This window comes from Aethalodelphis obliquidens, unplaced genomic scaffold (genome assembly GCF_003676395.1).
Source record: "Aethalodelphis obliquidens isolate GAN/ISIS:26980383/991018 unplaced genomic scaffold, ASM367639v1 scaffold42, whole genome shotgun sequence".
Lineage (NCBI taxonomy): Eukaryota > Metazoa > Chordata > Mammalia > Artiodactyla > Delphinidae > Aethalodelphis > Aethalodelphis obliquidens.
In genome coordinates this window covers 2,012,434-2,136,006 of record NW_020837986.1, presented here as the reverse complement: position 1 = coordinate 2,136,006, position 123,573 = coordinate 2,012,434, and the positions used below count along the sequence as shown (strand labels likewise).

The window sequence follows — 123,573 nt, the reverse complement described above, 5'->3', positions numbered from 1 at the left end:
TGTGTGTAAATCCATGCTGTAACTACCTGGGGTGTGTGTGTGTGTGTTAATTTTAGTACAAGAAGCGTGTAAATCCAATAAAGAAGAAAGAGACGAAAATGTCATAAATGCTATGATAAATGGATCGAACAAGTGTTATGGGGACACAAAAAACTAATTCTACCTTCTCAGAGAGGACTTTGCCAAGTCCTCTGGGTCTGGCAGGACTACAGAGAACTTAATCAGCAGAAGGGCTCAAGCTATGCCCTGGGGAAGAAATCATTACTGCCTTTCCCTAAAGGCGGTCCTTATCCTTAGGAATCTCAGAAAGCTCAAGTCCTTTACTGTGGCCACAAGGATTTTCATTTCTAAAAATAATTTTTCAACCACTTCATACCCACTAGCATGAGCCATAATGAAAACAAAAAGTGGAAACTGTCAAGTGTTGACCCAGTGATTCCGATCCCAGGCATATACCCAGAACAACAGAAAACAAGCTCTCCTTTGAAAATTGTGAAACATATGGAAACCAGTATAAAAGATAGTTGATATTCATCACTAAACTCAGCATACAATCTGTTTGTTTCCACCTTTTTGTTTTTGATATGACTAAAGCTCCGCTCATCCCCACCCTTTTCCCTTTGCCCGCTTCCCAGTCCCCCAGAGGTTGGCATAATCCTGAACTTGGTATGTCACATTCTCATGTATGTCTATCTTTATTACATAGGTATTCACAGGCAAGACACAATATCACTTTCTTTCTTTTTTTTTTTTTGGCCATGCCGCACGGCATATGGGATCTTAGTTCCCCGACCAGGGCTCAAACCCTCACCCAGTGCAGTGGAAGCGCAGAGTCTTAACCACTGGACCGCCAGCGAAGTCCACTTCCTTTTAAAGCTTTCCCTAAGTGGCATAACCACTGGACCACCAGGGAAGTCCCTGTCCTTTTAAAGCTCTTCCTAAGTGGCATCATATTGCCTCTCCTGCAGCTTGCCTTTTTCACTAAGTATCATGTTACCATACTGATGCATGATCTCTTTCATTCAATACCAAATATAATAAAATTATCTTCTTTTTTCTCTTATTTTTGCCAGGCCCCGAGTGAGATAGCAAAGTACAGAGATAAGTAAAATACATCCTTGCCCTTAAGAAGCAAGCACAAGTATTCAAAACTTGCAATCCATCTCAAGTTACCAGAGCACGGTTGCTCAGAAAACAGCAGTGGTGTGGTGGAAAGGGCATCAGAACCTACAATCCAGCCTGCGATCCTGCACAAGTCATTCAATCCCCCTGATCACATGTGCTCACCTATCGGATGAAGGTATCATTTCACAGACTTGCTGGAAGGGTTTGTTGTATTAGGTTGCTCCCTGCTCTCCTTTCAAGATCAGGGAAACTGATCAGAGAAATCAAGGGACTTGCCCATAAATTACCTAGAAAATCAGTAGCAGGATCAGAACCAAATTCTGGTCCCCTGCTGAATCCAGACATCAGGCCACCGCTTCTTGGGGCCCAGAATAAATCCATACAAAAAGACAAGTTTTTCCAGGCCAGCTGGGGTAGGATGAAAGAAGAAGGCAGAAATATCAATACCTCACATTCCTCAACAACTTTATTAAGTTGAGATGAAGAGCTGGGCCTACAGAGAAGTGTTCTAGAAAAAAAGACAGGGCAGTGGAGCAAAAGAGTGGCTTGAAACTGCAAAAATTCAAACAAAAAAGACTGAAACTTAGAGAGGATTTGGACAAAAGTCTAGCAAAATGATTAAAAACTTGGACTTGGGAATCGGAGAGACCCACATTCAAATTCTGCCTCTGACATGTCTTCACTGTGTCAGCCCAGGAGAGGCAATTTAACTCTTCTGGATCCCTCATCTGTAAAGCGTCTTACCCATAACTTAGTATGAAGATAAAAAGGGGTAATGTCAGGCTTCCCTGGTGGCGCAGTGGTTGAGAGTCCGCCTGCCGATGCAGGGAACGCGGGTTCGTGCCCCGGAGCGCCTGGGCCCATGAGCCACGGCCGCTGAGCCTGCACGTCCGGAGCCTGTGGTCCGCAACGGGAGAGGCCACAACGGTGAGAGGTCCGCGTACCGCAAAAAAAAAAAAAAAAAAGGGGGTATTGTCTATAATGTCTAGCAGGTACTCAACAAATGCTAGCCAAGGAAATGAGAAAGAGGAGGAGGAAGGCAAAGGGAAAGAGGTACCAAGGAGGGGCTGAAAGGGGTTCCAATGAGGCTCTGGGATAAGACATTCTGGAGAGGCTTTGGGCAAAAGGCTGTTGTTGGCTGAAATGAGCCGGAGGCTGGGAGAACTGGTAACAAAAGGTTACTCCTCTGTTGAAAATTCTCCAGTAGCTTCCCATCAGAGAATAAAACCCAAACTCCTTACCATGAACTGCTATGTAAAATGCCTACACAATAAGGTTCTTTCTCTGTAACTGATCAAGTCTTACTACTTCCCCCACTGGCTCCCTGTGCTTTTTGGCTCCTGGAACACACCCGCTGATTCTGTCTGGGGCCTTTGAAATTACGGTTCCTTCAACCTGGAATGCTCGGCACCCAAGACTTTGTGCAGTTGGCTTCTTCTCACCATTCAGATATCACCTCAAATGTCACTTCTGCAAAGAAGTTGTCTTTGACCTCCCATTCTTCATAAAGGAGCTCCCCAGTCAAACCTATCACAGCATCACATCTGTCTTCTTCAATAGCCCTGATCATTATTGCACAGTTGTTGTTTGCTATTTACTAGCTTAAGATCACACCTGTGGCTCCCTCACCAACAAGGATGTATGACCCTTGAGAGGAAGGACCTTCTCCATCTTATTATACACTCATTACATGCAGCTGCTGAACAAATGTTAATTTAAGTAAAGACTGACCCGTTGAGGAGAATGAGAGTTGCCTCAGGGATCAGAATGAGGCCTAAATATCAGAATGGGGTCCAATAGGACAATTAAAAAGCAGGCAGCTCACACACCTACCAGGATGGCCACTATCGAAAGAACAGAAAGTAAAATGTGTTGGTAAGGATGCTGAGAACTTGGAATCATTGTGCCCTGCTGGTGGGAATGTAAAATGGTGCAGCTATTATGGAAAACAGTATGGAGGTTCCCTGCCCCCTCAGATTAAAAATACAATTACTATCTGATCCAGCAATCCCACTTCTGGGTATGTATGCAAAAGAATTCAAAGCAGGGCCTCGGAGATATCTGCCCATTCATGTTCATCATAGCCAAGAGGTGGAAGCAATTCAAACGTCCATTAACAGATGAATGGATAAAGACAATGTGGTATATCCGCACAATGGAATATTATGCAGCCTTAAAAAAGAACGAAAGCCTGTTACATGCTACAACATAGATTATAATGTCATAGAGATTATTCAGTCACAAAAGACAAATACTGTATTATTCCACTCGTTTGAAGTACCTAAAGTAGTCAAAATCATTGACATGGAAAGCAGAAAGGTGGATACCAAGGGCTGGGGGGAGAGGGGGAATTAGTGTTTAGTGGGTACAGAGTTTCAGTGTTGCAAGAGGAAAAAGTTCCAGAGATTTGTTGTACAACGACGTGAATACACTTAACTCTACTGAACTCTACACTTACAAATGGTTAAGATAGTAAATTTAATGTTTTTTTAACCACTGTAAAAAATGTTAAAACATCTATTAATATGGAAATATGTTCCTGTTATGTCATTAAGTAAAAAAGAACCAGGAGGTCTTCCCTGGTGGGGCAGTGGTTAAGAATCCGCCTGCCAATGCAGGGAACACGGGTTCGAGTCCTGGGCCGGGAAGATCCCACATGCCGCAGAGCTACTAAGCTTGTGTGCCACAACTACTGAGCCTGCAAGCCACAACTATTGAAGCCCGCGCTCCGCGACAACAGAAGCCACCGCAATGAGAAGCCCGGGCACCACAACCAAGAGTAGCCCCCGCTCGCTGCAACTAGAGAAAAGCCGGCACGCGGCAACACAGCCAAAACTAAATAAATAAATTTTAAAAAAATCCACACACACACAGACACAAAGAACCAGTAATAAAACCATGTTACAATAATAATAATAATAAAAGTGGAAAGAAAGGCTAAGGAAGTTTCTCGTAGGATGCCCAAGCTGGGGGAAGGGGGAGGAATGGGCGGGTGGTGGGAGGGCCTGGTTGGCCAGTCGGCCTCGGGGTAAGTAAGCCCTAGGCCGACAGGGCCAGAGCGACGTCTGGGTAGCTGGGGCCGGGGGAGACAAGAGGGAGAAGGAAGCCTGGCGGCGAAATGGGGGGCCGGGGTCGCACCTTGCGCCTGCAGCATCCGTAGCGCGCGGCTGTAGAGTGTGGAGGCCTCGGCGAACTGGCCATTGCGGAAGCTCAGGTTGCCGGCGGCGCGGAGCTCCTCCACAGAGTCTGGAAGTTTGGGAGCCATCCTGGCGCCGGACCGGTAAACTGGGGGGTGGCCCCGGTTCCCGGCGCCGCGGCGTGCCCAACCGCGTCTGGGCGGAGGCACCGGCTGCGAGTATTTGGGTGCAACGGCTACCCTGGCGGGGAGAGGGCGGGACGGAGCGGGGCACGGGCGGGGCCTGCGCGGGGCCTGCGCGAACCCGAGGCTCCTAGTGCCCCTCCCTCTGCACATGCTCAGTTCTGACCTAGCGCGGAGCTGCATTGGGGTCCCCGGAGATGCGCTGGACGTTTTGGCTTGCTAGAACCCTAAGGATGAAACCGTGAACAGGTCCCTACTTGCCTGGTGTTTACATTCTAGGGGGGCCTGACTTGTAGTTACCTCATGAGCAAATGAAGGCGATAATCTCATAATGTGTTTAGTGCTATATGGAAAGCAAAACAGTAATACCATAGAAGGTGACCACGTGGAGACTTTTTAAGTAAGGGGGGTGGGGAAGGCGTCTCCGAGAGACTAATAATTGAGCCGAGACCTGAGACTATTTAGGAAATGCTGTTTCAGACAAAGGGTTAGCAAGTGCAAAGGCACTTAGGCTGGAAACTGGCACCTAGTTATCTATAGATACTGATTTTATAAATAAATGCAATGATAGATTGATGTAAATCTTTCGCTGAGGGAAACTAGCTTATCTTCAGACTCATTTGACTTCACTCTATGCCCCACTTACAGCTCCAATTTTTTTAAGCTGCTTGTTGCTACCTGTGCATATTAAGCTGTTTCTTTTGCTTCTTAACCTTTGCTTATGCTCTCCTCTTCCTGGAATTCTTTTCCAAACACTTTTTTCTCTTCCTTAATCCTGACTCAACCACTAATCAACTCAGACATCATCTCCTCCATAATCTCCCTCCTCTGCTCGTATTGCTCCCGGATTTTATTCCTAATTTAGCTCTGATTCTGTGATTGTCAGTGTCGATGAAAATTAATCAATAGTCAATCTGTGAAAGAAGTGGAAAATTTTATTTGAGCCAAGTTTGAGGATTGTAACCTGGGAACAGCACCTCAGCTCTGAGAACTGTCCCCCCATTAGAAGTCAAGGCACAGTTATATAAGTTTTTTGAGACAGAGGGCAAGTGTCATTGTGACCCCCTACAAGATCAAGAAGGAATGTTATCTTTTAAGAAGTTGTCTTTATGCTGGGAGAATGTTGCTGTTTATGGTGGAGCAGGTATTTCTGCTGATGGGGAGGTTTGGTTGATGTATAATGCAGACACACAATGCTCAGTAGGGGGGAGAAAGGAAGCCAAAGGGCAGAGAAAAATTTTTATGTCCAAATTTTTGTCTTGCCATAAAATATGAATTTTATTTCACATCAGGTAACAGTTTTTCTCAGACTGTGAGGTCTTTAAAGGCAGGAAGTAGGTCTTCTTTATTTTTCTCTCCCCAGACCTAATAGGATCTGGCACCCAACATGCACTTATAAAGGTTTGTTGACAAAAACCTGGTCTCTGCCATCAGGTATTTAGTTATACAATTGACCCCTGAACAAGGAAGGAGTTAGGGACAACCAACTCCTGCACAATTGAAAATCCGTGTGTAACTTCACTTGGCCCTCCTTGTCCAAGGTTCTGCAGCCTTGGATTCAACCAACCTTGTGTTGTGTAATACTGGAGTATGTATATATATATATATTTGGCTGCATTGGGTCTCCATTGCTGCACGCAGTCTTTCTCTAGTTGTGGCGAGTGGGGGCTACTCTTCGTTGTGGTGCGCGGGCTTCTCATTGTGGTGGCTTCTCTTGTTGTGGAGCATGGGCTCTAGGCGCGTGGGCTTCAGTAGTTGTGGCTCGCGGGCTCTAGAGCACAGGCTCAGTAGTGGTGGTGCATGGGCTTAGTTGCTCTGTGGCATGTGGGATCTTCCCAGACCAGGGCTCAAACCCATGTCCCCTGCGTTGGGAGGTGGATTCTTAACCACTGCGCCACCAGGGAAGCCCTGTGGTACATATATATTTTAAAAAAATCCACATGGACCCATGCAGCTCAAACCCATGTTATTCAAGGGTCAACTGTAATTATTTGTGTAAACTCATAACCCAACCAGACCTTAAACATTCTGAGGGTAGGGTGGCTGTTGCATCCGAATCCCCTTGCAGTCTGAATTTTGCCTGAGATTCTCCTGGCCCAGAAAATGGATCAAGATTTCTGTAAACCAATCACAATAATCTCATTCTTTTGCCAGTGATTGGGCAAGGGGTGAGCATGTGACCCTGATCTAGCCGAGGAGATAGGAGGATGTGTGCTGGGTGCTTATGGGAAATTTTTCCTTCCCTGATAAGATAGAGACACAGGACGTCAAAACAGCCTTTTTTGCTCTTTTTCTGTTGCGTTAAGGACATGGTACCTGGAGGTGTGGCAGCCATTTTGCAATTGTGAGTCAATAAGCCCAAGTATGAAAAGCCAACATGCTGAATCAGGCCAGAGAGGAAAGATGAAATCGATGTGCTTGTGCCCCTGAATCAACCCTACAACTGCTGACTTCTGGACTTCTTAGTTATAAACAAGATATGCTGTAAGGTCAGGCCACTCAAGATGGCTGTTCTCTTGCTCTCTGTACATCCCCTGGTGGACCAGGGCCTGCTGCACCTATACCCTACTCACATGACTGACCTTCCTCTGTACTTGTCCTAGGCCCCAGCTAATCATGGCTTATCAAAGGGGTGGTGAGGGGCATGCCCCTCTGCTGGTTTCCCCAGTAACTAATGAGCCCACCTGACATCAATTCCCCTATAACTGGTAATTCCCCCCCCACCCCCCAGCAAAGACTGCCACTATGTCCTGCCTGCCGTGAACTGCACACGGGTGGGGTGTCACTCCAGGACCCTGCTTCAGGCATGTAAGCTCCCCCATCCATCAAACTATTGATGTCTCTGTTGCTGATTCCAGGTTCTTTCTTCGGTCTTGAAGCTGGGCAAGCACAGGCCTTGTAGGCCTGTGGGGTGCAGCCCAACAAATGCCACTGTGCCTTAAACCACCATTTAGATTGTTCTTTTTCAGTTGCTTGAGGCTGAATATATTCTAAGTGGTATACCAGACAAGTACACCTGAGGCAAGTTGTATTTTCCCTAAATGGCTGAAACAGTATTTCCAGTTCTCCATGCTCCTCCAAAACCTTGCCACTCCCCTATCAAGAGATGGAATCGTATGTCCACTCTCCTTGAAACTGGGTGGGTCTTTGGGGGCCCCTTCAACAGGGGAAATGACATTATGTACCTTCCAAAGCTATGCCATTGAAAGGCATTACAGCTTCCTCCTGGCTCTTTCCAGAAATATACTTTAGAAGCCAGCCTTTATTCTGTGAGGAGGCTCAAGAAAAATGGAGTTGGACCCCCCATCCCTGATCACCAAGTGGGCTTCCAGCCAACACTAACACCAATTTGTCAGCCATGTGAGTGAGCCATTTTGGACAGGGATTCATCCAAATTCTGACTGCCGCTGACTGACACAATGGAGCAGAGGAATTATGGGTATAATTCTTACTTCATAGGGTTTTTTGAGGCTTAAGTGGTAGCTTAGAATTGTGCCTGGCACATAGTAGATTCTCAGTAAATGTTTTCCTCCTGTCAGGAGAAAGGCTCCATTACTCCGCTTTTAACATATGGGGTCCCATACCTGGGTGACCCTGAAAGGTGGTTGATCAGGTGTTAGGTTTTGTAGATGGCATATCTTTGAGAAAAGCAGGACAATTAAAACCAGTGAGAGGCTGCTCTGGGTAACTTTCTCTGTGAGTAAATTAGGTGGAATCTTCCACTTTCTTAAACACTTGCTGATGGTGGTGGCAACTGAGGATTTATGAACTTCCACAGCTGTAACTGGATCTCTGAGTGGAGAGGAAGCTCTGTCTCTCATGCCCAACCAGAGGGTCCAAGTGGTTGTCCAGTTTGGTGGTGCAGGCTCTGGAATCAGATCCATCTGGATTTAAATCCCCAAACCTATACTTTTAGCTATGGGAGCTTCACCTCTCTGGCCTTACGAGAATAATATTACCTAACTTACAGTGTTTAAGAATATTAAATGAGTTAATAGTAGTGGAGTACCGCAAACGTGATAAGCAGTGTCAAATAATTAATAGATAAGATTGGAGATAACGTTACAGGCTTGATATAAGGATTAAATGAGATAATATATGAAAGCAAGTACATGGTAAGAGCTTAATAAACATTAGCTATTTTTATGTCCTCAAACTGACTGAAAGGTAAGGCTCTTAAAAGGATGCGGCAATTTGCAAGCTGATGCTATGTGACATCCAATGAGAGGTCATGCACGTTCCAGCCTCCACCTGGAACAAGAATTCAACCAGAAAGAAACGGTAGGAAACCACAAATACCTCCCGCGTAGAATCTGGCTTGTTAAGAATCCACAGTTCTTATCAAGGCGGTGCTTCGCAAGAAGCCTCAGTATCTCCGTCTGAGAAATGAGCGGCCGGGCCCGAGGCACAGATGGGTTCTTGGTTTCGAGACCGAGTGTCTTGGGCGAACAATGTCGCAAGAGACAAGGACGCCGTCCCGAGCTTGATTGAGGAGGCCTCCCCTGGGAGGAGGCTCCAGTGCTCCGCAGTTCCGGGTCCGCGCCTCGGCGCTCCACGTGACTCGGGTCCACACCACGTGGTCCAGGCACGGACTTCGCGGCCCCGCCCCGCTCCCGCCCCGCGCGCCGCTTCCGGTAGGGGCGGAAAGCGGAAGTGTGGGAGGGTCTGCGGGGCGGGATCCAGGAGGTCCCGGGGGAGGATGGATCAGTGAGCGGGTCTGGGCGGCTGCCGGCAGCGCCATGGAGACGGTGCAGCTCAGGAACCCGCCGCGCCGGTGAGGGGCTGCTGGCCAAGAGGAAGGGGGTGGGGGGAGAGGGAAAGGCGGGAACTGGCAGAGGGGAGACACTGGCGTGCGAGACCCCGGAGGGGACGGACCTGCGGGGTGATCCGGCTGATGGGGCACCTGCTGAATCAGGGACCTCTGGCTGGTGGGGGTCCGGCCGAGGGGGATAAACGTGGGGCTGGTTAGAGAGATCGCTTGCTGGGGTAACATACTGGCGGAAGTGGGGGACAGGTGGGGGGAGCAGCTGCTGAGGAACGTGGGGACAAGTTAGGGAGAGCACCTGCTGAGGGCGGGGGCCGCTGGGTGAGGGCTGTCCTAGAAGGGACTCACTGAGGTAGGGAGCATGCTGAAGCCAGATGAGAACCTACGAGGGGTCTGGCTAAGGGATGGGTCGGGAACTAGCAGAGAGGAGAGCTGGGCAGACTTTCTAAGGGAGGGAGTCCCACCCGAGGGGTGCAGTGGAGAGGATCTGCTGAGGGGAAAAGCTTTGCGCCTGAGGCTGAAGATGTGCCAAGGCAGGTGGACGGTCTGGCAAGGGAGGCTTCGTGGAGGAGAGCATGTAAGAAGATGGTTTTGGTCCCCACTCTAGATGATGGCGCCTTTCATCCCTGATATCCAGGGTCCTCCAAATTTTCCTCATATCCAGCACTGGGAGGTAGAGAGGGAAATAAGAGACCATTTTCAGGACGGGCAAATTGAGGCCCAGAAGAGTTGAGACACAGTCCTGTATGTTGACTTCTTTGCTCTAGGTCTGGGTCACTGGATGTGGCCAGACTGTGCCCTTTTCAGGTCTGTATTGTTTTATATCAGCTCCAAATCCTCTTGCTCCCTGGAAATTGTTTTAAGTCAAGATCTGGGGGGTGGCTGATCTTGAAAAGTCTAATCCCCTGAGTTGGTTGCAGTTGTATCAGTGATTTGCTCTGTGGACACCAGGGTCTTCTCTCACTCTGCCACATCTGGAGAAAAATCGAGAGTAGAGACTGAGGTGCCAGTGCAGTTCGCTTCAGTTTCACAGAGACCTCTGACTTCCTGCAGCAGAATGAACTCTAAAGTAGGAAGTGTTCAGTGTGTGGGAATTCGGGGCAGTGGAGAGGTGAAGGGAAGGGATCGACAGCCTGGGCTGCGCCCTTGGCTTTGTTTGAAGGGCACAAACACTGCAGAAGGCAAATAGCTGGTTGGGATGGACTCAGCTCACCCTACTGTAGTGTGCTGAGTCTGAAATAAAATCATTATTGCACTCATCTAGCACTTACTGGGCGCCAGACACTATTCTCAGTGCTTTCCATGTCTCTTGTTGAACCATATGAATTTGCTGATATTTGACCATTTTTGATCTATAAAAATAGAAGTTTCATTTGGTTAAACTTATCGTTGATTCATTTGACCCTCACATCAATCCCATCACCTGTATCTCTATTTTACAGGTGAGGAAACTGAGGCCCAGAGAGGTTAGTGATCAGCCAAAAGTCCCACAGTTACTAAGTGACAGAGCTGAGATTTCTTTTAAAATTAATTAATTAATTAATTTGTGGCTGAGTTGGGTCTTTGTTGCTGCGCACTGGCTTTCTCTAGTTGCGGCGAGCGGGGGCTACTCTTTGTTGCGGTGCGTGGGCTTCTCGTTGCGGTAGCTTCTCTTGTTGTGGAGCATGGGCTCTAGGCGCGCGGGCTTCAGTAGTTGTGGCACGCAGGCTCTAGAGCGCAGGCTCAGTAGTTGTGGCGCACGGGCTTAGTTGCTCCGCGGCATGTGGGATCTTCCCGGACCAGGGCTCGAACCCGTGTCCCCTGCATTGGCAGGTTGATTCTTAACCACTGCGCCACCAGGGAAGCCCCAGAGCTGGGATTTTAATCCAAGCAGTCTGGTCCAGAGTCCATGCTCTTGGCTGCCTCAGTCTGATGCCTTTCTGGAAGTATCCCTGTTTCACAGGGCCTTGTGTATGTTAGCAGATATATGCTATAGCACCATAGATCCAATTATAAATGGACACTGGTTATAAATCCTTCTGAAACGTGTTCGTTCTCTCCCTGAGGCCCTGGTTTAATTGAAAAGAGAATTAGGAATCTGCGTTTTGCTTCTGCTTTTGCCTTGTGCTGTATAATCTTGGGCAAAAGAGTAAACCTTTTTGGTTTTGACACACTCATTTCCTGGGCCTTTTGGATTTTAAAAATTTTATTGAATGTGCAAGAGAAAAGCATTGCAGGGCTGAATTCTTTTTTTTTTTCTTTTTCAAATTATGTATAATTTTTAATCAACATACAGGAGTACAACTCCTCTCATGAAGAGGGCAAGTACTCTGTAACACCTATAAGGTTGCTCCAAGCTTTTCTAACCTTACAGTGTGATTCTCAACCATCTTCAAGATCACTGAGATTAAATAAGTGGAGTATTAGTAAACTCTTGCTGGTCAGTATTTCAAAAAAAATCGTCCAGGAGGGCTGAATACTTAAATGACTGGTGCTTTCCTGCTCACCATAGCTGGTGAACTGCCGGGACTTGCAGCCAGTTAACTTTATTATCATTTGTATCAGTTTGTTAGGCCTGCTGTGTCAGTTTCACAGACTGGGCGACTTAACAGAAATTTATTTCCTCACAGTTCTGGAGGCTAGAAGTCTGAGATCAAGCCATCAGCAGGGTTGTTTTCTGTTGAGGCCTCTCTTCACATGGTCTTCCCTCTGTAACTGTCTGTGTCCTTATCTTATGAGGACACCAGTCATGTTGGATTAGGGCCCACCCATTGACCTCATTTTTACCTTAATTACCTCTTTAAAGGCCCTGTCTCTAAATACAGTCACATTCTGAGGTACTGGGGGTTAGGACTTTAACATGAATTTGAGGGGGTTGGGAGAGGGAAACACATTAATTTTATTTTCATTAAAAAATTTCATCCATTTATCTTATATATGAGTTGTAACCCACAACAACTTCTGTGCGGAAAGAGGAATAGGTATATATAAACAAAATGGACCTGACAAGAGTTCTAAGGTGGGAGAAAGAAATTTGGGAATTAGCCAAACCGGTGAGTAACTACTTCATAAACACCCTTATTGTGTTTGGAAAGATACAGGTGTCCTTTCAGAGATTCAGATGGCATGTGTTTCCAACAAGGGAAAGCAGTCCCAATGCAGGAAGTGTTCTTTGTGTCCTTGAGTTTGACATTTGTGTGTGACTAAGTGAATGATGATAGATTAAAGTTGACGGTTTATGTAGGAGTTTATGATTTTAAAAAGTGAGTTGCCATTAGATACAAATAGTGTGGTGGAATGTGTAAGTACATTTCTGGGATGCTGGCCGTCCACGTGCCCACCTGACTTAGGAGCGGAGCATCCCCCTGTGTTGGATCCATGGAGGCTGTGTTGGCCAGGCCTGTTAAGTTATGAGCGAGCAGTGAAACTACCTAGGACCTGGGGAAGTACAGCTGAGAGGGCTGAATCATCAGAGTTGGGCTGTTTGGTTATAGTGCTTCTTCCATGAAGACTCATGTAAAAAATAGCATTGAGTCCCTTATCAAAAGATTTTCCATAGAGATCTTATTTGTCGATAACACAGTAATACTTTTTCAGGGTGATATTCTTTTAGTTTTGAAACCTCACAAGGATTGCTGAGAAAGGTTTATGATTCTCATCATTGCATTCATTAATCCATTTAACAAATGTTCTTATTGACCACCTCTGGATTCAGGCACCAGAGATAAAAAGATCCCTTAAGACCAGACCAAAACCAAACAAAAACCCCACTTAGATTGTTTTAAAGAAGTATCTAGCACTCATATAAAGTTTGTCTGTCACTGTATTATCAGAGGCCTACAGCTGTCTCTCATGGCAGTGGCCGTTTCCTTTGTTATGCTGTGTTCTCTGTAATAGTTGAAATAGTGAGTTTTGCTTTTTGTAAACCACGAAGTCACCACTTCAAAGGAACACATTTGATCTTCCTTTATATGAACTGTTTATAAAACTGTAATTATACTTGAGAAATGAGGTATTGTCCATTGTTTAAACAGTTATAAATTCAATGCTTCACCCCCCCTCCCCCGGGTTATGGGATGTTCATTCTAATTTCTGAGTTCATAGAAATTTCACTTCTGACATTGAAGAGGAATTTCACTTCAGTCCTTCTTGTTTTGAAACTGGGAGTTTTTGTGATGTCATTGGAATTTAATTCTTAGAACCTTTTGATTTTCAAAGGTCGGTGTGGTTGTGTTTGTTAATTTTCAAGTTATGGAAGTTACTGACTTGGAGCAGTTCTCCATTTCTCTAGTCTTTGACATTTATAAAATCCTGTTAAGATTGTCTTTTTGAGATCAGCGTTTATTGGTGGATACACTTGATGCGTTGAGGTGTGTGGGTTTTTTTTTTTTTTTGTCTCTTTTTTGGCTTCTTTCATGGTTTTGCCACTTTATCTAGGAAGGTACACATTTATGTGTATGTGTATTTTTTTTTGTTCAAGTCTTTTCTTGTAAAAATTGGTATTGTCCAGCTAGTTTAAACATTTTTCTTTTCAAAGAAATTTTCAGTGGACTACTTCCATATTTCACCATTTCCTGAGCTCTCCTTTCTTTGTTGTCCTTTGTAGTTTCAGGAAACCATTGTGTAGAACCCACACACGCAACTAGTCCTTAGCAAACTCCTCTTTTAAGCCTGTTAATAATTTTCAGAGGTCTCAGAGTTTTTTTTTAAAAAACCCTACTCTTAATTTATAACCTTCCATGTTTGTCATAGTCAGAAAAATCGCAGTTATCTGGAAGTTGTGAGCAGCACCTATCTGATTTCGGGAAATAGTCAGGTATACAACTGCCCATCAGAGAGGCTTGGTGAGACTATTTGAAACTCCCAGCTGCCTGGTTAGTTTTTACTTTTGGTCACGTCTGAGTGTATACTCTCCACTTTCTGTTTCTGTGATACCTACAGAATCCACGTGTTTCGACAGAAGTGCCAAAGTCTTGCTAACGGAGGGCAAGACTCTTCTATGTCTTCCTTGGCCTCTAGTCTAAGACCATGTTTCAGTTCATAGCTAAGCTTGCATTAAACATCTTTTCTGAACAGAGAGTTATGCCATCTTAATTCATGGAATCTCAAGATTTAAATGGATTCTGAAGGTTATAGCTAATGCTTAAATCCACTCTATAACATTCCAGCCACACGAGGACTCATTTTCTGTTTAGATGCTCCAGTGATGGGAATCTAGGGACTTCTTAAGGCAGTCTAAACCATTTCGTAACAACTTTAATTGTTAGAAAATTCTTACTCCTGTGGAACTGAAGTCAGCCTCTTGGTAGCTCTTCACCCTCTGGTCCTGATTCTGCTGATCAGGGTGACCAAGGACATGTGTAACATGTCCATAGACCAGCCCTTCAGCTTCCCTTAAAGGTCTCTTAGCTTGCCTTTATGGTCATTTACCAGTGAAGACTTTGTAAAGAAATCCCTAAGATGCTAATTGTAAAATAAATAATGCATTTTGTATTCTAGTTGCTAGCAAGTAAAATGTATTTTATGTTTAAATTTCTTCGTCCACAGGCAGCTGAAAAAGTTAGATGAAGATAGTTTAACTAAACAACCAGAAGAAGTGTTTGATGTCTTAGAGAAACTTGGAGAAGGGTGAGTACACAGAAAATGTAGGTGGACTAAGTAGGTCACAGTCTTTTTCCTGCCCCAACACCAGAAGGACGTGAACCTTTCTCGTGGCAATAATTTGGAAAACTAAGGAAAAGAAAGGGGAATGTTGCATATCACCACTGCTCTGGGTAGTATAGGAGGTAAATTTAATACTTGAAATGCCCTTTCCCTCTTTCCCCTATTAGTTCTATAGACAGATTTAGTGATTCCTGATCTTTTCAACACCATGGACATCTATTGTTTTCTCTCTTGTAAAATCTGTGGTTTGCATGATTTTATCTGTTTAACAAATAACACTAATTAGTTTTTACTTCATTTAAATTTTTTTTATTAATCAGACATATTTTAATTTTCTGTTCATAGCTTCTGAGAGATATGCAATAACTTGTTTCATGAAAAAAACACTGGAGGGACTTCCCTGGCGGTCCAGTGGTTAAGGCTCCACACTTCCACTGCAGGGGGCACGAGTTCCACCCCTGGTCAGGGAACTAAGATCCTGCATGCCACACAGAGCAGCGGGAAAAAAAAAGGAATTCAGCATTTTATCAATAGTTAATGCAGCTTTGGGAAATACAGTAAATAAGTCAAGGACTGTCACTACCTTTACATCTTTCCTAAGAGATCCAGAATTACAGGTGGGGAACCAGAGGACTTCTTGAAACACAGATTGTGAATGAGTTTATAAAATACTGGTGAAATGATATTTGGTAGTAGATAGTGGCCGTTATTGGCTTTCCTGATACAATAAACGTCATATCATAAGTTTTTATACTTTTACATATATTGATACTTTTAATCTTTGTATGTTTATTTCTTTTTCTTAAGGACCAAGACATTAAAATATTAGAGACACCCTTTCTTAAGTTTTTGTTGTTCATTTTTGAATAGGTAATCAAGTCACATGATCCAGAATTTTAAAAGTGTTACAATGAAAAAAATTTGCCTCCTGTCTCTATCTCTCAGCCACCCAGAAGCAACCAGTATAGCAGTTTTTTGTGTGTTCTTCAGAGGTAGTTTATGCTTATATAAGCAAATAAACATGTGGGTGTGTGTTTGTGTAATTTTGTAAAATCTCTTGGGAGTACTTCTGGTTCAAGAGAAGACCTGAAATGTTAACTTATAAAAATGTCAAATTAATGTCTGTTCTTTAAAATCAGCTTTTATATGTCATTATATTATTTCGGAGTTTAGTGTTATTTATGCCTAATATAGATATGCAATGTTAAACCCAATCCTGGATTACACGGAATAGGTTTTCATGGATTACCTCCTTGTGAAAAACATTAGTCATCATCTTTTTGTAAGTTGGAAAAATACTCTTTGGAATCAAGCAAGAAGTCAAGCAGAGAAGGGAAGTAAAAGATGACACCACCTGCGCTGCTAAAAGACAAGTACACAATGAATCTGAAACCACAAGTTGACTTGGCATTGTTAAAGGTATGCGGGGGGGAAAAAAACCCAGTCCTTCTATGTCTCTTGCTTGCCATTTTCGGCTCTAACTTGATATCCTTGGTATTTCCTCAAGGCAGTGAGTCAAAGGCCCTTAATCTAACCATGCTCACAGGTTATACTTAGAATAAGATCAAGAGTGGTAGGCATAGTTGACTTATGTATGTAACTAACTTGTTTCTTTCATTTTTAATGAAAGTATATTACAGTTGTAAGAACATAGACTCTGAAGTCAGACATATCTGGGTTAAAACTTGCTCTACTGTTTATTAGTCATAATAAACAAGTGAGCTCGAGCAAATTGCTGAATATTTTGAAGCTTCGCAAACCTCAACTATAAAGTGGGGATATTTGCATCTCCCTCATAGGGTTATGTTGAGTGTTTCATGAGATGGGACTAAAGTACTTAGTACAGTGCTTGTCACCTAATAAGACCTCGTTAAATGGCAACTATTATTATTTTATTTTTAAATATATCAATTGAAGCATTTTTTCAGACCTTATCATGACAAATGAAAGTTAAGTCGTAAGTCTTAAAGTATATTTAGGTGTTTTTGAAGGGAGCTCTGTTTGGGTTGTTTGGTTTTGAGGAATGTCAAAAGAATACTGTAGACAGAGAGTGATCAGGAATGTAAAATGAGAAACTAAGCTAATTATGATTATTTTAAATTATGTTTTAGATCTATGGATGTCTTCATTAAGGACCTTGGAAATTTCCCTGTAAAGACATCACCAGAGAGAAAACAATGAAAACTTCAGATCTTCCCATGTTATCCTCATATTGTCTTTTTAAATGATACCACAAGTGCTTGGATTTCTGTCATCCCGACTGAATGAGCCTGAACAAGCTTCATTTAATGAGCAAAATCCCAAAGGAAAACCCAAACTGCGCTTCCTTCCTAAACACAAATGGCCATGCCATCCCTAAGTAGTTCTGGAAAATGAATGGATTGTGAACTCTCACTGACATGGGCCTTGTGAAATGAGCTCTGGCTAAAAGATTGTATCGGATTCCCAAGGCTGCAGCTATTCTGCCTTTTGAGGAAATCATGTGGATCTGTGGCAGAGCAGAGCCAAAGCTCCAGACCAGGATGGATGGACAGCACTTGGAAAGTGTTTTGAATTAGAGCCTAGTGCCTTTTTTTTCCTCTTATACTTAAAGTTTTACACATTGACTCATTTAAGTTTTTAATCCTAGGATAATAACAAAAACATCTTGCCCATGGTTTCATAGCTAGTGAGTGGTATTAAGACTTATGCCTGGTTAATTTGGCCTCAAATACTGTATAATTTCTATGTTTCTGCATTGACCCTTGCCTTGCATAACTTGTGGGAAGCACTTCCATCCCCACCATCTTTGTTCTCTGCCAGTTAAAATTCATTGAGTCACTGTAGTTTTTGTTGTAGGGAATTAGGTCTTAAGGGACTTGCCTATAAGGGAGCATGACTGCTAAAGCCTTCTAAATCCTCTGTACTGTAAGTGTGATCTGTGGAATCATGAATCTTAATCGTACCTATGAGCTCTTGGAGTTTTCTTGGCTGTCCAGATAGCATAGTGAGGCGTGGAGGGTGTTCTGGTCAAGACTGCTGAGTAAGTGCACGTAGGAACCTCTCCATTTCAAATATATAAGAATAATAAATGAAAAAAAATTTTTTAAATATAAGGATACATAGCCAGCTATAGACCAGGGGTAGAGAAGATAGCTGTCATCGTAAGAGGAGAGTAAAGCATGCCTTGTCCTTGTCAGAAGATTGTGGATGGGCTTCCTGTATGGAGTTGTGGTATCATTTGCCTGTGGCCTGGGGGAAAAGCAGAGGGACTGGTCTGACTATAGGAACTGGGCCTGGACTGTATTCAGGTATGGTGTCTTGAGGGGCAAACCCCCTAAATCCTAGTGCAAGACCTGGTTTAAATTGTACAGCCTAGATGACTGAGCTAGGGGAACCATGAAACCATCCTGACATCATGAAACACTCATGACAGTGAGCACTGTGTAGAGAAGAATCATTCAAAATAAAAGGAAACCCATACAAGGAAATCCAGTACCGTGAGATAATCAACAGACCTAACAAGTGGGAGAACTCCCACCCGAGGAAATAGAAGTAATGGAGCCATCTGAAACAGGATTTAACGTTTGTTTACGATTTTCAAAAAGGTAAAAGGAGGGAATAACATCCTTAAAAGGAGAACACGAAATTATTAACATGAACAACCCCATGAAAAAGAAAAAGTTGGGCATCTTGACAATGAAAACTACAATAATTGAAGTTCTAGAGCCCAATAAATTGGATAAACAGTCAACTAGACAAGCTGAGGAGAGAATTTGTGAATTGAAAGCTAGAAGTGAGACTGATCACCAAATGCAGGACAAAAATATAGTGTTGGAAACTAGGAAGACAGCATGGATTGAGGAGGTCCAATATAGGTCCAATAGGAACTCTAGAAGGAGATTAGAAGTAATAGAGAGGAAATAAAGAGATAATACTAAGAATTTTCCAGACTTGAATAAAGCCTTCAGATTGAAGAAGCTTATGGAGTGCCAAATAAATCAACTTCTAGTTATAGTAAAATTACAGAATGTTAAGGATAAAGAGAAATCTGGAAAGCTACAGAAAGAGAGATTACCCATGAAAAATGATAACCTGATGACAACTGACTTCTTTACAGCAATAGAAGATGAAAAACTACAGTAAACGAGCTGAGGGAAAGCTATTGTCAAAGAATTCTATATCCAGAAAAACTCGTTCCAGAATGAGGGTGAAATAAAGACCTTTTCACATGTATGGGACCTAGGGTATCAAGAATAACTTTGGATGAAGTTACAGAACACCCAACTAACAGTGGCTAACCAATAAGAGCTTTAATAACTAAGTAGCAAAAAATCTGGGGGTGAAAGATTCCAGAATGGCTAACTGGCTTGATAATGGTTTAGCATTTGTGTAATTCTCATAGTCTCAAGATGGCCATGTTAGTTTCAAGCATCATGCCTCACGTGACAGTAACCAAAGCAGGAAAGGAAGTGGCAGGTGAAAATGGGCCACCTTGTTTGCTTCTCTGTTACCAGGGAGGAAAGTTTTTCCTAGAGACCCTTCAGAAGAATTCCCCTTAAATTTCATTGGCTGGAACTAGGTCATATGCTTACTACTAGTTCAGTCACTGGCAGAAGGGGATAGAAATCCTGCAACTGGCTTGTACCACCATGCTTTAGCCCCAGGGACCAAGCATTTGCCACCCTCACAAGTCAGGGTGTTATCGTATCAAGGAAGAAGGGTCAGTGGTTGGATCTTCCACACATGGTCAGCAGTTGCCTTTCCCTGGCAAAAAAAAAATGTTTTAGGTAACATTTAAGTATCATTATACTAGCTTTGCCAATATAAGGGATTCTGATGGAATGGAAATTTTTTGTGTGTGCTCTACATAGATTTTTTTAAAAAGTTTTCTGTGACTTTCACATTGAAACAATCCTTGAGCGTCATTTTGTTAGCTAGAGCACTCAGCTACTTTGATGTATTAGGTGGCACTGTTATGATCTTTTTTTTCACGAAGACAGTATGAAGAAACAGGTGTGTTTGGGAAATATGAAAGACAATTTACTCATTATTTCCCTGACAGCCATCCAGAATTGCAGTGAAAATGTAATCTATGCAAGATGATGATGATATCTCATTTAACCATCACAATTGTCTTGTAGTAGTATTGTTGTCATTTTATAGATGAGAAAATTGAGGCACAAGGTTAATAATATGTCTGTAAATGAGAGCTGATATGTAGTGGTGGTAGGACTCCAATCCTGGGTCTTTAGATTCTAAATCTATTGTTCTTTTAGCCCCCAAATTGAATAGCTACATAACCTTTTATTTATCTTGATAATAAACTCGTAAGGGAAGATGGAGCAAAAGGCAAAAAGAATTTGTATGTGCTCTGTTCACCTGATACTAGCATTTAAGAGGCTTACATTTTTAGTTTCCTTAATGTTTTAAGTATTATTGCAAATAGGAGGAGAAAGGACTAAAAGACCTCATGGGACTAGAATGAGTGCAAGAAAACCAAGACCCCCATTTTTGTACCCCAGTACAGATGTGGAAAGAATCTAGGCTTTGTATTCTGACAGACCTGGATTCATATCCTGGAATGACCACTTATTTATCACTTATGTGACCTTGGGCAAGTCATGTAACCTCTCTGAGCCTTTTCACATTTGCCTGTAAAATAGGGATGATGACCCCTTCATGACCCCCTTTTTTGTAAGGATGAACCTCAGATGATGCAATTTCTAGCAGACATCAGACATGGTAGCTACTCTATCACTGTTATTTCCTACTAATACATTCAGTAAAATTTAAATGTGAAGTTTCTAAGATGCCATTTTGTGGTAAGTTCTCTTAAGGACAATTTTTCCCTGAAGTACTTTAGCTATCTCAATTTTGCAAGTGTAGCTAAGTATATATGTCTTGGGCATGTAGGGATATAAATTAGAATGGGGAGTTGCTTGTGTTTTACCACTTTTTATCTCTTGGCTTGCTTTGACTTTGTAAATGTTCTCCTTCCCCCAATTATAGGTCCTATGGCAGCGTGTACAAAGCTATTCATAAAGAGACAGGTCAGATTGTTGCTATTAAGCAAGTTCCTGTGGAGTCAGACCTGCAGGAGATAATCAAAGAAATCTCTATAATGCAGCAATGTGACAGGTAAAGGCATCTGGTGTTATTTTGGAGATAACATGGTTTCGAATATGCTGTGATTATATTTAGAGTTTGACGCCTAGAATTGCATTTACTTAGATATTTTGCAAACGGAAGAGTTTAGTGGAATCACTACGAATGTTCTTTTCAGAAAAAAAAAATGATGAAAAAGTTTCTGTGTTTCAGCAGCTAAACTTTCAGAGTTTCTGTTTTTGCATTGTTTTGTTTTGTTTTGTTTCAGTTTAGCCCTTTTCAAAACTAGGAAGAAGAGGCAAAGAGGCAGAAGGTGGTGGTGGCTAGCCTTTTTTTTTTTTTGATAATGATCTCTCTTACTTCCTATTGAGAAAACATTTCTACAGAGACAGCTAAGAAGAGAGAATTCAAATGGTTTTCGCTCCAGAAACCTTAGAATAGCAAATGGACCTATAAAAAGAGAATACTTATTTATGTATTACTGTTCTGTTCCTTCCTTCACAATTTTAAGAAATGATTCCAGCTGAGAGTAGTTAAGTATTTTATTTTTGAGGAACTAAGATTTGTCAAATGCTGCAAGCAGGAAGTTGGGCCAGCAGGTGACCGCAGAAAAGCACGTGGTTTGCCCTGAAGCTCCATGACAACATGGGAGGTCACTGTGGTGGAGCAGGCTTCCTCAGTTTCGATTGGCAAGAGACACAAACTGAAGGGCAGTGGCAGCTCTAGGGAGTTGAAAGGAGAATGAGAAAGTCTTGCAGCTCGAGGCTGCCTTCATCTTTCTGAAGCTCTTTTGGTCCGCAGATCAACTCAGTACCTCCTGTTTGTAAAGCTTGTACCTTAAGGCAGGTGGGGCTACCTGCTAGGCATTTTGCCCAGGAGCCCTTAAGTCTTGTAGACTTGTGAATGCAATCACTTCTCTTCTCCCTCCCTCCCTTTCTTTTTTTCTTTATACTTTTGTGGTTACTTTGTGCTGGCTAAAACCCTCCTATTTCTTGATTGGAGCGACCAGAGTAAGGTAGCAGTTTTTCTTTGCCTCTTGCATAAGATATATTACAGGAGCTTTTTCCAGTGGGCAAATTGGAACTTTGCCACTTTTGATAGACTGTGCAAGAGCTGTGTTCCAAACAGGGTGTGCAAATGTGTCTAATTAAAGATGAGGGATTTCAAAGAGATTTCTCTGTGCTAAGAAATACAAAGAGATACAGGGCAGAGTGCTGGCCCTCTTAGAGTTTATAGACTTTAATTGGACAGGACAGGCTTATAGATGAACAGGAGAATCTAGTCAACAATACAGGATTGTATAGGACATACTCCAGCAGTGTACCTGACAGTAATTGCCTTGTAGAGGCATTAAATACTATAGAAATTCAGGGAAGGGAGAGCAGGTGTAGTGATCTGTATCTTAAGAGGTTTATTCATCCATTTCTTTATTAATATTCATTTTGTGTATGTGTATATTTTTTTCCCTGCTGTCCTTGTCATTGGCATGTTTCCCAGGGATGAAGGGGCGTTTGAAATTTTGAGAGTTAATGCAGCTGAGTTGGTTTTAGCATCTTCCGTTACTATGTTATGCAATATTATTTAGCCCTGATAATGATCTAGCTAAAGCTGGTAGCTTCAGAGGACAAACTATTTCATTTTAAAGGGATTTTGACATTTTTCTGAAATCTGTCTTCAAGACCCAAACTTTCAAGTCTGATTCTGAATATTTTTCCTTTACAATAGATTGTAGTATGATTTTATTATTTTCCTGTTACAAAGTATATGTGACTTCTTGGAAAAATGCAAATAAAAAAATAAAGGAAACCACTTTTCTCTTTGGAGAGAGAATCGTTGTTAAATACTACTTGGTATACATATCCTTCCATATCTCTTTTTGGAGTTTCACCATGCTTGCTATTATGTAACTTGCGTTTTTGTTTGTTTTTTGGTAAACAGAGTGTCGTCTCCTATTATCATGTATTCTTCTATAACGTTTTCCATGGATTCATGGTTGTTGCATTAAACGGATATATCATTATTTCTTAAAGAAACTCCCTAATGTCAGACATTTAGATGGTATCTGAATTTTCACTTTTATAGACAGTACTGTGATGTTACCTATTTCTTTTTGAATATCTGTAATTCTTAGGATGAATTGCAGACTTACAAATGCTGGGTTGAGACCCACACAATTTTTGCACTGCTATTATTGCCCTCCAGAAATCTGTACTGTTTTACATCCTCATCAAGAGGGTGCGTGTTTTAACCTTAAATATGAATAATTGACCTTTTGAGCTGAGAAATTAATTTTCATGTATTTAACATCATGAATTCATAGGGATGTTTGAAGGCTGCTCCACTAACTCATTGTCTCTCTCTAGCCCTCACGTAGTCAAATACTATGGCAGTTACTTTAAGAACACAGACTTGTGGATTGTGATGGAGTACTGTGGGGCTGGTTCTGTGTCTGATATCATTCGATTACGAAATAAAACGGTAAGTTCACCTTCTGGAATACTAGGTATTTCCCCCTTTCCATGGTTCTTTCCCCCTCTGCTTTTTTTTTTGTTTGTTTTTGTTTTTGTTTTGTTTTTGCGGTACGCGGGCCTCTCACTGTTGTGGCCTCTCCCGTTGCGGAGCGCAGGCTCAGCGGCCATGGCTCACGGGCCTAGCCGCTCCGCGGCATGTGGGATCTTCCCGGACCGGGGCACGAACCCGTGTCCCCTGCATCAGCAGGTAGACTCTCAACCACTGCGCCACCAGGGAAGCCCCCGCCTCTGCTTTTTGATGTCGCTTAAATGTGGCAGTTTTGATACCAACCAACCCAGTCCAGTGAAGTGCTTTGCTTATTTCTAACTGGGGACAAAAATGACAATCAAATCTTGGTTAAGCAATGAGTTCTGAGTGTTTAAATTTGGTTGGGTTTTCTCCTTCTACCCAGCGTGTTCACAGATTAGCTTACTAATCAGAGAAAACTCTCTGTGAAAGATGATTTGCTGTTACTGTGATTGCTGAGAGAAAAGCTAGGAGTCATGGGTTCTAGTTTGGGCTCAGTTGCTTAAACTCTTTGTTTATTCGTTCAGTAAGTATTTCTAGAACACTGGTCTAGGCCTTCGGGATCCAGTAGTAAATAAGACAAGGACCGTGCTCTCGTGGTAGTGCATTTTCTAGTAAGGCAACAAAAAGCAAATTAGTGGTAACCAGAGAATAAATACCAGATAGAGAGAACTGCTGTGAAGACAGGGAGTGACAATAAAGTGATAGTGGGTGCTTGGTGGGCTACTTGCGAGGAGATGGTTGAGAAACGTTTAATTGTCACTCGGGGAGGCGACATTTGAAGTAAAATGTGAATGACAAGAAGGAGCCATGAGTTCTAAAAGAACATTCTAGGTAGAATGAATTTGGCACGTTTGAGTGCTGGAGAGAAGGCCACTACATGACTAGAGAGGAATAGGTAAGGGGGAAGCTGTAGGAGGTGAGGTGAGGCAGGGGGGCAGGACTAGATTATGTTGTGTATTATTGGCGGTGATAATGAGTTTGATTTTTTTTCCATGTACAATAGGAAACAGTTGCTGGGTTCTAAGCAAGTGAGTGAGCCATCTGATATAAAAGATAACTTCTATAAACAACAAGGTCCTACTGGGTTGGCCAAAAAGTTAGGTTGGGTGTTTTTGTTTTTTTAATTTAATTTATTTTTTATATAGCAGGTTCTTATTAGTTATCTATTTTACACATATTAGTGTGTACATGTCAATCCCAATCTCCCCATTCATCACACCACCACCACTTTCCTCCCTTGGTGTCCATACGTTTGTTCTCTACATCTGAGTATCTATTTCTGCCCTGCAGACCAGTTTATCTGTACCATTTTTCTAGGTTCCACATATATGCATTAGCATACGACTCACGTTATATTTCTGTTGGGCAGTGCTACCTTAACTGATTAACTCAGCTGGTTAGAATAAAGAGTTAGTAAGTCATGAACTTTGTTCTTTGGCCACAGAAGGTACCCCAGACTCTTGCTTGCCACTGTGCCAATAGTGTTTGCTTGGATTTTAATGAAACCTCTGTCATTTATTAGCTCTGTGACCTTTGGCACAAATTACTTGTCTGTGCTTCACCTTCCTTATCTGTGAAACGGTGATGATAATAATAGTACCTACCTCATTCGATTTTTTTTTTTTAATTTGTATTTATTTATTTATTTTTGGCTGTGTTGGGTCTTTGTTGCTGCACGTGGGCTTTCTCTAGTTGGCGGCGAGCGGGGGCTACTCTTCGTTGCGGTGCACAGGCTTCTCATTGCAGTGGCTTCTCTCATTGTGGAGCATGGACTCTAGGCACACGGGCTTCAGTAGTTGCGGCCCACGGGCTCAGTAGTTGTGGCTCATGGGCTGTAGAGCACAGGCTCAGTAGTTGTGGCACACGAGCTTAGTTGCTCCGCGGCATGTGGGATCTTCCCAGACCGGGGATCGAACCCGTGTCCCCTGCATTGGCAGGTGGATTCTCAACCACTGCGCCACCAGGGAAGCCCCTCATTCGATTTTTATAAGGATTAAGTGAGATTATAAAAGTAGTGCGTAGCATAGATGAAATGCTTAATATTTTTTAGTTATTTTTAATATTATTAGCATAATGCCTGGCTCATAATAGATGCTTATTAAATATTTGGTGATTGTCTGATTGATTCTGTAATAGTTATTAAACAACATGGTTTCTTACATGCCTTACTATATCATTTGATTTTCATGGCGATCTTGAAGAAAGGTGATTCGCCTATTTTATAGGTGGAGCAACTGAGACTAAGAGACATTAGATAACTTGCTGAAGTCACACAACTAGAAAGTAGAGCCAAGAGTAAAAACTAGGTCTTTCTAATCCCAAATTGCATACTTTTTGCACCACAGCATATTCCCTTCTAAATATGAGTTGTTCGTCAGAAGGGGACTGATTGAGAGTCTGTTGATTGAGTTTGTTTAGGACTGGGGTTGGATCAGCACAAAGTCAGCATTGCACCGATCAGATATTCTGTTAGTCTCCCGCATTCTTGCTTACATTTACTCATCATCATTCAGCAAATATTTTTTCAGGACCTACAGTGTGCTAGGTGGCTTTCTTGGTGCTAGGGATTCAATAGTAAGCAAATCAAAGACATTTTAAAATGGAGCTTATGTTTCTAATAGGGAAGATGTCACATAAATAGGTATACAGATAATGTATAGTATGTCAGGTGGTGATAATGCTGCAACGACCAATAAGTAGGATAAGGGGATAGAGAACGGTCTAGGAATGGACGGAGCTAGCAAAGGCCTCTCTGATTTTCTGATGAGGTGACATTTGGGCAGAGACAGTGAAGTAAGGGACCAACTCATCCAGAAATCTAGTTGAAGGGCACTGCAAGCAGAGAGAACACATAAAAAGGCCCAGAAGTGGTAGTGTGTTTAGAGTGTTCAAGGAATAGCAGGGTAGCCTATGTGGCTGAAACAGGATGAGCAAGGTAGAAGGTGATAGAAGATGAAGGTAGCTGGGAGCCAGATAAGGTAAGACCTTGGTGAGGACTGGCTTTAATTCTGAGTGACTTAGAAAGGCACTGGACGATTTTGAGCAGATATGGCTTATATTTTAAACGGTTCATCATGGCTGCTGTGTGGAAAATACAATGTAAAGGGTCAAGGGCAGAAGCAACGAGACCAGTTAGGAGATTATTAGAATAGTTCTGGCAGGGCATTATGGTGGCTTGGATCTGGGTGATTACAGAGGATATAGTTGCATATATTTTGAAGATAGAGAAGAGCCAAGGATGACCTCAAGGTTTTTGGCCAGAGCAACTGGAAGAATGAAATTGCCTTTTACTGAGAGAGAGAAGACCATGGGAAGAGTAGAGTAGGTGAGTGGGTGGTAAAGAAAGGGATAGGGTGGTGGTAAAAATAAAGAATTTGATTTTGACGTGTTGTGCTTGTGATGCTTGTTAGGTATTCATTTGGAGGTGTAGTGTGGGCAAATATATGAATCTGATATTTGGGGAGAGATTTGGGCTGGAAATAAAACTTTGGGAGTGGTCAGCATAGCGATGGTATTATAAGCTATCAAATGCTGTTCACACGTTGAATAAGATTGTATATTCTAGGAAAGGAGTTTGGGTCTTATTTATTTTTTTCCTTTTTCAAATGTGCTGATGTAAACTAATAGCATTTTAACTTCTCATTCTTTTTTCAGTTAACAGAAGATGAAATAGCTACAATATTACAGTCAACACTTAAGGGACTGGAATACCTTCATTTTATGAGAAAAATACACCGAGATATCAAGGCAGGAAATATTTTGCTAAATACAGAAGGTCATGCCAAACTTGCAGATTTTGGGGTAGCAGGTCAGCTTACAGTAAGTAAAAATGTTACTTGTGTAGGTAACTTCCAGGTCTTTCTTGAGAAGCAGTTCCTTTTATTTATTTATTTAAAAATATAATATTTGATGTAATTGAATTGTAAAAAATTTAAAAATGTACCAATAGGTTACAAAGGAGCTGGTAGGTTATTTTCGATCCTTTCCTGGACTTCAGGTCCGTAGTTTATCTTTGTTTAGCTTTGATAAAGATAAAAACAAAAACAGGCAATAATGGAGTAGAAGTTTAAATTCTACTGGGCTACATCATCATATTTATAAAAGGAAGAAGAATTAAATCTAAATGGCTTTCCTTGAATAAGACAGAATGTCATCTCATTCAGCCTCCAGGTAGCAGTTGGCTTTACTGAAAACACTCTCCTCATTTGGTTCCAAAATACAGACTCTTGATTTTCCTCCTACCTCAGTAGTGCATGGCAGTGAAATAAACCTTGCTTTAAAACAGGAAGTCTAAAATTATCTGATTTTGTAAAATCAGATAATATATGTGAAATATGTGTAGAAAAATAGAAGGAGTTCTGGACAGATATATACTAAAATTTGCAACAATGTTATCTGTCATTTTTCTTGGGTAGTAGAAAAATATATACATATATAGTTTATTTGTTTAGAGCTGGTACTATATACAGGTTTTATTTTTAAAAATTTTAAATCTGCCTGGAACATGTTAGGGACTTTCATAGGTATTGCAACAGCACAAAAATTGCTTTGATATTTAAAAAAAACTCAGGAACTTATTCTATACTGTGATTTGTGGGCCCTTCCAAAGATTTTGTTGTTAGTACATAAGTAAACAGTACTAAACAGTATTATCTAAATTACAATCTTAATAAGGAAACCAAATTGAAAAAAAAAATCTCCTGGTGCTGTGTAAAAGATACTACAATTTAAAATATCAATTGCATTTAGTAACTGAGACTTTTTCCACAGAAATAGAAAATAACAATTTAAAATTCATATGGAACCACAAAAGGCCCCAAATAGCCAAAGCAGTCCTGAGAAAGGAGAACAAAGCTGGAGGTTTCACACTTTTTGATCGCAAACTCTATTACAAAGCTAAAGTAATCAAAACAGTATGGTATTAGAATAAAAATAGACACATAGACCAATGAAAGAGAATCGAGAGCCCAGAAATAAACTCATGTTTATACGGTCAACTAATATTTGACAACGGAGCCAAGAATGCTCAGTGGGAAAAGATGGTCTCTCCAATAAATGATCTTGGGAAAACTAGATATTCATATGCAAAAGAATGAAACTGGACCCCTTTCTTACACCACTCACAAAAATTAACTCAAAATGGATTAAAAACCCTAAATATGAGGCCTGAAACCCAAAAACTCCTAGAAGAAAGCATAGGGAAAATGCTCCTTGGCATTGGTCTTGGCAGTGATTTTTTGGATATGAGAGTAAAAGCACAAACAGTGGGACGTCATTGAGATTTTGGTTGGGATTGAATTGAATTGTGTTGAGGTTGTGTTGAATTGTAAATCAATTTGGAAAATATTGCCATCTTCATGATGTTATGCTTTAAAAGTCCTTTTCTGCTTCAACATTGTATAGCTATTCATCTATACTTTCCTTTAGTACTTTTTGGATTTTGTTCTTTGTATTTAAATTTTCATCCTATTTGAACTTACTTTGGTGAAAGCATAAGGTAGGAATTTAAGTGTAGAATCTTACAAATGAATAGACAGTTGCCCAGTGCTTTTTTCCCCCCATAATCTATCCTTTGCTTGCTGATTTAAAAATGACGTTTTAATCATATCTTCAAATTATACATTTATATACATATAGGGGTGTGTGTGTGTTTCTATACCATAATCTGTTTCTGGACTTAATATTTTCCATTGCTATGCTGCTATACTAATATAACTTTGTAATACAGATCTAGTTAGGTTAGTATCTACTTATTACTCTTAATGTTCAAAAAACGTTTAGTTATCCAGATATCCATTTCTAACTGGAAATAAACCTTGACAACAACATTGACTGTCACCACTTGAATGGTGCAAATTTGAAGTTTCAGAGCAAAGGAAATGACTTAAGCAGTAAGTTAGTTCCTCTGTTAAATTTTTACATAGGACTGACAAAGTGAGATCAATTTAAAAATATTACCTGTTGTTTGCTCCTGACTGGCATAACCTAACTTAAGTGATAGACATTTTAGAAGGAACATGGGTGATGATGATGGGAAGTCCTGTTGTCTATTTAGTTCTGTTTAAAATCCTTCTCTTCCTAAAACACAGGAATTCTAGAAAGGTTCTCTTTCATTAGGGCCATGCTATTCTGGGAAAGTATGCAAGTAGTTATTTGCCCATGTGTACTATATTCATATATTATTTAAGCCCCAAAGTAAGACTATATATATACAGTATAATATTATATAAAATATATATATATTATAAAAAAGAAAATCATATTTGTACTATGTGTACACACATATTTTCTCTTTTTTAAATTTTCTCTTTTTAAAATTTCCTGATTGCACATGTAATATACACTCACATAATCCAGCTGAGTGTTACAAAAGTATACGGGATGGAAAGTAAAAGTCTTTTGTAATTCTGTCTCCTAGATATGACTCTTGTTAATAGTTTGGTGTATATTACTTGGAGATTTTTTTTTCTATCCATATAACAGCAATGTTTATTATTATTGGTTGTTGTTTTATTGTTGTTTTGATCATTGTTTTTCTTTTACAAAGACAAGGCTGTATTATATATAATTTTGAACATAAGTTTTTTGCTTCACAATGTGTCTTGTACATTTTTTCCATGTCAGAAAAGTGTATCTAGGTCCTTTTTTTCCATTGTATGGATATGTATTATATTTAACTTACTTCCTTTAGTTGGAAGTAAGTTGTGTTGTTTCCTTTTCTTTTTTCTCCCCCTTCTATTACAAATATTTCTACAGTACTTGTGCATATATCTTGGGGTACTTACATATAGGATACATTTCTAGAAATAGATTTGAATCAAAGGATATGGACATATAAAGTTAATAAATATTGCCAAGTTGCATACTAAAACATTGTATCAGTTTATGCTCCTATAACATTGTATTTTAGTGCCTGTATTTTAATCTATGCTATTATCAGCAATAGTTAATAGTAATCAATCTCATTTTAGTGTTTCATTAATTGATTATTATTTTTTAAATTAATTAATTAATTATTTTATCTTTGGCTGTGTTGGGTCTTCGTTTCTGTGCAAGGGCTTTCTCTAGTTGTGGCAAGTGGGGGCCACTCTTCATCGCGGTGCGCGGGCCTCTCACTATCGCGGCCTCTCTTGCTGCGGAGCACAGGCTCAGTAGTTGTGGCTCACGGGCCTAGTTGCTCCACGGTATGTGGGATCTTCCCAGACCAGGGCTCAAACCCGTGTCCCCTGCATTAGCAGGCAGATTCTCAACCACTGCACCACCAGGGAAGCTCGATTGATTATTTTTTGTGTTTTAATAATTGATTGAGAATCTTTTATGTTTCTATGTCATTCGAATTTCTTTTGTGACTTGATCAGTCATGCTTGAGTATGGTTTGTGTATGTATTTCAAGTCTAAGACATTTCTTATTGCTGGAAGGGACTCTTTTTCTCAACAGTTTTATTGCTTAGTGTTGATCTCTCTCCTTTCTATTTTAGGATACCATGGCTAAGCGAAATACAGTGATAGGAACACCATTTTGGATGGCTCCAGAAGTGATTCAGGAAATTGGGTACAACTGTGTGGCAGACATCTGGTCGTTGGGAATAACAGCCATAGAAATGGCTGAAGGAAAGCCCCCATATGCCGATATCCATCCTATGAGGGTAAGGAAATGGACAGAAAACCAGTGGGGTGGTTAGTTACCGGTGATCATTAGAAACTTAGTTAAATGACGTACTTGGTTGGGTACCAAACAATAAATGAATTAATTGTAAATAATTGATAAGTGTCAGTCTAGACTCCAGATGATGATACACTTCCACTAGTTGTAGTCACTAATGAAGTCAAGTGTAATCCACCCCTCTCCATTCTAGAGGTTGTGTGTTAGTAGCCCTCTGGTAGGACGTGGGCCAGGACATGCGTGGTTGACTTGTGCAGTGTATATGTCTTTTATAGTTCAGGTGCTCACATTTTAACATAACAACACTAACTGGAGCTGAGCAGCAGTCCTCTCCTTTATACGGGGCATGGTGTTTCCACTTTATCAGTCTCCACGATTCTCTATTCGCCAAGTATCACTTACTGCGGTGTTTTCTCTAATGTTTTCTATAGTAGTATTAAGAGGAAAGTGGACTATTTTTTTAAACTTATGTCCCTGACACCCAGTCTGATTGATTTGTTGTCTTTTTCCTGCCTGGCCCTTATAGGTATTTACATGTATAAGTTCTGGAGGCTCTGTACTCTCCAACTTCCATCCACTTTTAGAGTATGAAGGGCCCGTAGGTTCAGTCTCCATTGAAACTCCTTCAGTGTAGCTACGCTAAGCAGTTTCCAGGCTTTCCCCACCCCTAGAACCCCTCATGATAGCACTGTTACAATACTTTGACCCTACCTTCTTCAGCGGCTCCGTAGTCTTCTCCATACCGTCCAACTCAGCCCCTCCTCTCTTCTGATTAAATAGTCCTTCTATTAATAGACTTAACAGTTATTTATTTATTAAAATTTATTTTATTTATTTTTGGCTGCGTTGGGTCTTTGTTGCTGCTCATGGGCTTTCTCTAGTTGCAGCGAGTGGGGGCTACTCTTTGTTGCAGTGCGCGGGCTTCTCATTGCAGTGGCTTCTCTTGTTGTGGAGCACAGGCTCTAGGCACGTGGGCTTCAGTAGTTGTGGCACGTGGGCTCATTAGTTGTGGCTCGCAGGCTGTAGAGCACAGGCTCAGTAGTTGTGGCGCGTGGGCTTAGTTGCTCCATGGCATGTGGGCTCTTCCTGGACCAGGGCTCGAACCCATGTCGCCTGCATTGGCAGGTGGATTCTTAACCACGGTGCCACCAGGGAAGCCCCCAGTTTTTAAAAAAGTATTCATGTGCCCAAAGATAAGCTCCTGTCTTTTTGGGGGGGGAAGAAGTGGAGAAGGGTGGGAAGATTTACTCGTTATATTTTTAGATTTAAAGAATACAATTTAAGCTGATTATTGCAAAGAGTTTTATGGGTTTTTGTTTGTTTTTAATTAATTAATTTATTTATTTTTGGCTGTGTTGGGTCTTCGTTTCTGTGCGAGGGCTTTCTCTAGTTGCGGCGAGCGGGGGCCACTCTTCATCGCGGTGTGCGGGCCTCTCACTATCATGGCCTCTCTTGTTGCGGAGCACAGGCCCCTAGAACGCAGGCTCAGTAGTTGTGGCTCACGGGCCTAGTTGCTCCGTGGCATGTGAGATCCTCCCACACCAGGGCTCGAACCCGTGTCCCCTGCATTGGCAGGCAAACTCTCAACCACTGCGCCACCAGGGAAGCCCCAAGAGTTTTATGTTTTTAAAAAACTGTACCTCTTTTATTGGAAACTCAATAAATAATACAGACATACCTCATTTCATTGTGCTTCACTCTATTGAGTTTTTGACAAATTGAAGGTTTGTGGCAACCCTGTGTTAAGAAAGTCTATCAGTGCCATTTTTCTTTTTCTTTTTTTTTAAAGACTATTTTTAAAAATTAATTAGTTTATTTGTTTGGCTGAGTTGGGTCTTAGTTGCGGCATGTGAGCTCTTTGTTGCAGCGTGCGGGCTTCTCTCTAGTTGTGACACGCAGCCCTAGAGCATGCGGGCTCAGTAATTGCGGCGTGTGGGCTTAGTTGCCCCGCAGCATGTGGGATCTTAGTTCCCTGACCAGGGACCGAATCCACGTCCCCTGCATTGGAAGGCGGATCCTTAACCACTGGACCACCAGGGAAGTCCCTATCAGCGCCATTTTTCCAACAGCATTTGCTCACTTTGTGTCTCTGTGTCACATTTTGGTAATTCTCGCAATATTTCAAACATTTTCACTATTATTATATTTGTTATAGTGATCTACTTTGAGATACCTGGATTTTTGTTGTAATTTGGATGTGCTTTAGTGGAGAAGAGAAAAATCATTTTATCAAACTCCAAATGTATTTCCAGTCATATTTTTATTGGAGCATCACTTTTATTTTGCCAATTTTTTTTTTTTTAAACTAGGCAATCTTCATGATTCCTACCAACCCACCTCCCACATTCCGAAAGCCAGAATTGTGGTCAGATAGCTTCATGGATTTTGTGAAGCAGTGTCTCATAAAGAGCCCTGAGCAGAGAGCCACGGCCACTCAACTCCTACAGGTATGAATCACCCTGGGGTGCTGCCTCTTCCTGTTTCATTCACAGGCTGACCAAAAGATGTTGTTAACCCACCTACATGGAGATGGTAAAGAGGTATAAAATATTCCCTTTGAATGTAACTGCTTAGAAAAGACATAGAGGATAAAGTTAAATCATTGAACAAGATAATAAGAAAATACAGGGCTCTATGGGATTAGAGAACAGGAACTGACATTTATTGAGCACCTACTGTGTGCTAGACACTTTGCATGTTGTGCCATTTAATCATTACGTACACCCTGTGAGAGAGGGGTATTAATTTACTTTTATAGGTGAGAAAATGAGGATTTAGAGAGTTAACTCATTTAGAGCCACTTAGCTGGTAAACAGCAAAGCCAGGATTAGAACCTAAGTCTTTTTGATCCCAAAGCAGGAGTTCCATTAAAGATACCCAGTTCTGACAGAGAACTGGGATCAATGGTAGGTGCTGTTGTAGCTCAGGGTGGAAAGAGGCCACTTTGGACTAGAGATACCAGGACTGCTTTCCTGGAGGAGGTAACCTGTGTGCTTGGGCCTTGAAGGATGGGTGGGGTTTGGCAGGCAGTGTGCTTAATAGTTAGGAGCTTGGGTTCTGGAGCCTGTCCTGGGGTTTGAATCATAGCTCCCTGTTGCTCTATGACCTTGGGCAAGTAACATAACCTCTCTGTTACTTTAGTTTTCTTATCTATACAGTGGAGGTCAAGTACCTGCCCCATAGTTGGTTGTGAAGATTAAGTGATACAATGTGTATGACTTTGAACAATGCTTTACACATATTAAAGGTAGTATATAATGGATTTGACAAATACCTGCTATTATTACTGAGCTAGGCCAATGGTTTTCAGTCATGTCAGATCCAATGCCCCCTTTTTATAACCAATGCATATTTTTTTTAACATTTGTATAACATTTATAATCCTTTTGGAATGAAACTCATAGATGCTAAAGTCTGTTTATGCCCAAAGTTTAAAAAGAATCAGGGTAATGTTGGTGCTATGATGGAGAAATATAAGAATAATAATCTATAATAATACAAATGTCAATATAGAAATGCTCCAGCTTTTCAAGTTATAGACATAATGAAGTAATGAGACAACTGTATCTAGCATCATGAATGAGTTTAGATTTAAGAGCAGTAAGAAGAACAGAAACCATTCCATTCAAGAAACACAGGAAAATGAGTGTATGGACACTAACAGAAATCTAATGTTAAGTAATAACAGGGCAGACTCATTTATATATAAGAGGAGGGAAATGATCTTATAGACTTGCCCAGTGGAGAGAACAAGGAAATACGATATTCTTGCAAATGAGCTGGGTCTTATTTCCAAGAGCAGTGGCAAATTCTTTTCCTGCCTGGATGGGGTACTGATGCAGTTTTATGGACAAGATATCTTCTGTATTTCGATCGTACCACACGTTGAGGTATACTGTCCGCTTCTAGGGTCCTTGCAAAGACCTTGGAGCCCATATCCTCTGGTGGGTGCTGGGGAACAGAGAATGGATTACAGATAAACACTGAGGGCACTGTCAGAATAAGTTTGGAAAACAATAGGCAATGCTCCCCCCCGCAAAAAAAAAGAATTTCCACATGTAACTTGCACAGTATAGATTTCTTACTGTGTTACAAAGGCAGACAAAATATAAGATGGTATAAGATGGTATTAACATTAAAAACTTTAAACTATTTCTATGAAGGAAAGTCAGCAATATCCCTGTGTTTCAAGTATCTTTGCAGATTGAATAATATTGGGGCCTACACCTGTTACGTATTGGTGACCAGTTTTAGTATTTCTGTAGTAACTACACTTCGGCACTAGTTGGAAATGCTATAGGACATTGAATAGAAAGAACAAGCAGGAGGAGTAAACTATTCAGTGATTTCTGAACAATGTCTTTATTCTGCTTAAGCCCCCTCTCCAGAATCACCTCCCAAATTACTAGACTTTTCGCTTATCTCTTAAAGAAGTTCGTAGGCATTATTTATCAAAGTGTGTATGTACTCTGAGACATTTTAAAGATATGGAGAATTTGCTGTGGTTCATTGTTGTATAAGACTGTTCCACATGTTACGGGATTACTTGTGTCTCTGCCCCCTTTCCTATGTCCCATGTAGTTTGTGTTCTCCAAACATTGTAGCAACAAGCTCCCAAGATGTTTACAGAACTTCCTCTAGGGGGCAATGCCAGCCTGTTGAGAATCTCCAGAGTTGGTAGAGAGAAATGGAGGAGACATTCCAGCCAAGCCAGAAAAGGTGGGCCAAGCCTGCATGCACCTGCTCACCATTATAAAGCAAGTGTGGGTTAGCTGTAGTCCAAAGCATAAAGAGAAAGATTAGATTCACTGATTGATTCGACAAAGATTGTCGAGTGCCTACTGTGTGCCAGGCAGTGTTTTGGCACTGGTACCATATAAACCGTCTTCAACTTTCTTGCTAAGCACCCATTTGTCAAGAGTGCCAAAGGAGTGTCCATACTGCGGGATTTAATTAACGAAGCCATGGACGTGAAGCTGAAACGCCAGGAAGCCCAGCAGCGGGAGGTGGACCAGGACGATGAAGAAAACTCAGTGAGTGGCAGTGGCAGGTGTTGTGGTGGGCCTCGGGCATCAGTGCTTGTTATTTCATGATTGCCAGCCAGGTAAGATGAGTTGGAGATGTGGGTTCCACCTGGAACTGGAGGCTCTTCTTGCTGACCGTGTCCTGCCTGGGACCAGGGCTTGCTAGAGGCTTGCTGGGTCTGTGTCTGTTCGTCTCCCAGTGCTTCCTCAGACACTTCCACATTTTATTCTCTTGCCTCCTTATCTTTTCTTCAGTTTAACTTTTTATTCGGGAAAGAGAATGCTCAGGTCTGAGACTGGATTTTCCCAGGCCCTTCTGGGGAGTCTAGGATCCATACTAAATATGTAGACTTTACATATGTATTATCTTCTTTGGTTGAATAAGAGTACTGTCAATGGGGTATAACCTTTAAAAATCGTGACCCAATGTCTTTTACACCTGTAACATATATAATATTGTACATCAATTATAGTTCAATTAAAAAAGAGTGCTCTCGGTTCTAGAGAGTTGGGTTTAGAATCCAGGTAAGCATCAAATCCAGAAATATTTGCACCAAGATAGTAAGAGTAATTCGGAAAACTCCATCTTTTTTTTTTTTAATTGGAGTATAATTGCTTCAAATGGTGTGTCAGCTTCCGCTCCACAACAAAGTGAATCAGCTATGCATACAGAAAAAATCTTTTGATCAAATTCGCCCTCATTTGAGATTTCGTCCTTTTCCAGGAGGAGGATGAAATGGATTCTGGCACGATGGTCCGAGCAGCGGGGGACGAGATGGGCACCGTCCGAGTAGCCAGCACCATGAGTGACGGGGCCAATACTATGATCGAACATGATGACACGTTGCCATCTCAGCTGGGCACCATGGTGATCAACTCAGAGGAGGAGGAAGAGGAAGGCACTATGAAAAGTAAGGCTCTGATTAAACAGACTAACTTCGCAGGCAGACCACGCACATTCCAGAGAGAGCAGATTCTCATGGTCCACATGGACTCAGTCTTGAAGCTCCTATCTGTTGTCACAGTCAAAGGAGTAAGAGTGTTGGAGAGTTGGGGCAGCAGTGGAGGGTTCGGGGAGGAAGGAAGCCGGCATGTGGAATCAGAGGCAGGAAAGCATCAACAACAAGAAGGGATTGACTTTCAAACCTGAACGGCCATTCTCTCGTTGAATGTTGTCACTTTTTCCTTCTTTTCCTTGATCTGTGGAGGTGAGCACATACATTTGTTTTTTGTTTCTTTTTTCCAAAGTGATTGTTTATTTTATTTTTGTTTAATTTATAGTGATTGTTATTGATTTAAGTGATTATGTGACTGTTTAATTTATATTGCCCAGATCAATGTATGATGGTTCCAATGGTTCTACCTCTGGGCCAGCACTTGGTATGGGCAGGCTTTGTAAATGTAGATGACCTAGTAGGTGTGTAGTGGTATTTCATAGTGGTTTTAACTTACATTTTCCTAATGACTAATGCTTTTGGCATATTTTCATGTATTTCTTGGTCATTTGCATATCTTCTTTTGCTTCTCCCTCCTCTCCTTTGTGCTTTCATTATTATACATTTTACTTCTACGTAGCACATACGTTGTTTTGATGCATAATTCAAAGTGTAGTGAAATTCTGAGCTATTTATCATACATATTATCTTCAGTCTGTTTTCACGGTACTCTGTGTGTCTAAACCAGACTTACCAATTCTCAGTCAGTCTGTTAAGGATGAATGTACAAACTGAAGAGTCCTATCCAGTCCCTTCTAGTGTAAGCCCATCTCTGCTGCTTTTCTTATGCTGCTGATCATTTTTTCTTGGCCTATGACTGAGGCCTATCACCTGTGCTCAGTTCCCGTTGAAGAGGGCCATCCTTTCCTCTCCCTTCAGTTGTTTCCTTTCCCTTTACTCTGTGCATTACAGACCAAGCCATGGAGAAAAGGAATTTGGGAGTACAAAGTGGTAATAATAATTGAGTTCTAAACGTACAATTTAGTCTGAGCTTTGCGTAGGTTTAAAGCATTAAGTCTCTATGATCTTTTCATCATCTTTTGTTTTCTTTCCTTTTTTCTTTTACTTTATTTTTAATTAATTTTTATTGGCATATAGTTGATTTACAATGTTGTGTTAATTTCTGCTGTGGATCAGTTATACATATACTTATAACCACGATTTTTTAGATTCTTTTCCTGTATAGGTCATTACAGAGTATTGAGAAGAGTTCCCTGGGCTATACAGTAGATCCTTATTAGTTATCTATTTTATATATTGTAGTATGTATATGTCAATCCCAATCTCCCAATTTATCCCTCCCCTCTCCTTTCCCCCTTGGTAACCAAAAGTTTGTTTTCTATATCTGTGACTATTTCTGTTTGGTAAATAAGTTCATTTGTACCACTTTTTTAGATTCCACATATAAGTAATATTTTCCTTCCTTTTTTTAAAATTTAGAGTTTCTTCCTCGAAACCAGGGACTGATTGGCAAACTATGGTCCACAGGCCAAATCTGGCCTGACACCTGGTTTTAGCAATAAAGTTTTATTGGAACACAGCCATGTCCATTCATTTGCTATTGTCTATGACTGCTTTTGCACTACAAAGGCAGAGCTGAGCAGTCGTGACTGAGACCATGTGGCCCCCAAAGCCTGAAAAGTTTACTGTCTGATCCTTTACAGACAGAAAAAGTTCTCTAACCACTGCCTTAGACCAACTGCTTTGTGATTGATTAATTCATTCAATAAATTTCTCTTCAGTATCCCAGGTACTTTGCTAGAGGCTGAGGATACAGCAGGGAATGAAGAAACAGTCCTTGCCCTGAAGGAAGTCACTGTCTAGTCTGTGGGACAGACCATTTAATTACACTTCAGCATATGAAATGGGCTTTAAAACAGAGGTAATCTGAGGGTGTTGGCGAAGCAGAGTGGAAGAGTATTTAATTTAGGCTGGGGATTACTGACAAATTTCTGGAGGAAAAAGGCGGGAAGGTTGGCAGTGAGTAGGGTGGGTGGAGATGTTCCAGCAGAGGGAGCCGTGTCCACAAAGTCCAAGTGGCAGTGAGTTCAGGGCAACTGCAGCTGGTTTATTGTGGCTAGAACAGATGGTTCCAGGGCTTTAGATCTCAGGCAGCCCTCTTGAATTTTCACCTTCCAGGTCTGTGTATTTATAACCAACCCTTTGTTTTTGAAGGGAAAAGGTTTTCTTGTTTTCTTTTTTTCTATTTTGGGGCCAAGGCTCATCATCTGTGTTTGGCTTCAGGTCAGAATTATACAAATGGTGAAAGAGTAGTAATACTGCTGATGGATGTGTAAATAGATCTAACTTTTCCGGAATGTAGTGCATATCAAGAGTTTAAAAAATTCAAGCCTTTCACTCAGTAAATTCCACTTCTAGGAATTTGGCCCAAGAAAATAATTGAAGATATAGAGAAATTATATTCTAGCTTTACAAAAGTAAAAAGATAAATTAACATGTTAATATGTATATAGAAAAAAGACTGAAAAAACCAATCAAAAGGCCAGAGGAAAATAAACCAAATATTAAAAGTAGATAATGGGATTATAGGTATTTTAAATTTTATTTATTTTCCAAATTATTTTCTAGAGTTATTATCAGAGAAAAAAATCCCACCAGAAATACTGCCGATATCATAGTGTATCCTGTAAATTAGGACTTTGAATTCTGCATTGCCTTAAGAATCCTTTTTTTCTCCCTTCTTCCTCCTTGCACTGTTTTTTATGGCCTTAAAAATGGATATTTACAAAGAGTTTATTAAAACATTGTCACTACCCTGTTAGTCTCTCTTTAAATCCTTATCGAAAATGTGTTCTTACAGTATGTTTCATTCCCTGGACTCAAGATTTGGTGTTACGTAAATTATCGAGTGAATGATACGTACTAAATTTATTTTTTCTTTTGCTCTTTTAAGTAGCTAGCCCGTGTGATTTGTTAGGAAGATTTGTTTTGCAGCAGTGAGCTGCTGACTTCTTTTTGTTGACTCGGAATGCTATATCTTCTGCTTGTTTTAAGGGCTTTAATTATGCAGATGATTATAATCCCTGTGTAACATAACTAGACTGACCCATTAACATGTGTTGTGCATGTACGTGTTATGGGAAATCCACCTTTTTAAATTTAAAGAATTAATTTTGTTCCAAATGTAATTTTCGTATTTTAAGTGCTCATTAATTCAGTGGGTTGTTTGTTCAGTTTCTGAGCTTGGATAGTTTTAGCATGTCTAATGAGAAACATGAATCTTTTATTATAGTCATGAGGGAAAAACCCATTTAAAAACCTCAACAGTCACAGCTAAGTGACGTTAAGTAAACTTAGTTCACAATCTGTTTCAGGTCTTGTAATTCAGTTTTGAGTCACAAGTTAGATAGATTCGCCACTTAATTCTGAGATCTTTACTCATTATTTTAGGAGCTATTGAAACTTTTCATTATGGAAAATGAAAATATATACAGTTACACAGAATAATATCATGACCCCTATTGACATGTAACCAGTTTCAAAAATAACTCACTGCCCATCATATTTCAGCTCTCCACCAAAGAGAATAACAAACTGAATTAATTTAAAGCAGATCTCAGACATTAGACCACTTCTTCATATTGATTTCTAAACATTTAAAGGAGACTATCTGACCAAGCTTGGCTTAGATAATAACTATCTGTGTTACATTGGACAATTCTCTTTCCTTATATGGGCCTCAGTGCCTTAATCAATAAAAATAAAGAGTTATTAATCTTCTCTATTTTCCTTGTCCCTTGTAGCTCTAATTGTTTATAAAAATGATATAACTCATGACTAATATAGAACTGAAGTTTCTACAGGTTAAAATTTGTGAAAATGAATAGGGTTTCACCTAGTACCTTAGAAAAGTTAGATATTTCAAATGCCTCTGTTCTCATTTACTGTATTAAAAATTATTTATACCAACAGTATTACAACAGTATTAATGCACTGTTACAAAAGAAAGTAGTTCACCCCTAAGTCCTCTCACTCCAGCAAAGAACTCCTTTTCTTGACCATATGCCTGTATAGTTCCTATATGGTAATAATTTGCTTGGATATTCTAATTTCTGATTAATTTCTCCTGAATAAGCATACACATTTTTCATGTTGTTGCATAGTCCTTTTTATATTTATCACACTTAACAGTGTTTTTTGATCATACCCATTGCTGGGCATTTTGGTTGTTTCCAGTTTTTCACTAGCACAAATAACTCTGCAGGGAACATCCTACATACAAATTTTGCCTTCCTTTTAACGTTTCCTAGGAAAAATTTCCAGAAGTGTTTGAACAATTTAACGTGCAGGTATTGCCATATTGTCCTCCAGAAGGTTTGTACCAGTTTACCTTCCACAAGGATTAGTAGCGGCTATCAGTATCCTTAGTTTCTTCCCTTTACAGCAATTTCTCCTTTATATTTTCCATTTTTTAAAATCTCTCTGTGCCACTTTCTGGGTGTTAGCCCTGGATTCATCTTCTAATTCTATAATTCCTTTTTGAGCCATGTCTAATCAGCTGTTTGACCCAGACATTGCGATTTTTTCGGTGGCTAACATTTGCTATGGTCACATGGCTAGTAAACACGGGAGCTGGGAATTCAAAGAACTCCAAAGTCTATGGTCTTTTCATTCTACTGAACTTCTGATTTGTTCTGGAAGCCTACCCTTATGTTAATGGGCATTAGATCCATAATATAAAACCCATGAAAATTCATGGTAAGACTGGTGCTGGCTTTTGAGGGATTCCAAAGATAACCTTTTTTTTTCTTTTTAAGAAACAGTTGTTTTTTTTTCTTTTTTTTTTTTTTAACGTATATATGTATCTATTCTTTTTCGAATTCTCTTCCCATTTAGGTTGTTACATAATATTGAGCGGAGTTCCCTGTGCTATACAGTAGGTCCTTGTTGGTTATCCATCTTAAATATAGCAGTGTGTACATGTCAAACAATTGTTTTTTATATATAAATTATTTATTATGCCCAAGAAGATAGACATTATAACTGTCAATAATAATCATTAATGATTAGGCACTTAATATCTACCAGGTACAGTGCTTAATCCTTTATAAGCATTTCATATATTTTAATCATTACAACCGTGATGTGTGGTGTTTTCATAGCCTGCCCCCGGCCTTTTACAGAAGCAGAAACTGAATTGCAAAGAGACTAAGTAACTTGCTCGTGATTACATAGTGAGTAACAGAAGAGCCAAGACCTGAAGCCAAATACGTTTGATTTCAAAGCTCATGCTCTTAACCATTATATTATCCTGCTCCTCAGCAGAGCCCCTTTATTAAGTTGTTAAGGGACAGGACCAAGGCTCATGTTACAAGGGCATCTGATGGCAAGTCTCAGCTTGCAGTGTCCCTTGCTGGTTGTTTGAGTACCTAGCCTCGCTCTGTGTCTGCCCAGGATTTCCAGACACAAAGGGCACAAGGTTTTCAAAGGGAACCTGCCTCTGATGATTTTGTTACATCTGAGGGAGTATGTTTTGGTTGTGTATATCTGAATCTACCATAAAGAATCAGATTGCGGTTGGAGGGAGGGTTAGAGTGGGGTGTGATTTGATTGCTTTATGAGAGACCCCAAGAATACCTGTCAGAACCATAGAGGTAAACCATTGTCCACACTACTTTGAAAACCCGTGCCTGGATAAGCTATCAGTTTGGGGATTTTGGAAGGCTTCTCCTGTTTGTCTGTGTCACTGGGTTTTTTTGCATTAGGACCATAGAAGAACTTTGCCCTCACTATTTGAAGGGCACATTCCTGAGGTGACTTGAGAGGTTCTGTGTCAGTGTCAGGGTCCTTGTACTTTCTCTGGGCCGGCAGAGGGAGCTCTGTCATAGGTTATGAGTTTAAATGGTGTTCCCACTTGTGTCCACAAATCCCCTTTCTATGGAAGGCTTCATTCTAGATCAAGACTGTTATTTATTTATATTTTAACATCTATTTTAAGTAACCACAGCAGCACTAGGGCAATGTCTTTATTTTAGGTAAGAGATTGGATACCTCATACTTGGCAAAGTTCAGATAAGACTGAAGTCAGTTAGAACGTCTCAAAATAGTTTAAACTTTTCCTTTCTCTTCCCACATTTCTCAGTAGACCTTAACCAGAACTGATGTTTTCTTTCCGTAGCGTGGTACCACGCATATAGTTTCGAACCTATCATCAGCTAAAATGGCCCTAACAAAGTAATTGAATACATTAAAAAAAATAAAACTTAAAATTCTTGTGCAGAACTGACTTGGGAAAAGTTATTATTTTTTTTTGTTGTTGTTGTTGTTTTTGTTTTGTTTTTTTGCGGTATGCAGGCCTCTCACTGTTGCGGCCTCTCCTGTTGCGGAGCACAGGCTCCGGTCGCGCAGGCTCAGCAGCCATGGCTCACGGGCCCAGCCGCTCCGCGGCATGTGGGATCTTCCCGGGCCGGGGCACGAACCCGTGTTCCCCGCATTGGCAGGTGGACTCTCAACCACTGCGCCACCAGGGAAGCCCGGGAAAAGTTATTTTATGTATCAAAATAAACATTAACGATGACAGTTTATAGCTTTTCTTGTGTAGCCTCTTTAGTTTTCGTTTAATTTATTTCCATGTTGACTATACAAGTCTGATGCTTACTTTGCGAGTAGCCTTTGCCCTTTTTCTTTTCTTTTTCTTTCTTTTTTTGTTATTGGTTTGCAGTGGTTCTTTATATGTTGGATACTAATTTTTTATTAGTTATGTGCATTGTAAATATTTTCTCCCAGCTTGTGACTTGTGCTTTTAATTTTTCAGGTTATTTTCTTAGAAAGCAACTTTTGTTTTCATGAAGTCACATTGGTCTGAATTTTCTTATACTGTATGTTTTTTGTGCCTTCTTTAAGAATTCTTAATAATATATTTAAAAAATTTTTGTTTTATATTGGAGTATAGTTGACTTACAATGTTGTGTTAGTTTCAGGTGTACAGCAAAGTGATTCAGTTATACATATAAATATATCTCTTCTTTTTCAGATTCTTTTCCCATATAGATTATTACAGAATATTGAGTAGAGTTCCCTGTGCTATACAGTAGGTCCTTGTTGATTATTTTATATATAGTAGTGTGTATATGTTAATCCCAAACTCCTAATTTATCCCTGCTCCCTACCTTTTCCCTTTGGTAACCAAGAAATTCTTAATAATATCGTAATAACTTTATATGGTGATAGATATTTACTAGACTTATTGTGGTGATCATTTCATAATGTATGCAAATGTCAAATCATTATGTAATACACCTGAAGCTAACATAATATTGTATGTTGACAATATTTCAATTAAAAAAAGAAATTCTTTCCTACCCAAATGTCTTAGAAACAGTCTCCAATTTTTTTTTCTAAAGGTTATAAAGTTTTACTGTTCACATTTAGGACTTTATTTAATATATCAGGAATTTTTTTTTAGTTTACAGTATGAACTGTAGTCATCTTATTTTATTCCTTCCATCTGAAAGACTCACTTTCTCCCTCCATTCAGATCTTTGATCCTGATACCTTCTCAGGCCTTCCTTGACCATCTATCAAAAATAAATTCCCCTTCCCCTTTTTATTTTTCTTTCAATACAGATTACTCTTGAAATTTATATCATTATTCTTCCATGTAAATTTTAGCATCGGGGGCTTCCCTGGTGGCTCAGTGGTTAAGAATCTGCCTGCCAATGCAGGGGACACGGGTTCGAGCCCTGGTCTGGGAAGGTCCCACATGCCGCGGAGCAACTAAGCCCGTGAGCCACAACTACTGAGCCCGTGTGCCACAACTACTGAAGCCCGCATGCCTAGAGCCCATGCTCCACAACAAGAGAAGCCACTGCAATGAGAAGCCAGCTCACCACAACCAAGAGTAACCCCCACTCGCTGAAACTAGGGAAAGCCTGCGTGCAGCAATGAAGACCCAACGCAGCCAAAAATAAATAAAATAAATAAATTTATAAATTTTAGCATCAGTGTATCAAATTTTGTAAAATACCACTGGGATTTTGACTGAATTACATTGAATACACAGATTAATTAGGCAGAATTGCCATCTTTATGATGTTAATTTTTTCTGTTCATGAACATGGTTTATCTTTCCATCTGTTTGGCTTATATCTTCTTTTCGTAGATAACTTTATAATTATATCTATAAAGATGTTTTAGACCTTTTGTTAAATTAATTTTTATGGATTTTTTTGTTCTAATAGGTTTTCTGGAGTTTTTTTTTTTTATGAAGACAGTCTGTGAATTAGTTTTTCCTTTTGATCTTTATACTTATATATTCTTCTATCTTACTAAGACCTGCAATAATAGAGGTGGTAATGGGCATTCTTGTCTTATTCCTTATCTTAAAGAAAATTCTTCTAATAATTTACCATCAAGTTTGATTTTGTAGTAGGTTTGGTGTAGGTACCCATTATCAGGTCTATTTCTAGTTTAAGAGATGTCTTTTCTAATCAAAATTGTTGTTAAATTTTATTCTTTGATTTTTGAGTTGAACACTTAGCTGTTTAATTTTCTTGCTTACTAATGTATTCAGGTAACGTAATTTTTTCTCTAAGTTCAGTTTTCACTGCATCCCATAAGTTTCATATGTGGCACATTGTAAATACTTTTTCCCAGCTTGTGATGCTTTGTGCTTATTACATATTTCTTTTTTAACCCATGAATTATTCAGAAGTGCTTTTTAAAAACCAAATTGTATGAATTTTTTTAACTGCTTATTTTTAATTTTCAATTTCAGAGAATTTTGGCTAAAGAACACAGTCTGTGTGGTACCAGTTTTTTTTTTTAAGATTTTTTGATGTGGACCATTTTAAAAGTCTTTATTGAATTTGTTACAATATTGCTTCTGTTTTATGTTTTGGTTTTTTGGCTGCTAGGCATGTGGGATCTTAGCTCCCCAACCAGGGATCAAACCCACACCCCCTGCATTGGAAGGTGAAGTCTTAACCACTGGACCGCCAGGGAAGTCCCCGATACCAGTTTTTTGATGTTTTCTTGCGACATTTGTGGCCTAATATGTCAGTAATTTTTAAATGCTGTTTGTGTGCCTTAGAATGTGTGTTTTCTAATTGTTTGTAGGAATCTACATATATACAGTAGATTTAGCTTGTTAATTGTCTTCAAATATAGCTATTCCCCACTAATTTTTGATACTTGATCCTTTGGTTTCTGAGGGAGATACGTTAAAATTGTTACTCTGTGGTTGTGATTTGTCAATTTTTGTTAATTCTGAGACATATTTGGGGGGGAGGACTTTTGTTTGAGGTTGCATTGTCTGATGCTTATAGATTTAGAATTGTTAACTCTTCCTGGGAGTTGTTCCTTTTATGTTTGACTTTCACACCTTCCCTGAGATATGGGTCCACTAGTTATGAGCTTCCTGCCATACAGAATGAGGAAGTTCAAGTTAAAAGTTCAGCGTCTTGTCTAAAGTCACCCTAGATGACAAACCTTTGACTTCTAGTCCTCATTGCTACTGTGGTGGAGGGCTTCTTGTTAAATATTGTGAAAAGCCTGCCTTTCTTGTCTTTTGACACCTGTTTCTAGGATCTTCAAACCTAAGGCTTTTGTGATGTTGGTGTTTGGATTATCAAGACTCATAGCTGTGATAATAGACAAGGTTTTATAGCTAGGTAGATGGACTGAAGTGTGATAATGCAAATGTGATAAAATGTTAACATTTGAGGAATCTGGGTGAAGCTTATCTGGATAGTCTTTGTAACATTGGAAGGTTTTGTATATCTGATATGTCAGCATTACATGATTTTTAATTCATGATTTTCAGTTTTTAGAAATAAACCTCAAGAGGCTAACTTGGGATAGTTCATAAATTTGAAAGAGTTTTACTTAAGAGTTGCCTAATAAAATAGTATCTTGAGGTTGTTCGTTTTTACTGATTCAGCTATTACATGTCATTAATATTGACAGAAATTTGTGCTTTAGAAAACCAAGCATATCACACAGGTTTAGGAAAATGTTAATTTTTTTAATTAGTAATCCTTTTATTGAAAAAAATTATATTGTGTCCATTTTTTAAATTGAGGTATAGGTATTTTATAATGTGTTTCAAGTATACAGCAAAGTGATTCAGTTATATTAATTATTAATAATGTCATTCAAAGTAGTATGTTGGGCACTGAATATCATTAGTAGTGCTATGAAAAGAATGAAATTTTGTGCATATTGCCATCCGTGTATTTTATATTAAATTATATGTGGGGTTTTTGTTGGTGTGTCTTAATATGCAGAAAAATTACTTCACCATTTCATTATCAAGCGAACATTTTTTTTGAAAGGAAGAGAATTTCTCCTGTTTTAGTTGATCATTATCAAATAAGATATTTAGCAGTAAAAATGAGAACTTCTATAAGTAGAGAAAGAATCCAAGCTTTCAAAACATATTAAAAATAGGTTGTCAAATAAACTACATTATTATACTTTAATAATACTTTAAATACCAAGTGTCTTTGAAAACAACAAAAAAAGTTCTTTTTTCAGAGGCAGAGATAACAAAAAAATCCTGGAGCAACTGATCCCGAATTGCATAAATTTGTAGTTTAGCAGTTAAATGCTTTTGCCCCAAATGAGGAAATGACAAGTCAAAGGATGGCCACTTAAAATATGTACCTCATCTACTAAAGATTTGACAGGCAACAGGTCTCCCTTTCAAGACTCATTGGCTATGATATGGTTTTCTTGTCCTCACTGCCTTCCCAAGAGATACATGGCAGCCGGTCCCCCCTCCTTATCTCATGGCTTATTAGGCCACCGGGGATGCAGAACTTGGACCACTGAATTGAAAGATTGTTTCCACTGACTCAAGCCTTTTAAATTAGATTCAGTGAACAAAAGGGAGTGAGTGGATGATTTCTATTTCAAACTTAAATTTCTAATGAATCTCTTTGAAATAGAATCTTAAAGCATCGTGGCATAATTAAGTTAGAGCAACTCAGAACCATGTTTTGGGTAAACTGCTGTGATAGTATTATGTGTTAAAAACGTTATGTATTTATAGTTTCCCAGAAAGTCCTAGGTCTCACGAAGGCACCTATTGTTCCTGTGAGTTTCCTCATGTTAAAACCAAAGTCCAGGATCTTGTTAAAATGATTTTATTTCAACACCATCGGTCAGATGCTAATTTCAGAGCTGTGTAAGATGGAAATTCTTGACTCACAGCCTATCTTCTTTCCACCTGCAGTTTTTTGAAGGGGATTGTTATAACAGTGACTCCCTTGTGTGTTCTCTATCTCATTCTCTCTAACTCAGATTATAACATTTGCAAGGACAGTTACTAGGACGTAAAGTACTACAGGTATTTTAATGCTTCTTTTACTACAATAACCTTACTGTCTGATTTCAGATCCCCTCAGGATGTTTAAAACTATCATCAGAGGGCTTCCCTGGTGGCGCAGAGGTTGAGAGTCCGCCTGCCGATGCAGGGGACATGGGTTCGTGCCCCGGTCCGGGAAGACCCCACATGCCGCGGAGCGGCTGGGCCCGTTAGCCATGGCCACTGAGCCTGCGCGTCTGGAGCGTGTGCTCCGCAATGGGAGAGGCCACGACAGTGAGAGGCCCGCGTACCAAAAAAAAAAAAAACTATCATCAGAGAATATTAAGTGTCCATGTATCTTTGTCACTCACCGTCAGCATCATATGAGAATTTCAGATAGCATTAGTGTGCTTATACGTACCAAAGCTAAAACTTAAAACGTAGTTTGGTTAGAAACATATCTCTCAATAAGGGTAGGAGAAAGAAAAAGGAGTAGCGGAAAGAACATTAATTTTTGGAATCAGAGTCTTTGATTTGAAACTTGGCTCAGAATTTTATAAACTTTGTCAGCTTTGACAAGCTATTTCCTTTTTTTTTTTTTTTTTTGTGGTACGCGGGCCTCTCACTGCCGCGGCCCCTCCCACTGTGGAGCACAGGCTCCAGACGCGCAGGCCCAGCGGCCATGGCTCACGGGCCCAGCCGCTCCGCGGCATGTGGGATCCTCCCGGACCGGGGCACGAACCCGTGTCCCCCGCATCGGCAGGCGGACTCTCAACCACTGCGCCACCAGGGAAGCCCCAGCTATTTTCTTTTTTGAGCCTCAGTTTCCTATTCTGAAAAAGTGAAGCATAAAAGTTCCCATTTTGTCAGGTTGTTAAGATGATAGGAGATAGATATGGAAAACGCTTAGCATAGAAATGCTTAAAAATGGTAAGTAGTATAGTAAGTATATAGTAAATAATGGGTCTTTTAGTGTATGACAGTGGTTTTTTTTCATTGGACCTAAAAATTCCTTCAACCTGAGCTACATTTCTACATCCTAACTCCTTTTCTCTTGCTGGTCATGTTTTTTACTTTTTTTTAGTTTGTACCCTTGGTATTAACAGGTGTTTTGTAAGTTCCACTTCTGTGTCTAAGCACTGGCATGAAGATGGTTGATCTAAAGGAAGGTCACTTGTCAGTTTCAGTAATATTTTTAAAATGTGCTGAGGAGAGAGAGAGATTGATTCACATTCCTTGGTAACAGGATAACACGTTTTGAGAATCTGTTAAGCAGTAGCTCAGAATATAAGATGGTAGATTATAAAGAAGGCTAGACTTTGAATCTATGTGAGCCTTCCTTTGTGAAGTTTCAAACTGTTATCTTAAAACTGTGAAATTTATTACTGACTGGATTTTTTTTTTCCATCCCTGAAAGATAATCAGTGGGGTTCACTGTGCATTTATCAGAATCTCCCTCTAGGGTGGGATTTACAGCAGAAGAGCAGAGATCTTGGTCCTCAGACTTTTCTCACAGTTACACAGATAATTCAAGGTCATCCTGCCAGAGTGGAGCTAAATCCTAATTGTTTGTGCAGTTTTTCTAATTATGTCCAGATGCTGGGCTCACTTTTATCTTTGGAAACCGTTAACATTCTTGATTCTTTTGGGATAAGCCAAAAAGCACAGACATGTGGTGCCTGAAAATTCATTCAAACCACCTGCCAGACCACATGGTAGGATATGAAAGTACCAGATCTCAGTGTGACATGGCTGAAAGGCTCAAGGCCTGTCTTTTGAGGAAGATAAGGTGCTGCTCCATTAGAGTTAAATTGGTAAAAGGAGAGCCAAGAATAGCCATGGGGGAAATCTATTTTCCAAAAGAGAGCAGTAGCGTGGTAGTGATGAAGAATAAAGGAAAAAGTCCAAAAGATATACTTTGGCTCTTATACCTAAGAAGCAGATAAATCGGTTTTGATCAGTTAGGGGAATATATTTTTCTGGTGCTCTAAGCTGTTCTGACCTGCTTACTCTTGCTCAGCAAGAAAATGGAGATACATTTTGATGAATTTAAATGCGTCCCAAAGAAAAAGTAGATGATTCTCTTAAGTGTTTATGCTCTAAAAAAAAATATCAGCTTGGAACCAGTATTTGTTAAAAATAAATATTTAATACCCACCAAAAAGTATTTATTAGGTAGTCACTATGTGTCGTTACTGTGTAGTGTACAAAAACCAAATGACATGTTTACTGCTGACCAGGAATTTGTAGATTAAAAGGGGAAGATGACATTTGTCATTATCTAATATGTATGGAGTGCCTACTGTACTATTACCGTTCTTTCTAATTCCTTACGTGCCTGGAACATTACTCCAGGTGCCTCAGATAGTGGTATTTGATGTTGACATAACTTAGTTGAGGAGACAGGGCCTCTACATATAAAGGTGGTAATATAATAATAAGACAAATGCTGGGTAAGGGGTTCAGAAAAATGTTGAAGGATTTGTGAGAACTTAGATATACAGAAAAGCTGGGGATGATATTCCAGGCAGGTACAGAGTCAGAAAGGAGGGGATATATGTTGAACATTCAGTTTGGCTGAAGTGGGTGTTGACCAGATACTGGAGGACCTTGAATGCCAAAGTAAGAAGTTTGAACTTGACTTTGTTGGTAATAGGGTAACAGAAAGACATTTTGATCAGAAAAGTGATGTAACAAAGTGGTTTTTTAGGACAGTCAGTTGGATGATATGGAGTTTGAAAAGACTGGAAACGGTGAGGCCAATTAGGAAATCGTTGCAATAACCAAGGTATGGGTCGTTCTCACCGGTAAACCTTTTGTATGTATCTTTTTAGGTGTGCTGCCTGTATGGCTCTAGTTAGTAACCCCTTGAAATCTGGATTTAGATCCCTTCGAATAGACATATGGTAGCACACTAGACTTAAAGATCCAGAGCTTCATTGCCCAGAAGTCAAGTCAGTTTACACAGAGGCAGAGTTACCAAAACTGGTTCCTGGAAGAGTTATTCAAAAGTTAGACTCTGGGGAACCTTATAACTCATGGTTCTGGCAATTCTTAGTGGTTTCAAAGAACATTCAAAGGAATATTTATGGCCACATACAGAAACTTGGATAGTAACTTGTGTAATTAAATGAATTAATACATGTAAAGCACTTAGATGCCCAGTCACAAAACCAAAACCAAAAACCACACACATAATAAATGTTAGATTAAAAAACAAAACAACCTTATGATAAGGCATATTATTCCAAGCCAGAAGAAAACATGTGAGGGATTATTTGAGTTGTTTTCTTGCAAGTATTCATGCTTGAAACAGAGAAGAAAATGTAGGCTTTTCCGAGTTCTCTACTTTGAACAGGTAGAAAAGAGTTATTGTAGAAATTAAGGAAAGAGTAGGTTGACCATTGTGGTTTACTTGGTGACAGTCTTGAAAATGAACATTTAAAATGGAAGGGCATAAAGTTTAATGTCTAGTGGTTGGTCATTCCAAAGGAAAAGATGGACCTCAGTCTTTGGTCAGGCTCCTGGCCAATTATGACTACCTTGGCATTGTGTTATAGTTCATGTGAATCCAGAAATAAAAGTAAATAGTAGAGAAAAGGGATCTTTCTGTTTTTTAAAAAAGAATTATTGAAATATAATTCACTCGTTTAAAGCATACAATTCAGTGTTTTTTAGTATATTTATAGAGTTATGCAACCATCACCACAGTCTGATTTTTTTAATTTATTATTTTTAATTGAGATATAATTCACATATAAAATTCACCGTTTTAAGGTACAGTTCTGTGGTTTTTAAAAATACATTAGCAGGGTTGTGCAATCATAACCACTGTCAAATTCCAGACATTTTCATCATCCCCCAAATAAACCACAATCCTGTTAGCAGTCACTTCTCATTACCCTTTCCTCCATCCCCAGGCAGCCATTAACATGCTTTCTGTCTCTAAGGATTTGCCTATTCTGAACATTTTATATAAATGGAATCATATAAAAAGTGGTCTTTGTATTTGGCTTCTTTCACTTAGTTTAATGTTTTCAAGGTTTATCAGTGTTACAGCATATATCAGTACTTCATTTCTTTTTATGGCTGAATAATATTCCATTGTAAGGATATACCCGATTTGTTTACAATCTAGTTTTAGAACTTTAAAAACAATTATTTATTTGGCTGCGCCAGGTCTTAGTCGCGGCACACGGGATCTTCGTTTGCGGTGCATGGGCTTCTCTCTAGTTGTGGCATGTGGGCTCAGTAGTTGTGGCATGTGGGCTCTCTAGTTGTGGCATACGGGCTCTAGAGTGCACGGGCTCAGCAATTGTTGCGTGTGGGCTTAGTTGCCCCACGGCATGTGGGATCTTAGTTCCCCGACCAGGGATTGAACCCATGTCCCCTGCATTGGGAGCCGGATTCTTAACCACTGGACCACCAGGGAAGTCCCACATAGCATTCTTCAAAGAAAAATAAATATAAGATACAGTTGCTTATGAATTTGCCCCTTTGTGGACTTTGACAGATTGTCCATTTAGCTTGCCAATGCTGCTTACAAAGAAGAACGGGCCAGTCATAGTACAGGAATTCATGCATTCCCTGCATCAGATAAAAGAATCAGAGCAAGACATGGTGTTTTCAAAGTTCGACTTTTCTGCTGAGTTCATTCTCCCAACGGCTTCAGGTTTCTGGTATTATCATTCAGTGGAACGTCTTCATTTCCTGGGATATGTCTGAAAAAAAATACCCTGGCTCACATTGAAACAGAAAGCCCACCAGCCAGCAGAAGCCCTGGGGACAGCATTGCCTTTAGTCAGCTGGGAATGATTCTCTCACACTTTTCAGCACCGCTTGATGGTCTCGCTCAGGAGTGCCGAAAGAAGAGTCCAGGGATAAGGTTACTGGGAAAATTTCATTCCCCTAGTCTTTCTATGCTCAACCTAACGGCAGTTCGGATATGTCAAGAATTCTCATTTTGATTTTAGACAATTTGCAGTATGAAAGGCAGCTCACCAGCCTTAAAGCCTGATGATCAGGGTTCAGATCCTATCCTTGTATAACCGTAAGCAAATTTCTCATCTAGAAAGTGGAAATAATTGTACATACCTCAAAAGATGGGAGGATGAAATGAAATGAAACATTGTTGTAGCACTTGGTAGGTGCCAACAAGCACAGATCCTCCTCCCTCCTACTTTATTTACATGGTGTTCATGAAGTGTGGATGGCAACATCCTGTGGAAGCATCTGGTGGAAAACCTGAAACTTAGAAAGTATTCAATCAATGTTAGTTGAATTTGAAACCTGAGTTCCTAAAGACTGGAACTCTTTTTGTAGATATAGGTTGGTGTGTGTGGGTGTGATGGAGAGAGATTGAGACAGATCTCAGATACTGTATCAGTTAGTTTTTTCTGTGTAGCAAACCACCTCAAAACCTAGTGGTCAGGGACTTCCTTGGTGGTGCAGTGGTTAGGAATCCGCCTGCCAATGCAGGGGACACGGGTTCGAGCCCTGCTCCAGGAAGTGGAGCAACTAAACCTGTGCGCCACAGCTGCTGAGCTTGCGCTCTAGAGCCCGTGAGCCACAGCTACTGAGCCTGCATGCCACAACTGCTGAAGCCTGCGTGCCTAGAGCCCATGCTCTGCCACAAGAGAAGCCACCGCAATGAGAAGCCTGTGCACAGCAACGAAGACCCAAAACAGCCAAAAATAAATAAGTAAATTTAAAAAAAAAAAAACTAGTGGTCAGGTGAAGCTGGCTGACTCCTGAAGGCCTCAGCTAAGACCACCTGGTCAAGGCCTCTCTCCACATAGTATTCTGCCATCTAGCATGCCCACTAGGTTTATTTACATGGTAATAGGATGTGCAAGCACTTTTCAAGTCCCTGCTTGCAATAAATTTGCTATTGCAGTGGCCATAGCAAGTCACACGGCCAGGCCTAGAGTCACTGTGGGAGGGCACTAGTAAAGGGCGAGGATACCAAGGCTACTTGGAATTATGGAGGCCGTTTTTGCAAATATGCTATTGTAGATACTAATTGTGATAGTAATGCAGATCTGTTTACTGAAAATTATTATCAGTCTATAAAGTCAAACTGTGAACAGGTGCTCTAATTAATTACAGTGTTATTAGGAAAATGTAGGTCACAATAGAAGTGCTATTTCCTCCAATAAACTAAGTACAGTGGTGAAGCGCCCTCCCATATAAGGAATCATTGTGGTGTAAACAGTTAACTTCTGGAATCACTAAATACAGGGATCAAAAATGCACCTGTTTTTGAATGCATGTTGTTTCTTGCCAGTTGAGGTGTCTTCCCCTCTCAGTTGATTCATTCATTTCTTCAACTTTAGTTATATAAAACATTTTAATAACCTATATCTATTGATATTTTTATTACAGTTTTGGGCCAAAGAGAATTTAGTCACCTCTTCCATCTATTTTTAAAAAGCCCCCCAAACACCACTAACAACAACAAAAAGAAACTCAAAGAATCAGAGACAGTCTTGTCACAAATATTTGTTGAGTAGGTCTGGTCTTTGGTTTATGTCCACGCACATCTAATTTGTGGCATATTTTAGATTAGAGACGATCAAGTGTCATCATCCCTCCGGAGTAAGAATTCCTTTTGAATGTTTATCAGTACCTAGGCAGAAATATGTTGTCATAAGCCACTGTCAAGTGATAGTATCATGGAACTTTCACAGCTGCAATGGGACACTAGAAATAATATGGTTCATGGCTTCTTTTTTAGATTGGAACCTATGGTTTAATCAAGATCATATAGTCAGGACCAGAATCTAGATCGTTGAACCCCAGGTTAGGGATTTTTGTACTGTATTGTGCTGCCTCCAAAATCAGTTTTAGCTATTCTGTAATCCTGTACACGTAACCATTTAACTAATCATTTCACTATAATTAAGTTTCTTATATGTTATTCTGTAATCCTGTACACGTAACCATTTAACTAATCATTTCACTATAATTAAGTTTCTTATATGTGTGTCCATTTTACTCCTGGGTTATACCTGAATGTGTGATTAGATTAAAAACTTCTCTTATTACAAAATTCACCATAGTTTTGGGAACATTGATTTCTAATAAATATTAGGTATAATCAGGTCCCTGATACTGATATCAAAAGGTGAAACGAAAGGCATTTTAGATAGAGTTTCTTATTTGTGACCCTTAGTTGTTGAGAGGGACAAAGAATATTAGGTATTTTAACTCCAAAAATATTAGAGATCTTTAAGTGAGTTGCAAAGGGCTATTGTTACCAAATATAGAGGAATTCAAATATGTAGAAAGCAAATGTTCTCATTTTCTCATCTAAACAGTGATAGAAATTAGACAAACAATTATACTCTAGCTTAAGAGATGTTTCTTTGATCTTTATGACATAGTTTAGATTTAGACCATAGAAATGTTATTGTTAGTGTTTCATCTCCAGTTTAAAGACTTGAATTTCTAAAATCCACCTGTATTGCAACTGAAGGGAATTACTGAGGCATCATAGAAGTATATTGTACCAATTATACAATTTTTATTGTTGGATATGATGGTTTTTTTTAAATTATGTCTTTATGGTTTTTGTAACAGTTCCACAAAAGAACCTATTTTAAATTATCTGTTATTTCTCTCCAGAAGTTACCATTTTTATTGATGAACACATTTCAGTCATTTCTTTGTGCATTTATAGAGAAGGCTGTGTAAACAGACATGAAATGACAGAAGTAATGAGGAGAGATTGATGCATGATATATACAACTTACCCTCAAATATTGTGTGTATCTTCAAAAAAAGGAGATATTCTGTTTTGTGTGTATTTCCTAAGAAAGAGGATAAAGTTCTTCCTTGGTATAGGTGGGGGATTGTTTCCAGGACCCACCACGGGTACCAGAATCCACAGATGCTTGCAGATGCTCAAGTCCCTTATGTGAAGCAGCATAGTATTTGCATATAACCTTCACATATCTTCCTGTATACTTTAAATCATCTCTAGATTACTTATAATACCTAATACAATGTAAATGTTATGTAAATAGTTGTAAATATAATATAACTGACATGTAAATAGTTGCTGGCTTGGAGCAAATTCTAGTTTTGCTTTTTGGAACTTTCTGGATTTTTTTTTTTTTTTAATATTTTCGAGTCCTGGTTGGTTGAATCCACCGATGCAGAGCCTGCAGATACAGAGTCAACTGTACCCTCTTTTATTACCACAATACAGTTGTCAGGTGGTAATTTTTCTAAAGAAGAGCTTTTCCCTTCTCTCCTAACCCCCTTCACTTTTAGATTATTACTCTGAGCTCATGGACTCTTTTTATTCAGTGTTTTTTGTTTTGTTTTGTTTTGTTTTTGATGCTCAGTGTCCCAGAATTTACCGGTGGGAGCCTCTCAAGGTGGCTTCTGTGTCCTGTTGATATGTCCGCGTCAGTTTGTGAGTACTTGTTTTTTTGGGCACAAAAAGATATTCCAGGCTCGCTTTGTACTTTTCCTGCCCTAGACCTGGAATCAGCTATTTCTCTTAAGAAGGCTTAGCTCCTTGTGGTGGGGAATGGTATTTGGAAACCAAAATCTGAGTGCTCATTGCTAATGGGGTAGCCATCGCTTCAAGACCTTTTAATAAAAAAAGCTCAGCAAAAATTTTTTTAATAAATCATGAGTTCATGTTGATACCTCGGTTTAAATTCAACACACCAGCATTTTTTGTACCTTCTTCAGTTTCATATTTTGATAATTAAATATTGCCAGATCCCCTTCATAGGGCTTGTACTACTTTGCATCCAAATTCAGCAACGTATGAGAGTGCCTGTGTTGCCACATCCTTACCAGCAGATGGGGTGTTATCAAGCTTTTGACTTTTGCCAAATTGAAATGTAAGAAATCGCATCTCCAAGTAATTTTGATTTGAATTTCTCTCATGAGTGAACCTACACGTTTTTTTCATGTTTAAGGACTAATTGGGTATCTTTGTGTGTATACTATCTTTAGCCCATGTTTCTACCTTTTTTTGGGTCTTCTTTTCCTTAATTTTTGGAATTCTTTATATATTTGGGAGCTTATCTTCCTAAGATATAAAGAACTCTAAAATTTATTTTTAAAAGAAAATTTTTTTAAAACCTTTATGGTTACTTGTTGCCAATATTCGAGTTCGTCATTTGTCTTTCATCTTGGCTTATAGTGAATGTGTGCTTAATTTTTATTTTTTAATTTATTTTATTTTTGGCCGTGCGTCAGATCTTAGTTGCAGCAGATGGGATCTTCGTTGAGGCATGCATGATCTTCCGTTGCGGGGTGCGGGCTCTTCCTTGTGGTGCGTGGGCTTCTCTCTAATTGTGGCACACAGGCTTAGTTGCCCTGCGGCATGTGGGATCTTAGTTCCCCGACCACGGTTCGAACCCGTGTCCCCTGCATTGGAAGGTGGATTCTTAACCACTGGACCACCAGGGAAGTCCCTATTTGTGCTTATTAATGTTTAAAAATCTGTGATATTTCCTTCACACAAAGAAAACATCCTTTTTGTTTTCTTAATTGCATCTGGGTTTTTGTCATGGCATGTTAAAAAGCCTTTTTCCTCATTCAGGTTTTAAACACATTGCATTCACACATGTTTTCTTCTAGTACTTATGGTTTCCATTTTTACAGTTAGAGCTCTTATCCATTTGGAGTTTTCCTGGTTGAAGGTATGAGGTGTGGATACAATTTAATCTTTTTTCAAACAGCTATCCAGTTGTTCGGATATCCATTTGGGCTTTCTGCTTTGTTTCTAGGCTTTCTATTCTCTTCAGCTGGTCTGAACCTAGTATCTGGTCCGGATTTGTTTTATGGCTGCACCGTGTGGCATCTTAGTTCCCCAACCAGGGATCGAATCCACACCCCCTGCATTAGGAGCGTGAAGTCTTAACCACTGGACTGCCAGGGAAGTCGCAGAATATTTTGTATAAAAGTACACTGCATACTGCGTATTTCAGCCATCTATAGCACTGTCACAGCGCTCGGCTCAGGAGGCCCTCTAAACGCCCCTTCTGATGTGTAGGATTATGGGTAGGTTTGCTACAGAGTTGTCTCCAAGCCAGCCTTCTCCTCTGGTGGTCCCAGAGGAAGGCACTGATCAAAAGGACTTTCCATCCGAACTTGTCAGGAAATTCAAAACACCCCCATTTTTACAAGTTTTGTTGCATTTCCTTCAGAACTGTATTATGAAATAATACCTTAAATTTAATTTAAAAAGTAAACAAAATAAGCGTGAAAAGCACTTAACATCGTACCTAGAACAGACAAAACAAAACAGACATTCAGTACATAATTGTTGACTGGTCCTAGCACATATTGTGTTTGATCCCTAATAAATGAGGGGGCAACAGTGAAGTAAGCTATTGGCAGCATCTGGAAGTGGGCAAATCTGAGATTGGCTGCTGTTGAACTTGGCAGTGGTGATGGTGAGTAAGATGACAAATATCTGAGAGGCAGTCAGGGTGCTGGCTCGAAACTGGGACTAGGCAGATGTCAAGAGATAAGACTGCCTGGAACAAGCGTTCTTGGAGAGGAAATACTTGCTGTTCTTTATCTCCTGGACCATTACCCATTCACTTCTTAAGGCTCTGAACCTTCTGGTCCTTTTTTCTGGTTCCTGGGGGAAAAGGCAGTATAAATCCACATGTTCATGCAAAGTACTGAAAAAAAAACTTCTGTACTTCCCAGTATAAGACTGCCGTGAAGTAGGTGCATTCAGCTAACTAGGTTTTTAAGTCATGCCAGGTAAAGTTATTCTTTCGGTGATTGTTACTAGTTCTAACTAGTAACTGCTGTATTCTGCTCTCATATGGTAACTGCTGTTACATAACTACTGATTCTGCTCTGCTATATAGCTACCCTGCTATGTGACTGCTAACCTAAGCCCTTCTACCAGTCTTCCCTGACCACCCATCTTGCAAGATTTCTTCATCTCCTGGGCACATGTAACTCTTACAATCAGTTCTATCTATTTAATATTTATCCTATACTGTCTTCTTTTAAAAAATATTTAAAAGAATTAAATAAAATCACCTATAATCCTACTATCAGAGACAAATCCTGTTAACATTTTGGTATATTTTTTTCTAGTCTTTTTTTTTTCTCTTATGTGTATGGTTTTACAGAGTTGAGATTGTACTGTATATATAATATCTTATTTTTTTCTCCTTTATCATATTTAAAAGTTATATAGGGCTTCCCTGGTGGCGCAGTGGTTGAGAGTCCGCCTGCCGATGCAGGGGATGCAGGTTCGTGCCCCGGTCCGGGAAGATCCCACATGCCGCAGAGCGGCTGGGCCCGTGAGCCATGGCCGCTGAGCCTGCGCCTCTGGAGCCTGTGCTCCGCAACGGGAGAGGCCACAACAGTGAAAGGCCCGCACACTGCCCAAAAAAAAAAAAAAAAAAAGTTGTATAATATTTCATGGAGTGGGTTGTGATTTACTTAGATTTTCTTTTTCATGCCTATTTTTCTCATTATTCAAATTAGATTATGATTTTGCCAAGGGAAATCAATCACTATGATATCATCCCCCCTTCCTGACTCTAATTCCTGTAGAGCATATTATATATGTAAATGATTAATAAATATTTTGGCTTGCTTCTCAGTTTTCGGTCTAAATGTTATAGAAACTCTTTGCTATAGGGGATCCAAAAAGTATTACTTGTAGCTGATGTAGAGTTATTGCATCACTAAGTCTTCCCATTTAGAAAAAGGGACCCTGGGGGGGGCTATAATCCTCTGAAATTCTATGAAAAGTATTTTGAGTGAGCATTTGTGCTTTTTCCTATAGTTTTCACTAGAATCTTGAAGGACTCTTTATCTAACAAAAAGCCACTGATTCCATGACCTTAGCCCATCTGGAGACAGATCCATTTACTAAACTTATCTGAAATCTGAGATACTGTATTTCATCTTTTGTTTTTCTTGGTTTTCAGGAAGGGATGAGACCATGCAGCCTGCAAGACCATCTTTCCTTGAATACTTTGAACAAAAAGAAAAGGAAAATCAAATCAACAGCTTTGGCAAGAGTGTCCCTGGCCCACTGAAGAACTCTTCAGATTGGAAAGTTCCACAGGATGGAGACTATGAGTTCGTAAGTAGACTTGGAAGCAGATGGTCATGTCTGCGGGGGAAAGTTGTTTGAAATATCACACATCCAATTCTGTCATTTCACTGAAAGTGCAAAGTGCTTGAGCATATTATTGTGCAGCTCACAGCTCCTCTAAACGCGCCTGGCGGCAGCTCCTGAGCTAAGAGCCTCAGGAGTCTGAGACAACATTTTGACTGACGTTTGAGCTGTTCCAAGGGCCCCCAATTAATTAGTGGCATCTTTTTTGATTTAGTAATTATTTATTCACTTGCCATTTTTCCTTTTATTGAGTTTGAATTTGTTAATGGTAAAAGAAATATTTAGTCATCCAGTGAAGATGCACTGTCTTTACTAGTTTATCTGGGATTGTGATTTTATATTTAAGAATTAGACTGGAGGGCAGTTAGCGCTATTTTGTAGGGTCTTTGTTGTTTGGCTAACCATTATCCTAATTTCAGTCTCTCTGAGAGGATTATTCTGGATTTTGTCCGAGGCTGGATATTACATAATTCCAAAGTTTCATAGGAAAAACAGGGTGTGTATTTCCTCTTTCTGCTGTGGAACATTTCTCCCTCAACCACGGACACTTGTTAACGTTCACAGAGATTTAATGTGTAGAGGCAGTAAAAAAAAAAAATGTGCAAAAAAAAAAAAGCTAAGGAGTCTGCATTCCTTTTCTAGAAAAGGATTTTCTCTTTAGGAGTATTTAATTTTTACACTCTTAAATTCTGTCATAATTCTATTGTTTATAAGAACTTAGTTTGCACATTAGATTTGGATTTGGGGAGGCTCTCTAGTCCTGGCTTTCTCCTATCCTACTGACCGGTCTAGAGGAAATGATGTCATTCTTCCATAACATAGTTTCTGCTTTTGTTGAGTAACAGGAATGTCATAGTTTATACAACTAAACTGGTCCTTTTGAGGACCAGAATAATTCACCTGAGGTTATTTAACCGATTGGTCCCTGAACCCATGTTAGGACCCAGGTTCATTCGTTTTATCATCTGTTTGTTCACTCATTTATTTATTAGCTCTTTGAGTGCCAGTATGTGCTTGACACTCTTCTAGGGATATAGCAGTGAACAGAACAGTCAAAAACTTATCCCTCTTGGAGGTTTCATTTTAGAAGAAGGAAAATAAGGAAGTAAAATGTTTAGTGTGTCAGATAGTGGTAAGTGTTGTAGCAAGTTTGAAGCAGGAAAAGGAGATTGGTGGGGAAGGGAAGGAGAGGGAGAGGGAGGGAGTGTGTGTGTGTGTAAATTTGTAGCAATTTAAAATAATGAGTTAAGGAAGTTCTCATTGGTAAGAAGATGAGAGAGTGAACTTCGTGACTACCCAGAGAAAGAGCTTTCCAGGCAGCTGGAATAGCAAATGTAAAGGTCCTGAGGCAGGAAACTTGCTTAGTGTGTTTGCAGAACAGTGAAGTGAATAGTATGTTTGGAATGGCATCAAGGGGATGTGTTGTAGCAGGAAATGAGATCAGAGATGTAATGGGGAGTCAGACAACGTTAGGGCTTTTGTGTAATAATAAGGACTTTAGCTTTTAGTCTGAGTGAAATGGAAAGCTACTGGCAAGATGTGACTTGATCCTACTTATGTTTTGAAAACATTGTATTGGTTGCTATATTAATGCACTACAGGAAGACTAGATTTTGTGGACACAGGTGTAGTGTTGTTACCTACTATATAGAAGAGGCCAAATATGGGGCACGTCTGCTGCGATTCCTCTCTTCTAGGTCTTTGGCATTCATATTTTCCACTGAGTCAGGATCCACCTTCAGAATCCTTCTTAACACAGTGTTCCAGGCTGACACTGTTAATCAGAGTAGACTCAGAGATTTGAATCTTCATGTTTGCGATTCCATGTTGCCTCTGGAGTTGTCGTGGACATCTTTGTAAGGACTGATTTTCTCAGTTTAGTGAGTCTTTAGGTAAAGATGAAACAACTTCTGGGTACCAAATCACATCACCATTGTGACAGAATGCTTAAGAATCCTCAAATCTGTATTCCCAGGTCTAGTTAATGATCCTGAGATTCCAGTCACTTTAAGCTAATCATTAATTTGGGATCAGCAGTTCCAGTGTTTGAAGAATTCATTTCTCTCTGCCACAGCCTTCCCATACTAAGATCATTGCCAGAGAACTTATTTTGATAGGCAGGCTACTTATGCAAAGGGGCTTTAGTAGGTCTTTAGAGAGAGAGCTTTTTATCTGGGAAGGAGATGACTGTTGGAGGGAGTGGGCCCATGAGCACAGCGACTAGGTTAGCACATTGCCCAACCTGTATTATTCCTGGCTGGTGCAGGAGAAAGGTCCTGAGACTTATCAGAGGTTATAAACTGGCATCATCCAGCCCACACACCGTTTTTGTGTGTCCTCCACAGTATTTAAAAGTTTTAAATTAGTTGCCTATGTTTAAAAATTGAGAGCTTCTACATGAAATGTCGGAACTCCAGCTTCTTTTGAAAGCTTGGAAGAGCTGACCGTAAAAGACCTGCATTTTTGGTTGATGGCTGTCCGGAGCTGAGTAGCAGCTGCCTCTTCGGGTCTGACCTCTCTAGTTCTCCTCAAGATCTGATCGACTTCACTCACTTGTATTAAGTATCTAACCTGTCTGGCATTTTTAGGACATTTGATCTGGGGACTTGTGCTCTAAATCATTTGGATTTGTATATGTCCAAAGTGTGTCTGAGCCAACCCATCCTGACACATAAAATTTTATTCTAATTTTACCTTGAAAATTTCAGGAGAATTTATTTTAAAATTCTCTTTTAAGAGAATTTCAAGATAAACAATGAAAGACAGTTGAGGTGGAGTATATATGAGCTACTACACCAAAAAGTTCCAAAGAGCAGATGAAAACTATTTTTAATGCCTTGATATTCTTGCTGTATCACCTTCATCCCAAATCAAGCATTTAAAATAATAGTCTCAAAGAGTGTTTCCCAAAGTGTGATTCCCAGGCCAGCAGTGTCAGCATCACCTGGAAACCTGTTGGAAATGGTTTCTCAGGCCACACCCGAGACACACTAAATCAGAATCTCTGGAGACAGTGCCCAGTAATCTGTGTTTTAACCTACCTTATGCATGATCCTAACCTGCTAAATTCACATAAATTTCTTCTTTCTTTCCTGTTAGGTACTATAGAAATTCTAAAATCACATGTATTCATATTTTATTAACATTGCATGACTTTAAAATTTCCTTTTTACTCCCCTTTTGAGTCTCCTGTACTCTTATTGGAGGTACCAAAGCAGTACCGAAAATCAGGAAAATGTACATTTGAAAGTGACATCTGGCATAGAAGGAACCAGTTTGTTGAGTGAACAAAGTGTTCTGAGTAACCTCACTAAGCTTGAAGAAGGATGTGTGTCAGACTAGCCGTCCTGTTCCCCCAGCCATCTCTTACAGACTTTCTGATTTCCCAGCGGGCAGTATTTAGTTATAAAGAAGATATTCTCTTTCTTCCTGTGAAGGCAATTGCTATTTTGAAATGAAACTTTTTGCCCAAAATGGCAAATGGGAAGTAACTAAATCATCAACAGTGGCAGAACTTGATACTGACAAAAAACTTCATATTTTCATCTGAAACTGAATTCTTGTTGCATTTCTAAAATTGAATTGCCTTATTTGCCAAATTGAAAAAGCAACAAAGATTTCCTTTAATTTTTGAGGCATATTAAAGTGTAAATAAAAAGTGCTTGCAAATGCAATATTCTCTCCAATTAGTATTTCATAGTCTATAAACAGATGCATTTTTGGAAATGAATGTTGCTTTTATGAGAATTCAAACCCTCCCATTTTGCCATCGTAAAGCCACGAAAAGCTGTCAGCTTAAACCCACTTTGGCTCATAGATCTTCCAAAAACACACTGTAATATTTTCGTCTAAGAAGGCTTAGTACCAAGAGGGTGAACAAGACAGACAAGACCCAGGCTCTCCTGGAGTTGACTGTAGTGAGGGAAACAGACCTTAAGTCAGGTAATATACCAGTTCAGGTAATAGTGGCTATTTAAAAAAAAAAAGCACAGTAAGAGAGTGATGAACAATGATATTCAGCAAGACCTGAATAAAGAGGGGAAGCCAGGCATGGGAAGGGGGAGGGAAGAAGTACAAAGTCTGAAGCAGGACACGGTGAGTGTATGTAAGGAGCAGAATGACACACAGGGTAGCAGTCCATCATAAACACATCAGTAATCCCAATACACACGAGTGCATTAAAATCACTGCACTCGTGAATGTGGAGACTCTGGATAAAATAATAGTCTGGATAAAATAACTCTGGATAAAAATAACAGTCAAAATTCAGCAAAATACTGTTTATAAGAGATATAGCTAAAAGAAAATATCACCAAAAAGTTTAAAACAGAGGAATGGAAAAAGATACGGTAGGAAAATATTCCTAAAAGAAAGTCGGTGAAACAATATTAATATCAGATAAGATAGAATCCAAGACAAAGGAACATTACCTGGGAAAGGGGCATATTTTAAGTTGCTAAAAGGTGTGCTTGATCCAGAGGACAAAAGTCATGAACCTATACAAAGCATATATATTTATCCCAAACCAATAGAAATACAAGGAGCAACGAGAAAACTGCAGTCATAGTTGATGGCTTACATATTCTTCTCTCAAAATTTGATATTTCTGTTAGATAAAAAACCAAAACTAACACAATGAACACGGTTGATAAAACAGAAAATAGGAACACTTTTCAAATATTCGTGAAAATTTTAAAACATATATGGAATAGTCACAAAATTTGACTATGTTTTAAAGTGCTTGAAAAAAATCTCAGTACAGAAGTCATCCAGGCCACATTCACCAACTATAATAAATAAAATTGGAAATTAACAAGAATAAAGTAGCCAAAGCCACTTTATTACACTTGGAAATGTAAAAGTATATTTCTGAATAATTCTTGTTTTAAAGATAAAATCAAAACAGAAATGTTGAGAAATGAATTATAAGAACCGCACAAAATTCAGATCACTGTCATTTAAACCTGTGGGATGAAGCAAAAATGGTATTCATAGGAAGATTCATAGCCTTAATTGTATTTTCTTTTTAGAATACAAGAAAGATTGTAAATAAGACAAAAATAAAGGTAAAAGCAGAATTTAATGAAATAGAAAACAAACAAAATTTGGGTCAGTAAAACCAAAAGTTGGTTCTTTGAAAGGAACCGACATTTGGCAGAATTGATCAAATTAAAAAGGAAGAAGATACCCTAAACTATAGTAGAGGAAAGGGGAGAGAATGTTACTAGAGATAGAACAATGTAAGAATGGGAAGAGAATATTATTGTTTAAAATTTTATATCATTATATTTGAGAACCTAGATAACTAGATGTTTAAACATTATACCATAGTTAGGTCCTATATGGAAGTGTAATTGCGTAAAAATATCCAAGATACTTTTGAAAAAGAAGACAATGAGGTTGGATTTATATGTACAACACCACAATAACAAAAGCATTGCGATATTGCCAGAAGAAAACACAGATCAATGGTAAGAGGATAGAGCTGAGAAATATACCTGTGTATATTATAGGAATTTATTATATAATAATGATAAAATGCAGAATAATGCAAGCTGTGTGATACCATTTGTGTAAATTTTTAAAAAACTGCAAACCATGCTACATATTTCTGTTACGTACACATGCAACTGTATAGATAAAAAAGATAGGATATAAAACTACTTGATAAGAGTCACTGCCTTTGAGGAGAAGAACTTCAGTTTTAACTGTTTTTAAAGTGGGAATGTATTACAATATTAACATATTACTCACTTAAATTAAAAAAAATAGAGTGAGATATGTTTTTTTTTAATTCTATCAATACTTAGATTTCCCTGGTTTTAGTCTAAATGGAATTAGCCAGAGCTTCTGCAGACCTAGATGAACCACAGTACTTTTCAGTCTTACTAACTTTGCAAGGATTGCTGATCATCAGCTCTTGGTATATTAGGTTTTGGAGCAAGTTCCCTATTTATTCAAATAAAGTTGTCTCCAGATTTCTTATGACTTATTCTTTAAAAAGAGTTGGTAATAGCTGGCCCCCACTTACTAATTCAACCTCTGGACACTGAAGTCCTCTTTGTGTGAACAGCCAAGACTAAGATCCTTGACGGCTGGGATTTTTACTCATCTCTGTATTCCTAACACCTTGCAATTGCCTAGCTTATTGTTAGTACATACTTTTCAGTTAAACTCAGAGGCAGTCTCTGGATTAATTCAACATATTTAGTCACTACCCTGAGAAAGTACATAGCGTAGCAGAAAAGACAATCAAATAATTTTGATACCTTGTGCTAATAATAGCTTACATTTATTGAGAACTTACTTTGTGCCAGGCATTGGTGTAAGATTCTTTAAGTATATTAGCTCAGTCCTTATAACCATCCCAGAAGGTAGGCAATATTATTGCCATTTTATGGATGAGAACACTGAGTCTTAAAGGGAGTAAGTACTTGAATAAAGTTATACAGATAGTAAATGGCACAGCAGGGATTTGGCTCTAGAGCCTAGACTCTGAACCACCTACACTTTATGGCCTCTCTCTAGGCTATTCTGGTAAATTCTGTCCATAAAGTACATATAAAAACGTGTAGTAGGAGCCCAGAAGAGAGAGCAAGAACTTCAGTACAAAGAACCCCAGGGGAGGCATCAAGAAGTCTCATTTGAAGTGTATTTTGGGTTTTTTTGTTCGTTTTTTGTTTTTTTAAATTTAATTAATTAATTTTTGGCTGCGTTGGGTCTTTGTTGCTGCGTGGGGGCTACTCTTGGTTAAAGTGCACGGGCTTCTCGTTGCGGTGGCTTCTTTTGTCGTGGAGCATGGGCTTTAGGCGTGCAGGCTCAGTAGTTGTGGCTCACGGGCTCTAGAGCGCAGGTTCAGTAGTTGTGGCGCATGGGCTTAGTTGCTCCGCAGCATGTGGGATCTTCCTGGACCAGGGCTCAAACCCGTGTTCTCAACCACTGCGCCACCAGGGAAGCCCTTGAAGTATGTTTTGAAAGATGAATAGGAATTCTCGAGCTAGAGAAGGCGGGAAAGGACATTGTAGGCACAGAGACAGAGAGAGGGAAGTGTGTGTGTGGAGGCATTAAGGGGTGTGGAATGGCCAGGAAGTCCTAAGTAATGGTGTTTGGAATCTAGGGGTGTGGGTGTGCGAGGAAGGGGGGAGGGGGCGATGGTGAGCCCTTCAGGTGAAGTAAATTAGCGCCCTTATTTTGGGGGGGGAAATATTTAGTACACTTTTAGATTTTTCCTTGATGTATCAGAGAAATTAAAAATAGAATCCTAATGCAGCACAAAGAGCTAAGCTAACATCCCCCTGAAGTTGTGTGATAATGGGTCCATCAGGATATAAAACCACCGAACTGTTAACTCAAAATTAATTTGATAAAAGTAACAGAACCTGAACAAGATTGATTGCTTGGGTTGCGTGGATAGTTACAAGCCATTCAGATGGCTTTTTGTGGTAGGGAAGGATAAACTTTAGCACTGAGTTTTTCCCTGGAGGGAAAAAGCCTATGATTTTATGAGACTTTATCGTAACCATTCTTTCCTAGATCAGGGCTCCAAACAAGATTTATTTGGGGGCTTCCCTGGTGGCGCAGTGGTTGAGAGTCCGCCTGCCGTTGCATGGGACATGGGTTCGTGCCCCCGTCCGGGAAGATCCCACATGCAGCGGAGCGGCTGGGCCCGTGAACCATGGCCGCTGAGCCTGCGCGTCCGGAGCCTGTGCTCCGCAACGGGAGAGGCCACAGCAGTGAGAGGCCCGCGTACCGCAAAAAAAAAAAAGGATTTATTTGGGTTTTTATTATGAAGCTTTACTGAATTGTCAGGGCATAGTCAATTACTCATTTTTTATTAGATGACACTTTTTGCTTTTGGCTGTACACTTTAGAAAGTAGACATTTGGTGGGAGATGAGAATTATTGCTACCTTATTTATAATTTAAACTTACGATTGATATGGTGGCAGAAACGTTTTATTTACTCATGTTTACATTACTGCTCTTAAGGGTGCATCTTATGCTTTCAGGGAACCCAAGTATCTACAACTTGAAACTTTATCTGCCGTTTTGTAGAAACAAAAGAAACACTCCCCAAACGTCTGTCTTTTATTGTCCATTTATTTCAAGATGAGTTTTAAAAATGCACATCCTTAAATAGCCCAGCCTCCATTAGTAAGATAGAATGTAATGAATTCCCATCACTCGGCTATAACAATCATCAACTCGTGGCTATTTTTATTTTATCTAATCCTCCTCTGCTGCTGTTCACCACTCCTACCACATGGTTATTCTGAAGCAAATCCCAGGCATATTTCATTTTAAATATTTCCATACATACCTATAAAAGAGTAAAGATCCCTTTACAAAAACGTAACCACAATACCATCATCATACCTTTAAAAATTAAGAATAATAATTCTTTAATCCCATAAAATACCTTGTCGATGTTCAGTTTTCCCCAGTCATCTCATGCTATTTTCTCATTTGCTTTCTGATTTTAGATATTGCTTTTTATTGTTTCTCTTTATAATTATACAAACTAATTCATTCCAAAGGCAAACTACAAAACAAAGTTATTCAGATTTGGCTTCTGTCCCTATTCCCTCTGCTTTGTTTCCTCCTTTTTTGTTGTTTCATTTTGGTTATATGTATACAGTCATCCCTCAGCATCCGTGGGGCATTGGTTCCAGGAGCTGCAACACATGGCAAAATTGGAGGATGCTGAAGTCCCATAGTTGGCCCTCTATGCCTGTGAGTTCTGCATCTGTGGATTCAGCCAACTGTGGATGATCCGTGGAGGGCCAACTGTATACAAATACATGTATGTTTGTACTCCCATTCATAGGTAAGAAGTGTGCTGTACACACTTTAATCTGCCTTTCTGTTTTCACTTAACTGCATGTCCTAGGAATCACTCCACAGCAGTATATAGGGATATTCATTACTTTTTTTCCTGATGCTTAGTATTCTGTTGTGAAGATGTACAGTAGTTTATTCAGCCAGTCCTCTGTTGATAGACAAGCAGGTTGTTTGTAGTGGTTTTAAGGTTGATCACTTCATAAACCTATTCATAAACAGAGATTGAAACTTTTTATAATTGCTACCTTTGTTTTTCAACGTAGCTGTAGCCTTTCAGTTTTGAGAAGCAAGTTACATACTTTAAGTCTCTGTAGCTTTTTTTTTTTCTTTTTTGTAGTTATGTTGTCTTTTGTTTCACTAGCAATGAGTAGATTGATTCAGTGGTATCCCTGTGCTACAATCTGGTGCTGGCTATATAAACTAACTAGGCTCTGATTTAGTCATAAACCCTGTGTCACAGGAGTGTGCGTAATCATATCCCCGCAAACATTGTTAGATGCTCCAGGTATGCAAATGTTGCCAGGTTGGTATTAAGAACCAAAAGAATCCCTGGAGGCCTGGGATTCCTAATTGCTGTAATCAGAACCTGAAATTGCTTAAGTTTGAATCTCATTACAACTGAAGCCAGATTTGGGTCAGTTACTTTAATTTTGCTAAATTTGAAGTCAGAAAAGAAAAAGAAAAACAACTCTAAGTTTAGTATTATTTACTCATCATCAATCAGAAGCTTCCAAACATTTTGAAATGTAAATTAGTTATTAATCTAGAAAGCAGAGTTTTCCATTTTCAGTTGAGGTGAGTGTAAATTATTTTTCTTACTGCCCAATCCACAGCCATGACATTGAATTGCTGTCTCATTTACCTAGACCTATCTTTTTTCACTCTTCTTCCTTTGAGCTGTCAGATTCTTTCTTCTTCGCTTCGCCTCCCTTTTTTTTTCTCACACGGACTCTCGGCAGGTCAGTAATCTATATTCCTGGGACATGAAATGTTGAGAAGACAGGGAAAAGGTTTATGCCAGTTTTCTCACCCCCATCCAAAGGCAGGATCTCTATTAGAGTTTTGAAAGTAGTATTTGCTTTTGTAGCCTAGTACCTCTGAAAGAAAAATGATGATGTAGGACTCTTTTCATTCCTTGAGATGTAGTACTTATATCATTTCCCTCCCCAAATGTCACCATATTTACTTAAAAATCCCGATGCTTCATCACTCAAGCGAAATACAGCAGAATTGAGCATCTTTTGTCTTTGATGACATGTTCACTCCAAGCACCAATAATTCTGAATGGAACGCGTGTCTCTTTTTCTTTCTTCATCTCACTATTGGAGTTCGATGCTGATGTTACTGAGATTTTGAGCTGCCAGTGTAAGGAAGAAGAGGTATTGAGAAGATGATTCAGTGAGGAGAAGGCTGATTGATGGTAATTTACTGTATTGTAAAGGCACAACTCATTGGGTGTATTGATTGTTCTCTACGTCCAAGTTTTTGTAAAGGAAAATATGAGATTTCACATTTATTTAGAGGGTCTTATAAGGTTGTAGTCGGGTCTATTTCTAAGGAAATATATTATGCCTCTGTGTACTAAGTGACTACTGTTTTGGTTGAGGTGGTATGTATGCCTGGGTAGTTTAGATCACTACAGTCAGACTGTTAGGTTTCTCATCCTGACTTTACCATTTATTGAGTACTTTAGGGCCAGTTTCTTCTCCCTGTGCCTCAGTTTCCTCACTGTAAAATGGAGATAATACTGCTACCTATAGGATAGATTTTGTGTGTGAGTGAGAATTAAGTGTGGTAATGCATATAAAGTGCCTTCAACATAATAGGCATTTCATAAACGTTAACTTCCCCTCCCTTCTCCCTTCCTTTCCTGAAGCACCGTCGATGAAGTAAATTTCAGTAACCTAAACCCCTTTCCCCACTGATTTGCCGTTGACTTTCATTATAAAACCAGAGGTACATTCCCAAAGAAAACTTGCTCCCAAAGAGGCTGATTTAAAACTGCTCTAAAAGAGAGGAATCAGAACTATTACAGCTGGAAATTGATTACCCAAAGTGGTCATGGGTATCATTTTTAGAACTTCTCAATGCTTTCTTTTTTTATTATTTTATTTATTTATTTATTTTACATCTTTATTGGAGTATAATTGCTTTACAGTGTTGTGTTAGTTTCTGCTGTATAACAAAGTGAATCAGCTATACGTATACATATATCCCCATATCCCCTCCCTCTTGCATCTCCCTCCTACCCTCCCTATCCCACCCCTCTAGGTGGTCACACAGCACCGAGCTGATCTCAGTGCCTTCTTGCTTTCCCTTACTTCTCTGTTCCATATGGCTTTCCTTTGTACCCACCCCCCATTTCATAAACTATTAACATTACTGATATTTTTCAAATCACACTGACTACTTCCACTGCAGCACACACTTTTCACCAATAGATGCCACCCTCTCACTTCTTGTGTGCCCAGCTTCCTGGGTAGAATGATTTCCTTGTGATACAGAGAGGTTGCCAGCTGTGTAAAATTAATGATAACATTCCTTCATCAACCTGAAAGTTGGACATTGCTTGAAAATAGGTGTACCTTGTAACTTAGACCAGTAGAATGAACATCAGATTATGTCAGAAGAGGGTTGAACGGCCCTGGCTTTAGCTGGGAGCTGGGATGAGTGACTTTTCTCTTTCAGGTTTGTGTTTCAGGTTTGCGGTATGTAAAAATCAAGCATAATTCCGACTGTCCTGCTTTTCCTCCATGGTTAGAGGAAGGATCAAATGAAACGTCAGTTGGGGTTATTTGAACCAAGTTTATTTTTAGAACGATGATAGAATTCTGTTAGCCGAGGATTGTAAAGCTGTTTATGTTTGCTTTTGGTTCATTGTGTATTAGTATTGTGGCTTATTTTATTATTATTTTACTTTTTATTTTACCTTTGTAAAAAAAAGAATTAGATCTTTGAACAAGAACCGATAATCCAGAGACAAAGCCAAAGGAGCCGTTAAGCCCGTTAAGCCCAGACTCCTGGAATGCGTCTGTTTGCTGATGACAGTAATGCCATCACATTAGGTTAATACAGCATTTAATATAGTTAAAGGTGCATTCGTATTTTCCTCTTTAACTTGGTGATTCGTACAGTGTACCTGTGAGAGGGGCAAGAGGAGGGTCTTATCCCATTTATAGTTTGAGGATCTGAAATCCAGACATAAAAAAAAGGCAACTTTCCTCCTTTAATGCCAGAATCAAGTCTAGAACCCAAATCCCCAGGTTGCTTCCTGTCTCTGTTAACTCTTGGGTATTTTCTCACAGGAAAAACAAAACAAACTGTGCGCTCCAGTGACATACTAGATACTTATTTAACTTTACAAAGCAGGTGAAAGAATCTTCTTTCAGAAAATACGTGACGGGGGTTCTAGTGACCAGGAAGAATGGTTTCAGGTTTATCGAGTCTTAATGGGAATTTTGTAATAGTAAGAGAGTACTTATTATTGACCCAAATGATTTTTTTCATGCTTATTCAGAACACAGTGTAGATTGACAGGCTTTGCATTTCATCAATTATTTACATAAGTAATTCCCCTTGTCGGAACAATGTAATTTTTACCTTCTTTTGATGTTCTTTATTATTTACTTTGTAACCGTGGGTTTTACAGTAGTTGTGATGTTGTTCAGGAAAAGTCATGCTCACTATAAAAAGGCATTATTATTTTAAGAACACTTTGAGTTTTGACCAACTATAACCTCTGTGAAAACAAAGGTATCAATTGTAGAGGAGTCTTAATGGCTACAGCAAACACTTGATATGCCCTCTGGTGATATCTCTGTCACAAAGTGCCTATCGGTCTCATTCAGGCACTTATTCCCGAAATTTTCCCCCCTCATACCCTGTTATCTATTCAATATTAGTTTTTCTGTAAATTTACTCTTCTTACCTTAGTGGTAGACATTGAATATTTTTAGTAATTTTTTAATTAATTTTTTAAAAAAAATTTATACAATTTTTAAAGGTTCTACTTCATTTACAGTTATTAAAATATTGGCTGTATTCCCTGTGTTTTACAATACATCCTTGTAGCCTGTCTTACACCCAGATAGTTTGTACCTCCCACTCCAGTAATCTTCATATTGCTTGCTCATTATCTTGTCTTCTTTTCCCTCCCACCTTCTGTATTTATTTTATTATTATTATTTGTGTGTGTGTGATAAGAACTCTTTATTAACATAAGAGCGACCCTACTGGCAAATTTTTACGTATATACAATACAGGATTGTTTGCTGTAAGCACCGTGCAGCATGGTAGATCTCTAAGACTTATTCATCTTGTATACCTGAACTTGGTACCCTCTGACTAATGCCTCCCCATTTCGCCATTTGTCTTATTTTAAATTTTACTGGCAGGGACACTTGCTCTTTTCAAGTTGTAGAATTTGAGAAGAACTGATGAAAATAGCAGTTACTGGGTGCTAACCGTGTGCTGGGTTCCTGCAGAAGTCTTGTCCCGTTTGCCTCTCACAGCATCCTGGTGCAGAAGCTCCCACTCGTTGACAGAGAGGCTCAGAGACTCTGACTTACGGGTACCCGCCCGCCCATCCCCCCACGGCACGTGAGTCATGGGTGACGAAGCTAGGCTTTCGATTTAAGTTTTCTGATGGTCAAGACCATAGTTTTTCTCAGAATAACACGCTTCTGTGGTGAGAAGTGTCACACACGTGCTGATGGTGAGTGATCATCTGATTCAGGGGCTGAATTGTCTTTCTCTGAGGGGCCCAGCACTTGGCAAATCGCCGTGGTACACAGGTACTCAGAATGTGTCATCTGATTACGTTGTTCGAACCCGTTGTGCCTTCTCTGACAACCTTTCCAAATCTCTTCATATTTTCTTCCTGTGATATCCATTCATCCGTGTGTATAGGAGCATGTTAATCACCTTGCAAAATTGTTAGATGTGAAATTTAAGTTTTGTTCCCCTTCTGTAGTACGTGTTAGTAGAAAACATTGATTGGAACAGCAGTGTGGGGAATCCCCTAGATCAGAGTTGGATGAAGAATGCAAAGCATCTAGCAAAGTGCCTGGCATTCCTGCTCTACAATTAATATGTTGGTTCCTTTCAGAGCGAGAGCTTGGATATCATTAAGGAGAGCAGTGGGCTGGTAATCAGATCTCGGTTCTGATAGTAACTAGCTTTGTGTCCTTACGCAAGCCACCTAATCTTTCTGGGGCTCTCGTTTTTTCATCTACTAAGTAAAAGTGAGATGAAAAAGTCTTCAAGAGCCCTCAAGTTCTCTCAGCCTTTGTTCACTAATCTTTAAAATGGAAACAATGCATACCTGTCAGAGGGTTTATTTGAGCTGGAAAGAGATAGCCTGTGTAAAGCACATAAAAGATGCTCAGTATATGGAATTTTTTTTTTCCTCTGTCCTTTTACAATGTGGGGAGGTGCTCTGGAAACCCTGGAGACCAAAATGAGCACAGGAGGCAGGATAACATGCTGACCGAGAGCCAGACACACCTGGATTCAGTCCTGGCTTCACTGTTGAGGGGATCTTTAACTCTAGGCCAGTCCCTTAACCTAGAATGAAGTTACTAATCATACTTACCTCAGGCTTATTGAGAAGATTAAATTAGAAAAGGCTTTTAAAGTGTTTAACAGAATGCCTGACCCATAGTAGGCATTTGGTAAATTTTGTATTCGTGTGTAAGACAGGTGGGAGAGATGAACTACCAGGGCAAAAGAGTTAAAAATGACGAGGTAGGTCGCCCCAGACAAGAGAGGCAGGAGGCAAGCCCAAAGCTCATTTCACAGCTCTGTCGAGGGCCCTGCTGCTGTGGCTCCCCCCTCCTAGTTAAGTGGTGTTTGCTTCAAAGTATTTATTTAACACCTGAAATGAGCTTAATTCTGTTGAGGCTTTCTTGTTCATGGGGTTTAAATATCAAACTTACTGATTCCTACAGACGTTGTGTGTTTTCTCTGATGAGATTTCTCCCCTTCTGTGCCTACCTGGGAGCTGTAGGACCTGGAAAGTCCTCACATCGGCGTTCTTTTTCAAAACAGTTTTGATCCGGATGGGTGTGCTTGTTGGTATAAAATAGCTCGTGTGTGTGTGTGTGTGTGTGTGTGTGTGTGAAAGAGAGAGAGAGAAAGAGAAAATGAGATGAGAAAGACGCAAGACAGACCAATAGAGAGCCGTATCTGGGAGCCATCACCTGTCGAGTGCTCCTGCCTGTATAGCTGAATTTGCATTGCACACATCGGATTAAAGGGTGGCCAGCTGCTGGAAGAAGAGCAAACTCGTATCTACTTTTTTTTTTTTTTTGCGGTACGCGGGCCTCTCACCATTGTGGCCTCTCCCGTTGCGGAGCACAGGCTCCGGACGCGCAGGCTCAGTGGCCATGGCTCATGGGCCCAGCCGCTCCGCGGCATGTGGGATCCTCCCGGACCGGGGCACGAACCCGTGTCCCCTGCATCAGCAGGCAAATATGGATGTATCCCTTTTAAAAATCTTATCTATATTCCTTTTTTTAAAACTAGACTTTTTATTTTGAGATAACTATAGATTCACATGTAGTTGTAAGAAATAATACAGAGAGATCCTGTGTACTCTATACCCAGTTGCCCCATTGGTAACATCTTGCAAAATCATAGCATAGTTTCACAACCAGGATATTGACATTCATCCGTCAAGAGTGAAAGAACAGTTCCATCACCACAAGGATTCCTCCTGTTGGCTTTTATAGGTACACCCTCCCACCCCATTTCCTAACACGTGGCAACGACAAATCTGTTCTCCATTTGGTGTATCTGAGAGTTTAAAAAATCTTGGGGGAGCAGTGTCTAAAATGAAGTAAATCGAGGAATTGGTTGTCTTCTCCCAAGTGTTAATATTCCCAGATACGGCAGGACCAAGCATAAAGTTGTTTTCACTGGGAAGAAATGTTCCATTCCAGATTCAGATGGACATTTTCTACTTTTGACATGCTGCTGAGACTGTAATTATAAACTACAACCATTCTAGGATGGATTTAAACCAGTTCCTGGGATGAATTAAGACCTTGTGATAAAATACCATATATCATCTGTCACATTATCTGTGGCAACCCTTCTCTGTGCCAGATTGGTTAATGAGGGCAACAGCTGCCCAGAAGTTTATTGCTGAAGGAATGCTTAACAGTGGTACTGTGAGCTCAGCACTTTATGCGAGAATTTTCAGAAATCGCGCTTGAGTTCCTGGAATTTGATCAGTTTTATGTACAGTTATATAGAAGGTATGTGATTTGGAGGAGTTTGCCTTCTTTCATTCGCACGACCTCTCCTCCCATCTCAGTTTTTTTCTTGTGGAAAATGAAAATCCCACGGGATAAGCCTTATTCCCTGACTACTGGCCTTCCACCCATCCGTGCCTTCCCCTTCTCCTGGCTACCTTCTGTTCCTGGGCCTGTTCAATGAGGCAGAGTGACCGTAGCCTCAAGGAAACGTGTAGACTAGATGACCTTTAAGGTTCTGTCTTATCCTGGGAGCCAGTGATGCTGCATCAATGAACTCTTCTGTAGCTCCTCCAGTGTGACGGGTAGGTGAGCATCCCGCATTCACAGTGAGGGGAGAGACCAGGCTGTAGGATGTACCCCGTGGCTGTGGATTACACATCTAACCCTGAGGGGCCATGGGGACTGGGGAAAGGAGAGCCAGTCTGGCTGTGGCACACATAATTTTTACAATTTGAATTACCGAAAAGGGTCTGAGCTCTCCAGTTCACCACGGACTGCACCACTTCCTGTTTCCCTGTATCAAAACTGGCCCATTGAGCTCATTTACCTTGCCTGTGCCGGCCCCTCAAAACAGCTGCGTTTATGACCTCTGATTTAAGCAATCCCCAAATCGTGGACCTTTAGGTGGCTTCCGGCTTTTTAATATTAAACATTGTTTTAATGAACCACCTTTGCACAATACATATGTCCTTAGAGTTAATCCCTGCAAGAACACTTGGGTCAAACTTTGGGTCAAATTTAAGACTGTGATGCCGATGGTCAAATCCCCCTGTCGTTTTGGTGTCTGAATTGTCAGTTTGTGTTATTTATCTGATTATCCTTGGAATTCTTATTTTCCTATTGATTTCGAAGAGTTCTTCATATATCAAGTGAGATTATGAACCTTTAAAGATATTTTCCCAGTTTTTAAAAACTTTATATAACGTGTCTAACTGTCCAGGTAGTTTTAGTTTCATGTGTTTTGGTTTAGCAGCTTTTCCTATGGTTTCTGGAACTTAATGCCATGTTTAGAAGTTTTTCAGATCCCAACATTATAAAAATGTTAACCCTTACTTTCTTTTAGAATGTTTCTTTTTTTTTTCATTTTCATTATTTATCCTCTCTGGAATGTGTCTTGGTGTAAAGAGTAAGGTTGCAATCCAGCTTCATCTTTTTCTAAACAGTTAGCCAATTTTACCTCCAACCAATGATTTTTAATATACCTGGTGAATTTGGAATCACCAAATCTCGAAGGCTTCTAATATTTAAAAGTGGCTTGTTTTTACAGGTAGCAAGTTTCCACTTCAAACTTTGAGTTTAAATATTTTTCTGCTTTTACAACCTCTGGAAAGGAGCTGTGAACAGAACACCAGATTGGTTTTGGCATTAACTTTAAAGCATCTCAAATAGGCTGATTCTACAGAATTTGATCCAAAGCATTTCTATGCCTTGATGCTTTTTTTGCCAAGCAAAATTGATTACTTCTGACCAAAAGGCCTTCAGTGCTGGGCTGAAAAAGGAGTCAGGGGTCCTCTTAGGCTGGTTGCAGGTTATATAATTTGGCATCAAGTACAGTGCTTTTTCTTTTTCTCCTAAGTTTCTTTCTATAGCCTCCAATGGTCAGTGATCCTTGTTGCCGGGGACTTTATATCTGGGGGGCAAACTCAGACCCTCTCTAAGTCCTAGTAATTATAACTTTAAAATGCTTTTATTTTTTTCTTGGAAGTTTGATGAATAGGTATCTGAGGTCTTTCTTTGACAGTGATTCCCAGCTTTCTCTTGTATTGTAGAATTTAGCTGTGGGTTGAATTTGTTGTGATGGTATATTTTCACCTGCAATGATGATTCACCCTTTCACATCGGTTCTCTTTATAGCTTTAATTAGAAATGCTTTTAGTTCTTGTAGTTTGAAACTTACTTGAGTATCTTAGTGTCTTGGCAGGTTCCTCCTTTGTAGTCATAGTCTCCTAAATTATGATAGTGTCTTTTAAAGATTTTATCATCGATGCTTGTTTTTAGGTTCACCTTGCAGGCAAAAAGGCAGATTCTGCTGCTGTGGTCGAAAGACAGTGTAGGTCTGGGTTAAAACCACCAGTCTTAGAGAAGAAAATTTCTTCTACTGTTCCTCCACCCCCAGCAATAGTCACAGTTCACATTTTAAAGTATTTGTTTCCATATTTCTTATACTTAAGTTGTTGTACACAGCTGAGATCATTCTGTATATATAATATGGCATCTTGATTTTTTTTTCACTTAACATATCAGACATTTTCTCATATCATTAGAAACACCTATAAAATTATCATTCTGATGGTTACGTTATAGTCCATCACATCATGTTATTATTATTATTATTTTTTTTTTGCTGCATTGGGTCTTTGTTGCTGCGTGCAGGCTCTCTCTAGTTGTGGTGAGCAGGGGCTACTCTTCGTTGCGGTGCGCGGGCTTCTCAACTGCTGTGGCTTCTCTTGTTGCGGAGCAAGGGCTCTAGGCGCATGGGCTTCAGTAGTTGTGGCATGTGGGCTCAGTAGTTGTGGCTCGCAGGCTCTAGAGCACAGGCTCAGTAGTTGTGGCGCGTGGGCTTAGTTGCTCTGCAGCATGTGGGATCTTCCTGGACCAGGGCTGGAACCTGTGTCCCCTGCATTGGCAGGCAGATTCTTAACCACTGTGCCACCAGGGAAGCCCCACATCATGTTATTTTGATTGACTTCCTCATTCTCCTTTTATTTGGTGTTGAGTATTGGGAGCTTTTTTGGTTGGAGCGAGGTTGCTCTGAGATCATTCACATTTACTAAGCCAGGCTTTCTCTTCTTGTCAGTGAGAGGTTTAGGAGTTGAGGCTTTGTGTTTGCTTTTTTTGTTTTGTTTTGTTTTTTCATTAACTTTATTTTTTTTTACTCTTTTTATGTATAATTTTATTTATTTTTAATTTTTAAATTTTTTTAACATCCTTATTGGAGTATAATTGCTTTACAATGGTGTGTTACTTTCTGCTTTATAACAAATTGAATCAGCTATACATATACATATATCCCCATATCTCCTGCCTCTTGCGTCTCCCTCCCACACCCCCTATCCCACCCCTCTAGGTGGACACAAAGCACCAAGCTGATCTCCCTGTGCTATGCGGCTGCTTCCCACTAGCTAGCTGGGACATATATACAGTACCAAATGTGTTTGCTTTGTTGGTGGTATTTTGTCTGTGGAGTGTGTGAATGAAGCCAGGATTTTAAACCTCAGATGCTACTCTCTCTGTCTCTGGCCACCATCTTTCCATCCTGGACTAACTCCATGCTTGTTTACTTGTTAACCTTTCTTTGATGAGTTTCTTTTCATAATCCTGTGCTGGAAGAAAGGTGAATGGAGACCATGATTAGTACTCTGGTCTCCGATGCTGCAGTGCCTTGTGAGTACCCAGGAGCCAGCCAGGATAAACACCAGTTGCACATTAATGGTCTTTACTAGGGTAACCACGCCGAGTGGTTCCTGGTGAGAAGACTGTCCTAAATTGTTCCTGACAAGGTATACTGTTTTTGTTTCAGATTTCTTATTTTTCCTGTAAAGCCGGGCTTTGAGGCTGAATTAATTTGTACTTGGGAATATAATGAGATCTTGTACTTTTACTGTCAGAAAACCAGCCAAGAATATCAGTCAGAAAAAGAAATATGTATCCAGAATTGCCAGGGCAACCTGCTGTTTAGATATGCTTTCTGAGAAACCACATGGCAGATGAATGTCGTCTTTGTCCCGAGCCACAGCAGCCTTGTTCTGCTGGGGAATTGAGCAGCCAAGGGAGGCTTGGATTTTAACTCAGTTATTGAAATGACACCAAGAACAAGGCTTTAGTGCCACAGCGCGTGACCCCAGAGGGTTGTTTAGAGCGATATCGGCCTGTGTGAGCTTGACACTGGTTTTCATTGCCTTTGTTTGGTTCTGAGGCAACCTGATCTGTGGCTGCTTGGCAGCCTCCTTCTTTCAAGTACATTCTTCGTGGCCGGTTACTCTCTGTTTTTACAGTGTAGGATGGTTTTTAGCTCAACCACATGGTGAGCCAGAGAACAGAGTCCATACCATGGGTTTTGTGAATTTGGGTAGCAGCAGTGTGAATAGGAGTAAGAAATAATTTAGATCTGGATGGCTTAGAACAGAAGAGCAGAGGGACTTCCTTGGTGGTCCAGTGGTTAAGACTCCACACTCCCAATGCAGGGGGCCTGGGTTTGATCCCTGGTCAGGGAACTAGATCCCACATGCCGCGACTAGAGAGCCCGTGTGCCACAACTAAGACCCGGTGCAGCCAAATAAATAAATAAACATTAAAAAAAAAAAAGAACAGATGAGCAGAAACGGATCCTAAGACCTGCAAGCAGTATCTTGACAACTCGGGTCCTAGGAAGGGCTGTCCTGAGGTCACTTCCACCTGGCTTCACTGAAAGCACAGGTAACAAATGGCCTATGTCTTGAATTCCTAGAAGCCATCGCCTCTCTCAATAAGCTCTCATGGCATTGTGTCAGTCAGAGAGCGCTGGGCTTTCAGAATGGACAGGGGCCTTAAAGGGCGTGTGTTCTAGTCCTGCTACGTCTCCAACAAGAGACATCGTCCAGCGTTTTCTTGACCACTTCTGGTCATCTCTGAGAAGGGGGGATTCCACAGTTGGGAAATAGTACATACCACTGCTTTCAAAGGTCTGCCTGAAGATACTTTGTTTTTTGATTTCAGCCAAAATTTGTCCTTAGGGATCTTCTACCCTCATGTTTATTTTGATTATTCCTCACAGAAACTTTCCAGAAGGTTAGTTGGGATTATCTAGCTTTTCCATTTTACAGATGGAGACAGAGTACATTATCCTGCAGACCTCAAATTCTCCATCTAAAGATTCAGGTTAACAGAGCTGTAAGAGTTAATGAAGATCAAATGAGATAATACACAAAAAGTACTCGATGTAGTGACCTGCTAATAGTGAGTAATAAATGTTGGGTTGTTTTTTTTTGCGGTACGCGGGCCTCTCACTGCTGTGGCCTCTCCCGTTGCGGAGCACAGGCTCCGGACGCGCAGGCTCAGCGGCCATGGCTCACGGGCCCAGCTGCTCCACGGCATGTGGGATCTTCCTGGACCGGGGCACAACCCTGTGTCCCCTGCATCAGCAGGCGGACTCTCAACCACTGAGCCACCAAGGAAGCCCAATAAATGTTTTTAAAATGCTGGCTTATATTATCGTAATTGTAACTATAATCATTATACAACAAGTTCCTTAAATCCTACCCTCTCACCAAGGCAACCCCAGGGGGGGCTTCTGCGTATCCTTCTGTCCTACCTTTCTGTATGCTTTCTTGATTTACCAGGAATAGCATTGTTAGTATTATAAGAAGGTGGGATTAGTATTATAACAATGGTTCTGGCCCCCGGAGATTTCCCTTCTTCCACAGGAGGAAGCTTCAGGAGTTGTATCAGTAGTCTGCCTTGTTGGGAGAACTGGAAATTGAGTTAACTTTTTTTTTTCCTGCTTATAGGGGAAGCAACTTTGCTCAGGAATATCATGGTTATCTCTGTGTTCAAAGATTGCTTCATCCTCTGTGTCTCTATTAGTTAAGTATACATTTTTTCCTTTATCCTTGTGGTCCAGATTTCTTAGTCCATCGTCTTTTTGGTTTTATTCCACGTAAATCTAGGGTTTTTCCCCCCCTAGAAATCTTGATTGCATATAAGTTTTTAAATTTTTTGGCATCAAGTTTTGGATTTTAAAATTTGTAGAATATGTAGTTCCAGCTTGGTTTCATTCCTAGTGTTTGTTTCTTCTTTTTTTTTTTCTTTATCAAATTTATCAGAAGTTTTCTGGGCTTTTTTGTTTTGTTTTGTTTAATCATTTGAAAGATTCAGCTTTTGGTTTTATTGATCCTTGCCCTTGAGCATTAGCTTTTGAATTCATAAATGTATATTACCTTTATCTACTTTCTTTGGGTTTATTCTGGGTTTTTTCCTTCTCTAATTGGATAATTAAGCTTAATAATTTTAAATCATCTCTCTTTTCTAATCTATGCATGTAAGGCTCTAAAATTCCCTTTAAGTATTACTTGAACTACCTTCCACAATTTTTTATATGTAGTTTTTGCTTTATAAAGTCAAGTTTATTGAGGTTAAATTTATATACCGTAAAATTGGCTTATTAAATTAGCGTACAGTTTGCTGAGTTGTGACGGATGTGTACAGTTGTGTAAACACAACCATAATGAGGATATAGAACATTGCCATCACCCCCAAGAGTTCCCTCATGCTGTTTTTTGTTCTGCTAGTTTTTTCTTTTCTACGATGTCTGTGCATGGAGTCAGTCGTTCAGGGCATAATCTTCTGTGGAGGGTTCTTTCATTTAGTGTGCTGTTTTGCAGTTCATCGGTGTTGTCGCATGTACCTGGAGTTGTTCCTTTGACTGCTGAGTAGTTTCGATTGTTTGGCCAAACCACAATTTGTTTATCTAGTCACCATTAGTACAGGTTTCAGTGGGAGGAAATAAGAGTATTTTAATCCTACACTTGGGCTGTAAATAAACATTCTCGACTATTCTGCATTTGAAATTGCCTGGGCATTTTTCAAATTGAAATTTTTCTTCGGGGTTTGGCATTTTGGACGTTTTTCCATTAGTGGGCAAGCACGTGCTCGTGTGTGTCCTCACCGGCACCCTGTCTCCCTGTAGCAGTCTGGGTCCAGTCAGGAGATACAAACCACATTGTAGGTTAAACGGGGGAGGTTTACTACAAGGAGTTATTAATCTAAAAAAAAGACAGAAGTAGAACAGAGTCACAGATACAGAAAACACACATGGTTACCGGGGGAAAGGGGGGGAGGGATAAACTGGGAGATTGGGATTGACACATACACACTACTATATGTAAAATAGATAACTAATAAGGACCTACTGTATAGCACAGGGAACTCTACTCAGTACTCTATAATGGCCTAAAAAAGAGTGGATATATGTATACATATAACTGAGTCACTTGGCTGTACACCTGAAACTAACACAACATTGTAAATCAACTATCCTCCAATAAAAATTAAAAAAAATATACAAGGAGTTATTACCTATGATACAAGAGGAGCTGTTAGGTATAGGGAAACTCTCTATGGTTCCCTAGGGCTGACGGAGTGTCCCCAGGGAAGGACAAACTACCAGGGGTTCAGACTTCAATAGAGGAGGTGGGGTTCAGCCTGTGGCCTAGCAGAGGAGTTTGCCGGTTTGGCCAGACCTGAGCTGGCCCAAAGGCTCTGGGCAGACCATCCATGGCCCTCTGGAGTGCAGGCAAGGAGCAGGCAAGGAGCAGCCAGTGCCATGGACGTGCATGGAGGGTCTGGGTACCGGTGGGGCCAGGAGACCTTCAGAGCCTGCAAACCTCGTGGGAGCTCTGGTGTCCACGTCGACAGGACTGCTGAAACATTATTACCAGGCTGAGGCTGCAAGGTCACACAGGAACCAGGTTCTGGGCCGTGGCTGGGCCACACGCCACCAACTGTCCTCACATCCACACTGCTGGCCCCAGTGCTGGACGCTCAGGGGAGCTGCCTCCTCCCTGCACTGTCCCCCCAGCCTGTCCTGAGAAAAACATCACGTACACTTCAAAGGAGAAGCGCTCAACATGCATGTTTATCACAGAGCATTACACAGAGAAGGGTGCACTCAGAGCTGAGAGGTAATAAATTGGTAACTGATACACTCTCCCTGTTCTTTTTAAAAGAAATACTATCAAGTCAAAAGCAGTACTAACTATATACTTGTGCTATTAACAGTCAGATATACTTGTGCTATGAACAGTCAGACATTTCACAAGGGGAAAGGTTTTAAGAAAATTAGAACTTACAAAGACTATGTTTATAGACAGATATAAACATCATCTTAATCATGAAATATACCTTCCCATGGTATATTACCGTATACATCGTCTTATTATCACCACTCTCCCCTCTCCCTGTCATTATAGTTTCCAAATTTTATGCCAGACCCCAGGTCGAAGACAGTTTCTTTCTTCATGATGCTTGCTCACTATAGAAAACATTTAGGATACAAATTGTAAAGAACAGTTTCATACCAGAGAAGCTCAGTGTTTTTAACTCTGAGCTCGGATGAGCTTACTACTGCTAGGAATGTGGTGATCATTGTTCCTGAGGCAAAAAACTAGGACACATGGTCTTTACAAAGAATGTTTTCTGGTTTGTGAATTGATACACATTTGAAAAGTATTACCATGGCATAAATTAAATCACATTTGATTATCCATACTGATTAAACATTGGTTGAAAAGAATAAAGAACTATCTCAAAGTATCTAGGACACATACATATTAATGCTCTTATTTTTCTAAGTTTCTTAAAAAAAGATGACTTTATACAGAAGTCTTAAATCAGAAAAAGAAAAGGAAAATGGTAAAAATCCATATTTAGCAGTTTTGTGGTTTGGGCAGAGTAAGTCTGACACACCCCTCTATCTAGACCTAATTTTTTCTTTTTGACACTGTAAGGAATTTAGGTCCCAAAACTTGATGGCCATTGCAGAAAGATGCTGACATGCCTTGCAGATAGAACTTACCTGCTTTTGCTGCAGATTTTGTTTTTTTTCTCAAAGGCTATTGTGAGAATACTTCTCTTGGGGTACTTAGGTTGTAAATCTCTGAGCCTTCATTACATGGGAGTGCCCAGCAGTAAGGCTTATAGAGGTTTCATATGCTTTCCAGAAATCGAGTGCTGTTCATTACTCAGAGAGTTTGTACTTTCCTTCTTGACTAGTTTTCTGTAAACGTTTTGTTCTTTTAGTGTATTTAGACTGGATCCTATTTATGTTTGAAGATACCTTTTAATACTACCTTTATTAAATAAAGTGAGATTAATTTGTATTTCAGCCTTCCGATTTTGCTTGGGATTCTTTGGGCTTCTTCTTATTTGGTAAGATAAGGGAGAAAATAGCCTGCACTTTTTGTTACCTTGTAAATTTCCAGCCCAAGTAAGTGTGCAAAGGCACAACTTATAGGGATTCTTGTGTGATTAGCCCTTTTCCCGAATTATTCAGCTACATTAAAACTGCAGCTTGGTGCAGTTGGTGTTTTAGGTTTTCATATCCTCTGAAAGATTAATATCCCGCAAGAACGATGATACTGTTGATGTCTCCCTTTAGTGCTTTCACATATCGAGAGCATCATATTCAGCTCTATTCCTCTACTTTGCCTCCTTTAGACATTGACAGTTATTTTAGGACGTTTAATTATTCTAGGAGGCTATGTGTTTGCTAACTTCCTGAAAATTTTCCTCTCATAGTTTGGCTTCCTTAAGTGTGAGATCTATAAACCAATTTAGAGCTACTCTTAAAATAGAATTTTTCTTACAGAGCAATCAGCAGCAGTCAAGACCAGCGTGGATTTTCCTGTCCCTTCTCCCTTGTAACTTTATTGCAGTCATTACACTGGTCGAGCCGTTCATTTGACTTTGGTACGCATGAGTCAGTTTGGAATAACTGACATAACCTTATTTAACACACTTATATTATGCTCTTAGGCTTATTTATTGATTACATATTTTCAAAGCTTCTGAAAAGCCCGGTGTCTTACTAGTCATTGAGGGAAGCCAATAAAAAGTCAGTATCATTTTCAAGCAAAGGCTTCAAGATTGAAGGATCTATTTCTTTATTAAATATTCATTGAGAACTGTTTTCTGCTGTCCTGACTCTCTGAAAATATATTAAAGGTAGGTCCTACTCTTAAATAGCTCCCACTTTAGTAAAAGGAAAAGGGAGCTGGGGAGAGAGAGGAGTGGGAGCTTGAGCGGGGCTGCAGGGTCGAATGGGCATCTCCTAATCCGAAGACAGGGAGGATTCTGTTCTGCAGAAGCATGGAGGAATGAAAAACCATGGAATTGGAAACCCAATGGAAAAATGACATTGGAAAACCATGGAAAAAACCCAAAGGAATTTTGAGTAGCTATTAGTGATATTGATAAGTGAACTTGTAAATCCTTTCATTTACTTAACCTAATTTTATTAGCTCCCTGTACCTCATATGTGATAGTTACTTGAAATAACAAGATTTGCATTTCATTTTTGAAAATTCTACAATTCAGACTTTCCCTGAATTAGAGTGAGTACCCCTTCTTTGCACTATAAATATATAAAAAGGCAAGCTCTTTCTCTCAGAGACTCTGACCACAGAGATACTTCCTTCTCTCAACTGTAGTACATGTTGCCTTGACACAGAGTTGGCTTGGCTTTGCACTCAGACACGCAAGAGCTCATATCCTAACCCAGCCACTTACATTTGCTGGCTCTGGGGTCAGGGGAACAATTCCTGTATCTCTCTAAGTCTCAGTTTCCATCTCTGTAAAATGGGTACCACTACTTATTTCGTGGACTCTTCTGAGGATTACATGAGATGATGCATGTAAAGTTCTGAGCACAATGCCTATCTAGCACATAGCACTCAGTTCAGAGTAGCTCTAATTAGCAATCATTGGGCACTTAGTAATGCCTCATACTGTAGCTTGGTTTCATGACTTATCTACCTCGTTTATTTCTACTTCTAGTGTGAAAGGACCCTGCCATACCCTTTCTGTCCCATACACACCCTTACTTGGCCCACACGCCTCAATCATCCCTACTCCTGCCCAGTTCAGGCCAAGCACAGGTGTCTGACAGAGCCAGTACTCGCTAAAGATGTAATGTTAAATATTAGCAGTGCAGTGCCTCTTGAGGTCCATTATTCTTTTATATTTGGGGTATGAAATTTCTTTTTGGGTTCTTGCTGTGGAAAGCCAGAATCATGATTGCAGTGAAAAATCTGGGTTTGGTCAAAACTTGACTATCTTTGGCCAACGGCTATTATAAAACTCACAGACAAAACCAAACTGAAACAACAACAAAAAGCAGGTGCCTTGTGATTTTCAGAGTAAGTTGTAAAAGTTCACGCCAGAACAGAGTTGGAGTAAATTCTAAGCATGTAAAAGTACTTCTTCAAAAATTCATTTTGTCACGGAAGTTTAAGGATGACTTTCAGTAAATCACAAATAACCAAGAGAATGCAAGTACTATTCTTTCTTTCCCCCTTCCTTCCTTCCCTTCTTTTTTTTATTATGTTTTATCTCCATAGAGTTTGCTTTGTTTTATTTATTTATTTATTTATGGCTGCGTTGGGTCTTCGTTGCTGCGCGCGGGCTTTCTCTAGTTGCAGTGAGCGGGGTCTACTCTTCGTTGTGGTGCACGGGCTTCTCATGGCGGTGGCTTCTCTTGTTGCAGAGCATGGACTGTAGGTACGTGGGCTTCAGCAGTCGTGGCGCGTGAGCTCAGTAGTTGTGGCTCACGGGCTCTAGAGCACAGGCTCAGTAGCTGTGGCACATGGACCTAGTTGCTCCGAGGCATGTGGGATCTTCCCAGATCAGGGTTCGAACCCGTGTCCCCTGCATTGGCAGGCGGATTCTTAACCACTGCGCCACCAGGGGAGTCCCCTTCCTTTCCTTCTTCCTCCCTTCCTTCCTTCCTTCCTCCCTTCCTCCCTCCCTCCCTCCCATCCTTCCTTTCTTTCTTTTTCTTTCTTTCTTTTCTCTCCTTCCCTCCTTCTCTCTTTCTCTCTCTCTCTTTCTCTATCTCTCTCCTTCTCTCTCTCTTTCCCTCTCGCTCTCTTTTGCTGCACAACTTGTGGGATCTTAGCTCCCCAACCAGGGATTGAATCCACACCCTCGGTAGTGAAAGCTCAGAGTCCTAACCATTGGACCGCCAAGGAATTCCCTATTCTTCATATTATAGTAAAACCCCATTATTTAAAGAAAAAAACCCTTTTGCTTTTTGTCTTTTTGTTTATACCATTTATCAAATTACATCCTTCATACGCACACAGACACACACACATACACACACGATTCATACTGAACCCTCTCTGGGTAGGGGGCTCTCTGGATGCAGTCTTCAGGTTGTCTGAGGCCAATCTTCTGACCCCTGTTGGAGCTCTTGTCATTATATCACTGTGCCTGCTTGAAGCCAGATGTCTTTGTTTTACCTATGCTTAAAGTCTACATTTCATTCCAGTCATCTTGATAAATATTTTATACACGTGCAGTCATGTTTGCTTTGATTGGAATTCTGGTAACCGTTCCATGTATTGATTTGAAGTCATCATAAGCTCAGAATGGGAATGAAGTAATAATTCACTGATAACAGTTTTGCCACTTTTCTTCCTTATTGGAGAAGCATGAGGAAGAGTTTATAAGGGACTGATGGAAACATGATTTGGCATGACCACAATTTGAATCAGAGGAAATCTCTCATTAAAATTCTCACAAGGCTTATTTAAGGAGCAAGATCTTTTGAAATCAAGTAATCTAGTGCTTACTTTTCCACACCAGCTGTGATTTGGGTGTCAGCGTCCTTGCTTTTCTGCTTGGCTATCTTCTCACTCATCTGCTGAGAGGTGACTGCATCACTGGAGAGTCTTATCTTACTGGAGTCACCTCTCCCCAGTCTTGAATCCACCCCTAGATAAAGATAAGGTCACATTAAGAAACGGAACGTATCTTTTTTTTTTTTTTTTTTGCGGTACGCGGGCCTCTCACTGTTGTGGCCTCTTCCGTTGCGGAGCACAGGCTCCGGACGCGCAGGCTCAGCGGCCATGGCTCACGGGCCCAGCCACTCTGCGGCATGTGGGATCCTCCCGGACCGGGGCACGAACCCGCGTCCCCTGCACCGGCAGGCGGACTCTCAACCACTGCGCCACAAGGGAAGCCCTGAATTTTTTTTTAGGGACGTATCATGACACCATTCTCATGATAGACTTCTGAGGTAAGAGTTTCTGGCAGCAGCGGAGCAGGACTTTGAAATAGGTCTAAATCCTATACCTTGGATTGTTTGTTCACCATGGGCCTCGTTGCCAAGGCAGGATGAAACTCTCCTGTATGTTCTGATGTGTTCAGTTTAGCTTGACCCTGCTGATTCAAGATGGGCTCACTGTCAGTGTAATTCCTGTGACTTGTTGCTTGTGATGAAACACCAGCCAGATCTTCTCAGTTGTTCTCTAGGCCACTTGTGCAACTGACATGGACACGCCATCATTCAGAATCTCAGGGTTGCTAAGGCCATTTGAGAAGAAATCACTTCCCATCAGCCTTCTGGCTCCGTCCTAATGCCGGCAATCTGAGGACCTTGCTGTCGTCTGGCCCAGAAGAAACAAGCCAGGTCCATCTGATTCGGGGTTTCTCACACAGAGTTCACTAGAGACGCCTCTGTGAGTGGGGCGTGTGTCCTGCACCACACTGTGAGCTCGTCACATTCAGCTCTTAACAGCAGCAGCAGCTGCTATATTACTCACCTAGTTCCTCCATTTGCCAAGAAAGGACTTAAGGTGACAGCTTCCATTTATCTACTTTCTTTCTGCGCACCAGGCGCTCTGTTTTATACTTTACCAACACCTCTAAGCCTCACAACTTCCCTTGTAGGTGCAATACTTTTGTCCTCCATTGAAGAAGCAGGCAGGTGCGGCACACATTAAAGACTTGCCCAGGGCCATCCAGCTCCCAAAGGCAGGGCACCCGTGGAACCAGGGCCATCTGACTCAAAGCCACTGCTCTCCCCCTAAACCCAGCTGCTCCTCAGCCTTTCTAGATAAGACGGGCTTGCTTGCTTGCGGGAGAGGGCTTGCTTGAGTTCTCTGAGGAGTTCACATCTGAGCTAAGGCCAAAAGGATAAGGAAGAACTGGCGACAAGCCATCCAGGCAGGAGGATCATTAACTGCATAGCTGTTGAGGCCAGAAAAGTGTGGCCTGTCTGACGATCTGAAATAAAGCATAGCTAGAGGGTCCTGAGCAGCAGCAGTCATGAAGTTGGAGGGGATGACAGGCCAGAGACGTAGGGCCATTGTAGCCCCTGGTGAGTTGTTGGATTTTATTCTAAATGCAGTAGGCAACAAACGGGCGGCTCATTTCTGTATTTTTAATTGTTTGTTGCTGGGAGATGATGGTGGCCTGAATTGAGGGCTTGGAGGCAGAGATGAGAAAAGTGGTTGGATTTGAGTTATACCAGTATTTCAGAGACTAGATTGAAGGACTGTATGTGGTCAAGGGGGTGGTGACAGAAAGGGGAAAATCGGGGATGAATTTGAGCACCTGGGAGGATGGGGGTACCATTCCTGAGATGGGGAAGACCAGGGGGTAAGGAGAAGAGGTTTGGGGATGAGGGAGGATGGGACTCAAGAGTTTTAGTTTGGATGTGTTAAGGGACGGAGGTAGCCAGTAGGATCTGATCAGGGTGTGTGAGTCTGGAGTTCAGAGGAGAACTCTGGTCTAGAGATGGAATTGTGGGAATCACAGTGTAGAGAGGATGTTTCAGTCCTAGGGTTTAGATGAGACACCAAATGGTGATATTCCCTTTAGCTAGTGAAAGCCGCTCAAGCTACCTGTGTGGCTGGTGTGAGCATTTACTCCATCAGGATGCTGGCTGCAGCGAACTGTAGGACCACAGCTATTCTACTGCAGGATATACATTTGAAATTTATTTATGCCACCAAGGACCAGGAAGGTGAAATGCTACACTTGGTGCCAGAAAACCATTCTCTGAGCTTGTTTTCAGAAAAATCCATATCTGGATGGCGTGACTGGCTGGCTGTGTTCTAATAGGTCAGTTGTAACTTAAGCCCCAAGGGCCTTAGGGCAAGTAAATTAGCCTGAAGGTAGCTGAGATAAAGCCAGGGTGCTTGTTGTTGCCCCCAGATTAGAATCAAGGGCAAAAGAGCTGCATAGAAATTGGAAACCTAGAAGAAGCCTTGACCAGAGACAGGCAGCGATTACTTTGTGAGAATTTCACTGCCAGGAAAAGGAGAAGGAAGGTGTAGGATCACGCTGATCAAATTGAGGGCTTATAAGAAATGCCTGAATAGCTTCTTAGCACCTGAAGTCCTGCGCCTCCCCTCCCAGGGGGCCTGATCCAGTAGCTCTGGCTGGGGGCTCAGGAGTCGGTATTTTCAACAAGTGATTCTGATGCAGGTGATCCGTGGATCATACTTTGAGAACCACTGAGTTTCAAGAGACCTTTGAGATCATCTAGGCAGCCCTCTCTTACAAGTGGGGAAACTGAGGCCTAGGGAGGAGGTGGTGCTTGCCTGAAGTGGCAGGACAAGTTGGCAAGCTAGTGCAGTTCCACCGACTTCCGTTTCTTCATCTTGCAGTTAAGTCTTTATCCAAATGGACGGGTCGGAAGCGAGCCTCCCGTCCCAACTCCCAGCTCGCCTTCCTTCACTGTATTTCCTTTCTTTTCTTTTCTGTAACACCTTCTAATCTAAGAGTCATTTACTAATTTACTGTGTTAATTGTCATATGTCTGTCTCACCTCACTAAGATGTAAGCTTCGTAAGGGCAACGATTTGGGGAGCTTTTTGTTTTTCTTCCCACTGAAGGATCCTATGTGCCTTCAGTACACAGTGCCTTGGCCTAGAGTAGGTATTCAGTGAATATTTGATGAATGGTTGGATGAAAACTATTTTGTTAAACTATACAGACGTTAACGGGCATTGTGGGAAAGTGCCAGCCCTTAGGCATTGTTAACCCAAAATAGAGTAGAATGTTCTCTTTCTCACTCCTTTGACTCTGGTTCGGATCCGAGGTTACAGGAACAGCTTATTGATGAGAGATTAATTAGCGACTTCCCAATAATATTAATAATAACGATAATATAACAGCAACAACAATAACGGTTATTTTTATGTTTTTATGCCGTGCGCGGGCCTCTCACTGTTGTGGCCTCTCCTGCTGCGGAGCACAGGCTCTGGACGCACAGGCTCAGCGGCCATGGCTCACGGGCCCAGCCGCTCCGTGGCATGTGGGATCCTCCCGGACCGGAGCACGAACCTGCGTCCCCTGCATCGGCAGGCGGACTCTCAACCACTGCGCCACCAGGGAAACCCTACAATAACGGTTATTAATAACAACAGGGATAGCTATCATTTATGGCATGTTTACTGTCCACCAAATACATACGACATGAAGTCCTACACTAAGAGCGTCACACCTATTATGAACTCGTCCAATTCTCTTTTCACCCCAAGGGTGGAGGAACTGAGATTGTCTGTTTTCCAGAGGAGAAAAGTGAGGCTCAAAGAGGGCAAGTTATTTGTCCAAGGTTACACAGCCAGTGCAGTTAGGATCTGTCCTTAACCACCAGTTACATTCAGTATTCGGTTTGGGGTGTCCTCTCTTTGGAGAAGGAATCGAAAAAGCTAAAGACGAGGCAGGCATCACCCTCCGGGGTGTCCCTGCACCAAGGACACCAGCCTCCAGGATGGTGTCAAACCACACAGGCTGGAAGGCAAGATGGATTTTTTCAGCCCGACTTTCCAGCACTTCCACACCCTCTCAAGTCTTTCCATTCTCACGTTACAAAGAACCTTCTGTCTTGAACTGTGAGGCTTTTCTCACTTCTGAGACCACCTCCCTGAAGCGGACCAAGGGGCATTCCTGTGGTGACAGGTCACTAAGCCATTTCTAGGGAGGCCACTGCAGTGCTTCCCTCTAAAAGGAAGAGGGGGACAGAAAGAGGCTCCTTCACCCACCTTTCGATACCCTTTCCCTGGTGAGGCTTCAGGAAGGGGCTGAGGGAGCCAGTGATTCTATAAATCTCCTGTGATACTTGAGTGAGCCTTTTGAGCTCCTGAAACACTGTGCCTGTTACACTGGCTGTGAGCTCACAGAATTTCTCACCACCTGCTGTGGAGAATGTCGGCATTCATTCCCACCCCTGCCAGCCTGGCCTGGCCTCGCTCGGATGCAGTGAACACTCCACACATACGGCAATGGCCACAAGGCCACTTGCCCGACAGCTGCAGACACAGGTGGAAGATGGGCCCCCCTGGGCTGTAGCCAAGGTTGTGTGTTGTCCCACTCATTGCCATCTTTAAGCACACAGGGCACCAGGCGCTGTGCCGACCACCCGACAGCCACGGTCTTATTTGATTCTTATAATAAACACGATGAGGCCCTGTGGTCCTACTTCTGTAGATGAGGAAGCCCTGGAACAATCGGTCCCTGGCGTGAGTCTCACAGCATCTGCAGAGGCAGAGCCACGTTTCCAACACAGGTTGAGTTGGTTCTCAAACCCGTGCTTTTGTGAGTCTGCCTGTCCCCAACGCTGGTTAAGAGCAGGGCCTCTGGGTTTGAATCTTGACTCTGCCACGTCTCGGCCGTGAGACACTGGGCAAATCACTGAGCCACCCTCTTCCTTGGCTTGTTCTTCTGTGACATAGGGATAATAATATACTGAAATCACAGGATTGTCATGAGGATTAAATTAATTGACATATAATGTATGCCAAGCACTTGGTGTCTGGCGCATGGAGAGCGTTGTGTAGGTGCTTGCCTTTAGTATTAACTTAGATATCAGGGCCTCTTTTTCCTTTCTGCAGGACGGAAACTTCATCTCAGAAGTTTCAGGGCTTCTCCAGCTAGCCCCCCGTCCCACCACCCCCACAGAGGGCTTGTGTCTGTATTCCCAAGACACTTAGGTAGATCATCCGTGTAAAGTGCTTACTTAGAGTGGTGCTCCCAGTAAGTGCTAGCGGTGACAAGGGTGACAGTGCCAAGACTCTGGGGTGTGGGGAGATGGGGGCCGGGGGAGAGCATCTGCTCCTCCGCGAGCATCTGTCCTCCCTGGTGTAGGGTCCCGAAGGAGACATGGCCACCGTGCAGATGCCCACATCACGGGTAGGACGAGAGCCAGGAGGCAATCGTTATGCTGCATATACCAAGTTACTCTTACTTTAGTGCCCTAACAATGAATCCAATGTAATTAATTTACAAGAGAGGGGAGATGAAAGTCTCATTCATTAAGTTCCTGGTCAAGGAACAGTAAATCAAAGAGATTAACACTTAGAGCTCTTCCCAGGGGAATTCCTTGGCGGTCTAATGGTCAGGACTCTGCACTTTTCACCGCTGAGGGTGCGAGTTCAATCCCTGATCAGGGAAGTAAGATCCCACAAGCCGCATAGCACGGCCAAAAAAAAAAGAACTCTTCCTGGGGTAAGTTGTCTCAAAAAGCCACTGACCTGGATCTTGTCATGACTATACTTTCTACCTCCCTTGTAGCTGAAGAGTTGGACAGTAGAGGACCTTCAGAAGAGGCTCTTGGCCCTGGACCCCATGATGGAGCAGGAGATTGAAGAGATCCGGCAGAAGTACCAGTCGAAGCGGCAGCCCATCCTGGATGCCATTGAGGCCAAGAAGCGGCGGCAGCAAAACTTCTGAGGGAGGCCAGGCCGGCAGGGCCCCAGGCCAACGGCGAGCTCTGGCTCGCTCGCCCCTCCAGCTGCCTCCATCATCTCTCCAGCCCCTCTGTGAACTCAGGAACGTGCGCCAGTGGCCAGGGCTGCCGTGCCGGTCAGCGCGCCGCCCTGATATGTGCATTTAAACTGGGCAGTTATATCATTTCAGAGGATTCATGTGGGCGCTTTGAAACTCAGAGTTTTCAACCCCAGAAACAGAGACTCCTAGTTGAGTGAGAGCTGGGAAAGTGTCCCATTGTCTTTTGTTTTTCTTCTCCCAGTAGCTTTCAGTGGTTCTTTCTGGAAGACTTTAAAAAATATATATAAATATGCATATATATATATAAATTATAACTAGATTCCCCACATGGCGTGGTGGCATCTCTGTATAGGTACAGTTTTAAACAGTTGCCTCTTTTCTGTAAGATTATGGTACTATGGGACATGAGGGCAGAGGACACCAGGAGACTGCTGGGGTCACTCCACCCCCTGGAGCCAACCCCACCCTTTTGCAGGGCTGCACTGACAGATTAGGTTGGGGCCTGTTCCTTTACCACGCTTTCAGCCTTGTGCAGGCCATCCTGCTTCTGGAGCTATCAGTGATGCCCAAGGGAAAGCCTTGAGCACCGGTGTTTACTTTCTGAGTCCCGGGAGAAGCCTGGCACGCTCCTTGCAAGACTGGCCTTTGCAGTTTCAACGCCTTTCATCCATCTCCACTCTCCCAACTGCCTAGAGTCACAGCAAAGACACTGCCCAGTGCCTTAAGAGGAGACATGATCCAGCAAGGGGACAGGCCTGCCAGGAACTCCTAGCAAAGTGGAGCTGTGTTCAGTCTGCAAAAGGGAAAAGGTTTTTGAAGTTCTCGTCATCCATGTGAAGATGACACACGTGGCATTTTGTTCCACGTTCCTTACAGACAGGGGTAGAGGGCATTGCTTTTGAGACCCACATTCCAACATGTGACTGTTTTCTTTTCCATTTTACTGCTACGGGGTCTGGAAAGGGTAAATGAATATCAGACTAAGATTTGTTCTCCAGGAGACTCAACCCAGACCCGTAAAATGCCAGAGCTGGAAGGGACCATAGACATCATCTGGTCTAACAGAGGCTTAGAGAGGAGAAGTGACATGGCCCAAATCACAAAGCAAATTAAAGTAAGAGCTGGAATTGGACTTTGGGGCTCTTCACTCCTGCTTCACTGAACCAAGCAGCCCCTTCTTGGAGGGAAGACACTTGTGTCAGTTTTGGTGAAGTTGTTTCAGGGAATCCTGCTAATGGAAACTTGCTCTTGCTTTGTCTCTTCAGTAGGGGACTAGCTGTGAAGAGATTCCCAAGGGGAGCCAGATCGTTCAGTTTCAGCCATTCCATGAGCTCCACAGCATCTGCCGGACAGCAGACAGGCATCACGCGGGCAGATGTAGGGCCTAAGGCAGATCAGAGGGCTTTGCGACAGACAGCACTGAGCCATCCGTCTGGAGCCTTGGTTCAAGGCCACATGTCACTTAGTCACACAGCCAAGAGCAGACAGTTGGGAAAGACAACTGTCTTTTTGTTTTCTAGTACCTCTTCCCCTCAGATAGGGGAGCTATGACTAGGTCGCACCTAAGGATACTGTAATTTGATTCCATTATTGCTTTTGCTACCCAAACCTGGGGATCAGTGGAGAGTCAGGGAATGTTCCTCTTCTGTGGCTGGATTCTGTTCTTTACAATTACAGCAAGTTTTTTTAAAATGCAAGAGGTTGTTGTTGGTCTGCAGGGCTTGGCCAGCTAAGCAGCCTTGTGGCAGGTACAGACAACAGAGGACAATTCGAGGATCCCGCTACAATAATAAACGGCAGCTAGCGACCATGACCACTTATTATACGCCAGGCACTGCGCTAGGTAGTAGGCTCTTTGTGGCAGCTCCAAACTTCCCAATAACTCTGTGAATTAAGTGCTTTATCTCCATTTCATAGATGAAGAAACAGGTTCAGAGAGAAAAAAGTTCTTTCCCAAAGTGGTGCAGGTAGTAAGTGGTAGAATCAGGGTTCATAGCATCACCATGTGGGACCAGTATTTACAGGGAAAAGGAAAGTCACAAGTCGTCTTCTTTTTTTTTTTTTTTAATTTTATTCAAGTATAGTTGATTTACGATGTGTTCATTTCTGCTGTACAGCAAAGTGATTCAGTTATACATATATATACATTTTTTTCACATTCTCTTCCATTATGGTTTATCACAGGATATTGAATATAGTTCCCTGTTTATCCAACAAGTCTTTGCAAAAATGAAATGACCACTTTTCTTGCACAGACTAAAAAACTCTAGCTGGCATTCTTAGGTTGGGAAACCACTGAATTAGTAGTCAAGCCTGACAGCCAAGTGAGTTTTAAAACCCAAAGTATGGAGCATGAATTTTCCTACACCATCTGCTGCGCTAATTAACAGTCCTGCCTCAGTCTCTCTCTCTTTCTCTCTCTTTTTTTTAAAGGATTTTGCACTTGGCCAGACAAGAGGGGAATGCCCATTATTCTCCCTTCCTAAGCTAGAGCCAAGTAAAAGAAGGTTCAGTTTTCCCCCCATAAATATTCTTGGGAGATGAATCTCTATCTGAGGTTTATTTTGTTTCAAGCATGTGTGCATCCAGAATGCTGGTCCAACAAAGTACATTGCTTTCCAGTCCAGCTAGGCAGAGCCCTTTGGCCAAAAGTCAGTTTATTTTGGATGAGATGGATTTCCTGACAAGGTGTGTTTGTTTTCTTGTGACAGGAAGGCAGAGAAGCAAATCCTAGTCATTTTTTTCCTTGAATACTAAATTCAGGATAGGTCAGCTGGCTTCCATTGAGCCCTGAGTGTCAGTCATTGCTTGAGCATTTGTGACTCAAGCTTCCAGGGGACTCTGGGCCTCTCACTTGTTCTCTCCTAGGAAACAATGACCCAGACCTAACTGTGTCTTTTAAAAATCTCAGATTCTCCAGGAATATCTTTATTGCTTCCTCACCAGTAATTTTGAAGCAAATTTCCATTTTTCTTTTTCCTTGTCCCTTCTCCCAACCACCAAGTGGATGGACGGATGGATTCGTGGACGAGTGTTTGGCTTGATGGATACATGGTTAAATAGATAGATAGACGGACACACAGACAGACCCAATACTCCAAAGCAACTTAAGAACTATAGCCTTGACTCCTTCAGACTGTAGGTTCTGATCCAGGAAACATTTATTTAGCACCTGCTGCAAGAGATGTATTATTTATACCATTTAAAATTCAGTTGTGCTTACCAATATCAGGAATGAGAGAGGTGACATCATTACAGATCCTACAGATATTAAAAGGCTAATAACAACTTTATGAATAACTTTATGCTAATAAATTCAACAACTTAAATAAAATGGACAAATTCCTTGAAAGATACAAAGTACGTACCATACCTCACTCAAGAAGAAGTAGATGATCTGAATAACCCTTTATCTATGAAAACTTAATGGCTCTGGGTGATACACATATTACTGTCCTCGTTTGACAGATAAGGAAACCGAGGCTCAAGAGAGGTAGAGTCTGTTGCTCAAGGTCAGGTAGCTAGAATACGGCAGAGCCAGAATTCAAATCCAGGTCTTCTGATCCTCATTCCAGTGCCCTTTCTAGCATACCACGTTGCCTCTAAAGATTGCAGCTCCTTTTTTACCGGAAAATTGTTCCTGCCCAGTCCACATCCTCTCACCCCATCCTTTCTTAAGCACTATGTCTGTATTTTCACCAGGATTACAGTCATTGTATTTGGAATCCATGTTCTTTTTTGTGTTTGGAAAAAGAAAATCTCTTCTACCAGCTTGCACTCAGACCAACTTGGAAAAAAAAAAAGCTTAAATGCTGTTGCAGACGTACAACTTAAAAATGTGAAGTTTGTAGCTTTAACTTTTTGTAACAAAAACTAATAACACTGGCTTAAGAGCCGACTTGAAATGCTATTTTATAAAGTTTGGATGTAAATAACCAATCGAGGTCAGCAGTTTGTATATGTATGAGACATAGCTTCCTCCACTGCCTTTTTTTTAAAAAATTGAGATGCTTCCTATGTGCTTTTATGTTAGAATTGTTGTTCTCCCTCCTTCCTCCTTCCTCCACCTTGTCACCGTTGTTTTAAATAAACTATCATTTGGACCAGAGTCTATCCTCTTTTTAAAAATGAGAGCCTCCATCTATAGCCTGGATGGTGGTATTGTGAAACTTTGTGACATCGACTCTGTGGTGTGTTTATTCTGGAATCCAAAGCCAGGGGTAGAGGTAGGTGGCATAGGAAGTAAACTTTTGTTGGACACCTACTGTGTGCCAGGCACTGAGCTGGTTGTCAGGGAGTTAAAGATGAACTAGGCACAGCTCTTGCAGGCCACCTGGGGAGTCGGTTCAGCCCACAAGCATACAACATTGGAAATACTATGGTAGAAGAAAGTACACAACCTGTGGACACAGGAGGGAGCAACAGTCGGTTCTGCTAGGATGTCCAAGGAAGCTTTTCTGGAGGAGGTAATACATCCTGCACTTTAAAAATGAGGAAGAGACGGCAGGTGGAGAAGGGGTGAGAAGTGAGGGAGATGAGGCATCCTGGGCAGAGGGACCAGCCTATAGAAAGGGTCTGGTGTGAGAGTCTGGACATAGGATCACTTTGGCATCCTTCATCTCTGTCTGTCATTGATGAAGCCAGGCCATGCACTGCCCAGCATTCAGAGGGGATCGGCTGGGTCCTGCCCATCCTTATCCAGAAACAATTCCCTAGCCTGAGCCTGGGTTCTCTTAGTCTTAAAAATTTACTCCAGGGCTTCCCTGGTGGCGCAGTGGTTGAGAGTCCGCCTGCCGATGCAGGGGACACAGGTTCGTGCCCCGGTCCGGGAAGATCCACATGCCGTGGAGCGGCTGGGCCCGTGAGCCATGGCCGCTGAGCCTGCGCGTCCGGAGCCTGTGCTCCGCAACGGGAGAGGCCACGACAGTGAGAGGCCCGCGTACCGCAAAAAAAAAAGAAAGAAAGAAAGAAAGAGGCCCTGGGAGATGTGACACACACAGAGGAGAAGGCAACGTGATGACAGAGGCAGAGACTGGAGGGAGGAAGCCACGTGCCAGGAAATGCTAGCAGCTGACAGAAGCTAGAAGAGGCAAGGAGAGGACTCTACCCTGGAGCTTCTGGAGGGAATGTGGCCCTGCTCACACTTTGATTTTGGAATCTGGCCCCCAGAACTGTGAGAGAAATAAATTTCTCTTGTTTCAAGTTTGTTTCATCGTTTGTGGCAATCGGTTACAGCAGCCACAGGAAACGATACACCTTCCAATGAATTAATTTTTTTTCTTAAGGAAGTCAGTTTCTGTTGCTTGCAAACAAAGAACTCTAACTGTAACCGTTGTTCATCATTTCACTTATTTATTCTAATGAATTACCCTTTTTGATTAACTTAGTGACCTGCTGGATTCCTATCACTTACAACCTGCCTAATCCAAGACTGGAACCCGAGAATGTGGATTCTGAGTCACTCCACGTATCACCCACCATCCCCAGTCACCCAGAAAGCACGCCAGGCAGCCAGCTTCACACAGGCAGAAACAGGCCCCTGGGCCCAGTCTATTTGCAGAATGGTTTTCACTGATACACGGGAGTGGGAGTGAGTCGTTGCCTTTCTACCAGGGCCACACACAGCCTCATGATGGATGCAGGTCAGATGATTTTTCCCTGAGCTTTCCTCACACCAGCTCTAGGGACTCGAAGTCTGGAAGCTATCTGGCTCCTTGGTGTATGTCCAGCAAGACCACAAGGGTGGTGCATGCAGCCCTTCTGGTCTCTGTGCTCCGACCTGAGCAGAGCTGGGCCTAGAAGTTAGGAGGTGAGTGTGCAGGAGGGCTGGGGTGTGTGTGTGGTGAATTCATAGGCGACCCTTTGGCTTAGCTCCAGTCTCTGCTCCAATCTGGAGACTCAATCCACCCACATGTAGGGGCCTCCTATGTACCAGGCCCTGTGTATGCCACAAGGCCTTTGCACATGCTGTTCCCTCTGCTTGAAACGCTTCCAGGCACCCTCATTGCCTAATTAGGTATTTATCCCTAGGATGAGATAGTCACTTGCTCAGGAAAGTCTACTCTGACCTCGGTTAACGGTCCCTGCTCCATTACGCGCTTATAGTTCCCTTTACTTCATAAAGCTATTACATACTTATGGGGTTATTGAATTAAAATCCATCTCCCCCACTAGTCTGTACGCTTCACGAGTATAGGAATATATATTTTGTTCCCCACTGTATCTCTGAAACCTAGTAAGCAGCTGATAAATAGGAGGCCAGGTGGGTAAAGTAAATCTGAGAAGTGGCGGGGCTCACACCGTGGGGTCTGTGTGTATGAGGAGGTGGGTGGGAGGGGGACGCTGTGGGGAACTGGAGAGCCTGCGCTTCGCCCAAAGGCATTTGAATTTTAAAAAATACACTCAGCCAAACAAAACACGTCTGCAGGCCACACGTGAAGCCCCAGCTTATGCCTCTTCTCAAAGATGTTTGTTGAATGAATGAGTAAAGAATTTACAAGGAAGTCATTTTTATTTTTTTATTTTTTTTTTTTAAGTTTTTTTGATGGGGACCATTTTTAAACGAATTTGTTACAATGTTGCTTCTGTTTTCTGTTTTGGTTTTTTGGCCATGAGGCATGTGGGATCCTAGCTCCCCGGTCAAACCCGCACCCCCTGCATTGCAAGGCAAAGTCTTAACTACTGGACCGCCAGGGAAGTCCTAGGAAGTCATTTTTAAATCCTCAAAGAGCAAGGAGGAGGAGAGAGGCAAACTGAAAGGATCTCCTTTGCGGTCTTGTCTCTGTCCTCTTAAGGACAAGGTCTCTCTATTTCCTCTTTCTCCTCAGTGCTCCACATGTAGTAGGCTGTACAAATTGGTTGATCTATTCAACGTTTACTAAATACCTGCTCCACGCAAAGCCAGGTTCAACCAGACAGTGTCTTCCATCCTGGAGCTCAGTGTGGTGGGACAGAGCTACAGTCCGGCAATGACACGATAGCGATGGCTGTCCCAGCCACAGTATGTGGAAAGGGCTGCAGGACTTTCTCAGCAAATAGAGAGAGGATTCAGCAGGCGAGTATAAAACATGTGGCCCCAGCAAGGATGAGAGGGCTGGACCTGGCCACAAGGGACAGGAGGCTCAAGCGTTTGCCCGGATGGTGACCCAAGGGAGGGCTGGAAGTCTGCGTCATGGGCAGAAGGTAACTGCCAAGATCAGCCTGGGGGGATCTAGGGAAGGGGCGACAGGTGTCGATGCATGGCAGCTCCTTGCCACCAACACTTCAGAGCTGAGCTGGCTTTAAATCAGTGCTCCATTTGGCTTTCATCTCCCTCTGGGGCACAGATTGTGACCATCTAATAGATGGGCTGAACTGTGGAAATGGAGTAGGTCCTAGCATAGCTGGTCTAGACCTCAGGCCTCAGGCCAGGGCCCCTTCAGATTTTCTGTATCTTAAGCCAGCCCTTGGAGGAAGCTTCAGGACTATTGTTTAACAAGTCTTGCCCATCCACTAAGGGGGCAGCCTCCTACCTAGTCCTTCCTTTAAGACCTCATCTTTGAAAGCTGACTCCTGTTGCAAGCTCCTGGAAAAGAACCACAGCTGAGGTCCAGAAGCCTACATCTGAATCCCCTGCCTGGTCCTTTCCCTAGCTCTAACAGAAGGTTCTAACTCTATGAACCAACTCTGGGGGTTCCATGAACCCCCTACAACCACATGCAAATTTTGTGAGGGCAGAAGAAAGACCAGTGGAAGGAACATTGCCTTGGCAGAGACCCACGAGCTGGGATTCCAACCCTAGCTCCACCACTTCTAGTGGTGCGACATCTGGGCAAGTCATTGTGCCTCTCTGAGCCTGTTTCCTCATCTGTGAAATGGGGACGATTCCCATCCTCCAACAGAGGGCCAATGTGACACGGCTAACAGACAGAAGGCGCTCAGGAATTGTTAGCGTCCTTTTGACTTTCCCTCTTTGGCTCATGCCTGCACTGTGGGTGGCTTGGAGGTTCGTCTAGAAAGGTCTCTGGGGTGCTCCCCAGGCTCACAGAATCTAGGGTAACATTGTGCTGCCCTGCGCCTTTGGAGGAAAGGACCCGGCCTCCAGGTGTCATTTCTGAAGCCAGAGTGAGTGATACTGAGAGGCCATGCCACCAGGAAGAACTTAAGCAGGGGAGGGATCTCTGCTCTGTTTCAGCTCACTGCAGGGGTGTGGGAAGGGGGGCACGGAGCCCTGGTTTTAATAAACCTGAGAGTTTGGAGGCCCACTAGTGGCCTGAGCCTCCAGGTCTTCAGATCTTCCCTCCTGGGAGGTCTCTCGGGAGGTCTCCAGAGACGCCTCCGACACTCCGTCAACGCTGCTCAGCAAGTCCTCAAACTCCCAGTGGTCACTGTTGCGCACGGCAGCCTCCAGGGCCTTCTGGCGTCGGTAGAAGTGGGAGAACTTGTTGAAGATGATGGTGATGGGGAGCGCCACCACCAGGATGCCCCCGAGGATGCAGCCCGACGCTGCCAGCTTGCCGGCCACTGTCACCGGCACCACATCCCCATAGCCCACGGTGGTCATGCTCACCGTGCCCCACCACCAGCAGGCCGGGATGGTGTCAAAGCCCACATCCTCCTCCTTCTCGGCTGTGTAGGCCACACAGGAGAACACAGACACACCCACGGCCAGGTACAGCAGCAAGATGCCCACCTCACGGTAGCTGTGCTGGAAGAGAATGCGGGAAGTCAGAGTTGGTGAACTTACAGACCCAGTATTGGGCACATGGGGAAACTGAGGCCCAGAGAGTAGAAGGGGCAGGTCCAAAGTCACAAAGTGGAGCTGGTGCCAACACCCAGGTGCCCTGCCTGCACACTAAGGTCGTTCAACTACAGTAGCCAGCAAATCGCCCTGAGACTGAACACAGGCCTGATTTCTGTTGTCCAAAGTGCCTGCCTGCTAAACCATGGCTGTTTCTTCTAATGCAGGGGCCACTGGTGGGGCCAGCCAGTTGATGGAAAGCTGGTGATTTTTACACTGTTGCAGAACCAAGAGAGAACCGCAGTTTCTATGCCACAATGTAGAGTTGGTTTCATGTCCTTTTGACTGGTCTCTCCCATTTCTGTTAAGTACAAAAGTATTTTCTGCCTCTCGAGGAAGCTAAGAGGATATATAAGTTCCCTGAACCACCCACTGGATGCACTTGCCTGTGGGTGTGTATACTTGTTCTGCCCCCAACGCCTTACGGCACTGATGCTCGAATAGGGCAGTTCTGTCCCCCAAGGGACACGTGGCAACGTCTAGAGACATTCTTGGTCGTCACAGCTGGGAGAGGTGTGCTACTGGCATCTAGTGGGTAGAGGCCAGAGACGCTGCTAATCACCCTACAATGCACAGGACAGCACCCCGCAACCCAACAAAGGATGATCTGGCCCCAAATGTCAGTAGTGCTGAGGCTGAGAACCCCTAGTGTGGAACAGGGCCTCCCAAACTGTAAGGTGCAGAGAAATCATGTAGGGGGAACTAACTGAGTAGGTCTGGGGTAGGGCCACAGGTTTTGCAAACTCCCAGGTAATTAGGAAGCTGCTGCTGGCCAGGGGCCTGGCTTTGAGTAGCAAGGCTCTCATCCAAAGTCTTACACCCGTGCCCTGGACGCTGCAGCTTTGATCAGCACTCTTCTCCTTCCCTGCAGAAAAAGCTAGCAGCATCAGGCCCTGGCTGCCTGCATGGTGGAGGCAAGGCAGAGTTCTGGGGCGGACTGTCCCTGGAGAAATGCTCAGTTCAGGGGTCTGGCTAATGGAATTCCCTCTACCTGCCCTAGCAGTCTGCCCAGGTCGCCCTGCCTGCACCCAGCATCCTGGCTGTCCTGCCGTGAGAGCATGCAAACGGCTTTCCTAAGCCACGGGTGGAAGGGGTCTTCCAGCACCTTTTAGGGATTCTTAACAGGGTTGCATGGAGCTTTGGGAGAAAGCGGTGCTAGGGTCAGGACCAGGTGGATGCTTCTCTGGGCTGCACCACTTATTTGCTGAGGAACCTCTGACAAGTCCTGCCACCTCTTGGAGCCTCAGTTTCCACATCTGCAAAGTAGTCACAAAAATACTTGACCCTGTTTAAACCTCTCACAGGATCCCCTATTCCCACGGGGAAAAGACCAAAATTGCGGGCCAAGAGTTGACGACCCTTCAGTGCCCTGTGCCCCACTCACCTCTCCAACCTCCTCAGTGGGCACACCCTTCCCTCCATGTCCCCCTCCCAGCATCATCCTTTTCCCTCTCCAGGTCTTCTTCCAAGCTGTTCACGTTGCCTCCCTCCCAAAACCAGGCTAATTTCACCCCCTTGAGGGTAAGCTTGCCAGGGCAGTGATTCACCCCCAGTGCAGGTCCTGACACGGGGCGGGTGCTCCACAAATTGCAACCAGGCTTTAAAAAGGCAACCCTCCAACCTCAGCTTCTTCATCTACGGGAAGGGAATAAATAATAGCATGTTCCTGAGGAAGCTGTCCTGAGGATGAAATCGATGATGGGTGTGAAATTGGCACAGATAGCAGTCAGTAAGTGTTAGCTCTGGGGCTGTTGCTAGACTTAGCCTATGAAGGGTGACCTATGGTACCCGTGCTCCCTGATAACGCCAGCACGAAGGCTCAGCAGAGAAGCCAGTGAGCATCCTGCTTGGCGTATTTTTGTGATGTCTGACAGATAGATCCAAAGTAACCTTTGTCTTGTTTTTGTTATTGTTGTTTGTTTTTGTCTTTTGGTTTGGTTTTGGAAAGAAAGACAAGCAAAGCTCTGCCTCGGTTTTCCGTTTCCCTCCTGGGAAACAGGTTAACAGAAAGACCCTTCTTACAGGGCTATTGGGAAGGTAGGACTGGATGTGAAATGCACACCTGGTGTCTAGCCCCGTGTGTCTGGACACCACAGGCTTGGAAGTTCCCCTGCTAACCTGCCCCATGGTTACACCCGCCTCCCCGAAACCCCTAACCCTACCTTGAGCGTTGCACCCAGCGAGCGCAGCCCAGTGGAGTGGCGCGCCAACTTGAGCACGCGGAAGATGCGCATGAGACGGAACACCTGCACCACCTTGCCCAGGTCGCCCAGCTCCTCGCCACCCGCTCCGCCCTGGTCTCGGAGTGCCACGCCAGCCAGCAGCGTGAGATAGAAGGGCAGCACGGACACGATATCGATGAGGTTGAGCGGGTGGCAGAAGAAGTTGCGCGTGCTGGGCGCTAGCAGGAGGCGCGACGACACCTCGAAGCTGAACCAGGCGATGCAGAAGTACTCGAGGTGCCGCAGCACCGGGTCGTCGCGCAAGCCTTCCGCCCTGCGGCCCGCGGCCACCGCGGCCACGGCGGCCGCTGCCTCGCGGGCCTGGTACTCGGGCAGGCTGTGAATGCACATGGCGGCGATGGAGGCGAGCACCACGCCGATGGAGACGCAGCTGAAGAGCTTGCTGGGCAGCGAGTAGCCCGGGTTCTCCATGGTGAGCCAGAGGCGGCGGCGCAGGCGGCCGCAGCGCACCGCCCGGTAGTGCGCTAGCTCTCGCTGCACGTCAGAGATCTCTTCGGGGCACGGGCCCACGCTGCTCAGCGTGTCGCTGTCCTCGTCCCAGACGCGCGGTCGTGCCACGCGCCGCTCCAGGTAGCGCGCACGGCAGCACGTGGCCAGCGCGCTCTCGCCCAGGCCCCAGTAGTCGGCCTCCTGGCCGAAGGCGAAGACGCACTGCTCGTCGAGCACGTGCAGGCGGCCGGTGCGGTAGAAGTGCAGCAGGCTCAGGAAGAAGCCCGGGTGCCGATCGAAGTAGAACTCGCGCGCCGCCGCATCGTAGTCGTCGCACAGGCGTCGCGCCTGCTCCTCCGACGCCGCGGCCTGCAGGCGGCCCAGCCGCGTGCCCGGGAACCGCGCCAGGGCGCGGGCGCTCAGCCGCCGCCGCACGCCGCCCACGTTCACGCGCAGCGCCTCGTCGCTTCGCCGCCAGGGCACCCGGGCTCCGGGCCCCGGGCACTCGCTCACCATGGCTGCCGCGTGCTGGCCTGCGGACAGGGGATGGGCACGCTGAAGGGGGCGTTCCCGGACGGCCTCCCTTCCACGAAGACCAGGTCTAAATCCCCTCCCTGCTCCATCCCCAGCCAGGGGCGTTGGAGGCGCTATGTGAAGCGTCTGGTACGCCATAGGCACACAGTGTCAAGTGCCCTCCGGACTCAAGAGTCAAGCTTGGGTTTGAATATCCCTCACTCCCCACTCCCCCACTGGGGTCCTTGGCCAAATCACTGAGAACTCCCCCCACCCCTTCATTTTCATAAAGTGGATGCTGAGATGTCCCTTGGAGGACTATGAAAGCTGTAGGACGGCAGGATGTCCTGACCCCCGCTGGCCGCTCATTCAGGACGTCTCCTTGCCCAGACTGGGATTTTCGCATTCCAGAGGCTTCCTATGGGACCATGCGCAAGCTGGCACTCTGAAGCTGGGTTTCCTCCTCTACACAGCGGGATAGTGAGCATTACTATCTAGGGTCGTTGAGAGAATCCGTCTAGACCAGAAGTTCTTAAGGTGTGTTCCCTGGACAAGCAGCTTCACCGTCACCTGGGAGTTTGTCACAGATGCAGCGTACTCTCAGCCTGCTCTGGACTTGCTGAATCAGAAACTCAGGGGATGCGGTCCAGCAGTCTGTGTTTCAACGAGCTTGGAGGGTGATTCTGATGCCTGGTCAAGGTTGAGAGCCATTCACTTAGCCTATTTAAAGCATCTGTAGCGTCAGCCTGATTGAATTTTGGCACTCTTGTGTGACCATAAGCAAGTCATGTCACCTCTCTGAGCTTCTGTCAAGTGGAGCTAAACATATCCCCCTCCAAGTGTGGTTAGAAAGATGAAATGACCTTGAATGCCTGGCTCCCAGAAGGGGTGTCGTAAGTCATGCACCAGTTTGTCTCCTGGCGTCAGGCAAACCTGGGTTTAGAGCCACCCTTGATGCACCTGGAGCCTTGAGGAAGATGCTTTTCTCTAGGTCTCAATTTCCGGCACGATGCACAGTTCGCAATGCGGACAGTAGCACCTGCTCCCAAGGAAGGCTGGAGGATTAAGGCAGGTTATGGAAGTGCTCGGCCTTAGTGGATGCTCAGGAAATGTCAGATCCTTCCGCTGCTTACTGTCTCCAATTTCTGCTGGAATTGAGGGCTAGTGACTCACCTCCTGTGCCTCAGAAATCTCATCTGTGCTGTGGGTTCAGTAATGCCTGCTTCCCTTGGGTGGACGGGGACTGAGCGTGTATCAAGCAGCCGGCCCAGTGCCTGGCAGGGAGCGAGCAGGGTGCCCTTCACTCACCCTGGGCTTGGTGTTTAAGGGGGTCAGGGTTTCGTCCTTAGCTCTGTCACCTGTGTGACCTCTGGCCAGTCTCCTCCAGCTCTCGGTTTTAGCTCCCTTATCTCCAGAATGGGGATAGCAGCACTTCTGGTGAAGGGTTATTGTGAGTGTGTGTGCAAAGCCCCCGGAACACAATGGGTGCTCAATAAATGTCAACCCCTTGCACTTCCCTCATCAGACATAGGCTCAGATTCTGAGTCTGCCACTTACTAACTGTTGACCTTGAGCAGAATCACGCCCCTCTCTGAACTTCGGTTTCCTCGTCTGTAAACTGGGGAACATCATACTTTCCAGAAGAAGTTTTGAGGATTAAATGAGGTAAATTGTTTATCGGCAGCACAGTCCCTGGCACATAATTTGTGCACAATAAATACATACGTGAGGCAGCTCCACGCCTTCCCCCCCTGCTTGGACTTGGTGTCGAAAGATGGAGTTTCTAATCTCGTTCCATCAACCATCAGGTGCAGGACTGTGGGCAAATCGCTTTCTCTTTTTTTCTGGAACTCACCTCCCTGCTCTATGAAATGGGATGATTAACTTAACAAACCTTCCCTGCCTAGAATCTGAGGATCAGTAAGAAAGATTAAGTGATTTGCTCAAATTGCCCCGCTAGCCCATGGCACAGCTGAGGTTGGAAACTAGGCTTTTTGAGTCAAGACTCTCTCCACACATTTATTTGGAGCACCTACTATGTGCTGGTGATTTCGCTGGGCTCCAGATACACTTCGCGGGTCTAATCCCTCCACCAACCCTGCCAGGGAGGTTTTCGAATCCCATTGTGATGATGAGCAGACAGGACAGCCCAAGCCCGGCCAGCCCCACGTTGCTCCCTCCTGGGTCGGGGTTGGTGGGGGGTGTCTCATAGCGGGGACACGGGCACCGGGACCCAGGGCAACCTGGCCTCCCATTCTCGCAGCCCCCGCCCCTTCCCCGGACCTTGCCTCCCCCCCACCCCCAGGGAGGTCCCTTACCTGTCGCGGCCCCTGTAGGGCGTCCGCCGGCCGCGTGGTCCCGGAAGGTGCCGAGGCTGGGGAGCCGCTGGCCGCGCCCGATGTCTCTGCCCGGAGGCCCCGCTGACTCCTCCTTCCCCGTTTTCCTCCGTCTGCCCCGGTGGCTGAGGCCGCATCGATCGCTGCCCGGGGAAGGAGGGAGGCCGCGGGCTGTCGGAGGCGGGGGTTTCTATTCCTGACTCAGTTGGGGAGAGGGGGGATGTCTGGAGACGGGACCCAGCCAGGGCATCCCCCCACAAGTCAGGGGCCAGGGGATGAGGGGTAATTTAAGGGGCGGGGGTCCCTCTAGAGAGGGATTTTGGCCGGAGCTTCTCTGACAAAGGAACAACAACAACGGCAGCAGCAGTAATAATAGCTTCCTTAACTGAGTCCTTAGTATGGGCCAGGCACCAGGCTTCAGGTGACTTATCTAAGTTATTCCTGACACAAACGACATGCACAGCGTCTTCTGTTACCCATTTCAGAGACAAGCCCCAGTCATTTGCTCAGGGTACTTAGCTAGGAGTTGTGGACCTGGGATTGGAACTCACATCTTCCAAGATTTCCGCAGGGAAATCTTGAAACAGATCAAGCCTGAAACAGATCATTTTGCCCCTGAAGTTCAGTGTCATCACCTGCCCATAGATTCCTGATTTGTGATGCCGAGGGTAAGAGAGAACTGTGCCAAAGAGTTTTGTCAAGGTTGTGTAAACCACAAGCATTTATTAAGCACCTACTGTGTGCCTGGTTGGGGAGAGGGTCCTGAAGATTAGGACCTGGATACAGGAAAGGATCCCTACTTTACAAATATGGTTAATAATAATGATTTATCTATTGAGCTCTTACCTTGGGCCCAGTATTCTACAAACCTCATCTCTTAAACTGCAAATATATCTGTGGCGTAGGTGCTATTATTGATATTATTCCAATCTCACAGATAAGAAATGTAAGGCTTTGAGAGGTGAGGTGACTTGCTCAAGGTCATAAGGTTGACTTCTGAGTCCTCTAGACCATCACTGTCCAGTAGATGTAATGTAAGCCACATATAGAATTTAAAATTTTCTTATAGCAACATTTAAAAGCAGTAAAAAGAAACGGGTGAAGTTAGTCTTAATAATGTATTTTATTTAACCAAAATATTATAATTTCAACATGGAATCAATAAAGAAATTATTAACAAGACATTTTACATTTTCATTTTTGTGCTAAGTCTTCAAAATCCAGGGTATTCGTTTGTTTGTTTGTTTTTTAAATAAATTTATTTTACTTATTTTTTTATTTTTGGCTGCATTGGGTCCTCGCCACCGCGCGTGGGCCCCCCTCCATCTGCGGCAAGCGGGATCCACTCTCTGTTAAGGTACACAAGCCTCTCACTGTGGTGCACCCCCCCGTTGCGGAGCACGGGCCCTAGGCGCACAGGGTTCAGTAGTTGCAGCACATGGGCTCAGTAGTTGTGACTCATGGGCTCTAGAACACAGGCTCAGTAGCCGCGGTGCACGGGCCCAGCCGCTCCACGGCATGTGGGACCCTCCCGGACCACAGCTTGAACCCGTGTCCCCTGCATTGACAGGTGGACCCTCAACCACTGCGCCTCCAGGGAAGCCCCAGGGTATTAGTTTTTTATTGCTGTGTAACAAATTACCACCAACTTAGCAACTTAAGGCAATATAAAATTTATCATCTCATAGTTTCTGGGGGTCAAAAGTCTGGGTGTGGCATGGCTAGATTCTCTACTCAGGGTCTTACTAGGTTGCAGTTAAGGTGTCAGCCAGGGTGGTGGTTCTCATCTGGGTTTGGGCTTCTCTTCCAGCTCACAGATTGTTGGCGGAATTTGTTTCCCTGTGGTTGTAGAACTGACCTCCCTCTTTCCCTGCTTGCTGTCTGCTGGGGATACTCTCAGCTCCTAAAGGCTGCCTGCGGTTCCTGGCCACGTGGGCCCACAGGCAGTTGCAACATGGATGTTTAAATTCTCCTAGGCAAACCGGAGTGCTGCGTGAGCAGCCAGAGAAGATGTTCTGCTTTTAAGGGACTCCACTGCTTAGGCCAGGCCCATCCAGGACAGTCTCCCTTTTACCTACTCTCAAAGAGGAGGAGAGTATACAGGGGTAAGGGTCACTGGGAATCATCTTAGAATTCTGCCTACTACATTCACCTACAGTAAATCCCAGTTTGGGTTAATCACATTTCACGGGCACAGTAGCCACTTGTGGCTAGTGACTACCATATTGGACAGTGCATCTCTGGGCTGTGCCACTTCAGTTCTTCCCTGAAAATAAGAGATTATGCCTACAGCCCGTGCTCTGCAACAAGAGAAACCACCGCAATGAGAAGCCCACGCACCGCAACGAAGAGTAGCCCCTGCTCTCCGCAACTAGAGAAAGCCCGTGTGTAGCAACAAAGACCCAACACAGCCAAAAATAAATAAAAATTAAAAAAAAAAGAGGTTAGAGCAGGAAGATGCTCTTGTCTGATTCCCTCATTTTACCAATGAATAAACAGAGGCCTCCTAGGGAGGAAACAAATTTTTAAAATTTTAATTTACTTTAATAAATTGAAGTATAATGTTCTTATAGTGAAGTGCGTAAATCTTAAGTTACAGCTGAATGATTCTTTTTTACATATCTATGCATCTGTGTGGCAGCCACCCAGGTCAAAATATAGAATGCCACCAGCACCCCAGTAACCTGCGGGTGGGCAAATATATCTAACTGGGGACATTACTGTTGGTGTCATACTTGGTGAATTCTTACTAAAACTCAACGTCTTGGCTTGACTCCCCCTCCTTCAGGAAGTCTTCCCTGGTCTCCAGGCTGAGTTAGGTCCCTCCTGGCCTCCCGTGGTCCCCTGGATTCCTCCAGTCTGATGCATAACATAAACTCTAGCTAGGGCTCTGTCTCAGCCTCCAGTGTGGGAGCTCTGTGAAGGCACAGCCTAGAGCCTGTACTAAGTGCTCAGCAAATATTTCGTGGATGAGGGAGGGAGGAAAGCGAGATTGGAGTTTGAAGGCCCAGGCTCCCGGACACAGGTGTCCAGCCTCCCACCGGCTTTTCCAGAAGGGCCGTGGAGACAAGCAGTGGAGATGCAGCTGGATGGGCTGGAATTTGGTAGCTGAGGACAGAACTGACACTGCAGAGACCAAAGCACAGACCTTATGGAACAGTAGTAAGTTAGGCAGGAAGCTAAGCAGGTGACTCTAGAACGGTCTGTATAGTTGCTGCCACCTGTAGCCAGAGAAGCCGTGACCTGTGATCTGCTGCCTGCAGCTGTTCCAGGCGACTAGCTCAGAACTCAAAGCCTCAGGACATGGGGCCCTTGGCAGCCAAATCCTAACTGGCTCGTGTGGGAGTCTCTTCCTCCTGATGCCTTTCAGGAAAGGAACCCAGGGCAATGAGTGGCACACCATCAGACTCAGGCTCTGAGCACCTAGAATTAAAGCTGGTCACTCGTGCTTCTTGGGTCTTGGGTCTTGTAATCCCCATTTTTCAGATGTGGAAACTGAGTCTTTAGCGCCAGAAGGAATTTTCAAATTCCTTCTTTTCAATAATTACAGAATGTAATTATTGTGGTCAATAAGGTTGTAAGCTTTGGTGTCAGACTCCTCGGGGTTGAATCCCGGCTCTACTAGTTATAAGCTGTACAACCTTGGCCAGATTAACCTCTTTGTGCCTCAGTTTCCTCGTACATGGCATGGGCAAAAATGATAAAGCCTACATAGTAAAGCTGTGAGGACTTAATGAGATTATACAGGTAAAGTAATGAAAATGCCACCTGGTCCAGGGTAAGTGCACTGTGATTTTAACTGTGGCTGATTTTATCAGTATCTGAGGAGGAACATGATACGGTTCAGTTCTGGCTGTTTCATGTCTTAGCTCAAAGCTCCGCCCCTTCATTGTCAAATGGGAATAACGATACCCACCTTTCTTGGGCTTATCGGGTGGATGAAATGATCTTTTAAAGTGTGAAGCATACAGTGGGCGTTCACTAAAGGATAATAATCATTATCTGAATTAGACAAGCTCTTAGTGTGATAAATCTGTAAGGAACAACGCCCAAATCTCACTGACTTCCTATCACAAACATTTATTTCCCTCTCGCAAGTTTGAAGATTGGCTGGAACACCTCAAGTTCAGGCCTGCCCCTCCCCACCAGGTATCTTTCATCTGAGACCAGTGGCTTCTAGGCAAGTTCTTCTCATGGCAGAGGGTGGAAGCCCCAAGAAGCCTGGTGCCTTGCCTCGAAACTGGCACACTGTCACCTGCACCCCTGTCCCATTAGCCAAAGCAAGTTCCAGGGCCAAGCCCCAGATCACTAGGCAGGGGATGTGTACTTTCCTCCACAAAAGCCAGGGTCAGGTTGGGGAGGGAAGGGGAGACTATGGGCAAAGAATACAATGTACCGTATTCTCTGTGTTAACCACATGAGTTTATAGATGGGCAAACTGAGGCCCAGAAAGAGGAAGGGAAATACCCAAGCTCTTGGCAGTCAGTGACTCCCTGATTGTTCTCCATCTTCTCCCCTCCCAGGTCTCACCTTGTATCCATATAATTAGCATTTGCTACTTTTGAGTCAACAGTTCAGCCATTTGAATCCCGTGAGAAGGATGTGGCAGTGAGGAAGTAGAATCCTTGCATCTTCCAACAGGGCCAACAGAAGCCCAGAGCAGTGACTCACCTGTGATGACACCGCAAGGTCAAAGGAACAAGGGGAGAAGACCCAGGATCCCCCACTTCATCCCCAGATTCTATCAGGACACAAATGGAGACCCAGCAGATAAAGCAGGGAAGAATCTGCTCGCCTCCTTTCCCACCCCAAAGTGAGTCCTGGGGAAGAGGGAGAGTCAGAAATCCAGCTCTCTGGGTCCAGGAATGTCCCTTGGGGTGGCTCTCATTCCCTCATGGACACCCCCACTCATTAAGTCCTGACTATGACCAGGCCCCCAAGAAATAGAGGCCAATGATGTATCGTCCAGTGATGGAGACTGACCCACCCATAAATAATGTGTATACACTTATATGTCTCTCTGTTCACAACACGTATGCTATACACTTAGGCATATATGACTGTGTATGTATAATTATGTGTGTTTATACTTATGTGTGTAGGCATGTGTTTATAACTTATTTGACTATGTGTATATGTCCCAGGTCATACATCCCAGTTCATTATACATGTATGTGTATGTCATTTACACACAACCACACACCCAGAGCAACACAGACACAGATCTATTCACATAACCATTGAAAACATTGGTCAGTCACTTACTGTTTACCAGGGACTGTGCAGGCTTTTTACGTCCGAGATGCCCAGATGTTTGAGGGGTGGGAGTAAGGGGGGCGGGGGGAGGTGTCTTTTAAACAGAGGTGTTTGGGCTTTCACAGACAACACTGTGTCTGTCTCCACTGTCTGAAATCCTACTGAGTCCCGGGCCGATGTCTCATGGGAGAGAATCAGGGGAGAAAGGGACGTGTGAATTAGGGGGAAACCAGCGTGTCCCATTGAGCCGTGACACAGGTCCGACATGGGCTCAGGTTCTGCGGGCGACAGCTCTCACCTCTGTGCAGCTGGGCTGGGTTTTGGGGTGTCCTCTCCCAGTGCCCCCAGAAGCTCTCCTGAAGTGCCCACTTAGGCGGCACTTACTGGATGCCAGCACCTTATTCCTCAAGACTTTGTTTACTCTTAGGAGAGTCATGCGACCTCATTTTCCAAGGAGTAAGCTGGGAGGGTGAGTTTGCCTGATTCCAAAGACCTGCATCCAAATGCCACTGTGACACTAACTCAGAGTCCTGTCCTTGGCCTTGCGTAAGTGGTTTCCCGCTGAGCCTCAGTTTCCTTATCTCTAAAATGGGGCTAAAGATAGTCCTGACCTCACAACACGGCAATGAGAGGAACGTGGTGATGGTGCCTGAATCACAGCCAGCGCGGCCCTGGCCTTGGAACTCGCCAGCATCCTTCCCTCGTCAGCCTGGGGGCCTCTGGGCACTCTCCTTCCCAAAGCCGCTCACAGCTCTGAGGAAGGCTCGAGGGGCAGAGAGGATGCAAAGAACTGCTCCCCAGGGCCCTGTGGAGGAGGGAACCTGCCCCCACGACTGTCTCTTTCCCCAAAGCAGGGCCAGGGCTGCCCGGGTGTATGTAGGTCAGAGTGTTACAGCCCCAGAAGGGATGGAGGTGGAGGCATCGCCCGAGCTGGGAGGCACCTGTGTAGCTACCCCAGCAGCCCCAGCCTCCCGCGCCTGTTGACAGGTCAGACCCAGCCTTTTGGAGGAGGTGGAGGAGAAGACAGGTAGGGGTAAAGCTTCCTCCAGACAGATCCCAGATCCCAGAAACCACACCCCCTAGTCAACTCTGGAGGCCCTTACACAGATTGGGCTGGGAGACAGAGAAGGCTGGAGAATGACAGAAACAAGATGGACAGGGAGCCAGACCAGGCCTAGCTGGCCACAGAAGGTGACAGAAAGAGTCGTCTCCCTGCCATGCGAACCCACAGATCCAGACACCTCCATGGAGACAACCAGAGAGCGGGGACCTCCGGTCCATCTCCTCCCCTCCCCAGAGGCACAGGGAGACGCGTGTTCTCACATGGACAGGCACACAGGCTCAGGCACACATGTATGCGGTCGTTCCTAAGGATACATGTGCAGATGCAAACCACGCAGACAAGCAGGCACAAAGATACACGTGTACATAGAGACAGACACAGGTGTGTAAACACCATCTTACACTCAAATGTGTAGACAGGCACAGACAAGCACAAGGAAACTGGCAGGAGGACATTGACAGCCACCCACGCAGGCAGGCTTACAGGCACAAAGCTAAACAGACAAAAGGCAAGCTGCTGGAAGCACTAAGAAACAGGCACGCTCCACACACACACACACACACACACGCACGCACACACACACGCACTGCACTGCTTGCTTTCCCCCAAACCCTTATTCTCCCCTACGAGGTAGAAACCACCTCTATGCCTGGAGCAGAGGAACCTACCCATACTCACCTCCCTTCCTCCTGCCCAAGGTAGCAGGCAGCTGGCTCTCCAAAGCCAGGAGGGCCACCAGGAGAAGGAGGCTGTGGGCCCTCATGTTTCTGTTGCCAACACCTAATGAGGTGGAACCCAGAGGCCCCTAAATTAACATCTGCAGCCTCAGGGAGGCTAGAGCAACTGAGTCAGGGGAGGAAGGAGAGGGGCTGGATGGAGCGGCATGTGTCTGCCTCATCCTGGCCTCACCACCTGCTCAAGAGCCTCTGTGCAAGGGTGCTTGTGCAAGAACTGATGGTGGGTGGGACAGGCCCTGGGCGCCTGGGGCTAGGATCCAGTCTTGCCTGTATCACCGACTTGGGCTGTGATTTGGAGAAGCCTTGTTCCTCTTCGGACCTCAGTTTTTCTCATCTGTATAAAGAGCAAGGATTGTTGAGTCAGATACTCCCTTTCCTGGTTCTCTAAGACTTTGAAGCCCCAGCAATGGCCTAGGCAGAGGATAAAAGTCAGCTCTGAATGGCCAGGAGGGGTTTGCAGAGTTCTGGGTGCTTAGCAAGCATTCGAGTTAGGGTCAGAGCTCTCTGCTGGAGAAGGCTGGCCCAGGCTGGCACGGTGATTGAGGCCAGCCCCGGCCTCCCCTCTTGGGCTCCCGTGGATGGGAGAGTGAGACCTCCCCACCTTCGGTAAGGTCACCTTCAGTGGCATCTGGTAGAACTGCCCTCCGCCTGGGGCTGACGGAGCTGTCGGGGCTGGATGGAGCAAGGGTTTAGGTTGGGCTGCGGTCGCTGGTCACAGCAGATGGAGGTGGCCTCTGGGACCCCTTCTCTGGCCCTAAGGGATCATGAGCAAAAAAATCGTCTCAGCCAAGGCCCCCACCGTACATTTCGCATCATCTCACTCCTGCGTTTGGTGGAAGAGAGACAACTAGGGCTCAGGGTCCTAAGGGGCCCCAAGTAGAAACCCCACTGAACCTTAGTAACTTACCAGGATCGGATGAGATCAAGACCATCCTCCCCACCCTCCCATTGGAAAGATAAGGAAACTGTAGGCTGTCAATGGGAGGGGACTGGCTCAAGGACACAAAGTTAATTTCTAACTAGGCTGGGACATCTGTCATCACCTCTCCATGAACCCCATCCAGGTCCTTGGAAGTGAGGCAGTACCTCATGTGACCCTGAGAAAGGAAGAGCATGTTCCAGTCCAGGACAGCTCCCACATTCAGGAAGTTCTTTCTTGGGTTTAACCCCTCATGCTATCTTCTAAGCTCTCAGGAAAAGAGGAGCCCTGTCGTCTACGATCTGATGTGACTTTTGGAATTCTAGCATCCCCTTGGCAACTTTATTTAGAAGGAGAATTTTATGAGGCTAATTTTTCTTCCTGATTACAAACTACATGTACATTGAAGAAATGCTTTTCCGATTAAGATGATTTTGTAGACATTTTCCGGTGTCATGAAGTGTCCTCCAATATCATCATTTCTAATGGTTATATGGTATTTTGTAAGATTGATATGCCAAAACATATATAATTAGTTCCTTATTGTGAAACATGTAAGTTTCCATTTTTTAGCTTTCATACATAAAGCTGTGAAACAATCTCTATACATACATTTTGAGTCACATCTCTATTTTCTTAGGGTAAATTTGTCAAAGTGGAAATGTACAAGTACAAACTTCCAGTTATAAAATATGTAAGTCCTGGGGATGTAATGTACAGCATGATGACTATAGTTAATAATACCGTATTAGATATTTGAAAGTTGCTAAGACAGTAGATTTTGAAAGTTCTCATCACAAGAAAAAATTTTGTAACTATGTATGGCAACAGATGTTAAGTTTTATCCTGGTGGTCAATTTCACAATCTATACAAATAGCAAATCATTATGTGGTACACCTAAAAGTAATATAATGTTATATGTCAATTATACCTCAATATAAAACAACCGGTAGAAATGTAAATTGATACAGCCACTATGGAGAACAGTATGGAGGTTCCTTAAAAAACTACAAATAGAAATACCGTACGACCCAGCAATCCCACTACTGGGCATATACCCTGAGAAAACCATAATTCAAAAAGAGTCATGTACCAAAATGTTCATTGCAGCTCTATTTACAATAGCCAGGACATGGAACTAACCTAAGTGTCCATCAACAGATGAATGGATAAAGAAGATGTGGTACATATATACAATGGAATATTACTCAGCCATAAAAAGAAACGTAATTGAGCTATTTGTAATGAGGTGGATAGACCTAGAGTCTGTCATATAGAGTGAAGTAAGTCAGAAAGAGAAAAACAAATACTGTATGCTAACACATATATATGGAATCTAAGAAGAAGAAGAAAATAAAGGTCATGAAGTACCTAGGGGTAAGATGGGAATAAAGACACAGACCTACTAAAGCATGGACTTGAGGATATGGGGAGAGGGAAGGGTGAGCTGTGACAAAGTGAGAGAGTGGCATGGACACATGTACACTACCAAACGTAAAATAGATAGCTAGTGGGAAGCAGCCACATAGCACAGGGAGATGAGCTAGGTGGTTTGTGACTGCCTGGAGGGGGTGGGATAGGGAGGGTAGGAGGGAGGGAGACGCAAGAAGGAAGAGATATGGGAACATATGTATAACTGATTCACTTTGTTATAAAGCAGAAACTAACACACCATTGTAAAGCAATTATACTCCAATAAAGATGTTAAAAAAAAAGCAAAGGAAATTTGTAAATCTGTCACTACAGCTACTCCATCAGGCATGAATACCTTGCACATTTTGCAAAATACCTTTTAATCTTTCATCAAAAATGCAGTTTTTATGTGGATGTAGGATTGCTGTAAGAAAGGTATACCTGTAGATTGTCCTAGTATCATTTAGTGAATGATTCATACTTTTGCCATTGATTGGAAATCAGAACTTTATAAAAACTCAAGTTTTATATGTAACAGGGTCTGTGTTTGGGGTTTCTGTTCTTCTTCATTGACTGTTTATTCTTGTGCCATCATTGCTTTGGTAATTGTAGCTTCACAATACATTTTAGTGACTGGTGGTGCCCATTACCCTTCATTAATCTTCATTAATCTAATTGTCTATGTCACAAGTGTTTCATTCTTTCATGTGGACCTAACAATCATTTTTTTAAATTTCAAAACTAAATTCATTCTTTTTTGTTAAACATTTTATCATAAAAATTTTCACACACGCACAAAAAAAACAGCAAATACTTTTCTGAGGCCGTGTATACGTATCAGCCAGATTCAATAATCAACATTTCTCCCAGCTTTGTTGATATATTAATTGACATATAACATTGTGTAAGTTTAAGGTGCACAATGTGATGATTTGGTACACATATATATTACATATCACCATAATAAGGTTAGTTAACACATTCTTTTTTAAAAAATTTATTTTATTGATTTAACAGTTGATTTACAATGTTGTGTTAGTTTCTGCTGTACAGAAAAGTGATTCAGTTATACATATATCTACATTCTTTTTCATATTCTTTTCCATTATGGTTTATCACAGGATATTGAATATAGTTTCCTGTGCTATATAGTAGGACCTTGTTGTTTATCCATTCTATATATAATATTTTGCATCTGCTAATCCCAAACTCCCAGTCCATCCCTCCACTGCTTTCCCCCCCAGCAACCACAAGTCTGTTCTCTATGTCTGTGAGTCTGTTTCTGTTTTGTAGATAGGTTCATTTGGGTCATTTTATATTCCACATAGAAGTGATAGCTTATGGTATTTGTCTTTCTCTTTCTGACTTACTTCACTTAGTATGATAATCTCTAGGCCCATCTATGTTGCTGCAAATGGCATTATTTCACTCTTTCTTATGGCTGAGTAATATTCCATTATATATATATATATCTCACATCTTCTTTATCCATTCTTCTGTCAATAGACATTTAGGTTGTTTCCATATCTTGGCTATTGTGAATAGTGCTGCTGTGAACATAGAGGTGCATGTATCTTTTTGAATTAGAATTTTGTCCAGATATATGCCCAGGACTGGGATTGCTGGATCATATGGTAACTCTTGTTTCATTTTTTAAGGACCCTCCTTACTGCTTTCCATAGTGGCTGCACCAATTTACATTCCCACCAACAGTGAACACATTCTTTAACTCACACAATTACCATTCTGTGGTAGTTGTTATGGTGAGAACATTGTTTTTTTCTTTTGTATCTGGGGTGATGAATGTTAACTAAACTTATTGTGGCAATCATTTCATGATATATGTAAGTCAAATCATTACACTGTACACCTTAAACTTACAGAGACTGCTGTGTGTCAGTGATCTCAGTAGAACTGAGAGGGAAAAGAGTGAGCAAACTCCAGCAAGAACAACAAAAAAAGCTCTAGTCTTAGCAACCGTCAAGTGGACAATACAGTATTGACAGCTAAAGTCATCATGCTGTACATTACACCTCTGGAACTTATAAGCCTCAGCAATTAACATTTGACAACACTTCCTTCTCGTATAGCCCACCCCTTTTCTGGCTGAAGTATTTTAAAGTAAATCCACTGCATCTCTCATTTTTATCCTTCAATACTTCAGTTTGCATCTCAAAGAAATAAGGACATGTTCTCATGTAATCACAATACCGTTGTCATACCTAACACAATTAACAGTATTTCCTTAACATCATCTAATAGTCTATCTTTCTCACCATCTCAGAAAGGACTTGGTACACTTTGTTTGTTTGAATGGAATCCAAACAAGTCACACACATCGAGTTGGTTGTATGTCTCTTTTCTTTTAATCTCAAACATTTCTTCAACTCGTACTTCTCTTCCTTCCCGTCCTCCTCTTCCTGCTTCATGTTATTTATTTGTTGAACGAAACAGAGGAATTTTTCTTTAGAGTATCCCATGTTACTTCCCTGTGATATCTTTCAACTTACTCCTCTATCCTTCGTATTTCCTGTAGATGAGTTTTGTTGAGGTTCAAGTTCGGTATTTTGACAAGAACACATCACAGCCATGCCGTGTGTTTGTATTGCAACATCTCAGGAGGAAGACTTTTAGTGCAGTGAAGATAGATGAATGCTTTTTAGGTGAAATCCCCTCATACTCTCTTTGTAAAGTGGTGCTTTCCTACTTACAAACTGCAGATAAACTGTGAGGTGAAGACTTGGCCCCCTGTAAATATCCAGTCCCAGTCAAACTTTTACCAAATGATTTTAGAAGCCATGGATAATCATCACCTGAATCAATTACTTTATTAGAGGTTGGAAAACCCACTGGGTTTTGATTTTGATTATATTTAAGGTATAAATGATGTTGGCCAAGAAGGACATCTTGACCTTGTAGAGGCTTCCTGTTTGGGGAAGAGCATATCTTTTTAGAATCTTTTTTTTCCTCATTATGGAAAATTTCAAAATCAATGTATTCATATCTTTTTAAATGTCATTTAGTAAAATTTTGTAAGTTTTTTTCAGAAAATTTCTGTACATTTCTAGATGCATTTATTCGTAGGTATTTTATGTATTTTGATAATGCTCAATAGTAACTTTTTTTACTCATATTTTTTATCTAGTTTTTGCTAGTATTTAATAATATGAATTATCCCTACTTAATTACCAAGAGAAATTTGAGAGGTTTTTCTTTTGAATTTTTGAATTTTATTCTATTTTTTTTAGAGCAGGTTCTTATTAGTTATCCATTTTATACATATTAGTGTATATATGTCAATCCCAATCTCCCAATTCATCCCACCATGAGCACCACCACCACCACCCACCCCGTCGCTTTCCCCCCTTGGTGTCCATACGTTTGTTCTCTACATCTGTGTCTCAGTTTCTGCCCTGCACACTGGTTCAGCTGTAACATTTTTCTAGGTTCCACATATATGCATTAATATACAATATTTGTTTTTCACTTTCTGACTTACTTCACTCTGTATGACAGTCTTTAGATTCATCCACGTCTCTACAAATGACTCAGTTTTGTTCCTTTTTATGGCTGAGTAATATTCGATTGTGTATATGTGCCACATCTTCTTTATCCATTCGTCTGTTAATGGGCTTCCATGACCTTGCTATTGTAAATAGTGCTGCAGTGAACATTGGGGTGCATGTGTCTTTTTGAATTATGGTTTTCTCTGGGTATATGCCCAGTAGTGGGATTGCTGGGTCATATGGTAATTCTACTTTTAGTTTTTTAAGGAACCTCCATACTGTTCTCCATAGTGGCTGTATCAATTTACATTCCCACCAACACTGCAAGAGGGTTCCCTTTTCTCCACACCCTCTCCAGCATTTGTTGTTTGTAGATTTTCTGAAGATGCCCATTCTAACTGGTGTGAGGTGATACCTCACTGTAGTTTTGACTTGCCTTTCTCTAATAATTAGTGATGTTGAGCAGCTTTTCATGTGCTTCTTGGCCATCTGTATGTCTTCTTTGGAGAAATATCTATTTAGGTCTTCTGCCCGTTTTTGGATTGGGTTGGTTTTTTTTTTAATATTGAACTGCATGAACTGTTTATATATTTTGGAGATTAATCCTTTGTCCATTGATTCATTTGCAAATATTTTCTCCCATTCTGAGGGTTCCCTTTTCGTCTTGTTTGTAGTTTCCATTGCTTTGCAAAAGCTTTTAAGTTTTATTAGGTCCCATTTGTTTATTTTTGTTTTTATTTCCATTACTCTAGGAGGTGGAGCAAAAAAGATCTTGCTGTGATTTATGTCGGAGAGTGTTCTTCCTGTGTTTTCCTCTAAGAGTTTTATAGTGTCCAGTCTTACATGTAGGTCTCTAATCCATTTTGAGTTTATTTTTCTGTATGGTATTAAGGAGTGTTCTAATTTCATTCTTTTACACGTAGCTGTCCAGTTGTCCCAGCACCACTTATTGAAGAGACTCTCTTTTCTCCATTGTATATCCTTGCCTCCTTTGTCATAGATTAGTTGACCATAGGTGTGTGGGTTTATCTCTGGGCTTTCTATCCTGTTCCATTGATCTATATTTCTGTTATTGTGCCAGCACCATATTGTCTTGATTACTGTAGCTTTGTAGTGTAGTCTGAAGTCAGGGAGTCTGATTCCTCCAGATCCATGTTTTTCCCTCAAGACTGATTTGGCTGTTCGGGGTCTTTTGTGTCTCCATACAAATTTTAAGATTTTTTTGTTCTAGTTCTATAAAAAATGCCATTGGTAATTTGATAGGGATTGCATTGAATCTGTAGATTGCCTTTGGTAGTATAGCCATTTTCACAATATTGATTCTTCCAATCCAAGAACATGGTATATCTCTCCATCTGTTTGGATCATCTTTAATTTCTTTCATCAGTGTCTTATAGTTTTCTGCATACAGGTCTTTGGTCTCCCTAGGTAGGTTTATTCCTAGG

At 42.2% G+C, this 123,573-nt stretch overlaps 3 protein-coding genes across 6 annotated transcripts in view; 1 reads left to right on the top strand and 2 right to left on the bottom strand.

Annotated features, from left to right (window-relative positions):
* The window catches only part of TOMM34 (translocase of outer mitochondrial membrane 34), a 21,222-nt gene extending 16,706 nt beyond the window's left edge, over window positions 1-4,516 (bottom strand). Inside the window, exon 1 of the mRNA XM_027078231.1 lies at window positions 4,264-4,516. Within this exon, the coding sequence (XP_026934032.1) occupies window positions 4,264-4,390 (127 nt within the window). The 5' untranslated portion in view covers window positions 4,391-4,516. The remainder of the gene's footprint in view (window positions 1-4,263) is intronic.
* A 4,578-nt stretch (window positions 4,517-9,094) lies between these two features.
* Window positions 9,095-99,041, top strand: STK4 (serine/threonine kinase 4). 4 transcript variants are annotated; one of them, XM_027078230.1, is made up of 11 exons: window positions 9,095-9,218; window positions 14,736-14,816; window positions 20,844-20,972; window positions 23,303-23,417; window positions 27,135-27,299; window positions 30,959-31,126; window positions 33,453-33,590; window positions 36,048-36,176; window positions 36,892-37,078; window positions 60,365-60,522; window positions 80,266-81,144. In XM_027078230.1, the coding sequence occupies exons 1-11, from the start codon at window positions 9,184-9,186 to the stop codon at window positions 80,347-80,349; spliced, it is 1,389 nt and encodes a 462-aa protein (XP_026934031.1). In that variant the 5' UTR covers window positions 9,095-9,183; the 3' UTR covers window positions 80,350-81,144. The 4 variants fall into 4 exon arrangements, with proteins under 4 accessions (XP_026934031.1, XP_026934028.1, XP_026934029.1 ...); XM_027078227.1 differs by lacking the exon at window positions 80,266-81,144 and adding an exon at window positions 94,718-99,041 and having other exon boundaries at window positions 9,096-9,218; XM_027078228.1 differs by lacking the exons at window positions 9,095-9,218; window positions 80,266-81,144 and adding exons at window positions 9,661-10,016; window positions 94,718-99,041.
* A 2,545-nt stretch (window positions 99,042-101,586) lies between these two features.
* On the bottom strand, window positions 101,587-106,917 carry KCNS1 (potassium voltage-gated channel modifier subfamily S member 1). Its single transcript, XM_027078226.1, has 2 exons — window positions 105,875-106,917; window positions 101,587-103,619 (listed from the first exon to the last, which is right to left on the bottom strand). The coding sequence occupies exons 1-2, from the start codon at window positions 106,898-106,900 to the stop codon at window positions 103,149-103,151; spliced, it is 1,497 nt and encodes a 498-aa protein (XP_026934027.1). The 5' UTR covers window positions 106,901-106,917; the 3' UTR covers window positions 101,587-103,148.
* Between the last annotated feature and the right edge of the window lie 16,656 nt (window positions 106,918-123,573).

Coding starts and splice junctions, on each gene's coding strand:
- STK4 (XM_027078227.1), top strand. CDS start 9,184: ATGGAGACGGTGCAGCTCAGGAACCCGCCGCGCCG. Junction 9,219..14,735: donor CTCAGGAACCCGCCGCGCCG/GTGAGGGGCTGC, acceptor CTTCGTCCACAG/GCAGCTGAAAAAGTTAGATG. Junction 36,177..36,891: donor AGGACGATGAAGAAAACTCA/GTGAGTGGCAGT, acceptor GTCCTTTTCCAG/GAGGAGGATGAAATGGATTC.
- KCNS1 (XM_027078226.1), bottom strand. CDS start 106,900: ATGGTGAGCGAGTGCCCGGGGCCCGGAGCCCGGGTGCCCTGGCGGCGA. Junction 103,620..105,874: donor CGCTGGGTGCAACGCTCAAG/GTAGGGTTAGGG, acceptor ATTCTCTTCCAG/CACAGCTACCGTGAGGTGGG.